This window comes from Zootoca vivipara, chromosome 3 (assembly GCF_965207765.1).
Source record: "Zootoca vivipara chromosome 3, rZooViv2.hap1.1, whole genome shotgun sequence".
NCBI lineage: Eukaryota > Metazoa > Chordata > Lepidosauria > Squamata > Lacertidae > Zootoca > Zootoca vivipara.
Window position 1 is genome coordinate 48,099,443 of NC_142586.1, and position 121,896 is coordinate 48,221,338.

General features: G+C 42.3%; 1 protein-coding gene across 2 annotated transcripts; it reads left to right on the top strand.

The window, feature by feature from the left end:
• Positions 1–5,022: 5,022 nt before the first annotated feature.
• FOXO3 (forkhead box O3) lies at positions 5,023–120,767 on the top strand. Of its 2 annotated transcripts, XR_015949307.1 has the most exons (4): positions 5,023–7,074; positions 107,901–109,340; positions 118,139–118,332; positions 120,732–120,767. XR_015949307.1 is itself a non-coding variant. In XM_035109282.3 (3 exons), the coding sequence occupies exons 1-2, from the start codon at positions 6,493–6,495 to the stop codon at positions 109,302–109,304; spliced, it is 1,986 nt and encodes a 661-aa protein (XP_034965173.1). In that variant the 5' UTR covers positions 5,023–6,492; the 3' UTR covers positions 109,305–109,340; positions 118,139–120,767. The 2 variants fall into 2 exon arrangements, 1 of the variants encoding a protein (XP_034965173.1); XM_035109282.3 differs by having other exon boundaries at positions 118,139–120,767.
• Positions 120,768–121,896: the final 1,129 nt, after the last annotated feature.

The window sequence follows — 121,896 nt, forward strand, 5'->3', positions numbered from 1 at the left end:
TTGTTCAAAGAACTTTGAACAAAGAACTTTGAATTTATAGTCTCTAAATGTGAATAAGGCAATGGGTAACCAGAATTGCCACATGACTGGTTTAAAACCACCCTGGCTGGTTTTTTGTGTGTACGTGTGTGTGCACCCACACACTTTCAAACTCATACACAGTGATGGATAAGTACTTTGGCAACTGGATTGGTGGGTTCCAGGTGTTGCAGTCTGCCCTGAATGTAACACATACAATTATTTGGATATTCTTTAATCGGTAATTGCTAGGTGGCGCTGTGGGTTAAACCACTGAGCCTAGGGCTTGCTGATCAGAAGGTCGGCGGTTCGAATCCCTGTGACGGGGTGAGCTCCTGTTGCTTGGTCCCAGCTCCTGCCAACCTAGCAGTTTGAAAGCACGTCAAAATGCAAGTAGATAAATAGGAACCGCTACAGCGGGAAGGTAAAGGGCGTTTCCATGTGCTTATGATCCTTAATTCTGATCTATTGACTTCCTCCTTCCACCTCCTACTGTGGTTCTTAGCATATCGTACTTAGTAAATTCTAAATCTTATGTAAACTTTGCTTTTTTAAGGACTGCCATATGTCCAGAATTTCCTGGACATATTCAGGACTCCCCTGCCAAAAATAGCATCCAGGCAGAATTTGGTTAAAATGTCTGGGAAAACCAGGCATATGGCAGCCCATTTCAGTGCGGATTTTTTTTAATGAATTAAAAAAAAATAGAGTTAAACAACTTTGCCAAAAAAACTTCCAGATTTTGTTTCTGGATTTCCCTTTTTGAAATATGGCAATCATAGAATCATAGAGTTGGAAGAGACCACAAGGGCCATCCAGTCCAACCCCCTGCCAAGCAGGAAACACCATCAAAGCATTCCTGACATATGCCTGTCAAGCCTCTGCTTAAAGACCTCCAAAGAAGGAGACTCCACAACACTCCTTGGCAGTAAATTCCACTGCCGAACAGCTCTTACTGTTAGGAAGTTCTTCCTAATGTTTAGGTGGAATCTTCTTTCTTGTAGTTTGAATCCATTGCTCCGTGTCCGTGTCCGCTTCTCTGGAGCAGCAGAAAACAACCTTTCTCCCTCCTCTATATGACATCCTTTTATATATTTGAACATGGCTATCATATCTCCCCTTAACCTTCTCTTCTCTAGGCTAAACATACCCAGCTCCCTAAGCCGTTCCTCATAAGGCATCGTTTCCAGGCCTTTGACCATATTGGTTGCCCTCTGGACATGTTCCAGCTTGTCAGTATCCCTCTTGAACTGTGGTGCCCAGAACTGGACACAGTACTCCAGGTGAGGTCTGACCAGAGCAGAATACAGTGGTACCATCACTTCCCTTGATCTAGATGCTATACTCCTATTGATGCAGCCCAGAATTGCATTGGCTTTTTTAGCTGCTGCATCACACTGTTGACTCATGTCAAGTTTGTGGCCTACCAAGACTCCTAGATCCTTTTCACATGTACTGCTCTCAAACCAGGTATCACCCACCCTGTATTTGTGCCTTTCATTATTTTTTTGTCCAAGTGTAGTACTTTACATTTCTCCCTGTTAAAATTCATATTGTTTGCTTTGGCCCAGTTGTCTAATCTGTTAAGGTCATTTTGAAGTGTGATGCTGTCCTCTGGGGTATTAGCCACCCCTCCCAATTTGGTGTCATCTGCAAACTTGATCAGGATGCCCTCAGGCCCATCATCCAAGTCATTGATAAAGATGTTGAATAAGACTGGGCCCAAGACTCAACCCTGTGGCACCCCACTAGTCACTTCTCTCCAGGATGAAGAGGAGCCATCGATGAGCACCCTTTGGGTTCGGTCAGTAAGCCAGTTACAAATCCACTGAATGGTAGCATTGTCTAGCCTGCATTTTACCAGCTTCTTTACAAGAATATCATGGGGCACCTTGTCAAAGGCCTTGCTGAAATCAAGATAGGCTACATCCACAGCGCTCCCTTCATCTACCAGGCTTGTAATTCTGGCTTGTAATCCTAGCTTTATGTTTCTTTTTGAAGCCCAGCCAATATATCTTGGTAGAAATTTCCTTATCAGCTTCAAAAATGAGAGTGTATGAGGTCCTAAATGTGAAAAAACCCATTAATTCTGTCTTTACAAAATACATTTAATTAGAATGAAAGTCTGAGTCACCTATATCCATAACCCTCGGCTCCATCTGAAAAACCATTTTAAGACCACAACTGTGGGCCCAAATGAAAATAATAAGAAATGTGATAAATCCTTCCTAAATATATTTAAATTTTGTTTTGAAACTGGACAGGTTCTGTGAAAATTAGGGTTACGGTGTTAGTAATACAAAGGAAAAGCATAGGAAGGGGTGATCCTGGGACCCTGTGCTAGATTTTGCTTATGTTTGCATTTGATGTCACTGAGGCTACAGAGAGCAAAGCAGTTTGGACTGGGCCTATGCACAAAGCTCTTCCAGTGGAGAGTTGTTTAAGAACATATAAATGAACCTTGCTGAATCCGACTGAAGAGCTAAAGTATCTCACTCAGGTATGGGGAACCTCTTGCTTGCAAGGCTTGTGTCTCAAACCATGCCTTTCTGCCCCCTTATCTGGCATCTTAAGTGATGTCATGTCTTGGCCAGGTAAACACATGGTTCTGCTCCAGTATCCTGTTTCCCAAACTGCCCAACCAGTGTGTGTATGGTATGTGTTGATTTTAAACCAATAAAGATTGAATTAAAAAGAAAGAAGAAGGGGGGTCTGGTCCAAGTGCTGTTAATGGATGAGGAATCATGATGGGGAGAGGAGGGGGGAGCCTTGAAGTTGTCAATCAACAGTTAGTACCTGGGCAGTAATTCTAAATGTGCATATATACACAGAAGTTAGGGGGGAATTATGCAAATTATTAGTAGCTAATGAAACACTATGTGAGATCAATTATCAGTTACAAATGGGAATGTATGGGAATTAACTGAAAAGTCAGTCCTGGATAAAGTGAACCCTTTATCTGTTTGAATGAAATGTTGACTCTTTCACAGCATCTCCACTATTTAAACAAGGTAGTGTTTAAACAGAGCACTTTTGGAATAAACATCAGGGAGGGGAAGAGACTTTTTAAAATGTAAGAAAGCGCTGTTAATTTCCAGTCTAGTTCATATTCTACAGTGTGAGGAAGTGAAGTCAACTTATAACTACCAACTTACTTGAAGTGAAATGTTCAGAAATCATTGCAAAGTGTGCAGTGACTGTTTCTGCTGAATAATATTTTCAAACCATTATCATCCAGCTGGATCATGAAAGTATATATAAACCACTGTAAGAATATGCAGCCCAGTTCACTTGGAAATAAGAGTGCATAGGAACAAAGTCATTTTAAAAAAATCTATTATTTCCTCACATTACTTCAACCCATCCTATCTGGATACTTGAGTGTTACATAAATGTAGTCCAAGATCTTGTAGTCAATTGCTGATATTGTGTTATCTAGAATAAACAGTGGTGAAAGGTTCTTCATGGGAATTCTGAAACTGGGCCAAAACACATACATAATGTTGCAACCTGATGGTGCTATTTACTTAAGGATTCCAATAAAGAAAGGTAAAGGCCCAACTCTTACTTGCTTATGGCCAAAGAAAAATCACATGTACATCAGAATAAGGCATTTTTACACCCCATCTGCTTCAGTTGGACAACAGAGCACATGTATAGTTCTCACTAAAATTAATGGTATGTAATGGCTATTTTATGTATACCTATAAAATCTACTATATTTATACAGATGGCAAAGTAATTGCCTTTCTTGTTATCTAATTACTTGCATAGCTGTCAAGTTCTCCCCCCTTTTAAGGGAAATTCCCTTATGCTGAATAGGCTTCCTTGTGAGAAAAGGGAAAACTTGGCCCCCCGCTATCATGATTTTGTAGTCACCTAGTGCTGGGTGGTTGTGATTAAAACAAAACTGACCTATTTATTCTCTATGTTTGGGAATAAATCTGGTTGATTTTGATGAAACTTCCTTCAGTAAATATACATAGAACTGGGCCACACATCAAATTTCTGTAAGGGATACATTTTGTCTTACCAGAAAAAGTAATGCCTTGCTATGCATCTTAATATCTGGTCCACTATTGGATTCTTAGCACTTACTAAGTAGGAACAATGAAGCAGACTTTCCTTTAATGTTTGAACCTTTTACCAGAGTTTCTTAACTTATCCGTTTATTCATTCATTATCACATGACTTTCTCCAAAGAAATTGGAAATGGGAAAGACACATCTAAACATGTCTTAATTTCCCTCAATTGAAAAAAATTGTGAAAATTAAAATACGCTCCCATTAGCTAAATTTGATGTCTACTTTTGAATTTTCAAACATTAGCCTTAGCTAGCTTGAACTGCCATAAGAATTGCCTTAGTTGGCACCGTTGCAGCAGAAACTCCAGCATCACTGTAGAAAACTCCAACAGCTACTGCTTTGTAAAAGAAAAGGCATTGTTGTGTTTCCAACCCACCCACATGTTTTGTAGTAAAACAACAGAGAACTGCAAAGATTGTCCCCAACGTTCCAGCGCATGAAAAAGTGGTCAGCATGCGCCCACACGATTTCTGTGTTTTCTAAGCTCTGCTTTAAAGGTAAGCGGTCTGAGTGGAAGGGAAAGATTGAGGGCGAAGGCAGTAAATAAAACGAGGGGAAATGTTGTTTCAAACAAAAACATTTCAAACAAAAGCTAAGGTAACATGATGTAGTAACAAATACAACCCAGATCTTCTAAGACACATATCTTTATTAATGCATTGTTTCTTTAAATCCCTGCTCCTCCATGAATGGCTCCATTTGCTGAGGCGATTTTTAACTGCGATGCGTTTTTTCAAGAGTTAAACTAGGCAGGCGACCGAGAGCGCCTGTTGGCTGATGACCGAGACAGATGCCTCCAGATAGCCAGCCTTGCACAGGCGCTGGCAGCTCGAGCGCTCGCTCGCCCCTCCCGACGACGACGCAAGGCCTTCCCACTTTGTGGGTGGCGCCCAGGCTGCTACCGGGTTAGGTTGAGGCTCCCTGCGTGTGTCTATAACTTTGTGTTGCCGCCGCTGGTTGTTAGGAGAAGGAATGTGGAAGTCAGCAGAGCGGAGGGCGGCGGGCTGCTCGCGCGAGCTGCAGAGGCGCCCTTCGTCCCCGGCAGCAGCGGCGCCGCCTCCTCCTCCTGCTCTCGCTTCTTCGAGGCAGGGGGATCATCCGCGTCGCTTTGTTTTAAAGGCTTCTTCCTCTGCCTAAGGCGAGACGAGCTGGAGGAACCATGCTACCAGGAGCCATGCAGCAGCAGCAGCAGCGCTGCGTCTTCCTACTCCTGTGAATTCCGACCTGGATTTTCCGCCGTCCGAGCTGCTCGCCGTCCTTCTCGCCGCTGCTTGGAACCTGCCGCTCGCTCGCTCGCTCGCTCCTTCGTCCCCCCTCCCTCTCCCCCCTCCTCCCCCCCCCGCCTGCGTGACCTCCCGCTCTGCCTTTTCGCCAAGGCTTGTTTAAATGACTTGAGTGAAAGAGGGGAAACTGTCAAGATGGCAGCAGCAGGAGCGAGGAGGTGATGAGCGTGGTGGTGTGGATGCTGGAACGAAAACCTTGGCAGCCCCGCGGACGAGGACTCCGGGCTTCTGGACCTGTTGGAAGACCGGCGATTTGACTTGTCTTGGATCCTGAGTCTCTGCTCTCTTTCCCTCTCTTATTTCCCCCACGTTGAGGATTCGGATTTTTTTTAAACCACAGCAGAGCGTGAGTTTCCTGGTGTTGTTGTTTCCCCCTCTGCGTCCCCCCTTTTTTGGGGGTATTGCTTTTTTGGGGAGAAGAGGAATGCCCTCCTCGACTGTAGCAGGCGCGATCGGGTGCGTTTTAAGACTTCAGTTTCCAAGCTAAGCTGTTTCGAAGTCAGCTGCGGAGAAGGACTCCTGGAGCCGAACAGAAAGCGCCAGCCAAAGCAACAAGCAAGAAAAGACTCGTGGCTCTCTTTATTTTTAGGCGTGTGGAGGGGGAGAGAGCCCGCGGGAAGTGGTCTCTTTAATGCATACCGCGAGATGCTATTGGAGCAATCCTGCACGGGGTGAAAGATAAACAAACACACGGGCGCGCCGCAGCGGAGATTTGGTTTCCCACTCTGCAAGGGTTGGGTTTTTTTGGGGTGGTGGTGTTTCTTGCAAAATCGGCGCTCCTCAGGATCCCGAGGAACAGGACGCACCTGGAGCCGGCTTCACCACCTGATCGTTTCTTTTTTCGATTGATTTTATTGGTTGTTGTTGCTGGCGGTAGGGAAGGAGAGGTGGCGGGGTGAAAAGGAGGCGGCCGGACCTTTAATGGAGCGTGGCATGTTTGTACAACCTCGCTGATCGCTGCTACTAGGAGGTGCGAGAGGAGGAGGCGGTGGCGGAGGAGGAGGGACAGCCGAGGTGTGGATCGGGCTCGTCTTCCCTGACATCCCCACTTGGCAGCGGATCGGAAGGCAGGCAGAGCAGCTTCCAGAGCGGGGGAGAGGCCAAGATGGCAGAGGCGTCTCCCCCCGCCCCCTTGTCCCCCGTGGACGTGGACCTGGACCCCGAGTTCGAGCCCCAGAGCCGCCCGCGCTCCTGTACGTGGCCCCTGCAGAGGCCTGAGCTGCAGGCGAGCCCGGCCAAGCCCGCGGGGGAAGCGGGCGCCGACGCCGCCTCCATGATCCCCGAGGAGGACGACGACGTTGACGACGAGGAGCAAGGGGGCAGCTCGGCCATGGCCGTCGGAGACTCCGTCCCTAGCGGCGGCGGCGAGGCGCTGGCCCCGGAGGACACGGCCCGCCTGCTGGCGCCTTTCTCGGGGCTGTCCGGCGACGGGTCCGGCCAGGGCGCCAGGGCGCCGAGCGGAGGGCAGCAGTCGCAGCAGCCGGGGGCGAGCGGGGCGGCGGCGCCGAGGAAATGTTCGTCCCGCCGAAACGCGTGGGGGAACTTGTCCTACGCGGACCTGATCACTCGCGCCATCGAGAGCTCCCCGGAGAAGCGCCTCACCCTCTCGCAGATCTACGAGTGGATGGTGCGCTGCGTGCCCTACTTCAAGGATAAGGGCGACAGCAACAGCTCGGCCGGCTGGAAGGTGAGCGCGCGGCGGGGAGGAAAGTTGGTGGTCGGCGGGGCGGGTGGTTGTGCGAACGGGATCGGGTAGGAGGCACGGCATTCTCCTGTGTGGGTCACACGCTCTCTCCAGTCTCGTATTCCTTTTTTTACTTTTCCTCAAAGTAGTGGGTCTATCTGAAGGCAACCCCCCCTCCATTGCAGGATATACATGATCCGCACGCGCACGATCTTCTGTGTTAATTAGTGCAGAAAAACGACCACCCCGCTTTATCTCCGTTTGTTTCCCACTCATAACAAGCGCCAGCGCTGAACCTCGCCTCAGAACGCATTGAAAGGGCGGGAAAATTCCTACTCTTTTAAAGCTCTCTCTTAAAAGAAACAAAACAAAAATGCCGTCGTGGTTTCTGACGGTGGAAAAAGTGGTCCACGAGTGTTTGGGGGGGGGGGAGAGAACTGGATTTTGTTCAGTATTACAAGTGACTTTGTGAGAGTAGTAGGGGATGTTTAACTCCGTTTTTGACCCAACAAAACTTGAGTTCTCTGACATACACTTGAACTGGTTTTTCGTGGTCAAAATCGGCAAGCCTAAATAAAGAGCTTAAAAAAGAAACCTCTCAAAAACCAAACACACTTGACCCACATCATCAACTAACCCACATTTCTAGATTATAGCCTGCTACTGGTAGGAGCTGAAGGAGATGCCTGTGTGAAAAAGGTGGCTGTGTGGCTGAGACTGCCTGGACATGTTCCTAGAGCGCTTTCTCTCATGCAGTGCACCCCATCCTTGTGGATCTCCCCTTCTCCCCTTGGCTTGGTCCCATCCATAGGGTGTGATGGGGCAATTGCAGGACAATTTCCCCAAACTAGTTCTTTGCTATCCCTGCAAGGGTGATCCTCAAGGTGTTGTGAGGAAACATCAGCCTCTCTCTCGGGGATCCTGCTTCAGCATCAGTCCATAAGGGTTCTTTAAGAGCATCTTTACTTTGCCTGGCTTAGGCTCTGATCCCAGCATCTGCTGCTGCCTAAGCTAGACCAATGTCTTCTGGGTCAAACATGACCTGTGGTCCCCTCCTGTGTTAGCAAAGCAGGAAGCTTCTAACTTATGCCAGAAATGAGCAAGAGTATGCCAGTGGCTTGTCTAAGAGTATGCCAGTGGCTTGTGGTGTGTTTGTGCTTATTGCCCATTATCTGTTTTCTAGTAGCCAAGACTTGTGGCTAAACCACTAAACTGTGGAATCAGTAGGGTTCAGCAGATAGGGAAGCAAAACAATCCCCTGTTTAAATCTGCCATGTGGGAGACTGTCCTTTGTTTGATGGGATTATATGCATGCAGCAGCCTCTGAACCTAAGGAGCTAAAAAATAAGTGAGGACATCGCTTGCTTTTTGTATTTCTCAATATTTGTGTATTTATACTACCACAGTCTTTTATTTTACATTTTAAATTCATTTGTTGAGCAAAAGACAAGACCCAATAAATGGAAATTAAGAACACTTTTAAATAGCAACCAATGTAAATAAGTGCATCTGGAGAGGACAGGATAGTATATAAAAAAAGCAAACAAACCCAGAGCCTCAAGATGCTAAATAGTTAAGAGTTATAGAAAACAATATCTGTTGCTAGTGGGGTGAACTGGATAGCTACTTTTTCACATTAAATAGCCACACAGATTATGGCATTACGTACATCGGTACATAAAAGGCACCCCACAGCCTTTTTAAATAGTGCTATACAATAACTTGAGCTAGGAATTATAACTCCTGTTTGTACTTGCTTGTACTTTTCTTGATGGTGACATTTTAACACATAAATGGGATGTGGAACACTGGCACTTTTTGATATGCTTCCATCTGCTAGTATTGTACAACTATAAACCATTCTACTTACATCACCCATGCTTCTTAGAGGTAGATGCTTAGACAAGACAAAAGTTTTGTAATGGTCAGGCACTGTGACTTTGTATGCAGAGGGTCCCAGATTTGGTCTTTAACAGCTCTAGGTAGGGGTAGGAAAGACTCCTGTCTGAAAACCTGCGCAGCTCTCGCCAGTCACTGTAGCTAGACTAATGGTCTGATTTGGTATAAGGCAGCTTGCGACAATCAGCAGCTGCTGCCAGTGACTTACAGTGGCTGCGTGTTTGAGCCCCACCAGGGAATGTCTGCAGCGTAGTGGCACAGCACATGCTTTCCATTCAGAAGGTCCCAAGTTCAACCTGGAATATCCTCTTGTCTCTCAAACCATGAAGAGCTGATGCCCATCAGTGCCAAGAATCTTAATGGTCTACAAAGGTGCAGGTTAATAGGATTCTGCTCCTACACATGCTTTTTTGGAAGGAAGTACCAATAATGTGGGTGAAATTTGACTAATTTGTACTTAGGGTTAGACCCACTGAAATTAGTTGACTTAAATCCACTGATTTGAATATGACCATAACTAACATTGGCTATCATCCTGTGGTTTTGTGTGTTCACTTGGGAGTAAGCATCATTGAACAAGATGGGACATCTATTCCACTGAATATCATAGGATCACACTCATGGCACATTGAAGCTCATAGCACAGTTGAAGCTTATATAGGGTTTGCTGCTTGGGGGCCAGCTGCACATTATGCACAGATAATTGTGTACTGGAACTCCAGTCCTCATATTTCTTTTTTTTAAAAAAGCTTCTTAGGCGGAGGCACCTGAGAGTGCTTACCCTTGTCTTTACTGCCATTTCCCCATTCCAAAGCCTTTTCCCTGTTGGGGTTTAAAATGCTAACCTACCACATAAGCTGGAATGGGCAGAGGAAGAACCATGTAAGTTGCCTTGAGCATCTTGAGGAAGGGTGGAAGAAAATAATAGTCATTTTGCCCTTTCTCCCTTCATGCCACCCAGCCACAGGCCATGGTGGATTGCCACGGGGAGAACATGCCACGCAGGATCTAACCTATGTAGTTCAGCATCCTGTTCTCAGTGACCAACCAGGTGTCTGTGAAGCCACGATGCAGGACACAAGCACAATAGCATTCTCCACATTAGTGATTCTCAACAGCTGATATTTAGAGGCACCGGCTTATGATAATAGAAGCAATATAGACAATGTGACTAGCAGCCATTGATAGTCTCATCCTCCATGAATTTGTCTAATACCCTTCTAAAGCCCTTTAAGTTGGTGGCTGTCACCATATCTTGTGGAAGTGAATTCCATATTTTAACTCTGTACCGTGTGAAGACATATTCACTGTCCCTGTGACTGCCAATTTTCAACTTCACTGGATGACCCCGAGTTCTGTCCATCTTCTCTCTTTCAACTTGCAACCTTGTAAGCCCCTTTGAGTTTCTTTGAGGGAGGGTTTAATGAAAATGTGATATTTGAGTAAAAGCTGCTCTGAAAATCCATATCCCTCTATCCCTATTCTTCTCAGTTCCTGCTGAACCATTTGTTCTGTGTAAACAAAGTGCTAAGCCAGCAGAGCTGGAGATGACCACTAGCCTTCTCCCAGGGAGATGTGGATGCTATGACAGAGGCTTATTATTGCACATGGTGTATGCACCTCTATTGTCTTTGTTCACAGGTTCTGCAAGGTTTTGTAGACCTCCAACAGCCAGCAAAACCTGTTTGACCAGAACTATTGGTAGGACAAAAGAAATGTATGTGTGCACTACGTAAGCGATGATGCCTCTGTCGTACCAAACTCAACTCCCTTTGAAAAGATCGTATTTAATGCTAGTGCTTCTCAGAGCCAGCTCACTGAAATTAATTAACCTAAGTTAATCATAGCCATTAATTTCAGTGGGTCTACCCTAAGGTCTGTCCCCATCCATAAACACATAAAATAGGAACCACTTCATGCATTACCAAATTCCTGTATTGGCAGGCATTCCTACACAACACTTTCTCCCCCCCCCCCCACAAAGTTAACAATTTGCATCTCCTGTGTAATAGTGATCACACACAGGACTGGTATCAGTGCATCTGTACATGTAGTTAATCTGCCATGGTCATGTGGCACACTTGTATGCACGTTAGAATTTTAGAATTGTCGAGTTGGAAGGGACCATGAGGGTCATCTAGTCCAACCCCCTGCAATGCAGGAATTCTTTTGCCCAACATGGGATTTGAACCCACAGCCTAGAGATTAAGAGATGCATGCTCTACCGACTGGGTTATGTTATTTCCTTCATGAATGTGCCTATTGAGTGAGAATTTTGTAATCTATGGTGAAGTGGCCCTGAGTTTTTTTTTTGCGGTTGAAGACGAGCAGCAAGAAAATATTTTCTTTCATATTTAATATGTGACTGTGTTTTCACATGAAAAATATATATGCAGGTAATAAATATGGAAAGAAGGTGTTGATACAACACAGAAGTCACTACCATAGCAGATCTATTATCTATTACAGTGGCCAAGAAGAAATGCTGTGACTTTTTGCATTTGCTCAAATGTTGCCTATTGTACTTGCCTGATGCAGATCCCGTGTACAGGTACAAAGATTTTATACAGCTACAGTATCCGTCTGAGGCATGAACGAGTCCATGCATTCAGAATTCTATTAAATTTACAATGAAACTGTTTTCCTCTTAAATATTTTCATTTAATGGGACTAAAACAGAATGTAGGCTGTTCAGTGGAAACAAGTCATTAGGAAGTTAGTTAGGCAACACAAGGTTTCTATTCGTAACCTTTTCATGTGTCCCAACTTCTCTGTAGGACACACCTGTAGAAACTTAATTTAAATACAAATGAAGGACTTTCTATCGTCGTGAACTGAACATGGAAGGATCACATAATTCAGTACTACCGGTAATAATAATAAATAATGTCCAGCAGTTTAAAACAAGGGAGTGGTTATGTCATAAAACACATGCGTATTTTTGCACCATGTGCTGCGTTTCCAAGAGTTACCATAAATGCACCATAAAAATGCCATAAAGGTTAGATGTGGGATGTCAGTTGTTGCTCTTCTGACAAAGCCTGCGTCGTTTGCAGATGTAGTTGTTTGGAGTCCAATCTGTAGTGCCAAAGCCTTTTAAGCTGCTGCCTTAAGAAAACTTTCGTATCAAATGGGCTACAGAGGATCTGTTAAAACAGCAAAATGTAGCAACATGGAGGACTATACTGAATTCATGCTCATTGATTTCAATAGCAGCATAATCTAGGCCATGCAGCAAAGTGCTTACATTAATTAGATTGCTAAGCATAGTTGAAACATTTCTGACCATTTATAATTTTGATTTGATATTGATTTCATTTATGAGCAGCCTTAACTGGTGCTTTGAGCTAATTAAAATGTTAAAAACTTGGATCCCTGGATACTTGGTGATATGTAAGTTCGGACATTTTGCAATATCCTCTAACATGACCTTACTGGAAGAGGAGACCCAACTAGACCTGTGGAATCTTGTTTGTTTTTAGGGAACTTGGGCAGGCCAAAATAGATGCTACATCTTTTATCCGCGAGGCATTTTCTCATCTAATAGAAACGAATTATGAACTCCCCATAGGAAAGTACTGGAAAGCCTTCTTTTAAAAACATTAATTTTCTTACCTTTATATCCTGCCTTTCGTCTGTCATGGACTCAAAGTGGTGTATACGTGGTTCTCAGACGATTGCCCTCCAGGTACTGTTCATATCCAAACCTTCAGCACAGTATAAAAAATCCTCCAGTAGCACCTTAAAGACCAACTAAGTTTTTATATTGGTATGAGCTTTCGTGTGCATGCACACTTCTTCAGCACAGTGTTGGCCTTGTGTGCCTTGCTTCAGAGTAATCTGAGTAGCTTCTCTGGTTTATGTAGAACAATGGAGAAACAAGTATTTGTTTAGAGTTGTACCGCCGTGGGTCAGAGCTGATCACACGAACATGATGGCTATAGCAGAGAAAGTAGGGGACCTTATAGCTAGTTGTTGTTGTTGTTGTTGTTGTTGTTTTGCTACATTCTGCAGCAAAGTAAGCTTGGACTTATCTTTAAAAATCAAATTGTTAAGCAGATTCATTGCACTGAGAATGTTTATGTACTACTACTGAAGTGCACCACTTTGAAGTTCTCTGTGTTGAAAAGGACACATCTTAATGATTTGGGACATTTTTTACTTGGAGTGTGTAAGATACTAGTATACAACAAACAGACTGTTCTATGCCCACCCCACCCCCAAACACTTTTATGGGTTTTAAAAAGGATAATGATAATAAATGATACAAATAAATAGACTGTCTTCTTGTAATGTGTAAATAACAAAATCGCACAATAAATTTGCAGAAAAATACTGTATAAGACATCTGGTTCATTACTAGTGGTCTGTACTGAGGAATTTGCAGGTTTTGCAGTCTATCATGCGGCAGTTTGAGTGAAGGTGAATTTATTGTCCGGTCCATACCCAAGCTTACAGAGCATCAAGCTACTTACTTTTGAAAGACATGGAATTGCCACATTTTATATTTGACCATATGTGGTTATTGTTACAAAGTGCTGCATATATAACAAAGCATTGCAATAATTAACAGTAGTAGCTATGACCAGTAGTGTAGTCAATAGGAGAGGCAAATAGCAATGTATCTCCCAGTGCTTCCGTGTGTGTGTGTGTGTGTGTGTGTGTGTGTGTGTGTGTGTGTGTGTATTAACTTGTATTAACTATGTGGTCCATTTGTATCTTGTATTAACTATGTGGTCCATTTTAAAAATTACATCCTTCATATGGGGATTGTAACATTTGTGAGCTGTTTAGCATGTGGGACAACAACAACAATTTACACTTTATGCGGCCAGATACCTGGGGCCAGTGTCTGGGCAGTTTGCTAAGATTAAAATAAGTAAGATGCTATAATAAAGTAACCAGCACAATATCATTATAATAACTGTAACATCTGCATACAATCAGAAAAACCACATAAAACCAGCACAACAAACATACAAAGCAGTAAAGCCATCAACAAAATTTACTAAGTGCCAGAAATCTAAAATGCACTGAAAATTCAGATTAAAACGCCTGGGAGAATGGCACACGCGCACGCACGCACACACACACACACACAACAAAAAGTGAAAAGTCAGTCTCTCCGGAAAGGGCATTCTGTAACCCGGGCACTAAGACCTCTGCAGCAATGCCACCCACATCACCTGATTAAGTGTGTGAACCTGGAGAAAGGCCAATATGTGGAGAATTATTTGCGACACAGCTGCATGTTTCTGGTTGGCTCTGTCGTATGACTCTCCATGTTCCTACGTTATGGCTTCTGTGAGGAGTTACTGCCAGGTGGAAGAATTTTGGTTGCCTGCACCCACAGCCACCATCTTTGTTGATGGTATGCAGTTGAAAGTAATGGGCAGGATCCAACTAATGACTCTTTTCAGAGGACACTTGCACAAAGACCTCCGCTCCCCCCTCCCCCCCAAATTGGCCCAGGAAGGGCCAGGACAGAACATTGCATAGGGCAAGGAGGGGGATTATTATTTCACCTGGCAAGCTAAATAGGTCTAGGGTTATAATTGCTCCCATTTGCTTGTCTGGAAATGTAGTAATAACCACATGAAACAATATACTTGGTGCTAATCAGTTACTGTCTAAATAGCATATGGCTACAAGTATGGGACTTGAAAGCATTTGTATATGTGTAACGGCTTTGTTTATGGCAGGTATTTGTCTTCATTCTGCAACTAATGTGTAAGTGAGAAGAAATTATAAATAAAGAATACATCAAATGAAGAGAAAAGGTTGATGCTGGGTTTTGGCGCATACGTTATGTACAAATAATAAATCAGTTTCCTATAAGTTTCCTACGAGAGCATAATACAGCACACTTCACTTCTGTAATAGAGGCATCTTCAGGAGTTGATGATCTGTGCAAGTACAGAAAGTATGAGCAGATTGCACTAGCACTACTGTGTCTGTATATATGAATATACCTAAAGCTGCTCTCAGAGGGTCAGAGTCCGATTCTTACCATAGGACAAGCATCCCTGACAGATAACATGCCTGCTTTCACACTGGGTATTTACTGTGAAGTGGCTATTCTTTGTTACTTGCTTTTTATGAGGCATCTCAGTAATGGTGTGGTCAAAATATGCTCCTTCCATATTTTATTGTTTAGTTTCTAGCGTCCCCCCCCCCAAAGCTTAGACAACCCCACTTTGGAACAGTTGCTCAACTTCCCCAGTTGTAGATGACCCATTGTGTAGCTGTTCTGTAGGTTCAGAGCCAGTTATGGCCTGCGTAGATTGTGGAAGGAGTGGGAAAACTACCGGTATGGCTGTCCAGACTCCAACTCCCATCAGCTCCAACTCCCACTATTTCTTTTTCTCATTCTAAAGGGCAGCCGAGGGAATTAATCCTTTGTCCTCATCAGTTGGGAGGTTGGGAGAATGGGGGTTACCCACATGGCTACAGAATGTTATTTGGATTCTAGAGGCTTGGAAATTATAAGTTGCCACTCCACTGGCATTGCAGCGGTAATTATTTGCTTCTAAATAGCCCATGTTTGGAAGCACCTCATCTGTCGTAGAGGGAGATTTATGTGTTACGTTTTCAAATGCCTGCTTAGGAGAAGGCATCTCCTTCCTGCTTTGCTAGTGCAAGGTTGTAGATCATACCATTATGCTGTTATAGGCAAGGATCCAAAACATTTGGCTTGTCTCAGTAACTAACTGTTATTTGTGTTCGCCACCAATCCTTTCCCTCCCGTAAGTCTTCAGTACAGGCTAGAGGTTTTGGGGGTGAATGCATGCACTGGACTCTGACATGCTCCAAAGCTCAGGGTGCCGTGACTCTTATGCATATGTCAGAGGATACAGAGGACGGAAAGGTTCTCTTAAGGAGGGTGAAGTGCCGAGCTGAGCTGTGCTGAGCTTTTCTGTGCCGAAGCTTAGCTGGACATACAAGATCCATGCAATTTGTGAAGAACTCGAGGAAGGGAATTGTCTTAGGGAGAGCTTGACGTACTTACTGCCGTTGTTGATAGATCCCATGCTGATGTCATTGCTTGAGGAATCTGGTTAAAGCCTATTGCTTATATCTGTTATTTATGCAGGACAAAATGAGTTTGGTCCAGTGCATTGGGGATAAAGATGGGTGCAGCATGTTCTCCTTTCCTTAAGCAATGTTGTTGTTTTATTTTATATGGCAGAAGCATGGGGTTCTTAGATGAGTTTTTGTAGGCATGGAACATGAAGCGAGAAGTGGCTAGTCAGCTCTGGTTAGTATGAAATTACATTTCCTCTAACATAATTAAGATTTTGCCAGCTTCTTCAGCAGCAGGCCTATTTTTTCCTTCTGTTCTCCCATACCCTGGTAGAATGTTATCTAACTTAGCATTAAGCACAGCAATACGATACAGTAAATATCTCCAGATCCTTCATACCGTCTACGTTTTAATAAACATATGTGCAAGCTATTTTAACACTCACCTACACATTTCCAAGCCGTCCCACAGTGATTTATTTATATGACTCAGTATCTGCACACTCCTTTGAATAGCTGATGAGGGTGAAGGAAAAAAGACTGTAGCTTCTGGTTCTAACAGATCCAAGGGTTTGAGAACGAAAGGGCTGAACATACTTGCTTTATGTTGAAATGAATGTTCTGGAGACATTTTCCCTTTTGGTAATTTTGTCAAGTTGCCTTATTTAAGGTGACGCTTCAGCTTATTTCCATGCCATTTTTGCCATTCTCACTGTTGTTTCCTTAATCAAGGTTTCTCGGTTGCTGTAACTCATAACAAAGCTTTGTAATAGAGGGGAACATTCCTGCGTGAATTTCTCCCAAAATAACTTGGGTAGAATGGTTTTTACCCCAAAATAACTTGTGTGGCGCTGTGGTCTAAACCACTAAACCTAGGGCTTGCCGATCAGAAGGTCGGTGGTTCGAGTCCCCGCGACAGAATGAGCTCCCGTTGTTCGGTCCCTGCTCCTGCTCACCTAGCAGTTCGAAAGCACGTCAAAGTGCAAGTAGATAAACAGGTATCGCTCTGGCGGGAAGGTAAATGGCGTTTCCATGCACTGCTCTGTCTGCGGGCCAACCCCGGCTCCCTCGGCCAGTAAAGTGAGATGAGCGCTGCAACCCCAGAGTTGTTCGCAACTGGACTTAACAGTTGGGGTCCCTTTACCTTTAACTTGGGTAATATTTGTGTGAGAATTCTGGTGTGAGAATGGAAAGAAGCAGCTGAATGGTAAAAAGGTAGTAAGAAGACAGCAATCTACCTGAAGGAGAACTGTTGGATATTTCAGAAGTCAACAGAGTAGTACCGTAGTAGTAATAGGATATACAAGAAGCTTGGTTGTTATAACTGACAAGGGGCAGAGAAGCACTCTTTCTTGGACTAATTTCTCTCTCTGCATGCATGCATGCATGCGCGCGCACCCCCCCAATCGATCAGGATTGGAGGGAGGAGCTTCCTTTAACTAGCCCTTATCACAGCTTGAGGTCTAAAGACAAAGTATTCAACCACTATTAGCAGAGTGCTGCATTGCAAAAAAAAAAGTTTCATTAAACAAGCACATCTGTAGTTGTCTTTATTAACTTTGTTTAAGTTAATAACTGCTGCTGTCAGGAGGCAATATTTATTCCTCACTACCTAGTATTGATCACTTCCCTATAACCCAGAGTGCCAGGCACTTTCATATGACACAGAAATCAGAAAATTTCCTGAAAAAGCTTTAAGTACTGTGTGCATCACCTGGGTAATTCTATCTCCACCCCCATCTCCAACTTGATGGAAAACAGAATTTGGTCTTTTCTGCATGAATAGGGCACCATGTATATTCTAACCCTGTAAAGTTGATGGGGTTTCTTTATATACAGTTGAATAAACAAGGAGATAATTTGCTTTATTTTGTTTTATATCAGAAGCCTAATTATTCTATACATTATTTATCTTCCCTGTTTGAGACAAAGACTGCTGGTATATTTAGGGGCATGTGTATTAAAGCTTCTGTTTCAAAAAAGCGACACCATGCAACAGCAACTTGCAGTTCAACTTGCATCTTGCTTAACATAATAAATAATATATCCTTAGTGGCTTTGGGTGGTTCCCCCCATTTGTCAATAAACATATAGATGTTAAGGAGTTTTCAGGCTGCTCATCAGATCTGCAGATAACACCAAACTAGGAGGGGTGCAATGCTGCTGGGATTCAAGATGACCTTAACGGATTGGAGAACTAGGCCAAAACTAACAAAATGAATTTCAATAGGGACAAATGTACGGTTCTACACTTAGTCAGGAAGAACCAGCTGCACAAATATACTTGCTTGCCAGTAGTACATGTGAATATGATCTAGGGGTCTTAGTAGAGCACAAACGTAACATGAGTCAACAGTGTGATGCAGCGGCAAAAAAAAAAGCTACTGCTCTTCTAGGCTACATCAACAGAAGTATAGTGTCCTGATCAAGGGAAGTACCGGTAATAGTTCCACTCCATTCTGGCTTTGTTTGACCACACCTGGAGTACTGTGTCCAGTTCTGGGCACCACAATTTAAGAAGAATATTGACAAGCTTGAATGTGTGCAGAGGGCAACCAAGATGATCAAGGGTCTGGAAACAAAGCCTTGTGAGGAACAATTGAGGGAATTGGGTAATGTTTAGCTTGGTAAAGAGGAGACTGAGAGGAGATATCTAAAGAGCTGTCACATGGAGGGTGGAACAAGCTTGTTTTCTCCTGCTCTGGAGGCTAGGACCCGAACTAATAGAACCAAGGTACACGAAATGAGATTCTGACTAAATATCAGGAAGAACTTTCTGACAGTAAGAGCTGTTTGTCAGTGGAGCAGACTCCTAGGAGAGGTGGTGGACTGTCTGTCCTTGGAGGTTTTTAAGCAGAGGTTTGACAGTCATCTGTGATGGATGCTTTAGTTGAGATTCCTGCATTGCAGGGGGTTGGATTAGATGTTCTGTGGGGTCCCTTCCAAGTCTACAATTTTATGATTCTAGTTTGGTTCTGTGAATTGGGCCTTCCCTTTCATTCCACTTACCATTTTCAGCTACTAGGGGGGAAAGCTGGTTTGGGCATTTGTATGTGAAAATAGAATATATCATTTGGCTGTGGACTTTTGCTCTGACTATATCAATACACTTTAATGCATTCTTGGCTTTAGTTCTTCCAGGCCATGCTGAGTCATGGTTCTTTGTATGGAGCAGCAACTGTGGGCTCAACGCTGAATGATCAGGGAGGGTGGGAAAGCAATCCCTGCCTGATAGAGCTTACGGTCTGAAAGGTGATAAAATGCAGCTCTGGCACTGTAAGAGAACCATGAGATGAATTTACTTGGTTCTTGCTAGTGGGGCTGCAAGGATTTCTCTTACTGAAGGATGGATTAGTTGCTGAGCCTAGAAATAGTCAAATAGGTTTTCATTGGGAGAAGCAAACTATTCTCTCGGTTTCTGGAACTGAATGTTGAAGAGTTTGACATTGAAGGAGAAATAAATGGGAAATTATTGAACAACACAGGGCAAACAATTCTAAGGCACACACAGGAAGTAGTTCTGAAAGTTGAATAAACTGATTAATTTCTCCTTTGCCCACCCCACCCACATGTCCTAAACAAGTGTAGAAGCTTGGTTGCCATCCATCCATTTTCCACATGATGTGTAAGAGCTGTTACATATTTGCCAAAATCCATCGCAGTGGGTTGTAGTGTGACAGTAGGAAATGCAAAATGTTGAATAATGTGGGTTTTAATAAAACATGTTTATCTTTTAAAATGTCGTATGATGATGTAAGACTTCCCTCCATGGCCATGTCACTTCTCTCCATGAATTGTCTTGCTTTTCAGTTAAGCGGCTTTAGTTGTTGCTATGGGATGCCCAGGTGCTTCTTCCTAATTTCAGTGATTGTGTGTGATTGATTCTGAGGCCCAGCGGGACAGCTCTCTGCTTTTTTTCAGAACCTTTTTGTGTCTGTAGCTTTCCTTATGGACATAGAAACACTCTGAAGATTCATTAAATTCTCATTTCCTGCTGTTTTAGAGCTTGATACACATTACAGCTGCTCTTGTGGGCGGATTGTTCAGAATCCTGAGGATCTTTCTCTCAATGGACGGGGAAGGCTGGAAGCAATGGCTTTAGTACCTGGTATCCTTGGGCAACTGCCATGCCCACTGCTCCAGCAGGGCTTGCTGCAACACTTAAAAAAAGAAAAGAAAAAGCCTGGTCCAGGACTATGAGCATCACCAGGAAGCTGTGTTCAGCAACCATTAAAATTTCTCACAATGCCCTGGGTCACTACTACATTGGGAGCATTGTGGGAAACAAAATGGCTGCTAGACCCAACTGCCTAGTCCTGGCACCAACAAGCAGGGGTCACCAATGGAGGAACGGCTCAGACGCCACCTCTGCCTTTCCTTGTCCTCCCAGGAAGGCGAAGGAGCCTTTGGAAAACAAAAGACATAGGAAGCAGCTGCTTCCTTGAGAGGAATTGCATTCATTCATTCTTTCCTTCTTATAATCTTCTGGTTTTATTCAGTGAAATGCAAGTTACAAGCAAGGTGGAGACTGTCTCTTTCCTCTGGGCAAGGAGCTGTTCCCTTCTCCTCTGATTTTTCCTGGAACTCCTCTACCTTCTAGGGAGGGTGGGGAAAGGTGAGGTTGGGCTAGTGCTCCAAGCTACTCCTGCCTTGAAAGGAGTTATTCAGGACTCTAAGCAGCCAGTTTATGACAGGAGCAGCTAGAACCTGTAGCCAGTCATCGAAGCGTTGTGTGACAATCAGTGCCACTGGGTGCTAAGGGCTGCTTCAGACATTTCAAATTTAGCAAGTGTGCTGTATGAATCCGTGCTGTGTTCTGTGAGAGATGTTCCCTCTAAGTTCTTATTCTCAAACCACTTCATTGTTTCCCCCCATATGTGTGAGGCATGGGGGGGGGAAGAACCACAGTCCTCTTTACTTCCTCACTGCGTATACTAATGTTGAAGCCTACACATTGTCCACTTGAAGCATGATGGACTATTCTGTGGTGGTGTCCCCAGGGCTGTGTGTTGCTATTGCACAACGTTGCCTTAAGTTGCCTTTCTTAAGTTGCCTTTCTTTGGAGAGGCATGAAAGGGGCCTAAAATAATTTTATTATCAAAACCAAGTTGGGTAACCCCCCTCCCAATTTAATGTCATAGCCTTTAAATCAAAAAGAGAGAACGGAAGGAGATTATAGCAGGTACCAAAAGTGCCATGTAAGTGATTATTGTTGTTAATTATATGCTCCAAGATTGAGTGTACCTGGATACTAAACTGTATATAAAGATTTTGTAGACTATAAATGTAGAACTACTGTCTCTTCTAGAGAAAAAACCTAATTGCTCATTTACATGTGCCCATGTATGTGCATGAAAGTTAAAATGACCCATTGATTAATATTGAAGAGTATGAACTAAACGTTATGTAGTCAAACTACAGTCATACCTCTGTTTAAGTACGCCTCGGTTTCAGTATTTTCAGTTTAGGTACTCCGCAGACCCGTCTGGAACGGATTAATCCACTTTCCATTACTTTCAATGGGAAAGTTCGCTTCAGGTTAAGTATGCTTCAGGTTAAGTACAGACTTCCGGAACCAATTGTGTTTGTAAACCAAGGTACCACTGTATTGCAGTCTTGGGCCATTTAAGGCTTTATAGGCCAAAACCAGCAGTTTGATTTGGGCCCGGAACTAATTGGCAGCCAGTGCAGTTGGGTCAGGATCAGTATAATATGCTCAAACCAATTGTGTTTGTAAACCGAGGTACCACTGTAGTTTAAAATAAGCCTTGGGCATACACAAATAAAAATGATTAGAATGATAGACAGGTTACCTGAAATATAGTCATTGTTTCCATTGCCAGGAAGACAATTAAGCTCAATACATGGAGCCTGGTTGGTTTCATCCTGGCTTATTGGCTTGTGGTAGCACAAAGGCAGGCCTTTTCACTGGTGGTGCCAGTGTTGTGGATTGCTCTCCCTGCTGAAATACAAAGGATCTATTGGTAGATCCTTTCTGAAGACACATCTGTTTAGCCAAGCATTTTCCTGACCTGAACCTCTTGTTTTTAATTCTTTTAATTGCTTTTTAACGTCTTACTTGTCTTATTGGTCATTTGAATTAAATTGTAGCTGTTTATTTTAATGTTTTGATGGAATTGTTTTATTTAGGGTTTTTTTTGTAATTGGTTGTATACTTATAAACTGCTTACAAACCTTGGCAGTTGAGTCGAATATAAATCAATAAGTAAGGCTATAGTGGGCATTTAAGTACAGTGGTACCTCGGGTTAAGAACTTTATCCATTCTGGAGGTCCATTCTTAACCTGAAACTGTTCTTAACCTGAGGTTGGAATCTGTAACCTGAAGCGTCTGTAACCCGAGGTACCACTGTACTTGAAGGCCCCTTAAAGAGTTAATCATATTTTCACACTGTCACTTTCATTCAGTATGTTAATCAGGCCTTGGAACTATCTGGTTTCCCAAACATAGCAAAGATAGACTGCATCCTCTATCAAGGCTGGAGGCACCCAGCAGGCTCTTGATAAGTTCTTAACATGTTGCGTGGGGTCTCCTGATAAACTGAACTCTAAGGATGTGTGCTTTTGATATGGTTTTAGATCTGCCCCATGATGTCTGTGCATGGGCATGCCTAGTGGGAAAGGCTTTTAAAAAATCTGTCATTGTACAAAATGTGTGTCATGGTAGCATGCCTTTGTAATGGTGAAGAATTTCATAGTTTTTCTTTAGCATATCACCTGCAACATGAGGTATGATCTCTATAAATACTAAAAAAAAAAGTATAAAATAGTTAATCATTAGAAATCCCAGTATGTCAGGATTCTTCAATCTTGCTTTAGGACCATTTTCTCTTAATCCTGAACCCAACAAAATGTTATATATATTCAATAAAAAGCCTCATTTTCTCCATTTATGCATTTTTTGTGAGTTCATGCTGTTTTATTTGTTTGCCTGACTGTTACCACATGCTATACTTTCTAACCTTTTGTCTAGACTAGGAAATGAGGTGTGATTAGCAATTTTGATAAGTAGCATGTATTACCTTGACACATTTTCAAGCATTGCTTAGTAGCTAGGGTAAATAGAAGGTGCACCCTGCTTCTTATACAGTGGAACCTCGGTTTATGAACACCTCGGTTTACGAATTGTCGGTTTATGAATGCTGCAGACCCATCTGGAACGGATTAATTCACTTTCCATGACTTTCAATGGGAAAGTTCACTTCAGTTTACGAACAGACTTCCGGAACCAGTTACACCCATGCTTTGGGTTAAGTACGCTTCAGGTTGAGTACTCCGCGGACCCGTCTGGAACGGATTAATCCACTTTCCATTACTTTCAATGGGAAAGTTTGCTTCAGTTTATGAACGCTTCAGTTTAAGTACTCCGCGGACTGTCTGGAACAGATTAATCCACTTTCCATTACTTTCAATGGGAAAGTTCACTTCAGTTTGTGAACGCTTCAGTTTATGAACAGACTTCCGGAACCAATTGTGTTCATAAACCGAGATACCACTGTATGTAAAAAGGCTGCTTCCCCACCAGTAGAAATTGGGGGCTCTGTGTTTGGAGGTGTGTCAGCTTTAGGACCTAAGACCAAAGGACATGGAGAGTATAGGAATTGGGGACTTTCCCAAAAGGCTGGATGTGAGGGTAAACACTCGCCCACTGAATGTTTTGTTAAGTGTTTTGCAAAATATATGGTCTGGATTGCGTATGAAGAGTCCAACTGCTGAGTTCCATCTCTTAAGCGGCAATCCTAACACATGAATTCTGTAGAGCTTACTGCCAGGTATGTAGCGTTAGGACTGCAGCCCTAGTCGATATTAGCCTTCTGCTGAGGTATGCTTTTCTGTCCTTTCGGAGGTTCGGAGGTAAACATATTTCAAAATGTTCTATAAGCAGGGAACAGGAGGAGCAAGGCTCTGTGTGATGTGAACTGAAGCATTTTAGGGTTCATCAGAAGACACCTTCCCTCACCTCAGGAATTAACTGAACGTGTGATGAGGGGAGCAGAACTGTGCTTATTAGCACTGCCCCAGAGTCTGAGACTAGATCTGCATTATAAATTTAAAGCACTATGGGTTGGATTCAGCTCAGTGCAACTGACTTTTCTCACTCTCTTCTCTCCTTGCACCAACTGCTGAGTTCCATTTCCACAATCCACCATTTGAGGATGGTGCTGGGCACATGCAGAGCAAGGAGGACGGGCATTCCTGTTGCTCTAGTGCTAATCCTTGCACCTAGTGGAAATATTTTGCTGAATGTTGCCCCATGATACCACTTTAACACTCATGGCTTCCCCTACGGGATCCTGGGAACCAAACTTTGTCAAGGGTGGTGAAACTACGGTTCCCAAGAGCCTTTGGGGGAGGCCATGACTGTTAAAGTGGTATCACAGCGCTTTAAATATTTAGTGCGGATGTGGCCTGACATCCTCCTGTGGCCCCGTGTTTGGCATTTATGAGAGAGGTCTGTATGTGCACGGATCTGTTTCTCACAACTGCGAACCCTGAGCCTGCCATAGTCCCCAAGCATGTGGAAGGGCCCATCTCATGCACAATCCAATTAGCCATGTTCCACCCCATAGTCAATATACATGTTTGGGGGTAGAATATCAGTTGTGTAAACCAAACATAGAAGCTCTGAAAAATCTGCCTGTCTCTTTGTACTGGAGATTGCTACCTGAGAGGGTTAGGTCTAACTGGCTTCCATTTATCTTTGTTGTTGACTTGACTCTCTGGAGAGGAGGGAAGCCTGTCTCTCTTGGGATGCATGGGGGTAGAGAAATAGGTAGCTTTGCTGGTTTCAGTGAAAGTGAACAATGGGAGGAGTTTTTAGTGGGGTGGGGCAACAGGGAATAAAATGTAAAATGTAAAAGTTTTCCAGTTGTTTTCAAGAATGAAAATGCACTTCAACAGATCACGTGACTCTGCAGTTATAACCTGCGTATCAAGGGCTGACTGTGACCCATGTTTTTATTTCTGCATTCAGAAATTGGAATAATAGCCACTGTTTATCATTGTCGATCTGAAGCACTTGCCTAGAGTTGCTAATTTTGGTGTAAGCATAATGTAGCTTCTTAATATCCCATCGAGTCATTTATTAACAACTTGACAAAAGAAACGACAAACTTCACAATGGTGGTTCATTACCAGAAGAATGTTCACGAGTTTCTCAAGTCCCATGATTAATCTCTGTTCTGTTTTAAAAAAAGCAAGCTTAACATTGAATGTAGAGGAGCCATGTTTTGTACTTGTAAAGAGGTTTAAACTCAGACCTTTTAGGGGATATCCCTTAGAAATCAATCAGCTATATTTTTACATGCAGAAAAGTATTAAATGGTGTTTGTTTTTGCATAAGCTGCTGTTGTTTGTTTAAATCTGTTTTAATGTTTTAAAAGTCTTCTGAGTTGCCACTTTTGCTTCTGGTAACCCTACACAGTGACACTTTTGGATCAATGACAAAAGAAGACACGGCATTGGATTTTCAAGTAATTCAGGATAACTGTGTCCACATCAACAAAAACAAGACACATCCTGGGTGAAATTCTTCAGACAGCCATTAATTTTTCTCCCAGAGATTGAAAGTCTATAGACTGAATCTCTGGTTGTATGTAGCATTTTTCTCTAACCGTTTATCATAAACAAATCCAGTAAAAACAGGATGTTATCCACCACCGTAAACATTTTGCAGAGCAACAGAAGAAGTTTGCTTTCTATCAGTAGTTGTCTTGTTTGTTTCATTTTATATAATAGCTTGCCCATACAGAAGACTGGTCCTATTACACTCTGCTTGGAACTCTTCGAAAGAACAAAACTGGAACCAATAGAGGTGCTGTTGTTTTTCTCATTAGAGCCCTGCAACTGGAGTCCTTCATTCCATTTGCCCTTCCCATTCATTCTTTTCAGGAGTGTTTACTTGAAAGTAGTTTGCCAAATCAGGGAATCTGGGGACATGCAGAAACATGCACCATGAAAATAACCTACTTGTTATTGCTTTCCATTTGGATGTGTTTAGGGCTTGCCACACATTTCATTTTATTAAAGCCAAAAGAATAGCTTCTGGCTTTCCCAATCTGAAGAATAGGGTGATCAGATGAGGTTATGTGGTTTAGTGAGATTCTTCCTGATTTCTGCTAATATAATTTCAAGTTGTCAGGGTGTTAGAATTAACTTCTCGGGGTTGCTTTGTTAGATTACATTTTGTGTTTGGGAGCACAACATGAGCATGGGCCTATATGTAAGTAGCACTCCATGCATAAATTGTGAATTCCCACCCATCCCATGCAAAAATAGTCATGTGACGACCGAGAAAGGAGCCAGCTCTCAGCCCATCACCACCTACCTATGTATTCTACAGGCAAAAGCTACTCATAATTGAAACATAAAGGCACCGTCCAGAAATGATGCTGAGCATGTATATTTTGTATTCTAGAGCTTTCAAGTACAAAAGATTGAAAAATTCAGATTTGTTTTTAGACCACATATCTTAACAATAAAACCCACAAAACTCCCAAAAGAACAAAAAAGATGATTTGTGACCAAACACTGATGCAGTAAAAAATAGTTTTCTGTACATTTGGAGGATCTCCATTATAGCTTGCTCGTTGTTAGCGAGCAGAGTAATTCAAACATTTGGAGGTTTGACCAGTAATCCTTTCTACCTAGCATAGAAAATATTTGAGATACTTTGATCTTTCCATAATGAACATTGTACAAATGATGCAGCAGGTCTTTAAGAAGCCCACTTCCACATACATAGTGCCTCAAAGTATATGGTATTGTCCTGTAATGGCCATTTGGGATAGCAGTGGCTATTTGTTGACTGGAAAAGAGTAGGTCTCCTAATTGGATATTTAGTAAGAGTAGATAAGTAGCTTTGGTACCCATGAGAACATTTAATCATATAATAACAGGGGGGAAGTGAATGAAGCAGTCTGCAGGGCCTGTAGCTGGATGCCCTGTTGTCAAATCGAATGCCTTAATTGTGTTTCATAATATTAGGAGCCTCTAAGACTATGAAATGGAGTTACTACCACTTTGGATAGGAGAAACATAATCATTAGTCATTTGAATAAGGAAACTGGAAATATATGAAAAGTTTAAAATTGCCCTGCTTACTATCAGTAACATTAAGAGTGAATTGTGACAGCTGTCAAATCAATAGAAGAGTTCCCATCTGGTGCAGGAGCACCCATGAAGGGTCATTTTGGAGATGTGGAACAGGTCATAACCCAACATTATTCTTCTTCTGCTGGATCCTAAATCCTATAACATTGGGGACAACCACTTTGTTACAATGATATGTTATGCTGGTAAAAATTTGTGACAAGGGAAGTTAGTGTATGTAGAGGCGTCTAATTATGGTGTGCAGTTGATACTTATTCCTCCTACCTCTTTGAAAGTATAAAAGCAGTTCCTAGCAGTGCACCTTGCAAGTGTAGGATAGGTTTGCTCCTTTAACTCTTTTTAGAATTTGCTGTTGTTGTTGTTTGTTGTTGTTGTTGTTGTTGTTGTTGTTGTTAGTACTGGATGCTGCTATATTTATTGCTTTGCAAATGCATATGGAGATTAAATAAAAATAAAATAGAAAAATTCCTTCCAGTAGCACCTTAGAGTTTGTCATTCTATGGATGCTGGTGGCACTGTGGTCTAAACCACAGAGCCTAGGGCTTGCCGATCAGAAGGTTGGCGGTTCGAATCCCTGTGACAGGGTGAGCTCCCATTGTTCGGTTCCAGCTCCTGCCCACCTAGCAGTTCGAAAGCACGTCAAGTGCAAGTAGATAAATAGGTACCACTCCAGCGGGAAGGTAAACAGCATTTCCGTGCGCTGCTCTGTTTCTCCAGAAGCAGCTTTGTCATGCTGGCCACATGACCTGTAAGCTGTCTGCAGACAAACACCAGCTCCCTTGGCCTATAGAGTGAGATGAGCGCCGCAACCCCAGAGTCATCCGTGACTGGACCTAACGGTCAGGGGTACCTTTACCTTTAAGTTTGTCATTGGTATGAGCTTTCGTGTGCATGCACACTTCTTCAGATATGGAGATTATGCAGTCCTGTGCTCACCTGAATTTGTCAACCATATTTGAATATCAGTCAAGTTGGGTTCCAGATGATGGTGTGCGTTTAGGGTGAAATGAAACTCACATGAGATATGGTCTATGGAAAAGACATCTTAGAAAGAGTGCATATTTGCACAAGTCTGGATCCAACCCATAGAAGGATAGATCCATCCATCCATAAATAATGTACATAAACAACATCATAGAAAGAAAATTGTGCAATTTATTTAAACAATAACAATTTATTCACCCATAGTTTTACATCTGAAGACACCTTAATATACATTTTGATCCTCTTTTATCAGATACACTGGTGCACATATTTTCAGAAAGAGGCATGTGGGGTGCTTCCTGTTTTGCGATGAAGACCAGATCCTTCAATATGAGTTGGAATTATGCCATTAACTTGTATGCGGATCACACCTTGTGCCTCATGATTGAACATCTAAGTGGAGCAGAACGGATTCTTAGCAAAGCACTGTTTGCCCCCTCAAGGGCTTTGTCTGATTTCATAACTCCATATGTCCTCTTGTGACATATTGCCTTCTTCTGGAGTTTGCATACATTTGACAATATTGATAGAGATGGAATAGCTGATACCAAACAATGAGGTGGAATTATTTCTGTGGATATGTATAACTGCTCTCTTCTGTTCTTCACCTGTCCTGCATTGGAATTGTCTTGGAATGAGCTTCTGCTGTTGGGCATTGCCAATCAATGTTGGGCCATGTTGAACTGGATCCTCCCCAGTGGATGGGTCATTTCACAAAGTTTGTGACTATTGCCAGGGTAGTAGTAATAATAATAATAATAATAATAATAATAATAATAATAATAATAATAATTTATTTGTACCCTGCCCATCTGGCTGGGTTTCCCCAGCCAGTCTGGGCAGCTTCCAACAGAGATTAAAAATACATTAAAACATCAATCATTAAAAACTTCCGTAAACAGGGCTGCCTTCAGATGTCTTCTAGATGTCATATAGTTGTTTATTTCCTTGACATCTGATGGAAGGGCATTCCACAGAGCGGGTGCCACTACTGAGAAGGCCTTCTGCCTGGTTCCCTGTAACCTGGCTTTTCTCAGTGAGGGAACCGCCAGAAGTCCCTCGGCGCTGGATCTTTATGCCACATAAAGGTTTCTTAGCATGGTAATATGATAAAATAGAACTTTAAAGAAACAGTGTTTGTTAAAATGGTAATTATTGATGAAATGCCTCGAGATTAGAACATGACAAAATAGGATTTCCTAATGATCTTTCAGTAAGCAAGGTCAGCAGGACACTAGCTACAGCTAGTTAAGATTAAGAACTAGGATGATTAAAAACAAGTTCAGAAGTTTTGACAGCATCATCACATTCTTGGTAGGTTTAGAACACCATGACCTACAGTATCAGTCGCAGCTGGTCAATCCAAGAATATAAATAGTGAAAAGAACATTGAATTGGCTGGGAGAAAAGGTTCACTTTGGGTTTTTCCAACAGCTGTTTCGAGGCTGCAGCTTTGATTGAAGTTTACAAGTTGATCAAGTCAACTTGTGAGCGGACCCGGAACATGATAGTGGTATATTTAAAGTGGTAATTACAGCTAAACCATGTGATATAATCATATTTGGGTATGATTTTCCTTGGTTATAGCTGTGTTCTTATGTACAGTGGTGATGTCCACATACGTCTACTTAATTATAGGGATAAAAAGACTTTTTGGAACTTGAATTATTAAACTATTGTTTGTACTACAGGATTTAAGCCTATGTAATTTATTTGCAGTGGCCAACATCTTCAAACCATATTGGGGTTGTTTGTGGATAATTCACAAGCTTGAAATATTAGCACCTTATTGTTTCCATGTGCAAGGTGCTTTTAAAGACAGACAGACATTCAATGGACAATTTCCCCCTAAGCGGAATATTTTTTGTCTGAGCAGAATAATAACTTTAAAACTAGTTGATAACATCCAGTTGCCACAGTTGAATCATCCGTATCTATGATGACTCTCATTGTTCAGTGAAGGAGCATATTAATGTAATAAACTTGACATTTAGCCACTCTAGCACTTATCTACATATAATGGTAATGCTCATTCATGTAGCCATTTTTCCTTAGAATAAGCTCGGAAGCATCACTTTGTTGAAGGATGATCACATCTTTATTCTCTGGGGCTCTCTCCCCTGGAGGTGGGCCAAACCTAGGGCTTCTTTCAGAAACACTCAATACAGTATCTTTTCAATTGCTGGCTTTCAGTGGGATGGCTTAAACTTTTGTTTTATTTTTGCTTGCTCTCATTTTACTTTTTGTGTGTGTGTTTTTTATCAATGTGGCCACCCCGTGCCCTGGGAATGAGGTACATGAGAAGCAAAAAGGAGTATAAGTACTCATTTTGTCCTAAGTTATGGTTTTGTGAGAGTCTTTTGTGTTGGTTTTGTGAGAGTGTTTCATATGGCATGTCAGTTATGGAACCCATGGTATTTAAGCAGGGCTGGATTAACCATTAAGCAAAATAAGCACGTGCTTAGGGCATCAAGAGAAGGGGGGGGGGTACCACAGAAAATTTCTGTTGCTGCATTTACTATGGACCATACTGTGCAGCTGAACTAGGTTCCACAAAAAGACTCCCACGATAAATGAAAAAACACATACATATACATACAATAGAAATATAAAATTGTAATAGAGATTAATAATACATGGTTTATTATTGTTTATATTTAGATATATTAGATATATATGGGGGCACCAAAAGCTTTTAAATGCTTAGGGCTTCTAAAGGTCTTAACCCGACCCTGTATTTCAGGACTGTTTCCGAAGCCTATTAAGCTTGCTGGTGGATGGTCAGTGGAAGAACCAGTCACCCACATCTCTTCCCACCCACCCCCAAGCAAGGGAAAGCCAGAATTTCTAAACCCTTCTCATCTGTCAATCTGTAAGGTGCATTGCACCCCTGCACTTAGAGAAGAGACAGAACAATTAATATTACCCAGAGTTTAAATGGATTGAGCCCAGTAAGTAGCAAGGTGTGTTACTCATAGTATGGCATTTGAAACTGGTGCATTGTGCATTATTTTCATAAATGGGGCTCTTTCATTAAAGATGGTAACGGCGATAGTTCAATGAGAATTTGCTTGCTTGCTTGTTTTATATCCCATGCTTTCTCCAAGGAGCTCAACATAGTATATATCAGGCATCCCCAAACTTCGGCCCTCCAGGTGTTTTGGACTACAATTCCCATCTTCCCCGACCATTGGTCCTGTTAGCTAGGGATCATGGGAGTTGTAGGCCAAAACATCTGGAGGACCGCAGTTTGGGGATGCCTGGTATATATGGTTCTTCCGTGCCTGGTCCCCCCCCCCACTTCCACCTATGAGGTGGGTTAGCTTGAGAGGTAGTGACTAACACATGGTCACCCAGTGAGCCTCATGGCTGAGTGGGGATTTGAACCCTGGTCTTCCAGGTCCCAGTGCAACATTCTACACCACAGAAGTAGTTGGCTTTCTTGCTATGGAGCGCCCTCACTGTGTAGTGGCTGCCTCACCTTCCCTCGCGATTCCAAGCCTATAGCTGCCTCTCTATAATACATGGCTGCTCCCTCTTGACACGGAATCATTGAGTTTGGATCTTGCAAGATTTTAACCTCCACATTCTGTCAGTCCAGATGGCACTTGGGTCCTGACAACACTTATTCACATCACACATCAAAATCAAATATTACATCCTGGCGTAAGCTGCCAAATATGATGTCAGTGCAACACCGTGCCTTTTTGCTTCTATAAGGCCAAGGCAGCTTCTCTTCTAAACATGGCAACATGCAGGATTGAGGCTCAACATAACGCATTAGGGAGTCTTCATTAGTGTTTCAGTGCAATAAGCATCTTCAATGGTTCAGCCAGCTTTTTATTTTCTTTTTCAAAGGAATGGCTGTGGGTGTAGGTAAAGGACCCCTGGATGGCTAAGTCTAGTCAAAGACGACTATGGGGTGTGGCACTTATCTCACTTTTCAGGCTGAGGGAACCTGCATTTGTCCACAGACAGCTTTCTGGGTCATGTGGCCAGCATGACTAAACCGCTAGTGGTGCATGGAGGACCGTGACAAGTGCCAGAATGCATGGAAACACCGTTTACCTTTCTGCCACAGTGGTATCTATTTATCTAATTGTACTGGTATGCTTTTGAACTGCTAGGTTAGCAGGAGCTGGGACAGAGCAAGGGGAGCTCACCCTGTCACGCAGACTTGAATGGCTAACCTTCCAACTGGCAAGCCCAAGAGGCTCAGTGGTTTAGACCACAGTGCCACCCGCGTCCCTGGGCATGGGTGTAGGTGTAGGTGTGTATGCCACCTAGCTAATGCTGTGGAAACCTGTGCAGGGTTGGTTTTCTATCTTTAGGAAGCTGGGTCTCAGGTTTAAACTGGGACTATGTTGAAGATGTTGACAAAAGCACTGACTTTATACATTCCCCTCCTTTATACATTTATGCCTTCCATCCCATCTTTTGCTCAAACGATTTCAGGGACATGTTCAGTGCTATCCTATGCATTGCTACTTAAAAGCAAGCCCCACTCTGTTCAAATAGACTTACTCTCTAATGGCTGGGGAAGCTGTGGCTCTCCAATGTTGGTGGACTCCCATCAGCCTCAGCCAGCATAGGCAATGGAAAGGCATGATGGGAGCTGTAGTCCAGCGGCGTCTGGAAGGCCACAGGTTCTCCACCCCTGCCCTAAGGGTTCTTAGGATTTACAGCCTCAATCTTGGCTACCTGCAGGAGAAGTGTGTGCACCCAGGAACTTGCAGCCCAGTAAACTACATGTGGTCATTGGCAGAATTTCATGTGGCCTTCAGTGTCATCTGGCTCTCTGGATGCCATGTGCACACACTGATCTTGGAATATGTTCCGCTTATGCTCTGTGTGCGTGCAAGAGGTAGAGAAGGGATGGAATGGCATACGCACAGAGAAATTGGTGTGCAATGCAGCAAACTCTGTCTCCATCAGCTCTGGCTCCCAGCTGACTTTTTCTGAGTGTCTGTGGTCCTTCATAGATAAAATGATCCCTCCCTCCAGCTTTAAAAGTATCGGCAGTTGATAATCTTTCAGTGAATGAAGTCCCAAGAACTTTGGAGGGCTCCTTCAACAAGGAGGCTTCAAAGACTATCCATGAGCACTTGCACAGGTGAGCTAGCATGACGTGGTGACAGTTCTGCATTAAGGTCTCACTTAAGGAAAATGTTTTTCTCTCTCTCCTTTACCATCAGTGCCCATGCTACTGTGGTATTCAACTATCCTATGATAATGCTTATCCTGAGCAGTTTTCTGTTGCCCCAGGCTAGTGTTAACAACTGGGTAGTTACTTGCCTCTGGGTCACATGAGCTTTTCTGAGTGATCATAACCTTGCAGTTTGTAACCTTGGAAGGGAACTAGGCTGGATGTAATGTTTCCAAGAATTGGATACACCCTGTACTATTGAGTTGGTACAGATCTCTGGATCAATTACGACCATTGGCTCAATATTGCTTTATAAGGGAATCTTGCAGCTGCGCCATAAGCTTGTTATTATTAGATGGTTAATTGGGGTGTATCAGTGCATGCTAGAGATACAAGTTAAAGGGGGCAGGAATGAAGCAGCAACAAGTTTTGCTAAATAATTTCCATACACATTGCATATTGAAACAGACTCATGTGGCTAGTATGTATTGTTTATATTTGAGACACAAAATATATGATATCATTTGATGGATCACTTTGTGTTCATGTAGGAATATGCAAGCCTTCGAATTACATACCATTCTTTAAACTGCAGATTGGATAAGATACCTAATATTCGGGTACATATACTGTATGCATAAATACACATAAAACAGAATTGGTTACAATTAATGCCATTCACCAGATAATGATGCACAACCCATTTTGCCTTTTAATTGTTCTGTGAAAGCTATATGATTTTAGCTTTCTTGTTCTGTCTACCTATCTGTCTATCTGTTGTTTATTTAGCTCCCTAATTTATAGGGAATTGTTTTCTTAATGATTAGGTCTAATCAGAAAATGAATATACTACTTAATATATTTTGAGAAAATTGAGTCCGCTGTACAGAGATATCCTAGACTTCCCTAGGCAAACCCATTTTAGAAGAACATTTATTCCGCCGTGTTTACTTTTGAGTCTAAAATTAAAATGACTGAGTTATTGTTTCCATGGTCTTGGTCTATATGGTCTTGGTCTATACTTGTTTGAACTGATATCACAGGGAAAAGAAGCAAAAGCGAGAGAAGAGTGCTAAAGCACTGAACTACTGCTTTTCTGTTTTTCAGTGTGTTGGTAATAAAATTATAGAATTAAATCTCAATGAGGTTATTTAATGTTGTTCGTAGTTTGCAGTGGTAGCAACATGCAATAAAAGATATTGTCTTTTTGTCAAATGGGAGCATTTCAGACATATCATAATGCTTTGGTAAGCCATTATATTGCAGTCAGACCTTCATAAGTACCTTCTGAAAAATCTTTCCATTTGTTCTGCAATATCACCTTCTGTCTGACCTGGTACTGCTTGTCTGACCACAGTGTACTTTCTTGTCAGGTGACTCCACAGTTTCTTTGTATGTACTGATTGTCACAGAACATTTAGTTGCTTTATGCTTGTGACCTTAGGTTTTTTGTTTGTTTGGGAGGGCAGAAATGAGTAAATTGTAGACTTTTTTTTTTGCAGGCCACCTAAGATAAGATAGTGTTTATCTTTACTCTTAATCTTTCTCTGAGAGCCCTTGATGCATTACAGCTGGTGACTTTGCATTTAAGCAGAAGTCACAGCAGCAGTGTTATTGTTAGTAATTATCTCTGTTCTGCGTTTGAAGGCATAGCATAAGGAATTGTTCCTGTGTTGTCCCTAGAGAATGAAAGATACAACCAGGGATGTTGATGCTAAAAGTGAAACAGATTTTAAGAATCTCCTTGCTTGATCAGTCCAAGGACCGTTTCCCCATGTATTCTGCCTAACAGTTGCCAGGCAGATGCCCTTGGAAGGCTTACAAGCAACACATTAAAATTATAGCAATCCTGTGTTTGCTTCTAGTGTGTTGTGCTTCCAGGTATACTGTCTCTGAACATGCATGCTCTACTGCTAAATGGCCAGTGCTGCCTTTCCTGGTACCTCGATCAAAGTAGCAGCATTAAGTAGGATCCCAATGTTTCAAATGTAATCACATAAAGGTATTATTATTATTATCGTATATTCCGGCGTATAAGACGACTGGGCATAAGACGACTGGGCATATAAGACGACCTCCAACTTTTCCAGTTAAAATATAGAGTTTGGGATATACTCGCCGTATAAGACGACCCCCGACTTTTGAGAAGATTTTCCTGGGTTAAAAAGTGGTCTTATACGCAGGAATATACAGTATTTATTATTTATATCAGATGAACAGGTGCTAGTGCCAGAAGCAATTGTGTTTGGTGTTAAGATGTCACTTGACTAATACATGTCTCTATAAGTGGATATTGAGAAGTGTTGTTATCACTGGCAATCAGGTTAGCGAAGGCTAAGCAGAAATGTTCTGTATCTTGGGAGAATTAGTTTCTATTTTACAGTAAAGTCAATTTACTTAAGATACACTGCAGCAAACCAAGCTCCTACTCCATGTCTGCAGAATGTGTGAAGTATGTAATTGGGTATAAAGTACTTGGGCTGCCTTCCTGTTTACCCTTACTTGAGAGTAAGCACCACTGAACTTGGTGTGCTTTACTTCTGAGTAAATATTCATAGCAGTGTTGAGGGTACATAGTTCTAAAATGTAAAATGTCTCTTCTAGTTCCCCATCCCTGGGCTGTGGTATTGTAGTTAACAACTGGGAGATCTCTGACGTGAGTGTTTCATAACTCAAAGTTAGGCATTCTTTACAGGCTATCATATTTAGTGCTGTGTGCATACATATACACAGAGAGAACATTGTTTACTTCCTCTGTAAGTGCTGGGACATTCAGTACTATGAAGTATGATACGCTTGCATAAACACTGGGGCCAGATTTATCTCTCACTCCTATCTTTCCTTTCCAGTCTTGGAAAGTGATTAATCTGCAACACACATTTGTTCTTGGATTGCACTGCATTATTCTCTAATCGTTTCCAGTTTTGCTGAACTCTGTTGCTTTCTTGAAAAAGCATTTCTATGCCAGTTGAAACGGAGCAGGTGGGCAGAGCCTAAGTTTGCTGCTAGTTTTGTATTTTTTTAAAAAAAAAAAGTTCAAATTTTATGCCCAGGCAAGCCAGGTTTTCTGCCTGGTGCATGTCGTCGCTCTTGGCACTTGTTCCTCACCCGTTGCTGTGAGCACAACACACCTCTTTCCAGACCTTTCCATCGTTTGATTTAATTCCAAACTTTGCTCCAAAATTACACTTTAAAAAAACCACCCCACCAGAATCCAAAAAACCCTCAGTCTTGGAAGCGGAATGTATTATGCAAAATAAGCCAGTAGTTGACTGGATTGCACAGTTTGAATTTCCTTGGCACAAAATTTAAACCCCACAGGGACTCCTAAGAAGCAGTATAATGAGCTCCTGGTGCATTTGATTCCTCTTTACACCACCCTAATGTCCATGACTATGTTTCTGACTTTTATAAAGGAATACTATACCAACAACATCACAGGGACATGATATACCATCACTAGCCATGCTGTAATGTCTATTGCATCTGTGTGCAGGTGTAATATTAATAATGGTGATGGGGTACATAATAAACGCTGCCTTCCCTGTGGTATGTAAACTTTTTCAATTGAGCAACCACAAGAATTCTGGGGTGGCACAGGCATGATGAGGACTGTACCCCACGAATGCAAAGAAGAGTTAAGATGAAGGAATAGGAGTTCAAATTCCTCTTTAAAGGGGACAACATTACTGAAGTTTGACTCATTCTTCTGCTTTACCAATGTGCAGAGTATATGGTAGTTTATACACAGTTTACAGGGGTGGGGAACATCTGGCCCTCAGGACTCTTCTAAGGCTGCATAAGCCACATCTCACACTGGCCTTGCTTCATATGCTACTTGTATATTTTTGCCTGGCTGCAGTGTGGTAATGCCTTTTGTTTTACCAGATGGAGGACAGAGTTTCTACACATACAAGTATCTGAATGTGTGTAGAAACTAGCCTGCTCTACAAAGTTAGAATTCATATTCATTGCTCCACTCACCATTGCCTCTGGCCTCATTCTCCACAGACATGTGCTGCCTGGAAGGTTGTCCATAAGGGGAAAGGTTCACCACCTCTGTACTATACAAAGCATAATCAAGAACTCTGGATACACCCACATGGGACTTTACTGAATGGAATCCTTATGGGGTAGCAGGGGAAACTGACAGCACATGTGCTCATGTTATTAAAATAGGCATGAAGAGAAGCACCGTACTGCCATAAGGCATTGATAAGTCCTGTATAAGTATCTAACACAAACCATCATCTTTCCTGCTGACCCGACAGCGCATTTGGCCACCAAACTCTGCCACTTTATAGCTACCCACAATTCATCTTTTGGAAGAACATGTATCTTGAGATCAGTTGCACCATGCCTGGCTTGGAACAACACTTTCTAAGCTCCTGTCCCTAAAAACCTCTCCACTGCCTGACATGCTTTGATGACATATTTAGATTTTAGAGCTACAGAGATTTCAACAACTTCCACCCACTATTAACATAAACCCAGCAGGTACAGTTTTTGGACACTATGGGGAACAACATAATGTTCATATAATCATCACCTTACATCATAAACCTACAGCCAAGATACAGTTTTACTACTTTATCTGTGGTTTGTGAGAACTATTCCAAGGCACCACACCATGATCTTCAGCTTCCTCTGAGGTGGTGGTGGTGGTGGTGGTTTACTATATTTTGATCTCACCATTCCTCACAAAAGAGCCCAGGCCAGCAAACAGCCAAAGAATAAAAACAATGCATTAAAAAAAAAGCGCACACAAACCAAATGTCATCACAACTAATTCCAAGGTGGGTGGAAACAATATCTTTCAGTATCTTCCATCCCTCAGGTGTCTGAGCAAACCAAAATGTTTTTAAATTCCACCTAAAAAATAATGAAGTTGTTTATCATGCTCTGATTATATGCGAATGCAGAAACAAAGAGAAAACTTCTTAGTTAAAAGCCTTTAAGTTCTTTCATTCTTTCAGTACTCAGGAATTTCCCCCAGGATAGTGTTTTTATGTGACTGCATTATTATAGTAAGTTATACTTGGCCATGTGTAGTTTGTGTGTGTTTGTAAAAAAGCAACTGTGCACAGGCATGAAATGTGGCTACTGTTACAGAGATTATTTTAGGTAGACAACTGTTACCAGAAAGATGTCAGCTGTGCCTGCCATTTCCCATTCAGTTGTGGCCACCCTAGATCACAATGGAGACGGAGCTAGTTTTCAGTTCCCTGGCTGCTGTTTAACCCCCTTTGCTTGTTTAGGAGCATTCGCAGCTGAACTAGAATTAATGCTACATGCATCCCACTGCACACTAACTTTGATTAAGGTGTGTTGCTTGTTTGTGGACTACCAGTTTCAGGAACTAGTGTAGCATTCTTCGTGTGTTACTTGCATGAAGGGGAAACGCAAACACAGAAAAGGCTCTCTCTGCCTGCAAAGCTATCCCATGGCACAAGGGGAGCACAGGTCCTGGAGGCGCCCTGTAACTTCAGGGGCGGGGCCTAATGCATGGACCCACAGCCCCTTTGTATCCATGTTGGCCATTTAGGTGGGTAATGCATGAAAGAGAGCTGCAGTGTTGCATTTGTAAGAATGAGATCTGCAGCCTGAGCTAAAGTAAGTTTAATTATTCATATAAGTTTCAATAAATAAATGATTTATCAACTAAGTTTAGAAGTAGGTAAAAACTAAATTACAGAAGGAAGAAGAATTATTCGTTTCTAGATTTTTGTTTATGCCTCGTGCTCAGGCATAATTTTAAAATCCTTCCAGCCAAGGGCAAAATGTATGTGAGCCAGCATTAAAAGGTTGGGAACAACTTTTCTGAAGTGATCTGGGGAGAAACTGAACATTTAGGCCGTGTCTTTTCTGCACTATTATAGTGTGTTTGTTTGATCTTGCCTGTAGAAAAATCCGGAGCATTCTCAAGGCCATTTGTGGACTTTGGAGGCTGCCCAGCCTCTTGTCTCTCATTGAGCTTCTGAGGACCTATGGCCACTGTGGCTGCAAAGCTACAAAGCACCAATGCTTGACTTCTATTGACTTGAAGTTGAAATGAGCATTCCTTTTTTGCTTTCTGAGCTCACAAAGCTTTGGGAAAATGCAGACTAAAGGGATGAAACAAGTTTAAATAGCAGTTTCATTCCTACAAGTGCTGCAATATTTAATCAATTAATTGGTTAAGAACAATCAATTAAAAAAACTTAATCTACTAAGAAGTGTCCCCAATTAATGGGGCAACAGATTAAACAAAGCCTACTCATTGGCTTCTATGCAGTGGTTGGGCAAGAGGGAAGCTTCGTATGCACTGAACTTTCTTTTCTGCTGTTCCCTCTCTGTAACCTCTGAACCTCATGAAAACATCTCTAGGGGATCTTACTGAACAGTGGGGGCTATGTTATTTGGGGCTACAGAGAAAAGGAGAATGGTCTGCAATCTGGTTGAGGAACTTTGTGAAAGTTTCCTCTGTCCAGTTTCATGAAATTCCCCTTCCCACTGCAGCCCTGTAGCCCACACAGCTCAGGAGCTGCCCCACCTCCACTTGGAGAGGGTTGGGGCAGCAGAGAAGGAGAAGAGAAAGATCAGCTAACTACGCGAGTCTTGTGCTCGTGGAACAGTTGAATACAACCTGTTGTTTTTAACACTGGTGCTTATACAAATTTCACATGGCAAGTCCAATTTTAAGATGCATTCTCCTTTCCTAATGCCATATAAGAGATATTCAATTGTTGCTTTGGATTCAACTCTGTCACTTTTTCCTGCTGTCCCTTGGCCCACAGTGGCCTCCCCAACCACTGCCAGCAACATGGGACTTAGTAAGGGGACCCATGACAGTTAAGTCCCGGCGCTCATCTCACTTTACAGGCAGAGGGAGCCAGCATTTGTCTGCTTCCGCAGACATTTTTTCCGGGTCATGTGGCCAGTATGACGAAGCCACTTCTGGTGAAGCCAGAGCAGTGCACAGAAACACCGTTTACCTTCCCGCTGGAGCAGTACCTATTTATCTACTTGCACTGGTGTGCTTTCAAATTGCTAGGTTGGCAGGAGCTGGGACCGAACAACAGGAGCTCACCCCGTCGTGGGGCCTTCAAATGCCGACCTTCTGATCAGCAAGTCCAAGTGGCACAGTGATTCAAACCACAGTGCCACCCACGTCCCTGGGACTCAGCTATACAGCTGCAAATAAAAGGTTTTAAGTGTGTTTTAAGTGCAATATACAATGTGACAATAGGTGGCGATTGTAAGCCTTATAGAAAATTCAATGTATTTTTAAAACACTTTTAAAAAACACATTTTCAAAGCAATTTTTATATGTGTCTGGATTCCACCATGTTTGTCTAAAAGAATAGCAACTAACCTTTGGAAATCACCCTCGTGACTTTCCTAGACAATGAAAATGCCTTTGTTGCATATTCACTGTGCATTCTGCAGAGGCAGAATGAGGAAGTTGGTACAGAAATGAAGAGAAGCTCTTGGTATAAATAGCTGTGGTTACAGGGGGTGGGGTGGGGGGACAGCAGCACTGGTTTGTATTTTAAGACATGCAGACCTAAGAATATCTTGCGAAAATAAGCCTGAAACTATTCGCCACAATGAATTCCTCAACACTGAAACCACCATATAATCTAAAATAGATATTCTTGCATGCATTGACACTGGCAATCTGATAACCCTACAGTATTATCTACAGTGCTCAACACAGAGCACTATGATTTACAAGCAAACGTGCAATGGTGATGAGCTAGTAACAGGATACTCCTCATTCATGTGGCTCTTGAATTTCTGTGCTTTTCTATTTAGTACTTCCATCTCCAGCAAACCCATAGTGTGTGTGTGTGTGTGTGTGCGCACGCATGCACGCGCACCCACCCAAATACTACAGATGTAGCAGAAGAGTTGGCTGTTGTGTTTTGTCTCTACGCACATAAAGGCTTTCTTCTTTGGAACCCTGATGCCCATGCAATGGGAAAATGTGGGTGGATTAGGTGTCATGGCAGGGAGAAGCAAGGATTAGTCCAGATCCTGTGCTTGTTCAGGTGTTGGCCCTGCTCTGATTCAAGGTGACGTGAGTAAAAACAGCCCCGCTGGAGTCAACGGATAGCCCAGGGCAACTGCCTTCCATCCTCACATCCACACCAGGGGATCAGATTCCAACAAACTCAGCACACAGTTGAAGCCCAGCACTAAAACTACCTAGGTCTCAGTAAGGGAACACAGTGCGTGTCTCTACTGGAAGTATTTTGTCTGGCATAGCGTAGAATCAAAACTGTGCTGTGCCAGCATTAGCCCAGCCCTAGCAACCCTAGCAGGAACTGTAGCGCCAGCCTCTTAGAAATCTCTGCTAGAAGTTCATGTTTCGGTCAGAAATTCAGGAAGCTGCACATTATATTTTTGTCCAGGCTTGGCTTTCTATCATCACAGTTCCTCATCTAAAAATAAGACCATGAACTTCAGCAATAAATATTGAAATGAATTCGCTCATTTAAGCTTCAATTAAATGACTGTAGCTTTGTTGCAGTGAAGGAAGAAGGAAACAATATTGTCATAAATCCTAAATGAAAAAGGTGAACTCACCTCTCCTTCATGGATCTTTTTTTTGTATGTGTGGAACAGTTTACAATAATGTGTACTTAATACAGAAAGTGGATGAAAGATAAATGGTGTGATTTACTAACTGTTTAAGAGACCCTTTTTCACAGGCAAAATGGGAGTGAGGCATTCTAATTTTATGACTTCTTTGTAATCCCATCTCTCTGGCAAGAAGCTCAGACTCTCAGATAGAGGTACATGCTTTTCTCCCTCCCATTTAATCCTCACAACAACCTTGTGAGGCAGCTTAGGCTAACAGAGTGATAGGCCTAAAGTTATTCAGTAATCTCCATGGTTATGTGGGAATGTGAACCAGGTTTGTGAACCTGTCTGGAAACTGTATAGGCTGACATAAATGGTTTGGGGAAGGTAGACAAAATTATTCTCACTTGAAAATACTTGCGCACACACACAATCTCTAAACAATAAAATGTATTTGCCTCTTTGTTTTTAATTCAGCCTTGTACATAAAGTTACTAACCTCCTAAAATGTAGCTTGTGCTTCAATTCTGAATAAACAAGAGAAGAGCCCCTCTGTCTCCATGACTAAGATGGAAATACAAGATACCGGTACTAGACACTTAGCAGGCTAGTAAGAGGGTCTGAAAGAGGAGGAAGAGAGTTGATGGATCTGCACCCCTTACATCACACTTAGTAATGTTGGAGAATTCCACCCGAAATGGAAACGAGCAGAAATAGCTGCAATTCATATGTTCACCGAAGGTTAGGAACAGAAATAATGCAAGGAAACACAGATAATATTTGCTATCGTTGTTTTTTCTCTCTGCAAATATTCTGTAAATAATTACATTATTTTATGCATTTTTGTTTCCCTTCCATTGACATGCATTGAAATTAATTATGTAATTAATTAAGTTCTTTTGGACCATAGTAAACGGCAAGATAAATAACATAGGTTTTAATGGAAGTCAAACTGTAGCAGAACAGAAACAGAGCTGATTGTGGTGAATGCAGGGCGCGGTGGAAATTCCTGTTTTCTTACATCCCTAGTCACAGCCAGCACAGAAATCCAAGTAGATAGTCAGAAAAATTGAGAAGTTCCTCCCCCACCCCATTCATTTGCCTACATGTACTTCCTAGTAATCTATGACTATGAGGTGAGCATAAATCCATGCTATACATGTACAAACACAGTTATACATCTCTCTCTCTCTCTCTCTCTCTCTCTCTCTCTCTCTCACACACACACACACACACCCCACACGAACACGGGTCACCCCAATTTCCAATAAGGATGTGTTATTATGTAGGTTCATGTTTGGATTTACAGTGGATGAGGAATATTCTACCTCTTCATTTTTTAAATCTTTATTTTGATTATAATTCTTTTTGTTTTTAAAAATGGCATGGATGGTTCTATAAAGGGCTTATCACACTTTTAATTTCATCTCATTTTTGTCAGTGCCAGCCATGGAAAGGAATGCATATGCTGTGACTGTGATTTGTGTGGTACAGCTGAGGCCTCTGAGCCAAATTCACCATTTCTTGTGGATTTGAGAGGCTCATCTGGGAAGCCACTTAAGCAGCCCAGTTCCCGTGAGAGAACTGATAATGGTCAGTGAAAACAATAATCCCAAAAGCCTAAGGGGATAACAACCAGTCAATAACATGGCTCCCATTCTTTAAACTTAATCATGAAATGACATCCGCAAGATTTAGAGGAGTGTTATTTTTCTAAATGTGTCTGTGTCAGGCAAGGCATTAGATAGGTGCATAATGAAAAATAGGCATGGGAATGTGATAAGATAAATACATCATAAGAAATGAGGGTTGTTTATGTTGTAATGATTTTCTCAAGTGGTCTTGTTGTTGCACAAGAGTTTTCCAGCTTTCCAGACATACTGGTCACATTTACACAGAATACTAAACCAAAGCATGGCTTAAGCATAAATATTAAAACATACTGGTTCCCTATGGTTATAGGTCATGGTTAAGGAGGAGCGATATTAACCACAGTCTCAGGTTCAGATGACATTCTAAGCCAGTGGTGGTGAACCTATGGCACCCATGCCAGAGAGGGCACGTGCGCCGTTGCCCCAGCAGGGCCATAGTTTCCATGCTGGGGGTGCGGCGAGGAGGAGGAGAGGAGGGCTTGTGTGCAAGCAGGAGTGGAGGCGGGGATCTCTCAGAAGTGGAGTGGAGGCTTTGCGCTGAGAGATCCCCGCCACCACTCCTGCTTGCACGAAAGTGGGAGCGGGATTGGGCAGCTCAGCTAAGGAGTGCCTGGCTGCCTTCAGGTGGTTCAGGAGCTCTCAGGTGCAGCTTCCGTGCTGCCTCCACCTTCCCCAGCTGAGCAGCCCTGATCCAGCTCCTGCTCCCGTGCAAGTAGCAATGCTGCCCAGTGGAGCAGTCTGACCCCACTCCTACCTGACTGCAAGCAGGAGCAGACTGGGTGGGGTGGGGGTGGCGGCGACATCCCTTGCCTGCTCCTTTGCCTCTTTGGCCCAGCCTTCCCTCACTCAGCACCGGGGCTGCCAGAGCTGGAGGAGGGGGTGGTTGCTGTTGTGGTGTTGGTGGAGGGGTGGCAGGTGCCTGCTCACTTGCCACCCGCCCGCCTTCCCTCAATAGGAAAATGGAAGTGTGGCACTCAAAATGGAAGTTATACTCAGAACAGAGCATGTTCAGCTTCCGAAAAAGTTCCAATACCGGAACACTCATTTTGGGGTTTGAAGTGTTCAGATTCCAAATAGTTCGAGAAAACTGAGGTACCACTGTATTTATTTTTCCAATTTGAACTCTCTTTATTATTATTTTGCCAGCCAGATGGGCGGGATAGAAATAAATTGTTGTTGTTGTTGTTATTCCCCATGGTGGCGATTTTCTTGAGTCAATATGAAAGTCCCCTTAAACATTTTTTTAAGACAAAAAGCACCGAGTTATGCCATAAAATTATATATAGTGGAAAGATAATTTAATGAAGAATGTAATACAATAACTTTTATGAAGGATTATTTATTACAAGAGCATTCATTAAGAAGAAACGTGAAACACACAGAAAAAATGAGATATACAGGTTAAATTGTCGTGTTGGCACTTTGCAATAAATAAGTGGGTTTTGGGTTGCAGTTTAGGCACCCAGTCTCTAAAAGGTTCAGCATCACTGTTCTAAGCCAACCCTTGCCTTAACTGCCATCCCACACGGACCTAAAAAGCTAGAGGAGGAGCAAAACAGAAACAAGCCACTGTAACCACCTCCCCAAGTGATAAGGAATTAGATGTGGTATTACCTTTACCTTTAATTCCTTAAGGAATATCACGTAGTGTAAATAACCATCATTAAAGTGCAAGAATGGAAGTAGCTAACCACATATATCAGAGCTATGGTTGCCAGGTGGAAATCAAAAGTCCTGTTGCTGCAGCAGGTAGGAAAAATGAGTTGTGCACAGGTGCAGTGGAGAACAAAGGGGGGATGTAGTGTCTTCATCTTTTATTGCTTTTTAAAACACTTTAAAGGAGTAGACATTATCTCCATGGGACCGAGATAGCCCTTCATGTTCATGCACTCAAAACACTTTGGGTTCTCTAACTTTGTCGAAACCTAGACAAAACAAAAATAACTCTCTTGTATTTATTCTCAACAGAACTGACTCATAATGCAAGGCAAAACTCTACACTAGTTGCCTTTCTTGCTTCTGTGTATTTCATACTGGTGCTGTTTGTTCCTGTTCCTAAAAATCCTCTTGGATGACTTTGCAGGCTGGTTCAGGGCTAGCTTCCTGAATGCCCAGAATTTCTCTTTGTATTCCTGGAGGCTTCAGCCAGCCTCCTTTTGTTCTTGCTGCTCCATCTACCTCTACCATCACCTCTTAACAGTATAGAAAGCAAACCTGAACGGGAGCTGTGTTGGCAGCTTTCCCATAGGCTTTTATGGGTCCCCTCCCCCTCGCCTCATTGGCCAACAGCTTTTAGCTTGGCTCAGCTGACGGGGGAGTGGATATAGGTCAGTATAGCAATGTGGAATTGACTCGTTGTTCTCATTCCTGAATCCAGCTTTGTTTAATCTGGCTTTTTGCCAGCTCTATAAAGTCTCTACACTAGGCTCCTATGCAACAAACAGGACAGCAGAGGCAGAGCTGTAGAGATCGGCAGCAGCACTGAACTAATTTTTTTTCTCAGTAGGAAAGAAAACGAAAAACTGAGACAACTTTAAAAACACACACAAACACACAAACATTTAAGCTGTCTCAAAAACAAAAAAGTAAAGACTGCTGCTGAGTAAAAAGGGAAGCCCTGTCACAATACTTTCTACATAAGCACAAAGCAGATCAGTGTGTGAGGGGGTGAGGGACTGGTGGATTCTTGTTGGCCTCTTCCCACAACACCCCCCTCCCCCCCCCCAAAAAATCGGGTCACTGGCTCAGAAGTTCATTATGGTGCATTGAGACAGCAAGGATTGGCAGTTCTTTTTTACTGTTAGCAAATGTCTTGCAATTTAAGGGCTAGTCCTCATTTGAAAAGGTTGTGTTTTATTGCAGTCCCTTACAGTACCAATTCTGCAGAATGGATATAAGTATTTTCTAAAGGCCTTTTGCTTTGAATTGCTGATCTTTGCCCCTAAACTTCGATCCTAGCTGTGATTTTTGTTTGTTTGTTTGTAAATGTGTGTTTTGTTTCATTTTTTAAAAAAGTTGAGTAGTTTGTGCTGGTCTGTTGTTTGTTATCAAAAGCTCCTTTGGGAGGGATAGAAAATAATAGTGGTAATAATAATAATAATAAATAATAATAATTTATTATCCAGTGAAGTAGTCACAGAAATTGTGCCATTTTAAAATAATTGTGTATTATGTACATGAAAGGGGCCAGATATTAATATTTTTTATTTTCCTAGGGGCAAATATGTGAAGATAGTGGATCTTGGTTGGGGGTGAAGTGTTTGTGGCTTTGCTAGAATGGAAATCTGGGGTGTGAGTGGGGAGAGGATGAATAAAGAGCAGATGTAGAAAGGAAGAAGCATTGAGGGTTGGCTGGATGGAGATAGAACAGCATAGAATGTCAGGGAATGCTGGGACACCATTAGCTTACCAGGCACACACAAACTATAATATGTTTAAGATTTAGCGCCTCTAGTTTAGGAGGCTTCCTGCTGTTCAAGTGGTCACCCTCCAACTCATGGAGAAGGATGAAAACAGCAGTGGGGAACAGAGCTAGCACACTCGGCCATGTGCTCCCCTACATTCATAGTTATTTATGTATTTATTTATTTATTAAATTTATATACAGCTCTATACCCACCACAGGTCTCCTGCCAAATAGTCAGGAGAATTCTACCACACATCAAGTGGAACCTGAGTAGTCCGGCAGGAAGCTTCCATGTGGTTACATGTGCACTGTGGTAAGTCACCCCTTTGTATGGAGTTGTTTGTATCATATCTATGTTAGTAACAAAAGAGGACAGCTTTTTGGCTCAGCTAGCTGTGATGTGTATTAACAACTCCGTTGAAAAAAAAGGCTTTCAAGGCCAGACTCCACATGCTCAGATTGATCTTGCTCAGCCAAGACTGTGGCTGCGATAAACCAACAGAATACGCCTGGCTTAACCAAACAACCTTCTAAACTGGCGTCTCCTTTTACCCCTCTCCTTTTCCTTCCATTCAGTGGCTGTAAGCTGTTTGGCACTGACTGCTCCTTGGTGCTACCTTTCTGTATTATGCAATTAAAATGCCCTGTTCATCCATGGTGCTATCTAATCTAACTCAGGCCATTTCTAGAGTCCCTGTTCTGTCATCACCATCTTTTGTTTGGCCCCATTTACAGAGAATGTACTTTACTCAGCAGATAATTGGCTCATGCTGTGCCTGATAAAAGTATTTTCTTCTGCTTTGGATCAACTGACCTGGACAGAAGTCATAACTCACGGATATTTCTGTCTGTATCCATGGGAAGGGGACTGCGTTTATTTGTTTTCTCCTTTGCATTGGAGATGTTGTTCACACTGGGTGCTTTTCTCCACATTTTCAATAGCTGTAACCAGCCTCGTGCCTTCACATTTTAGAGAAACACCAGGCATTATAACCAGAGTGTCACCTAACGGTGTTTTGTCAGGAATTGTTGTCCTGTTTCTAAGACTTGATTGGGCTGGCCATGACTGGGATTGATGACAGGATAAAGCCTGTGGTAGGAAGAGCGCAAGAAATAGCCTTCACCTGCAGGCACAGTTGATGGATATTTTCTCCTGTCCTCCAAATGTATCCAGAGAAGGGGGACGTGAAACAGACAGCCCACTCTACCCACTCAGCTGGGACCAACTGCCATTTGGCTCCTCCCCCTGCAACTGCCATCCATTAGCATCCTTTCCACCTGGCTACAGCAGTGGGACAGGTGGGAAAGTGCCGCACACTCTATCATCTCAGCTGAGAAACTAGCAGCCATTTGGCTCTTCCTCTCACAGGACTCATCGGTGGTCCTTTCCAGCTGGTCATATATATATATTAAAAAGATACAATTTTATGAAGAGTCTTTGCCTGGATATTGCTTAGGTTTTCCTGTCTCCTCTCCTCATTCCTACAGGCAAGGACTGTGCTGTCAATAGTTAATCTTTGTACACCTCCAGTTGTTACTGGACTATAACTCTCATCATCCGTAGTCCCTGGCCATGCTCGCTGAGGCTGATGGGAGTTGTATTTCAGCAGCATCTGGAGGGCCAGAGATTCCAAACACTTAATTTTAGGCACATTGGATAACCACCCAAAGTTAGACAAACTCGGAGTAGGCCTATTGCTTTAGTGAGTGCATCTACATTGAGTATGTCTTTATTTTGTTGTGTTTATAAATAGTTCTGGATTCTGAGGCCTCACACAGCAGAAAACTCAAAACCCTGTTTGGTTTTGAAAGCAATTGAACAGAAACTGCCAGATCCCCTGGCTAGCAAGGGAACGGGTTTGTATTGGGGCCTCCAGATGGGCAGGACTGCCACTAGCTCATGGGCATAGCCAAGGGGGGCAGGGAGGCACAGCTGCCCCCAATCAATCAAAATACTGAGGTTCCCCCCCCCAAAAAAATTCTGGCTGCACCCATGCACTAGCCTCAGAATTGCTCGTGTGGGAAATAGGTTTAGAAAATATTTTCCAAAAGTTGCTGCTAAAGAGCATTTCCTCTTTTTTCCCCTGAAGAAAGAAGGAAAGCTACCCTGAAGATAGGGTGATGTGGCCTTAGAGATACTGCGGAGTCATGTGCTTAAGGAAGAGTCACAAGTGCAGCCCTTATTAGCTCCTGCAACTGTATTACAGACAGATGCTTATCAGTTCAGCACAGAAGATACATTGAGTCTCATGGTTAGGTTTTTCGGGGCAAGAAGGAAGTAAGCGAGATAAAAAAAACAGGACTGGAAGCTCTTCTGGTTGTTATGTTTAGCTCATTACTGGAAAGATAATATTTCCCTTAGCTGAACTTTCCTGTGAATTTAAGTTAACAGAAGCAGCCTCACATAGAGTTGATCAGAGTAATATAATTAGAATTTTCCAGGGTATGAATGGCAAAGGCCAGATCTTTATGTTGTAACTTTCTGAAGCTGCGATACCAGGCCAAGATGTGATCCCATGCCTTCAGAGGGAGGGTGATCCTATTGGGACTCCATTTCTTAGCTATTTCCTAATTAACAGGCCATGAATTTTTTTGTCTCGTCAGGATGCAGCTTCAGTTTATTGGCTGGCCTGCTCCTCATACTAGTTATTTAATAAGCTTCAGTGCCTGTTAGTGGATCATTCTGAGTTTGTGTACATTGTAATAAATTAACATATGCAAAGGAATGATGCTCAGAATTTGTTTTTTGTTGGCTTTAGTTTTGTTTACTGCTAACTAAATTGGAAAGTCAGTTAACTTACTGGATTTGATTTCAATAAAGCTTGGCAGGTCTGTAGTAAGGTTGCCAAAATTGAGCAATTGCCTAATAAAACTTAATAGTACTGTATAGAGAAAAACTATTCCAAATTGCTCTTAATTTCTGCTCTTAATAATGTCATCTATATGTTTCCACAAAAGCCTATGCCAGGAATCCCCAGACTACAACCCACGGGCTGGATACGGCCTGAAGGACCAATTTATCTGGCCCGTGGCACCCACTGCCACTGCCCGCTCTTAGCGGTGCGGCTGCCCACTTCCCGGGTCACCGGAGCACCAGAAATAGCTTGCACGCATGCGCAAGCGTCTTTTCCGGTGCACTTCCGGGTCAGAGGAGGCCTGTGCGCATGTGCACAAGCTATGTCTGGTGCTCCGGCGACCCGGACGCGCGCTTACAAAAGCAGGAATTTATAGTAGGAATCAAAACACGGTGTCAGATAGTCCAAAACGTACATACAATATGGCTAGTATATTTTTAAAACTTTTTTATTTTTTTAAAAAAGCAAAGGTATCACTTCCTCAGTCATAGCTATTTACAGTTCTTCATTTTGGTTCCCATGGTCATGGATCAGCTCTTTTTTAATTTTACCTTTTGTAAAGCTCTCTTGACTATTAACCTGCTCACATTTGGTGCCTATAGTCAATGCTGTTTTTCTAGCAAAAAAGGTGCTGGAACTCACCATGAACACTTTCCTTTTTCTCTTATAATGACAATGGCACCCATCTAAGAGGTGCCAGAACTGAGTTCCGGTGATTTCCGACTGAAAAAAAGCCCTGCCTGTAGCAATGATGCATTAAGTGAGAGAGCAAACATCCATTAACTCATGGCCAGCTGCCGAAGAGGACAGGGCTCCTACAGCTTAAATGGTTGTGAAGAACATGGGATTTCAGCAACTGTATCTTGCATGAAATCCCCTCTTCTACACAACTATAAAAAGAGGAGTCCTGTGTTTTTGCATCTGGCCACCCTAATCACGAGAGACATTTCATTTTTAGAATTGAGTATGGCCAACCTTACAGCTAATGTGGTTCCCACCCACCACCCACAAAATGTTGGACTGCAATTCCCATAATCCCCAGCCAATCCCCAACATGGAGGCCACCATGTTGACTGTCACTGAGGTAGGTAGATACAGAGGCTGGCAGTATTCCTTCTATGTAAGCAGGAAGTAAAAAAAACACACACACACATACTACTTCAGAGATGGTAATTAACTGATATTTTGGTGAATTGTGGAGTTGCCCTTAGAAACCCTGTATCTAATATAATGATAACATTTCTGATAAAAAATATATTTAAGAATGAGAGCTTAATAGGAAGAAAGTAGCAGGGGACTGAGCAACTTAAGAGTTGGAATATTAAGGACCAGCTGAGGAGTTGAAAGTGCTGCAGCAGTAATACTTGTGGTTAAGTCTTTCCATGCTTTGTTCTGAAATGGCTGGGAGCAGTTTGGCAGCGCCACTCTGGCCAAGAACTCTTTGTTCAGAGAGAAAGTTATGCTTTGTATTCCTAAACTGACGGGCAGCATGTTTTTTATCTGTCCCAGTCAACCATAAGCGGTTGCCTCAGTAGAAACTGTGAACATTAAACAAAGTTAAAGAATCCAACTCATTAATATAATATTTTAAAAATTTAGTTTGTATATATCTTTTTTCAAGAGCAGTGAAGACTGCAATTGAAAACTAAAAACTTTCATTTCTACAGTTAAGACAACTTTTTGCTGTAGATTATGAGCCTGTTCCAGTGACCTTTAAGCACTTTTAAGTCTTTTTCAATTTCCATAGAAAAGTATAGCATGTTAATATCTCTTCCAATGGAATAAATGGGATTCAAGCATAGTAAATTTTACTGTAATTAAACTGAATGGTAATTACTCTTGTCAGTTGTTTTGTACCCAGTCAGAGGGATGCAGCAGGGAACCAGGTAGAGGGGCTTCTTGATAGTGGTGCCCTCCCTATGGAATCAAATGTCAAGCAGATAAATAACTATACAGTATACAACTCTGAAGGCAGCCACAGTCCTAAGATGTAAGATGGGATTTCTTATTACTGGCTGAGCCAAGGAAGAGAAAATGCCCACCAGAGCTTGGGCACCATAACTAGCAGTGGGGGAGCCACTGGGACTCTGTATTCTGCAGCTATTATATATACAATGTCAATATAGTGTCTTCTTTCAGACACAACGGAAAATTTAAGGTAATGTTATTGCAAAACAAAAACCCTGCTTTCACTATACAGTAGAAGGGCTGAGAAAGTATTTTAATTAGCGCTGCAACTTATTTTAATTCCTTCCCATCCCAATTACTTACAGAAAAAACCCATAAAAGATCTCATTCACATCATCCAAGCTTGAATAATTAGTTCTGAAAGATTAAACTTTTGTTCTAGGGATTTACTGCCAAGATACAGTTGTTCAGCCAAAAAAACAAAACAAAAATCCCTTGGATACTCATTTATTTATTATTTTAAGAATATACAAGGGCTGGCTTTTTGTTTTATTTTTAAAAATCAATTTATTACATACAAAACAAAGTGTGCAGGCAACTGTGAAGAGAACAAGGCAAAATAAGGAATGGTTAAAATTTAGTAAGTTTCCAGCATGTCCCCCCCCCCCCCGCTAACATTTTCATAATTCAGCACTTTGGAATGGGCTGCTGTACTTTCAAAAATAGCCATCTAGTGAACTGCCTGTTTCACAACCCATGGAGAGCTTGAATTGAAGGCAGTATTTCCACCTGGGCTCTTGTCACACTTTTAAAATGTATTTATGTGTGATTAGTAGTTTCAGGATGTGGTTGACATGTTCTGTTATTGTTAAAACAATTGGGAGTCAGAAACCTTTCTCAAATCAATTACAAATTATTCCGGTGTTCTGTCAGTTAGGTCCCAATCATTTCATGCTGGAGACACTGATGATTTCCCTTAAACCTGTTAGCCATGTGAAACCTACAGTGGCAAGAATGTACATTAGATTCATCTTCCACACACTGTATACAGCCACACCTGTTAAGTGGCACATAGAAAGCTTAATGTTTGTTTTAGATACCTTGCTTGGCACTGGAAACAGTCTCACTCTGTTGCTGCTGTAAGGAAGGACTTTTGAATGTTTTCAGAAGCCAACAACCCTATAGCTTGAAACCACTGGTTCTTACTCTTTTATTGGTGCTTGGTGTGATAATACACCACCCTCAATTTTCTTCCATAAATACATTTAAATATTTGAAAAATTACCACTATATTTCCCCTTCATTCTCCTTGTGACCAATTTCTAAGGCAGGCAGATTAGAAGGTCCAAGGGAAGGTGGAAGGAGAGGACATCCGTTCCACATCCTTTAATCTAGTGTTGCTGGGTCTGCAGGCATAAAATTCCTCAAGCGAGTCCATTTCAGGAGGCAACAAAACTGCACTGAATTTAAGAGGAAATATATGCAAACTGAGTAGAGCACCCAGTTTCTTTTTCCAGTACTGTACAGTAAAGTAGTGCAGTAGTACAGTGGGTGCCTTGGGAACTGAAGATCGCTTTGAAAGCACTAAATGGCTTGTTTGACAGGAAAATTAAGGGTAGGGAGAAATGAAGTAATAAGGGGAAAGGTTTTTCCTTACATTGGACTGTTGCAAAGTTTCCTTAAAAGAAATGTGTAGTGGTTTTGTGATCAGTGAGAGGGCCAGGAGTTGTGGAAAATATGGGGGGGGAGGAGTGTTGTGGTTTTTGCTATGCAAAAAAAAGCATCCATTTCTTTGAAAGTGTCCTTCCCAAATGGTGTAATAAACAACCTTATCACAATGAATCTTCTCTTTCTTTGCGTGCAGTTGTCACTAGAGATTTGTAACTCTTTTCTTGGTTCATTGTTCCCTGGCCAGTGTGTACTCTACATTCAGTGGTGCCAGAATTAAGATGAAGCCTGCCTGTTTCAATAAGGCCGCTTTGTTGTCAAAATGGCAATACTTGTATAGAAATTGGATTGACTCCAACAGTGCTTGCACGATACACAGCAATACTATTGTCATGTGATCTCCTTTTTTAAAAACTTACAAACAGCCTTTTCTCAAAAGAGGTCCTTTTCCCTCTCCCTCCTCCCTAACCCAAATAAGGAGCGGAGGTGGGGAGGGGGTGGGGAACCATCCACAAATTCGTTCTGTGTGCATAACTTAGTTTTGAAACTAAGTCTGATGATTTGAGTAAAGTAACAAGATCAGATTAAGTTGCTGCTAAAGTAGGCCGTAGAATCGTGTCAGTTTCATTTTATTGAACGTTTAATGAACTTGAATCTGATCAGCCCCGTGTTCTATCTAGGCCTGTGCAAGAAGACTTTGTGGATGTGTGGATATTTGCACATTAAAAATGTACATAGAAGAAGTTCCTGCCTGGGAAATAACATGCAACCCACGTAGATAGCAGAAGTTGGTCTCTTTTTTCTAGCACATATACCCAGTACACATGATCATCACATCTAATTGTGCAGTACAAGTTACTACATTTCAGGCATATTCTGCTATGTGAACTGGCGCATAGCATGTAATACCTTCCCTTTGTCTAGGTATATTTGCTAAAGAGATGGTATCAGTTTATTTCTAGAGGGTTGGCTGTGTTAGACTGTTGCAACAAACAACAACAACAACAACAACAACAACAACAACAACAACAACAACAACAACACACTTGTGGCACCTTAAAGACTCACAAATTTATTGTGGCATAAGCCCTCCTGGACTACAGTCTGCTTCATCAGATTCATAAAGTGTTACATCTATGTTGCAGTTACATATACAGTGGTACCTCGGTTTACAAACACAATTGGTTCCGGAAGTCTGTACTTAACCTGAAGCGAACTTTCCCATTGAAAGTAATGGAAAGTGGATTAATCTGTTCCAGACGGTCCACGGAGTACTTAAACTGAAGTGTACTTAACCTGAAGCAAACTTTCCCATTGAAAGTAATGGAAAGTGGATTATTCCGTTCCAGACAGGTCCGCGGAGTACTTAAACTGAAAATACTCAAACCAAGGTGTACTTAAACCGAGGTATGACTGTATACTAAGCTGCTGTGGACAGATTTTCCTGCAATGGTGAAAGCTGCAGTAATTCAGTGATAAGGACCTGTATGAACACAATCAAGGTTGGCTCTACAGCTTTCATGGAGTGCTCAATTGCTAAAAACACATCTCAACAGTCATATTGCATGTGTTTGAGAATCCTGGCTCAGTCAGTGCTCCTAGCACATATACATGGTTATTTAAAGGCCAAGGCATTGCTGTTTCACTTCTACACGTTTGCTGCCTAAAGTGTGAGGCTGATCACAATAGTAGCATGCGTAGGAGCAATATAATCACCACCCACTAATTGTAGCAACTGGGTATCCACAAGCCACTTAAGTGGATTTTGTTAGGATTTCATAGTAGATTCTGTTCCACCTTAAACAGGAACAGGCTTGGAAGAGGATGTTGAATGTGTCACATGATGTATACTTCCGTTTGTTGTACTATTGTAATGTTAGTTGCTTTTCCTTTGCTGATGAAGAAAGACACGTTTGGTCTATCTTCCGAGATGCTTTGGAATAAACGCTTGTAAATATGCAAGTACTTCTCTCTGAGTTTCTTCTTGTTGCTGCTGCTGCTGCTGCTGTTGCAAACCACGCTAACGCTGGATGAACTCTGCGATAGCGTGTTCAGGTTCGCACAGAGCCTGTATCATATTACAGTTGGCTACCGGAGGGAGAAGACACTCGGCAGATGCTTACGGGGGAGGGGCTTGGAGGCCCAGGTCTTCTGCGTGTATGCCAACAGGTTTTATATTATTTTTGATGGTCATACTGATGGATTTGGGAGGAAACCAAATGAAAATATCAGAGTTATTCAAAAGGACATTTCTCATGCATTGTTTTAACTCCTTGGGTTGAGAAGCTTTTAATCAGAATGCAGAATCTATGACGATTTTACAGATAAGGCCCATAATCAGAAATAAACAGTAACTTAAGTCTTCTGTTTACAGATCTCAACGTTCATTTTATTTTGTGTCCCAACGCAACAATTTTCAAGTAGTCTTCCATTGTTTGGAATCGGCCAAAACCTCGAAAGAGGGATATAACTAAATGAAAAGCTGCATTCTCCTGTTCTTGGAAATATACATTCACATGAAAAGAAAGAAGAGCAAATAACTAGTCTCAAATCCTTCAAGTTCAGAGAATCGACTCAATATTTGTTACCTGTTATCTTAATGACAGATACTGCAAACACAGGTCCAAACCACAGAGCCTAGGGCTTGCCAATCAGAAGGTTGGCGGTTCGAATACCCGCGATGGGGTGAGCTCCCGTTGCTCAGTCCCTGCTCCTGCCAACCTAGCAGTTCGAAAGCACATCAAAGTGCAAGTAGATAAATAGGTACCACTTCGGCGGGAAAGTAAACAGCGTTTCCGTGTGCTGCTCTGGTTTGCCAGACCACATGACCCGGAAGCTGTACGCTGGCTCCCTTGGCCAGTAAAGCGAAATGAGCGCCACAACTCCAGAGTCGTCCGCGACTGGACCTAACTGTCAGGGGTCCCTTTACCTTACCCTTTACCTTATTTTAATGACAGGTCCACATAGGGCTGCAATTCTAGGTACCCTTGTCTGGGCGTAATCTCTGTTGAACTTAGTGGAATGTATGAGTTTATACTGCATGTGATACAGTTACTTTTTAGCTAACAGTCCTGTTGAGTGCAAGTATACCATTCATAAAAGTGGTTTGCTGCTGTTCAAAAAAGTTTTTAATATTTAAAATGGAAATTGAGCCATTATTGGATTTGCGTACCATTTTTCACAATATATGCTTGAATAAAATAAAGTTAAAGTCACAACACGTAAGAAGTTACAGGCTGAAAGCAAAACACATAATCATTCAGAAGGTTTTAGGAGGATCATGAAGCACTCTGTTTCCATCCATGTAAGATCTGTCAGGCAGAGTTCACTCAGAAATGCTTACCTTTTTAATGTGAGCAGTATAAATGCCAAATTGTGACTAATTACTGCTTGATGATCTTCTTTTAGAAGAATGACACGCGCACCCACAGAGGCAATTGGGGAATGAATTTTCAGTGGAGACTGAAGCTAAAAAAACAACATGTGTTTGGTTCAGTAACTTGTACTGCAAGCAGTCCATATGCTGGCTTCTGTTTCTGTGCTGCTAGACTGTAAACACACTGCTGCACTTTTGCAGTACTAAATTGTGGCCTTTTACACACACACACACACACACACACACACACACACACACACACACAGGTTTGTTTGTGTGTGCGTGCGTGCACACTTTCCTGCTAGTTTTTGTACAATAACTGTGCATCAGTAGAAGCTCAGACATTTGCTCATGTGAGTCAGTAATCTAAGAATAAAAAGTACAGTACATTTTGAGGAAACATTGTGCTCTGTGATCAGTGTTTGTAAATCTTGGTGGATGAGAGGGGAAGGTGGTGGTTGACTCTGAAGCTTTCCGTTTGCTCTTTCTAAGGATTTATTTTAACAACTGAGCTATTGCACCTAGCAAAAATTTTAAACAAACAAACAAAAAATAATTGAGGGGGCTAGTAATAGGACCAGTGGTTAGCTTCTAACAATATCCTCTGTCATCTCAAGTACATTCATTTTTTTATTTATTTAAAGCATTTTTTACCCTGCTCAAAGGCTGAAGTAGTCCAAAATGACTTGCAAAGTGAATTAAGGAAAGAAAGAAATTCAGACACCATTTCTTCAAGTTAAATAATTCAGTCCAGCTGTAATATAAACCCCATTTCCACCTGTTAACCTGTCATTTCCCCTTGGGTTCTCAGCACCCACCATCTTAAGACCCCTTCCGACTTGCCTCCAAAATCCATTCAGATGTAGATGCAGAAACACCTCTCCCACACAAATCTTACTGGCCTCAACACCATCTGAGTCTCTTTTTCTAACCACCATTCATTTCACACCCTCCTCCCCCACCCACCCATTTAATGCAAATCAGGAACATTCATTCTGAATTTGGTGCAAATTGCAGATTCCACATTCATCGATACCCCCTCAGCTAACTTAAATGGAGGGAGCGGAGTGGCTGATGTTGAGAAAGCTGCTGGGAATCCTAGAATCCTAAAAGGATGAGGAAAGATGTCAGTTCCTTGTTTCAGAAATCTGTGACAGCAAAGCCACAAGCTCAATCCCAGCACTGGAGCAGGAGTCTCTCAGGGCTCTGCCAAGTGACATTTGCTGCCACCAACCCCTCCTTTTCCTCTGAGCTTGAGGTGAGGGAAATTCTTATGGCTCCAAGTGAGTAATTTTAGTTATGGAGAGGAAGGGAGCAACCAATGCTGTCACTCCCAGGGGGGTAGGGGAGCTTGCTTTCCTTGGTCAGAATCCCACCGACACACCCTTGTAGCATGAAGCGGAACGATCTGGACATGTGAGGGCAAAATGCCTGTTTTGCATCTAGCACAAGCACCTCAATGCCAGTTTTAAGAGGTTTAGCGAAAGAAGGCTTAAGCAGGCAAAATGGTACAAGGTGCATGAAAGAAAACAAGGAAATATTTCAGTGTTTTCTATCCCAATGTAGCTACAAACAGGTGGCTAGTCTCTTCATGAGTAACGTCACATCTTGGATGTTCAGAGTGATGTATGCTGACAACACTCCAGCTTTCAAGGGCTACTGACCCAGGTGGGCTCTGATTGACAGGTGGATTTTAAGTAGGTGGCTCATGAGAAGGCCACATACTTCAGGAAAAGTTGCTTTAACACCTTTTGGGAAATTGGAAAGTGGGCTTGTTGTTAGAATCTGCCAGATATATTCCTTCTTTCCTGCAAGTCAGAACTCATTCCTCAGCTTGTGTATTAAGGGAAGACAGGAAGTCTTCATTTGAACATAGTGGAAGACCAGAGGCCCTGGGTGAACTTGAAGTGACAGGCTAGTTAGGTAGTGAGGGGAAACTGCACCGGCGCTAGATCAATGCATATAAATTTGGTCCTTTTTTAATGTATCTTATTTGCGCATGCAAATCTTGGCTCTTTGGTTGATGCGGTTGGGGAAGGCCGCTTACTGTGTCCAGATTGTGCCCCCTCCGCGAAAGTGAATGTAGAATGCAACTAGCAGAGCAGTTGTGTGCATTTTCATGTGCATGCACTCAGGTGTCAGACCAAGCTCTGGGCAGAGGTGGCCAAAAGCCTCCCTGGCACTTGAGACTGACATGCCAGCGCATATCCTTAGGAGCGCATAGATTTATCCATGAGTCGTGTGTCCCTTTAATTGCAGTGACATATTTACTATTTATTTGCACTGCTGCCCAACTGATCCAGTTACTGTCCATCAGAGTACTTGTGCTATATATTTATGTACCAAGAAGGTCATTGAAGCTTGTAGTTAATCAGTCCTTGCCAGAGTCAATACAGCCAGACCTTTCGCCAGTCTATTCCTGTGCTCCTGACACTGTGCCTGCCTCTTAAAAGCAAAGCAGCAGCAACGACTGTTCCACTAAGGCCGCCAAGTGCCATAGTTCCTCTTCCTCCTGTTGCTGCTGGAAGTATTGCTGGAGCTCTTGGAAGAGGACTTTATGAGTAGTTGTAACTTCTGTAAGAGCTGATGGGGGGGGGGTAACTAAGAGTGTAAGTGGCAAATGGAGTTCAGATCTTACCTCGGCACTGAACTCAGTAGGCAGCCTTAGGGAAGCTGTTATGTTCACAGAATCAGCTTCCTATCTGCAAACTATGAACGATAATTTTGGACTACCTTACAGGGTTGTTGTAAAGATAACTTTTATTAAGTATGTTGAATGCAGTATGTGCCATAAAGCATGTATATTTCCTGTCATCAAATATGCTTACCTATGTACAGGTTGAATTCATCCAGAGAACTGCTTTCTGTGGAATAAACCTTGAAGCAAACCTAGGGTCAAACTATAGTTGCATGTAACTTTGCTCCGGCATTACTTTTAAGGAAAAACATATGTGAGAAGATGCCAGTATGAGTGTAGGAATTGCTTAACCCTTTCCCCTCTGGCTGTTTCATCTCTCAAAATGCTCCCCTACCCCATCCCCCACCTGCCAGCTGCTTTTACACACAGGGAGGAAGAGGATATTTCTTCATGGGTTTCTGGTAGATTTTGAGCACCAAATAGTCCAATAAGAAAGGGGTTGTGGGGCCTCTTTCCTTTGTCATCTCTCTGCCCAAACTGGCATCTTCTTCCCACCAATAATTCTACTAAAGAGTGTAGCTTCCTATCTCTACTTCTGCTTTCTTTGTTTTTGTTTTTTAAAGTTGCTTGCAGATTTGCACACAACTGCACTTCACATAACGTTTGGCTCCAAGCAATTTGATACACAGGTATATCTAAAAGAACATTAAGGAATAGTTGTTGTAGATCAGGGGTCAGCAAGCTTTTTCAGCAGGGGGCCGGTCCACTGTCCCTCAGACCTTGTGGGGGGCCGAACTATATTTTTTTGGGGGAATATGAACGAATTCCTATGCCCCACAAATAACCCAGAGATGCATTTTAAATAAAAGGACACATTCTACTCATGTAAAAACACGCTGATTCTCAGACCGTCCGCAGGCTGGATTTAGAAGGTGATTGGGCTGGATCTGGCCCCCGGGCCTTAGTTTGCCTACCCATGATGTAGATCTATGAAAAGGGTTCCAACTTCTATGGTTGGGTGATTGCTTGAGGCCTGCTTCACACATTATGTGACAGGAAGCAAGTGTTTGACACTGGAGGTGCATTTGCAGGGGTTGAGCATACCTTAAAAACACAATTTCACATGGCCCTTACATCATTAAACAAGATGAACAGGGATAATAAGTGGTCAGCTAGAAATGCTAAATATCAAGTGATATCAGTTAATACCCAAATAATAATGGGATGTGTGATTACAGCCGAAGACTTTTTCAAGTTACTGCTTGCAAGTTTGTTTACTACTGGTCCTGACACAGTAATAAAATGTGTAGAAAGGCATTTATTACTGGGAATTTAATGTGGCAAAGCATATTTCTCATTTAACCACCAATATAATTTTGTTTCTTTTCTGTTTCTTTAACTTTAGTGAAATGGGGTTCAAGCAGATTCCCAGATGCTCACCTTTGGTAGGATTTAACCACAATAGCAAGATGGGATAACAATGTTTAATTCTACAGCACATTTTCTTATACTACTAAATATTATTCATGGTTTACCCAACCATAAAAGTGATTTCATTTAGTAAAAGCGAATTATAAACTCAGTTTTACACCATTAAGGTTGCATTGCATAATGTAGGCAGTTTTTAGTTCGGGAAAGGAAAAGGATCTATCTTTGCTCTATTAAGAACATTAAGAACATCATGTGATATGTACAAAAAGACACAACCTCACTTAGTCTGCTGTTGCCTTAATTCATGTTGATACATTTATCTAGATTAAGGATGGGAGAATCTGCAGCCCTTCAGCTGTTCTTGGATTCTAGCTCCCATCAGCCCCTGCAAGGAGGATGTGAGTTGTAGTCCAACAACAACTGGAGGGCCACAGGTTCTCAATCCCTGATCTAAGTAGGTAACTTGGTAGCTTCTACCTAATCTCATTCAAAACGGTCGTGTTTAATCCACCTCCCAAGGCTAGCCCAAACAAGCAAATGGTACAGTACTTCCAAAAAGTTCCCTGGGCATGGTTTTTGCCATATCTGCAGTGCAGCTAGACACACAGATGGGTAATTTGAAGACAGCTTGCTCGTGGATCCCAATGATTGTAATTGGTCACAGTGAAGGTCTCTCAGATATCCTTGGCAATAGCCAAGGCTGGACCAAAGCTTTTTGCTGTCTGAGGTGAAAAACAAGATGGCCCCACTGCCACCCCCATTTCACATACAGTACAGAAGCAAACCAGAGTGGAAGTTGAATCTGACTTAAACATGCAGCACCTTCTACCACATTTGAGACCACCAGACAAGATTAGGGGATCTAGGGCAGGCTGTGTGGCACACACCTCACTGTCACTGACCCCACAACCCTCAACACCTGCCAGCAGGGGCAGCTACCTCACTCTGCCTTATATAACTGGGGATGTAGGCAGGGGGGCAGCTGCCCTCCCCCAGTCAAGAGAATAAATAAAAATAGTAACCAACTGATCAATCACATCACAGGTAGTTCAGTTCTGCCCCCCTAACATAAATCCTGGCTATGCCCATAGACACCAGAGAGTCCAGAAAACAGCAATGGCCTAAGAGGTGTGTCTCAGACACATTGTCCCTTCAATCACAATACATTTCCTTGCAGAGAGCTAAATGCCCAGCTAAGTGGAGATAATTAAGGAACATCTCTGCCTTGACAGACAGTTAATCCTCTTGCCCCATTTGCCTTCCGTAATTAATGAAACACCTGGGAGGACCATCTTCAAAGCTAACTTTGCCATTGGCTGGTCTCAAATCTGCTAGTGCGACACTAAGCCCTGTGTCTGGTATTCCTTACTCACTTCCCAAGCTGATCATTTAAGGGTCCCAAGGCAAAATTCTTTTTCCATGGGGGTAGGATCTTCAGTTGCTCATCCAGAATCAGTAATGGTTCTGATCCAGAAATGAATATATAGGTGCTGCTGAATAACTGAGACCTGGTTCAATATATTTACACTAGTGCATAGCCAGAATAATTTTTGTTTTTCCTTTGGTTTCTTGTGCGAATTTTTCCTGCATCCATTTATGCTTTTAGTTCCGGCCTCTGCCTTCTTGTCCTCAAGCAGAGGTGTTAGGTATGCTTTGCTTTAGGATTTCCTACATCAAGCAGTGGGTTCATCTAGATGGCCTACAGGATCCCTTCCAAGTTAAATGATTCTCTGTAGTCTCCAATAAAAAAGCCTTTTTTGTTGTTTAAATGTGCAAAAGTGCTTGTGAGCAATGCTAAACAACTAGACAGACATGCAATATTGCTGGTTTCAAGAGAGCAAAGTTGGGGAAAACTGTCACCAAAGGAAATAATCACCAGGGATCTGGTGACAGGATCCTAGCAGAGGACAGTATCATCTGAACATACAAGATCCTGTGCAAAAGGGATTGGTCAGCAATCTCACGACAACCAGAACATTGAATTGTATTTTCTGAATATCTGTCACAAAAGAGGGTGACCGCAGGACAAACTCAGCTGCACTTCCTTCAGGTGCAGAGGAGTCTAAGCACGGATGCTGAACAAAGGATGCTGTTGTGTTGTTAGTATGCCCTGAATATAGAAGGCAAACAAAGAAGTGGTTTCTTGCAACACTCTTCTTTTCACTTTCTGATGAGAGATGAGCAGCCTAAAAAAGAATGGTTTCTGTTGAAGTGATTCTCGCAGGAAACTGCATGCCAAATCCTTAATGGTTATGGGCACTCAGGGCAGAATGTTCATCCACGGTACCAGTTCCAAGAAGTGGGAGTGGGAAGCATTAAAACAAGTGTATCTCTGTTGAGCTGTCTGAATGCTTTTGAGACGTTATGGACAAATGATTCCTTCCAGGCATATGGCACAACTATCTTCATTTAGGACCTCTGTGCAGTGGAAGATTTACCTTTAGCTATTTTTAGTGTTCTACTGAGTACTCTTGGCTTGAGGGGTTGTTTTGTGGAGAAGGTCATTTAGGAGAATGTCTTTACATTTTATTATGAGATTTCTTGGGGCAAGGTAATCTCTTTTCTCAAGAGAACATTAATGCTGCTGATAATGTAATGACCACATTTTCAGATATAACATAAACTATGCACAGTATGAAAAACTGCCAAGATTGCCCCAGTAGAGCTGTGCGGTATTTGCTCATGCAAGCAGATGACCATGGGGCAAGAATAGTGCATGGCAATGTTGTTTTCTTAAGGTTTAATTGACCTTGAGTTAGTTGGGGGTACAGTTGGCAAAATCAGGTAATTGAAAGATTGGGATAATCAGGTTTCATATATTCTACCGCATATATGTCCACCAGTGATAAATGTGGTTTAGGGAATGTTTGTGGTGAATTGCATCCTGATTGTGGAAACACTGTGTGCACTTAGGGAAGCTGTTTCCTAGATCAGTATTTATGTGTGTGTTGTCTATAATACTGTGTTCTGTATTTCTAAGGGTAAAGTGAAAAGCAATTAAAGATTTTTCAGTAGTTTTCACATCTTCTGTAGTGCAATAACTTTTATCTCCTTTGAAACTTAGATTCATTGATTTTTGGGCAAAGACTTCATTCTGGGCTGGCCAGCTTTTCTGTTCCCTGTGACCACTCTGTACTGTACTCCACATTGTGATATGGGTTGCTAGCTAGTAGTTGGTGCTAGCTAGAGGTAAAGGTTCCTTAGATATAGAACACATCGTGTAGGTCCCAACTAGAGAACTGCCTACAAAATCCAAAGATGTAACCCCCCCTTCCTTTCTCAGTATGTGGCCTAGGAAGTGACTTCAGGCCCACACCTCTGGTCCCATTCAGACAACCAGATATGCTTGGTCTGATGAAGCAATCTTCTTAGCACTGCATTGAATTCCTCTCATAGTGAGGATTGTCCTATAATGTCTGATGTTTATCTTTTGGTCAGCAACCATTGCATGCAATGGACACCTGAGTTATGTAGTTGCAGTGATCTAAACTCTCGCGTGTCCTTATGTGGGACAGATAGTACTTTTTGATGTCATTTTCAGACCTGGGCTCACTAGATTTAACTGATGGAGGTGTAGTCAACGTAGCACCCTTCAGACATTTCTGGACTCCAACTCTCATCAGCCCCAGCCAGCATGGCCAATGACTAGGAATGATGAGAATTGTAGCTGAATGGCATCTGGAGGCTTCCACATTGGCTCCTTCTGCTACTAATATGATGCAGTCTAGAGACAGACAAGTAACCTAGCTCAGTGAAGCCTGCCTGAATCAGGGCTAAGCCAAATGGTCCCTGCCAGAATAAACATTATCAGAGTAAAAAGGGATAATTTGGAAGGTATTTTTATCCCCCACCATTTGGTGGCTTGACCAGCAGCCAACAAAACCCCAACAGCACCCTGCTCTTCTTTTTCTTAGGAACATTGGATGTTTCCTAGGAACACTGAATGTTGGACAGATATCTGATGAGATACAAAAAGAAGACGCATCTTGTAGTAACTACCACATAATACCTAGACATGATTGAAATGAGGCACCATCTTTTAAAAAATCAACCTAGACCTGTTCTCCCTCCTGCTTTCATTGCTTTATGATGCAAGAGCAGTGTTGGTATTTTAACTTCCTCTAACTCACCCTTCATTTATCTGTGGATTGAATGAAAGAGCATTTATCAGATAATTTTGCTCCTTTGACAAATGGCTGACTACAGAACACAGTGACTTAGCAGCGACCCATTTGGACTCCTGCCGCTCGCAGTGCCATTGAGCAGGGAATTGTGACATAAATTTTAGCTCCGCTTTTATGTTGAGGATTGATGAGTCTCATTTCATGAATGTTAATCAGCCCATTTGTGTTCAGGTATTAAGTTATTTCTTACATAACTGTCATTTAATACAAAGTGAATTTGTTTGACCTTTGCCTATCCCACTTGGCTCCTGTCACTGTGTTACTGTAGAACCTCATGCAGCTCTTTTCCATGGAGAGGTTAATACCTCTTGATTATGGCTAAAGGCAAAGACCTACATGAGCATATGCTGCACACTGCCGTCATGAGAGTGTGATTAATGGCTTTAAGAATTTTAATTTTGTGCGGTTAACCATTAAGACTCTCTTTTCTTAGGTTGCAAAGCTGGCAAATGACTTTTTGCACACTTGTGGAGTCTGGTAGTGGTGCCAGGTCTTGAAAACAGTCTGTTCAGCAGCTGAATGAAATCCACACGTAAACCCTTGGAGAGCACATCTAAAAACCTGCAAAAGCGACCAGTGCTGCAACTTTATTCTAACTCCCTTATGTGCAGCAACCCTTTAAAAAACCTTGATTTTTATTGTTTTAATAAATAAGCAACCCAACAGTGGTGACTTGGTTTGGTCTTTAATCCAAGTACAAAATGCTTACTCCAAGTCCCAGCAAACAAACTGATAAACTTATTTTGTCTTCTACATGAACCACGTAGTGTTAATATCACAAGAGTTGTTTCTTCTTCTTTATTAAATTTGTTAGTTGCTTCATCTGGCCCACGCCAGGCCAACCCAAAGAGACTTACAGACAGACAGACAGACAGACAGACAGACAGACAAGTTTGCAACCTCCTCACAACCCAGCCGATACATTAAAACCAAGAGGAAAAATAAATACATTAAAAACATTCTGCCCACTTCTAAAAGGCTACAGATAGTTGAAGGCCAAAGGCCTAGTTATAGAGGGAAGTTTTTGCCTGACACATAAAGATTTATAGTCGTATCTTGGAAGTTGAACATTTTGGCTCCCGAACGCCGCAAACCTGGAAGTGAGTGTTCCGGTTTGTGAATGTTCTTTGAAACACGAATGTTTGATGCATGTTTCGATTGTCTGCAGGAGTTTCCTGTCAAGCCACGCCTTGGTTTCCGAACGTTTTGGAAGTCGAACGGACTTCCGGAACGGATTCCGTTTGACTTCTGAGGTATGACTGTATAATGATAGCACCAGGCAAGCCTCCCTGGAGAGAACATTCCACAAATGGGAAGTCATGGCAGAGAAGGCTCATTCTTGTGTTGCCACCCTTCGGATCTCTTGTGGAGGCACACGAAAAAGGGCCTCAGGTGATGATTTCAGGGTCTGTGTTGGTTCATATGGGGAGAGGCGGTCTTTGAGGTACAGTCATACCTCGGTTTAAGTACGCCTTGGTTTGCGGTTTAAGTACACCTTGGTTTGAGTATTTTCAGTTTAAGTACTCTGCGGACTGTCTGGAACAGATTAATCCACTTTCCATTACTTTCAGTGGGAAAATTCGCTTCAGGTTAAGTATGCTTCAGGCTTCCGGAACCAAGGTACCACTGTATTGCGGTCTTGGGCCATTTAAGGCTTTATAGGCCAAAACCAGCAGTTTGATTTGGGCCCGGAACTAATTGGCAGCCAGTGCAGTTGGGTCAGGATCAGTGTAATATGCTCAAACTGTCTTGCCCCGGTGAGCAACCAGCTCCGCTGAATTCTGCATCAGCTGAAGTTTCCGAAACATCTTCAGAGGCAGTCCCACATATAATGAATTGTAGTAACCTATCCTAGATGCTATCACTTATGGGAGTGAATGCTTAAAAACTGGAATAAACACATGTACAGGCCTGAGTTGATCTTAGTAAACATAAGCCCATATTTAAGCGTCAAAAATAGATGCCGTATCCTTGTCAAGATAAATCCATTTATTAGTAACCATGCCACTTTACTGTAAATGAAAGTCTCTATTATGCAAATGATTAGTACTTTGGTGTTGAAAAGGTAAAGTTTTGACGTCACTCCTGCTTCCTTGAAATTTACATTTACTCTTTACAAAACTTGGTATTTATGTGGTGACTTTATAGTCCCATAAACCAGACTTCTATGTAATTATTTACCTTGGAAAGAGCACACACACATTGCATTCCTTCATGTTAGGCAACCTGGTGTTTTTGGTTTGGGATATACTATACATATCTTTTGAATTATAGTTAATTGGGGCGTCTGCACTCTGGAGAGAGATTGCGCCTCGTACAAAAGGTAAATTTAGAGTGAGCTGAAGGGCAAACTAGTGGCATGCACTTTGCGTAAATTAGAAGGCCAGGCAGTATCTGACATACATATAGATACAGAAACAAACACACTTGATTTCTGTCCCACAGTGTATATATCTTGATTCCTGTACTGGTTTGCTGGTGCTTCTTCCAGTAGGCAAATTGGAGGACCTGGCATAAAAGGAGCAGTAATGAACAAGGGAGAAAGGATAAATGCTGTGCATATGCTGACTTGTGTAATAGGAGTTTATGAAATAGGATTGAGGAGTGGAAAACACACACTAATTGGGCACATCCTGTTCTTACTGAATCACCCAGCTCTACTGTAATAAACATTGTTCCATTCAGGAGAGTTCATTCCCTGCTCTGTCTCAAGTGCAGGAATTGCTTAGAAAGAGAATTTTTTAAAAGATATCACCTACTAGCATGCATGTTGCACAAAGCTTTCATTCTTTTTGCATGGGTTATTTCAAGATACAGATTAGGGGAATAGGCAACTATCCAATTGACAGATTTAGGATACAGGCACCTATCCAATTGAATGAGGTCTTCCTTACGCGTCTGTAAGAGCCCTGCAGAACACACATGCCAATTAGTAGCTGATGCAGCTTACTTGCATACGGCAGCTGGAATAAGTCACAATTTCTGTGCAGCATGTGAAAATAGCTTCCTTATTATTGGAAAATATTATCCTAAGTCATTTTTGAAACATCTAACATCTGGCTATGTCGAATCAGAGTTCTTTATGTCACTTCCTAGATATATATTTTTTTAAAGCATCTTTTGCAACTACATAAATTTCCCCAGAGATACTTCACATACACAAAAAAAAAATCAAAATGAACACAAAGTGTGCTATGATCCTTCCTTACACTCTGAATCAGTGTAGTAACAGTTTCTCCATAGTTCTTGTCTTCTCTTCAAAAGCCAACAGGACAATCCAATGTCCCTTTCACCATGGTAAATCCCAACTCGGTGACACGCTGACGCTTGTTTGTTTATAGACTCCACCAAATAAAACAATATTTTGAGGGGGATTTGCTACCCATGTGACTTCTGCATAGTTTATTGCTACTTTTTTTTAAAAAAAAAGCTTCTGAATTGAGTCATAGACATGCCACAATAAGCAGAATGTAGATTGCCACAGATGTTGCCTGTGTGGTTCTAGGGTGCTGGCACTGGGTAAACCTAAACCAGCCATTCATTATTATCTTAGTGGTGCAATATAAATCACAAGTCTTGCTTCCACTTCCTGTCATGTCAGATTGGCAGCAGTGGGGAATCCTACGAAAGAGACCAAAAGAGTTGTTCATCATAGGGTAGGCTATATTTTCTGAGAGGTTGCTTCCATAGCTGCCAAGTTATCCCTTTTTTTACAGGGATTTTCCCTTATGCTGAATAGGCTTCCTCGCGAGAAAAGGAAAAACTTGGCAGCTATGGTTGCTTCACTGCATACTTTTAATTTCAAAAGGAGAGCTGCCTACAACAGGGGCAAGATAGATAGATAGATTAGATAGATAGATAGATAGATAGATAGATAGATAGATAGATAGATAGATGGCTTGAACTTTTGCTTATATTAAGCCCACAGTCGTCTTCCCCCCACCAAGTTCAAATAAGGTCTCAGACTTATTGCTGCTTCCATTAGAGATTTTCCTTCTCTCTCTCTTTCTCTGTAACCTCATCGTTATAGCCACCATTTCAGTTCTGTTGCCAGAATCTCTAGCAGATAGCAAGACATTTTCTGGTTGTCTCCCCAAATTAATGCGAGAAGTCTACTTAACTGATCTGAGAATGCTGAAAATGTGCAAATTTTCTGAAGTTTACAAAAGTGAGGTTTGTTAACAAAGGGATATGGAAAGTGCACATAGGTACTCATATAATGGGTTTTTTTGGGGGGGAGGGGTTAGATGCAGCAGTCCTCCTGTAACAGTAGTCCAAAGTATAATGTAGACTTCTCAGACTCAAAGCATGGGACTTCACAATGCAAGCATCTCCAAACACAGCTGTGGCAAAAGAAAATGGATGCAGGGCAGTTTTGACACATATATTTTATTCATGTAAATGCAGGGTAATTAATCTCCTGTCCATATGGCAGGTGGTGTTTTTGCTAAGAAGTGAATAATCTAAGCTATAGGCTGTGGGAAAGGCGGGGTCTGGAAAGAGATTCAGGTCATCTGTGATGAGTTCATAAACAGAAACAAGGGAGGGAACTCATTCCCTGCTCTGTATCCCAAACAAATTTATAACCTCTGAGGTTTTGTTCTTAAATTTATGAGTAATTTTCATTCACAAGGCCTATTACTTAAATGCAGCTCTTTTTTTCAGGACACACAGTTTGTTGCTTTGATGTGTGATGGGAAATAGTATGAGGGAAAATGCATCTGAAAATCAGAAATGATATCCCCTGCTGTTCATTCCAGTAGCAAAGTTATAGATCAGATTTTGAACAATACCTCTTGAACAGTACCTTTTGAACAATAGTATAGCTGTGAAGAGCCACTCAAGTTTAGCGCATTACTGCTTTTGAATATGCACACCTTCTTTCTCATGTATGTTTTGCTCAATCATTTGTATAGTTTTATTGGTTAATTAAATGAGAAGTTACTAGTATAAATGTTCGGTGAATCCCTTCCTAATTTTGAATACTTTTGGGTGCCATCTTCTGTTCTCACCAAAGGTTTACTGATGTCCATAAGGAAAGAAGGGAGCTTCTTTCTGTCCTCCTGAGGCCTAGTAATGCAATAGCAAAGTGTTCTGTGATGGATAGATACACATGTTTTGGCCTAGTTCCACGAGTGACTCTCTGAGGATAAGGTTTGGGGAAAACCTATCTAATTCACCCAGCCTAGGGTGTGTTTTCTTGGCATAAGATTTCTGGTCAGGGGTGGCAGAGCATGTATTTCAAACACTGAAGTTTACTGGAGCAGAATGTTTCTATTTTGTTCCATTATTTTTTTTATTCATGCAACAAAGGCAGTAGAAGTACCAATAGCTATTTTGGGTTAGAGTGGGTTATGTTATTTTGTATCTGTATGTTATTGTTATATGTTGAAAGAATGTAATTTTTTAAAAGTTGTTTTAAAAAATTAAAGAACCAATAGTTAGAGTTTTCAAATAAAAATGTTGATTTGTGCATGTTTTTCTTACTGCTTATAATGCCTAATGAATTTCAACACCAACTGTTTTGAAAGATACAGGTTGCTTCCATATGAGGAAGGGCCATAGTTCATTTAGTGGTGCATGCAAAAGGTTCCAAGTTCAGTCCCCAACATCTAGGGCTGAGGAGTATTCTTGCCTGAAACCCTGGAATGCCGCTGCCAGTCAGTGTAGACATACCAAGCTAGATGGAGCAATGTGGTATAAGTCAGCTTCCTGTGATCCTTCGTTTAGCCCTGCTGAAGGATTGCTCTTCCAGGAGCAGCTGGAAATGGAATTATAATTGTAGTTACACACGCTTAATAACAGTGCTAGATCTTCATTAACATTCTGCAGCGCCCATCTTTACAGCAGAGACAAAAATGGGTGATTGCAGATGTACCTAAGGATCCTAAGAATTTTTGTATTCGGTGCAGTGGGACTTTCTCCCTGGAAAGCATGCTTGGAATTGCTGTCATTTCATGTTGCACTACTGTTGTTGTTGTTTAGTTGTTTAGTCGTGTCCGACTCTTTGTGACCCCATGGACCAGAGCACGCCAGGCACTCCTGTCTTCCACTGCCTCCCACAGTTTGGTCAAACTCATATTGGTAGCTTCGAGAACACTGTCCAACCATCTCGTCCTCTGTCGTCCCCTTCTCCTTGTGCCCTCAATCTTTCCCAGCATCAGGGTCTACTGCACTACTGTATTAATTTGTAAAACATTTTTGCTTATTATCCCAGCACATGGACTGTTGTGCAGCAGTGGGACTTTGTTGGCACCCACCTGTCTCGAGAGACAATGGAGTGAAGCCAAACCGCTGGAGAATCACAGTGCCTGCTGTGGCTGCAGTGCCTGGTAACTCATAACTCCTGCCTCTTGTGTTGTTTTTGCTGTGATAGCAGCACTAAAAAGACCTCTCTGGGGTGCAAGCCTGGGCAGTGTGTATGTATGTCCTGGGCTGCCCAGATGACAGGGCCCTCCACCTTTTTGCCTGGTCCAAAGGAAAGCAGAGCAATACATTTAGTACCAGCTTGGTTGCAGGAGTTGCTGGAAGAGGCGTACAAGGCACCGTTCAACTGTCTTAGGGACTCTATTCTGGACATGTGTAGGGTTTACTCCAGGCATCCCATCCCCAAACTGCAGCCCTCCAAATGTTTTGGCCTACAACTCCCATGATCCCTAGCTAACAGGACCAGTAGACAGGGAGGATGGGAATTGTAGTCCATAACATCTGGAGGGCTGAAGTTTGGGGATGCCTGGTTTACTCCTTGGTGTTTTTTTCTGCTGAAGGTGTCCTTTAACACAGCAATGGGACCGAAGGTGAAAAAATGTCTACTGACTTGATTGAGCTCAGGTTAATAATAATGGGGAGCATGTGATGTGATCAGATCCAAGAACACTTACTCAGATAGCTTGCCTTGCTGGGTTGCAGCTGCAGAGAATGAGTATTAGTGATCAAAGGTCATTCTCCCCACACTGGGTTGCGCCATCCTGCTCAGATGCACCAATAGAGAGAGAGCCAGTGAGCAAGAGGGTGTGGTTTTAATGCCAAAGGGCACTGGCTTGTTTCTGGTGTGTCACAGAGCCCAGGGAGGAAGAGTTCCTGCGGTGAGCGAGGAGCTTTCCATTGCTTCTTCCGACTGCAGGCAGCAAGATGGACCAGCTGAAGATTCTTTGTCACAACAGCATCACTAAGCTTGTCACAGAACACAACTCCCACCACCTTACAAACCACATTGGCAACACTTTGCCAATTCTCATGTGAGAGGCTGACACTTCAGTTGTAAGCCAGGAAAATTCCCACAAATCAGGTTGGTTTTTAAAGAAAACAACGAGGATAATTCAGAAAAGACTGCAATGCAACAAACTATTATTATTATTATTATTATTATTATTATTATTATTATTATTACCGTATTGGCCTGAATATAAGTCTCACTTCCCCCCAAATTCCATTCATGAAAAGTTAAAGTGTGGCTTATATTCATGACCTTATGGTATGCAGCCAGGAGCGCGGCAAAGTGGCGCCCGCCCCGTGCCTAGTCCCCCCCTCCCCTCCCCCAAGGCTGGGAAGGGAGAAAGCAAGGAAGGGGAAAGGCCACTGGCAATGCAGCGCATCCCCACCCCTGCATGCAACCAAGAGCAGCGAGGAATGGAGCGGCTTATATTTGGGCTTTTTAATCTTCCCTCCCTCCAATTTTAAAGCTGTGGCTTATATTCGGGTGCGGCTTATATTCAGGCCAATACAATGGTATTATGATTATGATTAATTACATTTACATACCACCCTTCATCCGATGATCACGGGCAGTATACAACATAAAAATAAAAAATACATAACAAAACACCCAGTACCCACTCCCGCCAAAGGTCTGGTTAAAGGGGAATGTTTTTGCCTGTCACCCGGAGATATGTAATGAAGGCAATAGGTGAGCCTTCCTGGGGAGAGAGCATTCCACAAATGAGGAGCCACTGTAGAAAAGTCCTGTTCTCCTGCTGCCTCCCTCCGGACGCTTTGTGGAGGGGGCACACAAAGAAGGGCCTTAGAGGATGATTGCAGGGTCAAGGTTGGTTCACAAATTCAGGGCATAAATACCGGTATTTGTTTGTTCAGAAGTAGGAGAAACATTTCCTCTGGTTGCAAATAAGTTTATATATTAGTGTTAATATTTTAACACTTCTGTGTCAGGGCATAATCCTAGAATTCTACTGTCAAGAGCCATTTTGGTTCAGTAAAGAGCCTTGATTGGTAACAGTTGAGCTTGGCTAAGTTGGTACTTCTCAACACGGTTTACAGTAGTGTTTTAAAGATAAAGTATGCAGTTGTGAAGCCCGCTGGGACTCCTATTAAAATGTTTCCACGAATCCAGCCACTAGGAAACAAGAAAACCTGTGCACTGGTAGATATATTTCCAGCAGTAATTCTAGCAGTAACATAGCTGCCAAGTTATCCCTTTTTTACAGGGATTTTCCCTTATGCTGAATAGGCTTCCTCGCGAGAAAAGGGAAAACTTGGCAGCTATGCAGTAAGGCTACATTAAACCGCTAGAATGAACACAACCATATCTCGTCAAGAGCACACAGAAGGTTTCTGACATGTTGGCTAAAAACAAGAGAGGAGTTTTATTTGCTGTCTTAAATCCCTCAGGGCTATATTCATAGGTGACTTAATGACTTAGGGCATGCTCTGTCTCGGAGATAAGCAGACATAATTCACAGCAGTCAGGTCATTCATCCTTTGAGATAGCAAGCAACTGTAGGCCATAGGGAACAAGAGATAAAGATACTAAACATCAGCAGTAGTAGTTCAAGGTTGTGGACCTCTCTGTCTCCTGCCCTGACCCAGCAACCATTTGCAGTTAATTATTCAGCCATTTGCATTTTTCAGGGTGAAATGCTTTAGTAGCAGATGGTTTTAAGTGAACACATTGCCAATTTTGGCTATGATCTCTCCATGCAACATGACTCAGAGATGTATGTGTGTGTTTTAAACGAGCACACATTATTTTTAAATAAAGTAATTGACATTTATTAGTACTGTATGTTGCAACTGAACATGATCTGTGATACTACACTATATAGTAAGGCTGCAAAGAACATAGGCGTTAGTAGCAGCACACATGGTTTCTTACGTTTATAGTCAAGAGGGCGGTATTTTCTTCCTTCCCTTGTCTGCCCATCACATGTAAACCAGTTTAAAGCCAGTAATTATGGCTACCTGAGTTGAACCCTGGGAAGTGTAATTTGGTCCTGAGGATTCTATTAGAGACCCCCTTCTGAAAAGCTAGCGTTCCCAGAATCCCTTAATGGAAATTGCAGAAATGAAGCAGGTTACCATTGGTATGTAACTCGTCCCTTTCACCTACTTTACCTATCTACCAAGCGTTGTACTTGGAACTCATTAGATCCTGTACACACTTCCCCTTTAAAGCTCTGGGATGAAAAGCAACCTATTTAAATGTAAGGCATGGCATTGTCAGTTGTGCCTGCATGTTTCAATGGTTTTCCCTGAAATAAACATGAAAGGGGCGCACTTAAACGTGTGTGCATTATTTGGCATTTGAAACTCTGGTACTTCAGCCTGATTTTCAAGTGAGAACTAGCTCTTAGGCTGCATTTGGTATTGTTATCAAGCCTTGGCTTCTTACCCTCCTCCCTCTCTCTTGCTCTGTTGTGGCCTCAAAGTAGAGACTGGAAGTGTTTGCTTCTGTGTTTTCTTTTTGACACAGTTTTTATTAATCCAGGCAAACTGTGGGCAGCAAAATGGCAAATGCAGTTCAGTGCAAGAAAGTGCAACATGATGCACAGTGGGGCAAAAAGGGGGAAAAGGGGGGGTCTGACTTCAAAATAAATCCCTGAGCATTTTCCTTTCTGACTGGGGCCAGTGGGAGTTGGGAGTCGACAGCATATGGAAGGCCCAAGGTTACATATTCCTGATGTAGAACATAATGATAGAAAAAACAGTGAGTTTCCTACCTCAGAATGCATGGAACAAGACTCTTAGCAGTGCATTCCTCAGAACGTTTACTCAGAAAGGAGTCCCATTGAGTTCAGTAAGACTTGCTCCTGGGTAAGGGTGCATAGGATTGCAGTCTTAAAAGTGAAACAAACATTAGAATTACACACACAACCCCCTTCTTTGCTCCCTCCCACACAAAAACCACAGTTTATAATCAGGATTTAATATCATGCAAAAGTATTGTAGCAGACCAGTGGAAGGCTTTGACAGAGTTTTGAGATGACTAAACTGCAGTGAAGTATTTTTATCTCACATGTCTGCATGCAAGAGGGAAGAAAGAGCAAACCTCTGGCTTTGCCATGAAGGAGAAGCCCATGTTCTCTGTGGTGCGTCATGATTTGTAGTGTGGTTTTAGCATGTGGCAAATTGGAAGTTCTGCAAGGGAGGGTTTCCTTCCCCCCTTCTTTATTTTAATTGCTTGGACTATTTTTTGCTTTGACTCAGCAATTCTGAAGAGTACAAACTGTGCTGCTGTATCTGCGAAAAGGGAAGTTTAAACGATGGGGATGATAAAAAGCAAATATCCTGCCTTCTCCAAAAAAAAGGGGGCAGGAGGTAAAAGCACTATGCCTCTTAGACATGTTTTTTTTAATAAAAAGAAAAAAGAAAAAGAAAATCCAGAGCTTTCTGTATGCACACATTATTCCAAAAACTTTAGAACTCTCCCACCCTGGCTGCCTTTTTTTTTCAAAACACACACACACACACAGAAAAAGAATGAAAAGTGAGAAAGAGAGAAATAATTTTAACTGGCTATGGTGATTAACAAAAAGAAGAAAATAACCCTCCCCCCCGGCACCCAAAATATTGGAAACTCTGGTTTCTTAAGCAGGTCACAGCAAACCAGGGTGCCAGCTTGTGGGGTATTGGGAATGAGCCAGTGCCTGCTACCCATTTGCTCCTGCTTTGCTCTTTTCCTGGCACAGTCAGTAGAGCATGAGACTCTTAATCTCAGGGTCATGGGTTTGACCCCCCCAGATTGAGCAAAAGATTGCTGCATTGCAGGGGGTTGGACTAGATCAGGCACCCCCAAACTTCGGCCCTCCAGATGTTTTGGACTACAATTCCCATCATCCCTGACCACTGGTCCTGTTAGCTAGGGATCATGGGAGTTGTAGGCCAAAATATCTGGAGGGCCGCAGTTTGGGGATGCCTGGACTAGATGAACCTGTTGGTACATTCCAACTCAACAGTTCTTGATTCTATAGGTTCAAGCATCCCACGAAGCCAAACTTAATAGCAGATTCTTTGTATGTTTCTCCCAGCTCACTCCAAGGAGGAGCAAAGCAGGAGTGATTGGATGGCATGCACCAGAACACTGCTCACTCATAAGAAACCATAGGACAATCCAGTGCTCTCACGATGACTATGATGACTACGACGCAGCCTTTGCATGGACAACACGCTTAACAATTAAGAGTAATTGCTGCCATCACATCAGAAGCTCAGCTAGAGAAGCGGTAGAAAATGAAGTGAAAGCAAGTGATGTATCTGCTGAATCAGGCCTGCACAATTTGTGAGCCAGTAAGGCGGAAGCATGGCCAGTGCTTGTTCTTGCTGTTCCAGGCAGGCGGCAAAACTTGACAATTTGTCGAGTCCCTTATGAGCCATCAGACTTGGCTGGTAGGCTGTGCTCACCTTTCTGAATTGCAAGTTGTGCATCTGTGTGCTGTGCAGTACTTCAGAATCCTACTAGTACTCCTGTGTCTCTATTCTACAACTTGTTTGAGGGGGGTGGGCTATGGCATTCACGACACCCTATAGCTGAAGCTCTCTCAAGAATATTGTTTCAAGGTTCAACCAAAGGAGCAATCATAATTTTATTATTTATTAAATTTATATACCACCCTTCATCCATGGGCGTAACCAGGGAGAGCAGGGAGGCACAGCTGCCACCCCTAAATCAATAAAAATACATATGGTAGCTAACTGAGGTTCTCTCCCCCCCCTCCAAAAAAAATCCTGGTTGCACCCATGCCTTTATCCGAAGACCACCGGGCGGTTTACAGTATAATAGTAATAGCTTTGTTCAGAGCCCATTTCTCTGTCCCTCCCTCTTCATATTAATTTTTTGCTTAACCTTTGTCAGCAGTTTTGGTGATTAAACCATGGTTTCAGCTATGAGTTACTGGTCAATCCTGGGCCACCATTTGACATTCTCCACACTATTGCTCAAAAATTAAATTCAAGCTACAGAATGTCATATGCTTTTAAAGTTAGATTCTTAACACTGAAGTACGTTATGTTAACGATTCTGGTGGTATCAGCGTCCTAGAGGTATACCATTGCTATTTCAGCTAGCCTTTCCCCCACATTTACTTTTCTCTTCCCCACACCAGTTTAGAGTTGCAAAATACCGCCACCCTATTACAGTTGCACAAAGCCAATTATCTTATTTTACTGTCAACTAAAAGCTGTACAGAAAGATTACTGGGAAATCCTGCTGACTGGGTTTTTAAAATAATAATAATAATAATAATAATAATAATAATAATAATAATAATAATAATAAAATAAATGCTCAACTGCATCGCTGATCAATTTTTGTTCAGGTTCTATTTTCCCAGGTTATTTTATATTAGTGTCATAATCATCAAGTAACATTTACTTAAGTCTTTTTTTCTTTTTTTTTTAATGCCACCTGGCTCTTATCTGTGACTTCCTCCAAGCCCTCTTGCCCAGCAATGGCACCATCTGCTTCTCATTCCACCATAACTGCTCCTAATATTTAAATTTATATTATTTTATTTTAGCTTTTGCTTATTGCTCTTGTTATCTGATTTTGATGTCTTTGCTATTTTACTTTTACTGTGTAAGTTGCTTTGAGGCACTCGAGTGCAAAAGTGAGACTAATAAATATATTCAATAACTATCATATTATATAATACTGTTTTTCATATTTACTAGCTAACTGCCCAGTGATGGACAGGAGAGAGGGGATGGATGTAGAGTTTCCATCCTTTCCCTACTACATTTCACTTTCTTACTCTCTAGATTCACTTCTGAAGATGGGACAGCTCCACCATCAAAGGCAAATATTTGTTAAGGGAGTTAATAAATACTAATGAAATGCTGCAGGGCACCTGTTGCCAGTGGATGGTGTGCGGGTTTTGCCATTACCACAACATTATCACTAAGTGTAGCCCTTCACTTTTCCCTCCTGAAGTGAATGCCACCTATTCCATAATGTGAGACAGCAAAGTCATCACTCAGGAGCACAATTAAGGAGGGGAAACTTTACCTGAAATTGGTATATATTTGCTTCCTCAGTTCTGTTTCTTGGTCCTGATGAAGTGGGATGGAATGTTGGGAATATGGTTTTGAATCGTGGGAGTTATGGGGGAGGGGTAGCACTATCACCTAACCTCATTGACATATGTGTAGGAATGCACACATGTACTCAAAACAGCATGTGTTTGGGTGTTTAACCAAGAATCATAGCATGCCATAACAAAGATTAGGTTTTCTAACGGGGAATTGGCAACAAGACGAGGTTTAGAGCAGGTGTGGGGAACCTTTGACCTTCTAGATGTTAATGAACCACCAACTGCCCCCCAAAATATGTCCGCCGATCAGAGATTATGGGAGTTGTAGTTCGGCAACATATGGAAGGCCAAAGGTTCCTCTCACCTGGTTTAGAGTAACTGAATGTGTGCTTTATTAAGTTCTCCCCCCCCCCAAGTGGGTTTCCCAGTGCCTCATGAATGGAGCTATCACTCTCCAAGGCTCTAGACTGAAAATGAATGATTGTGGCTGGGTGACAAATATAGTAGCAACTGGGTTTGGGAGGAAGGGATCTGCATATTCCAGAGGTCTTGGTCCTGTTACATTAGAGCCACACTTATGATCCCTGTTAATGGAGGACAACCAAGATATGTTTGCTGCTCTCTCACCCAGCGTATCTGAATATTTTTGAGTCAAGGGGCATATTTAAAATGGCAGAGGAACACACTTCTTGATGAAAGTAGATAGATGGATATGGATAGAATAGAGAACACAGTAATAGTGCTGTATAAAATATTGGCGTGCCTGCCTGCCAACAGGACTTACACTTGAATGTGGGAGAGTTAAGGAACTGACAACAAGGATGAGATAACAGAAAGTCATGTGGCAGTGGATGTAATATAACCTGATGCAGGAGGCTAATGCTTTCGTTAACTACAGGGATAAGAAAGACAGCACCTTCTGAAATAGCTTTCAGTGACTGTAGGTCAGTGTTTCTCTAGCTTGGGTCTCCAGCTGTTGTTGGACTTTTGTTGTTGTTGTTTAGTCGTTTAGTCGTGTCCGACTCTTCGTGACCCCATGGACCAGAGCATGCCAGGCACTCCTGTCTTGCACTGCCTCCCGCAGTTTGGTCAAACTCATGTTCGTAGCTTCGAGAACACTGTCCAACCATCTTGTCCTCTGTCGTCCCCTTCTCCTAGTGCCCTCAATCTTTCCCAACATCAGGGTCTTTTCCAAGGATTCTTCTCTTCTCATGAGGTGGCCAAAGTATTGGAGCCTCAGCTTCACGATCTGTCCTTCCAGGGAGCACTCAGGGCTGATTTCCTTAAGAATAGATAGGTTTGATCTTCTAGCAGTCCATGGGACTCTCAAGAGTCTCCTCCAGCACCATAATTCAAAAGCATCAATTCTTCGACGATCAGCCTTCTTTATGGTCCAGCTCTCACTTCCATACATCACTACTGGGAAAACCATAGCTTTAACTATACGGACCTTTGTCGGCAAAGTGATGTCTCTGCTTTTTAAGATGCTGTCTAGGTTTGTCATTGCTTTTCTCCCAAGAAGCAGGCGTCTTTTAATTTCGTGACTGCTGTCACCATCTGCAGTGATCAAGGAGCCCAAGAAAGTAAAATCTCTCACTGCCTCCATTTCTTCCCCTGTTGTTGGACTACAACTCCCATAATCCCTAACTAGCAGGGCCAGTGGTCAGGGATGATGGGAGCTGTAGTCCAACAAGAGCAGCTAGTTATTCTTTCACTATGCAGGATGGATACAACCATTATGTCAAGTGCATCCTACTATTGCCAGCATAATGTCTCTGCTGAAATACGGTCTTTGAGATACATCTGCATGACAACAGGACTTCTTCTGCACTCTGTTGTATACTTCTGAAATTTCCTGTTACTCAGTACATGGGTCTGTTCTTGTTTCATGTGAAAAGAGGGCAGCGGATAAATTCCAGCTGCTTGTGACAATTATGATCATATCAAAGTTTAAAAGCTAACTTCTGTTGTTGATACTCTGTTAACCTCTAGGTTAGATTACTGTAATGTGTTATACATAGGGCTGCCTCTGGAGATGGTTTGGAAACTTCAGCTGACGCAGAATTCAGTGGCCAGGTTGTTCACTGGGGCAAGATGGTTTGAGCACATAACGCCAATCCTGGCCCAACTGCACTGGCTGCCAATTACTTCCTGGGCCGAATTCAAAGTGCTGGTTTTAACCTACACAGTAGTACCTTGGTTTAAGTACACAATTGGTTCCGGAAGTCTATACTTAACCTGAAGTGAACTTTCCCATTGGAAGTAATGGAAAGGGATTAATCCGTCCAGACGGTCCGTGGAGTACTTAAACTGAAGCGTATTTAACCCGAAGTACGAGCATAATTGGTTCTGGAAGTCCGTACTTAACCTGAAGCGAACTTTCCCATTGAAAGTAATGGATAGTGGATTAATTCGTTCCAGGCGGGTCCGCGGAGTACTTAAACTGAAAGTACTCAAACCGAAGCGTACTTAAACCGAGGTATGACTGTAAAGCCTTAAGTGGCTGAGGACCGCAATACTTCCAAGGACCATCTCTCTACCTGTGAACCGACCCAGACCCTGTAATCATCATCTGAGGTCCTTCTTCGCGTACCTCCTTTACGAAATGTCAGGAGAACAGGCCTTTTTTGTGGTAACTCCCCACTTGTGGAATGCTCACCCAGGGAGGCTCGCCTGGTCCCTTCATTGCATATCTTTAAGCACTAGGGAAAAACATGCCTCTTCTCCGAGGCCTTTGACTAATTAAACAATCTTTGGCCTTTTCAACTGGGGAGCAGGTATTGTTTTGTTTCTTGTTATGTCAGGTGTTTTTGTGTTTTTATACTGTGATCCTCAGATGAAGGGCGGTCTATAAATTTAACAAAACAAATAGCTACATGTCATAAAAACATAGGAAAGCCCCCTTGTACTATGGCAGACTATATCAAACACGGTACTGCTTATTCTGACTCTGCCACTGAGCTACAGCCCATCCCCCTATGGCAGAGCTGGCTGGAGCAAGCCTAGCCTCTCCCATCATGGTTATGGAACCTGTTATGACAGCTGAAGGGTTATAAAGTAGAAATGAATGAACTGGTAAGGTGGGGTACACTTTTCCTTTCCCGTAAATGTAAAACCTGCCTCTGTGGCAGGTAGCAATATTGAGCAAATGTGATGTGGAAAAGGTTTTAAACATATACATGTAAGCCTTTTATTTTTCCATCTCACAAAAAAAAGTTTCCAACCACATTAAGAAAGCACAAGTGTGTGGGTGTATGGTGCGTTACCACACCAAGATTAGTTTTAAGTTTCTCTGTATGTTCGTTCCAGCTCATGTCAACCAATCTTGAACAACCCCCACAATTAGCATTGGAAAGGTGATACCATTTATTGGGCCAACAAATTTGAATACTCTTGCATCAACCAACCTGTGACTCTTAAATATGTTTAGTTAGTCTCACTTGTAAGGAAGTATACTTAGAGTAGGCCTGAAAAGATATCATCGTGTTATGTCTCTCAGTTTCTTTGGGTTCAAGACAGAGACAACTAACCATAACTCATAAATCATCCAGAATGCCACTTTTACATGCGTGTTTTCTAACTCACGAGGGCTGTAGTATTACATTAGCCACACATTTTTACCCAGCATTTCCTCCTCCTAGCCATTTTTTAAAACATACTACTCCTTAATGTATCTTTTATTCTACATCTATACACGTTGTACTCATTTTGTAACCACCTCCTTTGTCTCTCTGCCGTTCCTTTCCTCCTTGTTTTGTTTTGGTCTTCAGTTTCTTCCCTTCTTTGTTTCTTTGCCTACTCCTTACCTCCTCTCATCCACAAAAATAGTGATATTAACATCACATAAGACTTTTGTTCTCCCAACATTTTACACTGTAAGAGACTAACTAAGATTTGCAATTGTGTGTCCCACTTGACAAAGAACTGCAGCTAATGCTGCCTCACTGATTAATGTACTGGTGAGATAACAGATCCTTCCAAACATGTGAGTTTCCATTTTTAAGGTGGACCCTTCCACCTAAGAAAAGTAGTGTGTGCAATGGCCCTGAGGAAGTGTATCAGATGCAGGCAAGCTGTGCAGTGTGTCTGCATCGTTACAGCAGATTGGCAAAACTTCCACCAACAATGCTGAATATGTATGAGTCAGGGACAGGGGTAGGCAAAACCTCACACAGAGCAGGATGACAAGTGGGATAAACCAGCACTGGGAAGAGGAGTGGGGAAACAGCAACCCAGAACTGGGATTAATAAGGGTCCTTGGGAGAGAGAAACTGGCAAGAGGAAGAGAAGAGAATTAGCAGAGGGATGGCCTTTTGGGGAGATATAACTCACTTCCCTAGGATGCAAGTGGCACTGTGGTCTAAACCACTGAGCCTAGGGCTTGCTGATCAGAAGGTCGGCGGTTCAAATCCCTGTGGTGGGGTGAGCTCCCATTGCTCGGTCCCAGCTCCTGCCAACCTATCAGTTCGCACGTCAAAGTGCAAGTAGATAAATAGGTACTGCTGTGGCGGGAAGGTAAACGGTGTTTCTGTGTGCTGCTCTGGTTTCACCAGAAGTGGCTTAGTCATGTTGGCCACATGACCCAGAAAAACTGTGGACAAATGTCAGCTCCCTCGGCCAGTAAAGCGAGATGAGCGCTGCAACCCCAGAGTTGTTCGTGACTGGACTTAACTGTCAGGGGTCCTTTTCCTTTACCTTTTTAAACTCACTTCCCTAGAGAAGCCAGCCAGCCAGAGTAAGGGAACATTGACCACGCAGGACAAAAGAGGCTATCGAAGATGATGTTATTGATGGTCTCCAGGCTGTATATAGAACTTATATACAATGCCTGCATAATATAGACCACAGCTGAAAATGCAGGGTTAACAGAAAATGATGAAGACACAAAAAGCAATAGCTTTTTTATTGTTGGTGACAGTCACAGAAATTTCACACCACCGACAGACAACTGAGCCTGGAATGTTGCAAGTGAATGGGAAGCCCTTAAGTATCCCACCCTTAAAGTTGGGAGAGGCTGAGATTGGTAGAGAGATTGAGGTAGACTATAAGAACAAATTAAAGTTCTGTATGGGGGAAGTAATTACTACGTGATTAAGGATTTCAGACCAGGCGGAGTAAGTTATGGACCAGTTCTGTCAATGTTTCATAGCTGCTGAAAGGCTGACAATTATAGTGCAGTAAGATAGATGGTTTGGGGATCAAGGATTAGTGCCAAGGTTTCAGCTGGTAAAATTAAGGCTGAAGTAAGGATAATTCTAATGGATATGGAGGCATGGAGAACAACGTTTTATTGACTAGGAGGATTTTATTTAGTTACTGAACCTTTCATTTACAGGATGCTAGGGTGTAGCCAGAAGCTGGCAAGCAAATTGGTAGGAAATGGGATGGATCTGAGAGTGAGTCAACTTGCCCCTAGAACTGGGAGTCATCCACATACAAAATAAGCAATTATAACGTTTTTTTCTTAAGAACTTGCAAAAAACAAACAAACAAAATGAGTCTTACTCCTTTCTTAAGCGTTTCCATGCCAGTAGTAATAATATCCTTAGTGCAATATCTCTCCCCACACCCCATTTTAAAGCATACACTTTTCTGTCTTCATCAACATAATTCTTTTCCCCCAATGAGTTTTCCCAGTCACTATTGTTAAATAAATTGAGCAGAAGAGTCTAAATATCTATGGATTCTACAGTTTTTCCTTGTTATACAAGCGAGTAACATGGAACACTTCCAACATGTCTTGGCTGTGGGGCCATTGTTTATTGGATCTTTTTAAAACAACCTAGTTCCACTTGATTCACATCAGTAAAGCATTTGTGCAAAAAAAGAAAAGAAAAAAAGAAAAAAAAGCTCATTGAGGAAGAAAATGGGTTTATTAGGTAACAGGTATACTATTTCTGTAGCCAGAAGAATGTAGAGCAGGATTACTCAATGCCCAAAGAATGACCCTTGTATATACTTTTCTTTTGCTGCATGTGACCTTATTCTCTCTCTCTCTCTCTCTCTCTCTCTCTCTCTCTCTCTCTCTCTCTCTCTCTGTGTGTGTGTGTGTGTGTGATATTCTATTTCTGTTTCTGGGCATGTACTGTTTCAAAATGTGCTATGGGTTGATGAGCTGTTGTCACAGCTCAGTTATGACTAGAGATGACTTCTGTTCTGCTCCGCTTCAACATCTTTGGAGCTCTCTCTTTTCTCTTCTCTTCTTTCTTTCTTTCTTTCTTTCTTTCTTTCTTTCTTTCTTTCTTTCTTTCTTTCTTTCTTTCTTTCTTTCGTTAAAACACCAATAATATCTGTGAAGGCCAAGCAGGTTGAGGGTTGATTGTTGTGTTTTACTTCTTAAGAAAGAAAAGCTTATGTGCTCTTCCAAGCTAAAGAAGTGAAGTGTGTGTGTGTGTGTGTGTGTGTGTGTGTGTGTGTGTGTGTGTGTGTGTAGGTGTAGTCAGGATGGGTGGGTAGGTTGATTGGTACCCACACTGTAGCTGTTGTTTGTCTTTTCATTTCTGAATATTCTCTAGAGAGACTATGAGCACTCCTATAAAACACCCTACTCTAAATCTGAATAATTGATTTGCATTTGGCTTTGATTTGAGCTGCAACAAAATAGCGTGTACAATTGTGAAATAACCAGTTCTTCAATTTTCCAACCCAAGTGTTCTTATCATTAATATGTTGTGGTATATCTTGTGTCATTGTCTGTCCTTTGGAGTTGGCTAGATGGGTCAAAAACAGATTGGCCTTTTCTGTGGTGATAGCATCTCCATTCCATCTACCTCACTTTCATTTCTATTCTTCTTTTGTACTGAGCTAAGCAATTTGATTTTGTTGACATATCTGTTCTAGTCCTGCTAGAAAATGAAAATATATGAGCAATTTGTGTTCCATTTAAATATACAGTAGTCTTGACTTTTCTAATAAGTAACTAGATAGACTAGGGGAAAATATGCTTTTTGTTGGATTGTCTTCCACCCTGATTCCAAATACATTTAATACAAACCAAGTCCTATTTATTGGGAGAAAGGAGACACTGTTAAATGTTCTGTTGTTATTTTTAAAATAGTGCTCTGTACACCAGATGTTGTGAGTGAAGGATGCTATGAAGGAACAAAATTCATGTAAACAAGAGATCCCATAGATCAGGGGTGGGGAACCTTTCTAGTCCAGCAGGATAGACCAGGCATCCCCAAACTGCGGCCCTCCAGATGTTTTGGTCTACAACTCCCATGATCCCTAGGTAACACGACCAGTGGTCAGGGATGATGGGAATTGTAGCCCAAAACATCTGGAGGGCCGCAGTTTGGGGATGCCTGCGATAGATCCTTCTCTGTTCCCAACCCTGTGCACCAACTTTGATGATTGGGCAGGACAATTCACTTGCCCTTCACCTGACATCATTAAGGTGTCAGATTCTTGACAGACAGGTTGTCTCACCCATCTATCAAAGTCCCTTACAGAGCACTTGCCTAGCATGCAACAAAGGGCTGGCAAAGCTGGAATAGTGTTGGAAAAGCGGCTTTCTTCAGGGATCAGCACAGTCAACGTTCCTACAAGGAACTTGGTCATGTAGCCAATCAAGCCACATCTGCCTTCCCCACACTTGACATCACATATGACATCATATGTGGGCATGGTTTGGGGATAATGGCCTTACAGACCAAACAGGGACCCATGCTGGGCCATATTTGGCCTGTGGGCTACAAATTCCTCAACATTGCCACAGATGGTAGAAGTTCTAGTATATATAGGTTCAAGCTGTCTATCAGAAGTTTCCACCTTTTAATTTTTTTATAAGTAAGACTATAGGCTGCATGAAAAACTAGCAATACAACTGCACTGCTTTTAAAATCATGGTGATCATAGCTCAGAATAATTGAACTCATGTATCATCATCATCATCATCATTATTAAAATTTGTATACCGCCCTGTACCCACAGGTCTCAGGGCAGTTCACAGGAATAATGTATATTATTGGCTCCTATTACTCATCATGGAAGGACCAGTGATCAGGGATGATGGGAATTGTAGTCTCAAAACATCTGGAGGGCTGAGGTTGAGGAAGCCTGCTCTATAACATGGATGGGGAACCTGTGACCCTCCTGATGTTGCTGAACTACAGCAAACTTCAACCCCAACCAGCATGGTCAATGGTCAAGGATGATGGAAGCTGTAGTTCAGCAACGCCTGGAGAGCTACAATACAAGTTCCCCATCCCTATTATAGAGCTAACCTGCTCTTAGTTTTGTGGCACCATGTTCTATTGGTTCCATCACATGACGTCAGTAGACTGCATTCCTATTTACACAAATTGTATAGACTGTAATTTTTCAGGTGGCACCATCTCAATGCCATATGCTTTGTCCTCCCAAAGCTATAAGTGTAATTGATCCTGGCTATGGGATGTGCTATCAGTCGCCACCCATTATTTGTCACCCAGAAAGGAGTTGCAGCACTCAAAATGAGTTGGCAAGCTTCAATTGCTCATGTAAGTCATTGTTATTACTCTTTCAATAATATGCATAATAACAGGTTAGGTTACCACGCAGTGTTTCTTGTTAGTATAGATTATAAAGCCTCTGCGTAATGAGGGGGTGGCAAATCACCTTAATTTACATCCTGTACTTTTGTTCCCTCCAAGCTTATATGTCCTGTCATTTAGGGCAAGGCTGCCCTTTTTTACATAGAAAAAAAAGAAAGAACATTGCATTATGGGATGGTGAAGAATAAAGGGCACGGCAATCCTATTATGGAGCTTCACTTACTCGGTGACTTGCTAATTTTCATTCATAAGCTAGCAAATGCTCATCATTACAAGTGTGTGTGTGAGAGAGAGGGAGGGAGGGAGCTAGGGAGGGAGGGAGGAGGGCTCATATACTACAAGGAGCCCAGTGTATCTTCCTCGTCTCTGCAGGGGACAAATAATGAGCCTAGGTTTGGACAGCATGCTAAGTAAAACCATGGCTTAGCTCACAGCTTCAGCTGCAGGGCCAGAGGAGGACCAGAGCAGTCACAATCTCTTCTCCAGGAACCTGCACACTCACATTAAGCCATGGTTTGGCTTAGCATTATGTGCACTTAGTATACATGCAGTTTAGAACAGGAAATTCTCCACCATGCATAACCTAGTCCAGGCAACCCCAACCTGCGGCCCTCTAGATGTTTTGGCCTACAACTCCCATGATCCCTAGCTAACAGGACCAGTGGTCAGGAATGATGGGAATTGTAGTCCAAAACATCTGGAGGGCCAAAGGTTGGAGATGCCTGACCTAGTCACTTCTATCATGTCCTTCCTTACTCTATCATGCCCACCCATTTTTTTTTCTAAACTAAAAACCCAAAATGTTGTAACCTTTTCTCATAGGGGAGTTGCTCCAATCTCTTTATCATTTTGGTTGCCCTTTTCTGAGCATATCTCAGCTCTACTATTTTTATTTTTATTATATAAACCTTATAGACCTTATAGTTGCAGAGGCTGGTTGTGGCTCCGATAGATGTAAGTTTTGGGCAGATCTTCCAGTGGACATGGGAAAATTCTTTTCAGTGTAATTTTATGCACACTGGAAGCAGTTTCCACCAAAGTGAATGGAACTGGCTCCTAAGTAAGTTTGGATAGGATTGCAGGATAGTATCATGTAGAGCTAGAAAATGGGCCCAGTTAAGTCCACAGACGTATTATGCATATGCACTAAGACAGGCATCCCCAAACTTCGGCCCTCCAGATGTTTTGGACTACAACTCCCATCTTCCCCGACCACTGGTCCTGTTAGCGAGGGATCATGGGAATTGTAGGCCAAAACATCTGGAGGGCCGCAGTTTGGGGATGCCTGCACTAAGGCTACTTACTTAAGTGTAAGGCGGGCACAACACTCTCTGGGTCATCCCATGATTGTAGGTCTGTGGATTGCAGAGGGATTGGTGATATGGCCACTATCGCTGCACCCAGGAGGCCTTATAACAGAGACGAGGAAACTCAGTGCATTCCCAGACCATTCCCCTGGGCTGTGGTGGGGTCATTTGCTCTGAGGCCTTTGATGTGCTGAAGGAGTGGCTGTATAACCAACTGTTTGATGCACCTGAGCTTGGGGAGATGAGATGAGGGAGGCAGGCTTCAAAGCACTTCCTATCACTTCTCTGGTGCCTATGCTGTCTGCTCTCCCCCTCATCAGGCTGGAAGCCTTGGAGCATGTACAAAGAGACCTAAAACCATTCCAGGTTTGAACAAATTGGAGTGGAATGTAGCTGTTCCTTTAACCTGTTTCCTCTCTTTGCTTTAAAACATTTAATTTCTTCCAGGCCTATGTGACACTTTGGGCAAGTTGAGGAGCAGATTGTGTTCTGGACAAACATGCCCAGCCCCTGTTCATGCATTCAATAATTGGAACTTTTATGGCCCTTCAGCCTCAGTGTTTTATTGCCAGAGGAAAATTAGTTTGTATTCCTTCTAAGCTATTCCAGGTAATGATTTGCATATGTGACTGGAAGGACCTACGCTGACCCAGCACAGATCCCCAGAGGGACGCCTGAAGTAAACCAAGGCGATTTGCCTCAAGGGGATTTGGTTGGAGGATTGGAGAGAGTGTCTGGATAGCTGTCTTCAACTGCTTAGCACAGAGAAGACAGCAAGCATTGATTCTCCACAGCTGTTTTATGGTGCAACAAATGCAAGCCTGACCCATTAGTCTGTTGGATTAGACCAGCAATTCACATACTTTTGTCACAATAGAATGGCTAGTACTAACAGAAGAATTAAATTAGTTTAAAACATGAATTTGGTATCCTGCGAGACCAAAATAACCACATAAAGAAGATTCTGTCCTTGTTTTCCTCCACTGAGTCATAACTCTGTATCAGGTAAGACTGAATTTAGAGGAGGGCCAATGCTTCAGTGTGCTGGACTAGGCCTTGTGTCTTAAATAGACCAGGGCTTAAATCCCTAATCAGCCATGAAGCTCAGCCACTGCCTCTCAGCCTAACCTCACAGGATTGTTGTGAGGCTGAAATGTGGAAGAGGAGAACCACACACACCTCCTGAAGCTCCTTGGAGGAAAGGCACAATGTAAATATGCAAAATAAAATAAGATGGAGCACATGCATGGCATGCTTTCCATATAAAAGATGCTAGATTCGATCTCCAGCATGTCCAGGAAAACCCCTGCCTGCAAAACTGGACAGCAGTTTCCAGTCAGGGCAGACAATACTGAGCTAAATAAGCCAGTGGTATAGAGACTGAAAAGGGACGCGGGTGGCGCACAGAGCCTAGGGCTTGCCGATCAGAAGGTCGGTGGTTCGAATCCCTGCAACGGGGGGAGCTCCCATTGCTCGGTCCCAGCTCCTGCCAACCTAGCAGTTCGAAAGCACGTCAAAGTGCAAGTAGATAAATACCTTCTCTGGCGGGAAGGTAAACGGCATTTCTGTGTGCTGCTCTGGTTCACCAGAAGCGGCTTAGTCATGCTGGCCACATGACCCGGAAGCTGTACACCGGCTCCCTCAGCCAATAAAGCGAGATGAGTGCCTCAACCCCAGAGTTGTCCACGACTGGACCTAATGGTCAGGGGTCCCTTTACCTTTACAGAGACTGAAAGAAAACATGTTGGGGTGTAAGAGAGCAGCATGCTTCCAGTTTCAACTCAAGGGGGGAAAGGGTGTGCTAGCTTTCTGAAGTTTGCTAGACTCCTGTCAGTACGAGATGGATTCTTGAGGCACCTCCCAATGTATGACTTTTTAACATTTCATTTCATTCTATTTTAGCTTCTCAGTAACCGCTGTGTACTTTGGGGAGTGGAGGCATGAATCAAAATAAATTTAGCTGCTTGGCAGGTCAGCTAGTCTGTCTACACTTGGTAGAAATGGATTCTTAATCTGTGTGTGCGTTCCCCCCCCCAAATTGCCTGCCCTTTTTTGTGCTACAGTTGTAATCCAAATATGCAAACTCCAGCTCTGTGTTTTCTGTGAGCAGACAGCCTGAGAAATGATCCTGTTGTCCTACAGGGGCTCTGTTTCTTGTCATGTGTTAATACAGCCAGCGTCATATCAAATTTTAAAACGCCTGATTCAGAGGGCAGGAAGCTAAAGAAAGATCTTTGTGTTCACCAGCCAAGATGCCACACAAGGTGAAGGAAGCTGTGCCACTGGGCACTCTTAATTGTCACAGTATAGATTTTTTTGGCATATGGTCAGCAATCCAGTATTTACAGCTATTTGACATGCAGATGCACACTCAACAGTGAACCAAAAAGTTGTTCCTTGCAAGATGCACAGAAACGTGTCAAACCAAGTGTATAGTGCCAAACTGTATCTACTTGAAATTAGGTTCTATAATATGTATACAAATACGGTAATATTTACCTTTGGAGTTTGAAGCACAGGGCCCGCTTAGCCCACACATAGTACTTCTGTTACTCAGAATCTTCTTGGCAGATTCTGAGTAATCGTCACGCCTTTTTCTTTCATCCTTCATTTTCTGAATACCCTTGAATAATAAAAGCTAGCATATTATGGCTTTTCTCCCAATAACATGAATATTGTCAGAGTAAAGGAGAACATAGTATGCTTTATACAAATGCCTAGAAAGAAGGCAGACAGGGAGGAAGGAGATAATCCCTTCATGAACCGAATAACAGAATCAGCCATCACTTTCCTCCAGAGTCCTGCTGAAGCCAATGTGTGCTTCTTGTTTCAACATTGGTACTATTCAATTCATGGTTATTAGCTCAGTATTGTCAACACTGACTCGCAGCGACTCTTCCAGATTTAAAAATGAGAGTCTCTCTCCCAGTCCTAACTGGGGGGATATCAAGAATTGAACTTGAGCCCTTTTCCTTAATTATCAGTTGCTTAAAATGTTAGTTGAGCTAGTAGGGCCTCTTTTCTCTCTCACACACAGTTCCTTCTGCTCATGTAAACACAGGCAGATCTCTTGAGAAAACAGCTGAGAAAGATGTCTGCTGTTACAACTACAAAAAATAAATACAGTGGTACCTCGGTTTACGGATGCAATTCATTCCGGGGAGCCGTTTGCTCCCCGAGCAGTACTCAAATGGAGCATCTCTTCCGCGTGTGCGCAAAGCGCCGATAGAGCACTTCTGCGCATGCGCACACCGTGCAGATCACTTCTGCGCATGTGCATGTTGCGCAGATCGTTTCTGCGCATCCACACATTGCGGAACCCGGAAGCAAACACTTCCGGGTCCACGGAGTACTCAAACCGAGAGTACTCAAACTGCAGCAGACTTAAACTGAGGTACGACTGTACATAAATAAATGAAGGAGTAGAAGGTGGAACACCCCCCCCTTTCTGTTGAAGATACCTTTTAAAACAAAACAAAAACCAAGGCCAGTTATGTGGCAGTTACTAGCTATTTCCAGCAACACACCAAAAGCATAGGTTGTCCTTTATGGGGTAACTTTCAGTCATCATAACTGTCAGGGATGAGCCAGAGGTTTCAAGTTCCCCAGAGGGAGGGGGAGACAGGGTTGGAGGAAGGAGGAGGTGTGCCCGAGAGGGATAATGAGGAGAGAGCTGTTGAAGTCAGTAGAGGAACAGACAGGGAGGGATATAGAACCAGGGAGTTCACAGGAGCAACAAGGGTTAAGTTCCAGTTCAGAATGGGAGGGGGGAAGGTTAAGCCCACTCTCACGAGGTGTGTAGAGAAGAGGAGGGGCGAAAGACTAGCGGGGAGAATTTGCCATTTTCTGGGCTGCTGGAAGGGTAAACACAGACCTTAGCAGAGATCTGAACTGAGTGACTCTGATGAATGATCATCATAGCTGCCAAGTTATCCCTTATTTTAAGGGATTTTCCCTTATGCTGAATAGGCTTCCTCGTGAGAAAAGGGAAAACTTGGCAGCTATGATGATCATTATGTGCTGATGACCCGTTGTAAATACTGTAAATAAATAGACTATAAAAAGTCAGAACTCTTGTGGTGATAGTGTGAAGAGAAGAAGCCTGACAGCCCTGACAATAACCCACCCCCCACCCTATATGACTGTGGCAAGTAGTTAGGGTTGCCATATGTCCGGAATTTCCCTGACATGTCTGAGATTTAACCGGTGAAAATAGCGTCCGGGGGGGATTTTGGGGAATCGGCAAAATGAAACTTTTGAGTTTCATTTCCCTCAACAACTTTTGTGTCCTGAATTTTATTTCTAGAAATATGGCACCCCTATAAGTAGTAGTACAACCCAGACAAACATTTGACGGGTCAGCAAGGAGTTAGTGATGGTGTGTATTTCTGACTATTTGTCAAAGGACTGTAAATAACTAGACTGAGTTTACCTATCCAGGCACAAACTGTACAGTATTGTAGTTACAGAATGGTCATCCATGCACAGTCTGGAGGAGCTGACATGTTAAGCTTGTAACTGTTAGAAAGGATGCAGAACTACGGTATAAGACAAAATAGCTAGATGGAATTAAATTTTCAATCAGCATCAATTTACTGTTGGTTTGAAAGTGTTACAACTTCTCTTGCAACTTAAGACTGAAGATCTGAGGAGCTGTTCAAGCATGCCTTCTTTGAGTATATGACACTTTTTATTCAGCTATCTAGTACTGCTGGTGGTGGTCATATTGAGTACTTCTGCTGCTGGCCTTATCAGTTTGGTCTGAGTAGGTCATCTATGGAGTTTGGTGTATAGGTGGTGGTCCTCTGGTTAAACTGAAATGAGATTTGTGACTAGGAAATGTCCGGAAGCTGTGGCCATAGCCTCCTGGGCTATGTATGCTGAAGTTTCGTGGCTCTTTTCAGGCACGGTAGAGAACAAGGTTGTATAACAGCAGACTGTGCAATTGGCAGGCATCTTCATGATTGCCCAGGCCTCATAGAAGCACTGGGACTTTCTGCCCTTGTGTGTGGCTGTACCTTCTGCAGATCAGGTGATATTGCAGATGCCCTCAGGGACTCTGGGTTAGAGAAACACCCTCCAGATCAACATTCAGATCTGGCCACCCACAGCTTCATCCTGCTGTAATACCTGAAAAGACCATTTATAGACCTGTTCATGGAGGAAATACAGGGCTGTGATGATACCTTTATAAGAACCATACTAGGAATTATTGCTGGGATAATCACACTAGGAATTATTGCTGGGATAATCATACTAGGAATTATTGCTTCTTTGGCTTTGCAGATAACATTTTCAATTTTTTCTAGTTGAAATATGATTTATCATTTTCATACATACAAAGAAATTTGTGTTTTGAATTCAAATATAACTTTTTATGCTTATTTATTAAATGAAAAGTCACTGCACAGGCCTGCGACGTGAAGAATCTTTGTCATATAACACCACTTGAAAAGAATTGCGAAACTGATTTGGCTTTCCCCGCCATGCATTATATTAGAGTTTTTAACAGGGTGGAAGTGGGGCATGTCCTGGAAATAATTATTGACCGCAGTACCTTCTCACCTGGCCCTTCCAGTTCAACCGCAATTCAAGAGGATCTTACATCACACTACATCACACTATTATTCTTTAGCATTAGGAGCCTATCCAGCAAATTTAGAAGCTAAAACATTCCTGAAGTTCCTTTGTGTACTTCTATCTTAAAGTGTGTGCGTGTTTGTATGTTAGATGTTGTAATTCTGCAAAGTCTCTAAGGCACAGAGCCCCATAGAGGGCACCCATACACGGTGAGAGTGACTAAACCAGGCCACCCATGTGAGCATCTCCTGAACATCTGGCCTGTACTGTTTTCTTAATTCTACTATCCAATATGAATGCTCTCTCTTTGACGTATCCTTTTTATTGTATATCTTGGTGTCAGATATTCTTTTATCAGTGGACATAGAGCTGTCCTGCTTGTTATATCAAGGAGGGAGATTCACAGAGGGTCTGAGAAGCCTTCAGTGTTTAAATAAGATCTCTCTGTCTCTGGGTGAGTGACCATATGAGACTCCATACTGAGGGCCTTCTGGAAACACCTTTGCTCCACAGTTGCCACAGTGTCCCACTTCTTTCTAAATGGCAATAAGGCTATGATGTTTTGACATTTCCTGTTCCGAGCTTTTGGAGATTCAATAAGTTGTAGGTACAACTAATTAAAAAACAAAACCTATTTCTCTTTCCAGGCACTGCCTCTTTCCCAACACTAACACTTAAATGGGAGTGTTTTCTGTAGATCTGAGCTCGGCATGACGACACATATAAAGTCGATAACTCTGGATGACACATATCCAGGCAGTAGCATGTATGAATAATGCTGATCAGTTTTGTGAAGGCATTCTTTTGTATTTTTAGAAGTTATGGAATGGACTTAATTCAGAACTTCACAATAAACATCGAAATAAGAATGTACAAGGAAAAAACCACAAATGGGTGGGGAGGGGAATAGGTCAAAGAAAGACCCATACATTTATTACCTGTTGGGCTGTTCCCAAACATTGGTAACAGCTGTTCCGTGCTGGTAGAAATTAGTATGATATAATTAAAAATGTTTGCATTCAAAGCATAATGGCGATCTGATTAAAAAGAACTAGTGGCACTTGGTTTATTTTGTTAAAATATAAACTTGAACTCAATCTGTTTCTTTTTTAAAATGTTTCTGGATATGCAAAAGAACCATGATAAAAAGAGAGGGAAAGAAACCCAAATGCTAGCTAATTCCCCCTCTACTACTGCCCCTGATGAAGGGACACAAACTATTAAGCTGAAATGTTCTTTGTCTGTTGGCAACCAGAATGTAGCATACTTTAAATTCTAGAGGTTTTAAAAATCAGATTATCTGCTCTCTGCAATGATAAACTAATTACATGTTTTAAATCTCATGGAACAGAGGTTCCTGTTTCTGATTTGTATTCGTAATAGAAAAATCAAGGCCAGAGGTGGCTTAAAGCCTCTGGCTAGAAGAGGTATTATGTCATGCAAATTGTTGAAGGACCGGCACAGACCTACTAAAACATGGGTATTGGTGGGTGGGTGGGTGGGTGTGGGTGTGTTGATGGGAAGGGCACTCCTGCTAGCTGACTGGATGTGGGTGGGTTTGCTCCTCGGTGAGATATTAGAGCACCCGGTTTGGGGGATTTGAGTTAACTTGGCTTCCAAGCACGAGGTAGAATGCAACGAGCATGAATGCAGCCCATAATGCCTATTTAGTATGATTGATGGGTATATATTGCTTTTGCTTTCTTACGCTGTTTTGATGAACTGTATGCTCATTTCATCTTTCTTTATAGTAATATGCTGTTCACTGCTTTGGGGGCCTTTGATCCCAAAAGCAATGTATAAGTGAAACATAGCATAACATAACACTTCCCATGCTCCAAGTCCCTGAGCTTCAGAGCTACAGTAGTTCACATGTGTAATATTTAGCTTAAATAGTGTTCCAACTTAGCTTAAATAGTGTTTCAACTCATTAACTTAAATGCTCAGTCTGCCCATATCCTGCCAACTTAGTTATTACTAAGGTGGCATCTTATGCACACTTACCTTGGAGTAAGCCCCATTGAACTAAGGTCTTGTTTAGACATGCAGAATGAGGCGACGGAATACTAAAGTGGTAATATGGATACCCATGTTGGATACCCAGCATGTTTAGTCAACTAGTTATTCCTTGTACCCTCTTTTTTTCCATGCTACCTTTGGGAGGGGCTTCTGGGGCATTTCTGACTTTTTATGTGTGAAGCACTCACACAATTATGGCAAAACTTTCAGATTCCTAAAAATAAACAACTTTTTGCAAGTCCAGTTGCTCACACTGCTATGGCTGAGGTAGCACACAGACTTGGCACAAGAAAAAACAACAACAACAACCAGATCAGCCGAATCAACCCTGGCGATCAATGGGGTGACAGATGTCACAGCCAGATCGCCCTCACATCCAAGAAAAAACAAAAAACCCTTCAGGATCAGGGTCTTTGAAACTTTGCTAACATACTGGTTTGATTAGTTTTGGTGTTTGTTCCCTGCCTAATACACAGCATTTCCTGTTATAGAATAGCTAGTTTAGTCACAATTTCCAAAGCTTACTGCTCTCAATAAAATGGGTAGATTTCATAACAGGAGGGCCAGCACTGACTCACCCTTGTAATTTTTCACATAAAACTTAACATTTCTAACTGAGGAAAATAATAACATGGGAACAATACATTTAAGTGGATCTAGAAAGAGGCCTATGCTTTGATTCAAATATGCAAACTACAGGATAGATTGTGTGTTGAAAATTAACAATTTTGAGATAGCGATTTGGTGTTTAAAATTTTAATTGAAGTTAAAGGTGTACTCATACGCTGAGGGCTACAATCACAACGGCAAAATTCAGTCATGCATAATTTTAATTGTATGCCACCTTTCCACAGTTCAAACCATGCTCAAGGTGGCTTACAATGTGAAAATAATACATACCGTAAGTACAACACAACAAAAGAAGTCATAAACCATAAATAAAGCATTAAAAAGTACACAACCAAACTGTACAATTTCTACATAAATCACAATATCTAAAATAAAGATGCAAATAAACAACAGCAACAACAACTCTAACAAAAAACTGCAAACACCCCACCCAATCACCATTCTTCTGCACTGTTCACACAGGATTCTTATATATAAAACACTCCCCCCCCATCAAGAATGTTCTGATTCAGCAAAAGCACCATCAGAATGTTCCACATTCCTCTCTTAATGTTTGTCTCTTCAGTTTGTTTCAAGCCCTCATTGGCTGTGCTCCCTTCGCATACTAGAAGCAGTTGCTATAAAGAGCTGCTTCTCGGAAAAGCAAAGCAGGTTCATTTCTGGGAGAAAGTGCCATGTGTTGTGCCCAGTCACTGCCACCATGTGCTCACAGGCTTTTAAACATATTTCAGGCATGCCATGGGATGACCCCGCAGAAAAGCAGCTTCCACATTGGGGCTTTAACATGTAAAGGGGATCAGTTTAGCAACAGAAGGTGTCAGCGTGGGTTGACAATTTGCTGAATTGTTGTGTTTTAAGAACCAGGCGTCTTCTCGCCAATCACTCTGCTTCCCTTCCCACCTAGAATGGAAACAGATGACCACTTGGGCATTTGCAACTCTTTCACATCAAAGTCTAGCTACACAGTTTATCTAAAGACTCCCAAGGCAGTGTGTGAAAGAGAAGAAACAACTCCAGGTGCTTGAAAGACGATTTACTTCTGGCCCCAAACATTTTGGAATAATCCAATGACGGCACATTTTGTATAGCTGACTATCAAAGTTGCATGAACCACTACAGCACCTCCCACTGAGCTGCTGGAGTTTCTTCCTCTCTCTCCCCCCCCCCACCTATAGACTCTGGCCACAATGTGAGACAAGTATTACCACACATGTACCTATGGGGAAACTGCGGTGTTGGTGGTAATGCTTTGTCTCCGCAAACAGCACTTCTCTGTCCCTCCCCAGTCTTTAGTCCTATCAGGTTCCTCTTCTCTCTGCAGTTTCTGTAGGAGGATGAGTGGCAAAGGTTTACATTGGTTCCACCATAGGTCCCGGTTCCTTATCAAAAGCTCCTGAGAAAACACAGCTTGAAACTTTCCACAACTTTCTGAATAAGGTGAGCACTAAGGCACTGATTTAGCAGGAGGAATGTGTAAAGGAGCCATGGCCTACTTAAAAACAAGGGAAGACTGCCAGAAGACCCTCTTACAAGCCTTCTCCTAACTGTGTGCTCCAGAGCTAATCCTACCAGTTCAAGGACTGACATTTTGAATCAAGTGCACTGTCCATTTTGCTTTGCCTTCACCTACAGACACCTACATTGGCCAGTTACACAGCCCGGGGATGCTTGCAAACATCTCTGTTTTATTTCAACAATGACTTTAAATTGGGATTTGGTCAAGGCTTCAAAGCATCTGCAATCCTTATATAGGTCATGTTCAGCAGGGGTGAGGAACCTTTGGCCCTCCAGATGTTGCTGAACTACAACTCCCATCAATCCTAGCAAGCATGACCAATGGCCTGGGATGATGGGAGTTGTAATTCAGCAACCTCAGAGAGCCAAAGTTTCCTCACACATAATGTGCAGGTAGAGGTGACACGGGCATTTTTGTTTGTTTGTTTGCTGGCTTGCTTTTGTTAATGATTACTCCTTTTACATTGGTCTAGTCAATTTTTTAATAAGGATGCAGCATTTCAGAAAATATATCTATTCATTTCGGAGCTTAATTGTTGCTCATTTGCAGAATTCCCATGTGCCCGAGGTCTTTCCCTACTGCAGATGCTTTCTTGCAGGCATCTTGGTTACAGAGAAAGAGCTCTTCCTGATGTCACAGCGCTTGACAAAGCCCTTGTGAATGATGGCACTTGTGCATGAAAGAAGCTCTGTACGTGTGATGTAGTGTACGTGTGTTGCATGTACTGGAAGCACAGATACATGCATGCAGCCTTATACTAACAAGAGCTGCTGGAGCACTTGGCCAAAAGACAGTGTACAGGGCGGGGGAGAGAATGTGTCTGTGAGAGCTGCTTCCAATGTCCAATGTGTGCCGGAAGTGCAGGTTTGGCGGAGAGGAATGGAATGTTCTCTGTAGTTTTCCAAGAACAAAAACAGCTGGGCAAGAAGCTACTGAGACAGTTTCTAAATTTGAAAAATAAAAGCCACACGGTCATTTAACCATTCCTATCTCTCCTCCTCCAGAGCACACACGGAATATTTTTAATCAGAACGAAAGGTTATTCTTGATTCTTTCTCGTCTCCTTTAAAAACCAAGGCTACCCCTCCTTTTTTTTGGTTAAGACTTTGAAAATTGCAGCATTTGGATTGTTGACAGTGACGTTTCTCCCTCTATTTATCTTCCCAGTGGAAAAAAGTAAACGGCAAACAGCATGCTCTCTTCACGCAAAGCAAATGTTACTTATTAGAGGTCTCCTGTGGTCAGCAGAAGGCTGTCTATAGGATAACTGGAAATGGTGCTGCTGACTGAAAGTCTGATGTGTTCTGCCAATTCCCAGATGCTATATTTTCAGCCAGGGTGCGTTTATTTATTGTAGCAGTTTAAAGTGTTGTTAGAGAGGGAGCGAGGGAGCAGTAAGCAGACTGTTTCAGATATTCTGGCCCTGATTCCGTTCTGGTTGAACACAGCTAGTAGTATGCACCAGCAGAGTAATGTACGTATCTCAAGATGATGGCTCTCCCTCTGCATCTATTCAGCCACTTTTGTGAGGATAAGATCAAGATTGTGGTACAGATCCACATGGACACCTTTATTCATTGATTTAAGAATCATTAACAATTCATTAAAATCAATAAAATAATAAATCCCAAGATCATAAATGCCAGCACAGTGCAATGTATCCAATTATCCCTGGCTCCAAATTAAATTTAAAGTTCAAGTGCCCCTGAAAAGAACCTGTCTGCCTTTTTTTAAAAAGAGAAAGCTTGCCAGCTAAGCCTCCTCAAGCAGGGAGTTCCTCACCTAGGGTTGGACCATTTGCTGTCTTTTGCATCACTTCCAACAGTAGGACATTCAACAGGTAATGGTGCATTCTGAGGGCTTCCTCAGGAGATTAACCAGTGTTAGAAACTGAGATATGAAAGCTAGGCACTAAATGGCACCTTAAACCTAGGTTACGGGCGCAACAATGGAATGTCTAGGTGCACCCTTTTATAACAGGAATACAAAGCTGAAAATGAATGAACTGCAGCTAAAATATTAAGTTCATTTTTCACATGATCTAGTCCTTCCTTTGCCCACCCGCCGAATATTCTTAAGAGGGTCTCTTCTCCAGTCTTCAGCTGGAAGTGGGGAGGCAGAAAAGGGTCCTCCTTTCCTTCCACTCTGCAGTTTTAATCTGAAATCTTAGGTGCAGTACTGTGCCCAGAGCTCAGAAACTGCTCGCACTAATGAAATTCCCTGTCACAAAATGCGCCTAGAATAATGGGAGTTTCGAACACTGATCTTAACGTATCAGAACATGTATATGAAGCTACCTTAAAGCAAGTTCGACCGTTGGTCCATCTGGTTCACTACTGTCTACTCACACTGGCAGTGGCTCTCCAGAGATGCCAAGTTTTGAACCATACATAGCATGCGCACTGCCCGCATCCTCTGAGCTATGGCCCTACGGTGATACATATGTCTGTGCATCTGAATCGGTATTGAATACATGTGTAAAATGCTGCTTCCACACACAGATATCTCTTTCTGGATAAGAATTTGAATAACAGATAATGAACACACCATTACTACTTAAGCAGAACCCTACTCTCTATTATTATTATTAGTAGTAGTAGTAGCAGTAGTAGTAGTAATGTATATACACTGCTTAACGCCCAGATGGCTTCTTAAAGAGTTCACAAAATATAAAAAACCAATTGCACAACATTGTAGAAATAATTAAAGTGCACAATTATTAAAATACACAATAAAACAATCCCATTAAAATATAAAAGTTCTTGGTTAAAAATAAAACAATCCCATTAAAGCAGCACACACAATTAAAACAGGGGATTCAGGTCCAGCGATCATGGGAATCCCTGTGTAAACAGGCACGTCTTCAAACAGTGGACTCCATTTAAAAGATAGTTAAAACTGACAATCTGGTAAAGGACACACACACAGATCAGATCTCATGATGCCCCTTGTGCTAAACTATTCATTTCCATGCTGCCCCTTTTAAAGTGAGCATTGAAACACCTTTTTCTGCTCTTGGTGTTCAGAACAGATTCTCCTGGGGTTATTTTGATGAGGTACTTTAAATAGTTGGTCATATGAAAACCACATGGAGGCTATTTGAAATAACCTCCACATGGCTGCTATTCCCAACAACAGCTATTATACGCAGAGGATGGCCCCATTATGAAGAGAATCATCACACGACCACCAAGCATTCCTGGGCAGAGACATTCCTGGCAGTGAAAATGATCACTGCCACATGGAGCATTTGCCATGCGTAGGCTGCTTTTCAGTTGGTTTTCATCAAATAATTTCCCAACTTCAGTTGTTTATAAATATTATTAAGGACTTCAGGGGAAAGCCCCCCTCAACTGTTGAAATGCCTGTTTGTAACCCTTTTGGAATAACCGGCTGTGATCCAAAGGGCTGGAAGCCCAAGAGATGTGTGTGTTTGGGGGGGGGGTTCCTTTGGCAGTTAAGTACATGCAGATATAAGATTATTAGGATAGACATTGTTTTCAGATTTTTCAAGCTCCCATATTAAGGATGATTATTTTTGTTCTGACAAAAAAAAGTTCTGTTTAGGTAAATTCATACAGTAAACATAATTAACCCCCCCAAATTTTCACTGAGATGGAAAGCCCAATAGAGCTGAATCAGCTGCCGCTGTGCAGAAATTTGAGCCAGACCAATTCCCACAATGCTTAGAATAATAATAACACAATGTCTTGGAGCACCTCAGACTGAGAGCCTACAATAACCTCAACTGTCTACATGCCTGTGGTGGGTGGGGTCAGAGGCTAATGTGGGCAGAGCAACAAACATAAAGTATAACCTTTTGTACAGAAGGCTAATTTCTACACACAAACTCCTCTCTACCCTGCATCTAAACAAGCATGACACATTAACAGTTCAAGGACACATTCCAGCAAGGCAAAAGCTCTCAAGGAGGGTGTGAAGCAGGCCCATTGTGGAGCCTGCGAAGAGAGGTTGTGGCTGGGTTTGTGGGGCCTTGCAAGAATCTCTAGGTTCTAGAGGTAGTATCCAAGGAAATTTATCCCACTTTACCAGTCCTAAGGAACCTACAATGGCTCCCAGTATGTTTCCGAGCACGTTGTACAGCCCATACAATGAGGGGTCCAGGTCCAAGGGCCTTCTAGCAGTTCCCTCATTGCTAGAAGTGAAGTTATAGGGAACCAGGCAGAGGGTCTTCTCAGTAGTGGCACCCACCCTATGCAATCCCCCCCAGTCAGATTTCAAGGAAATTATAAATATACAGCTCTGAAGGCAGCCCTGTACTGTATAGTTTTTAATGTTTGATGCTTTATTATGTTTATATCGGTTGGATGCCCAGAGTGGCCAGGGCAAGCCTGTTGTTGTTGTTGTTGTCACCAAAATCCAGTGAAGCATATTCAGTGGAGAGATAGAGACTCTATTTGTCGTCATTGTCGTTGTTGTCCCCCCATTTTGTTCCGCTGAATGTGGAACAGAGAGGCCTGGGCTGAAATCTCTCATTAGCTATGAAGATGAGTCAGTGACCTTGGTTTGATTGCTGTCACTCAGCTTAACCTACTTCACAGATTTCTGGTTAGAATAAAGTGGGATAAAGCTTTTTGTATGCCATTCAGACATGCTCTACAGAAAGGTTGGGATATAAATGAAATAAATAAATACTAAGCACTGTCTAGCCCTGACTCATAGCTTGAAAATAAAGCACTTTTCCCCCCTTGAGCCCAGTGAATTCTGTGGGAAGCCCTCATGCCACAGAGTGAACGAATGTAAGCTCGGGGAACAATTTTCTGAAAGCAGGATATAAATAAATATTGCCCCTCCCCTGAATTATTTTACTCAATAGTAAAGTTTGTACCCTGTTCCACATTGCTTTAGAATAGCAGAACAGCCTCCTTAGAGAATATTACCAGCATTTGTAGGCTAGTCAGTCGGTGATGCTGACTTGCAATTCATTGCTTCTAAATGACCCTGTTGCGAAAATAAACTCTTGCTTTAATCTGCAAAAGGTCACACTTGTAGCTGGGTGTAGCTTTATACATTAGTGTTTCCTTTTTCTGCCATACCCAATGAGCTGGTAAAAAAATGTGAACCAAACGCACAGAGCCAGTCAGTCATGTAGCAAGGATTCCCAAATCTCTCAGCTGTATCTCATCTTGCTAATCTGCAGGCTTATTTTTTTAAAATATAGAAAGAGGAAAGACTTTTAAGAGTTAAATCACACAATCCTTTTAATTTTTAAAGCAAGTGGATTCCTTGTTGCGTTGTTGGGAATGATAAATTGATACCACATGTTGATCCCAGACAAAAAAGCCTCTGTATTCCAGTACGGTAGGTGCTTGCAGCTGGTGTCTGAATTAATAGGCAAGCTCCATAAGGTAAACACTGTATGGAAGAGACTGAAACAGACACGAGCTAGGAGGAGTGGGGGAATTCTTGCAGAAGAGGGTCTGCCAATTTTCCTTGACCAAAGAAGAAGGGGGAAAGCATGAAACACATTCAAATAGCATACTGAAGTAGGAAGGCCAGTTAGTGGTCCTGGTCAAGCAAATGAGACAATATAAACTGCTCTGAAACCATCCTCCAGGAGTCATAGAGAACTCTGAGGAATATTGAGGTGGCCAAGTCCACTCTGGGATGTTAGGGGTCGATTTGAACCCAGAATGCCTTGTTGAAAACACTGACTTCTCAACCATATTGGCTCTCCTATTTGTGAATATGAGAATTGTGAAGGGAAAAAATCCACAACTGTTAGAATTATGTTTTAAAGAAAAGAAATAAAGACATATTCTCCTAAATTCAGAGATTCTTCTATGCATGTGGGAGTTTCAGTGCATACATGGAGTTTTCCTGTTTACATATAGGAGGCAGTTCTGGACTCACACTGGACCGCAAGGACAGAGCTGCTCCCTCCAATTAAGTGAATGGAGAAGACAGCTAACGTAAAAATACTGCGCCCATCAGAGTATATTCACAGGGCTTTGGGTTTTATTTATTTATTTATTTGAATTTATTAAATTTTGTAAGGGTGAGGTATTACAGAGGAAACCCCCCCCCATCAGAAGCAGCCCGTCTCCAAGCAGTCATGAGAGCGAGGAACCTGAAGGGGTGAGTCAGGAGACGGAGAAGGAGTGCCAGGGCTCTGGCAGCACTGGAGAGCCCCTGCTCCACAGGCGGGAAGAGTGGACAGGACTAGGGCAGACCGTAGACCGTTCCCCCCAACACCGGTATTGAGAAGGAGGAGAAAAGGGAGGAGATTCACTGTCCCGAGGCTTTTATGTTGGTCAAAATTGCGAAAGGGGGCAGTGCCGGATTCTGATTCGGAATGAGGAGACATGAAACCAGCAGCTCGTTACACTGTAAATAATGCACTAATAAAGACTTTTGAAAGACAAGCATGTGGAAGGTCATTACTCAGGAGTAGTCGTAACAACCCTGACAAATTTATATACCAACCTTCTTCTTAGGCTCACCGAGCAATTTACAATAAAAAAACACAAAACATAATAACCAACAATACAATAGCCATAATGCCCCCCTCCATTTAAAAGGCCATAGATTGTTTAATTAGCCAGAGGCCTGAAAGAAGAGGGATGTTTTTGCCTGGTGCCTATGTAACGAGTCTCCTTGGGAAGAGCATTCCACAAGTAGAAAAGGACCATTCTCATGTTTCCATCCTCCAGACCTCTCATGAAGGAGGCACACAAAAAAGTTTGTCAGATGTTGATCACAAGGTCCGTGTCAGTTCATAGGGAGTGAGGCAGTCCTTGAGGTATTGCAGTTCTGAGCCCTTTAAGCAGCGGTCCTCAAACTTTTAAAACAGGGGGTCAGTTCACTGTTGGGGGCTGGACTATAGTTTGGGAAAAATATGAACGAATTCCTATGCACACCACACGTATTTTATTTGTTGTTGTTGTTTAGTCGTTTAGTTGTGTTCGACTCTTCGTGGTGCACAAAGAACAGGAAAAAAATACAATATTTAAAATGGAGAACAATTTTAATGGGAAGTATTGGGCCTGCTTTTGGCTAATGAGAGATGGTCAATATCCGGCTCCATATTTGTCACTGCTAGTCATAGCAAGTGATGCAAGTCTTCATCAGTTAGTCTGGATCTGGTTGGAGATTTCAGGTGTTTCATTTGGGGGAAAGTCTGTTCACAGACATAAGTGCTGACAAAACAGTTGCAATTTTGAGTGCATGGTTCCCGAGATTAAGATATGTCTCAGTGGGGAGAAATGCATAGAAATTAGTGAGGCTGCTTGATTTGAATGTGTCTTTCAGAGAGTTCGGCCAATTCCATTTGGTAAATCGGATCAACAATTTCAGTGTCAACAGAAAATGGGTTCCGGAAAAGCTGTATGCTCTGTTCACTGTGATGAAGCTCTTTAAATCTAATTTGAAACTCCTTTTGCAACATTTCTAGTAAATCCACACATGTTTTGTTTGGGAAGGCAACTGCTGGTTTTTTCGCCAACAGGTTTTGAGTTGTGGGGAGATGGCAGACGTTTTCCTCCTTCACTTGTTTAATGAGGAGGTTTAATTTTACTTGAAATGCTTTCACGTGTGAATGAATATCACAGATAAACTTCCCCTTTCCTTGAAGTTGAACATTGAAACTGTTGAGTAGCTCTGTTACATCTGTCAGAAAGGCACGGTTCCATTTCCATTCTGCCAAGACTGCCGCATGGGACCTGTGCGCGCGTTAAGGAGGCAACTGGCCGGCGAGGCGCTGCTCTGGCAAGCACGGAGCTGGCCTGAGGGTAAGGGAGGAGGGTAAGGGCTGGTGTGGAAGGGATTCCTTTGCTGCCATTGCTCCCTCCTACGGCTTAAAGGGGCAGCGCACTGTTATCAACTGCGGTAGCAACTGCATTACCAGGGCTTTGTTACACATGCAAGCTTTTACCTCAGGGCTCTTCCCGCCCGGCCGCTTCCGAGCCTCGGGCCTTGCCAAGGGGGTCTGGAGTGATCGCTGCACAGGCGGGCCAGGTTCAGGACCCTGGCGGGCTGGATCTGGCCCGTGGACCATAGTTTGAGGACCCCTGCCTTTAAGGCTTTATGACTCAAAACCAGCACTTTGAACTGGACCTGGAAGTTAATTGATACCTAATGGTGTTGGGCCAGGATTTACATTATATGCTCAAACTGTCTTACCCCATTGAGCAACCTGGCCGCTGAATTCAGCACCAACTGAAGTTTCCAAACTTTTCTTAAGAGGCTGCCCCATGTATAATGCATTGCAGTAATCTTAACCTAGAGGGTGCCAGAGCAAATGGATTGTGGATCAAAGCCGTTATCGGGCAAAGTGAAAAGAAAATGCTCGGGAATCTTTTTTTAAAAAATTTTTTGGAGCCGTGCATCTTTGCTTACACAGAAAGAATAGTGGCTAGCATAACCTTTTGTTTTCTTAAAATGATACTCCAATATATGCCTACTGTGTATAGATGCAGGAAGAACTTGAGTCTGCCTTCTTCCTTTAATTGACCTGGCCTCAGACAAAACAGGGTTTTTTTAAATACTTACTATTGAATTAAAAAAGCATGTGGACCTGATTTCTTGTATACCCAGATGTCTTCCATTTACTTAATGTCATCCATCCCATTTATGTCAGTGGTAGGGATGCCAATGTGAATCATTCACTTTATCCCTGTGCTACATAAAAAACAGTTTTTTATGCATATAAAAACTGTATTTTGTGAGCTCCTGATGCCTTTTGTTTTCAAAATACGCTGGCAAAAGATGTATATTTGTCTTTCAAATCTAGATACAACCAATATTCACCCATATTTCAAAAAGAACTTGTTAATCTCCCCATTTAAGCATTCAACATCACAGAGGGATTTTACCAGATTTTAAAACTTTAATTAAAAGTGCTACCCTAGGCTATGCTTTTAAGTATAGACTCTAAAGGTATTTTTCTCAGTTCAGCTATTGTAAACTCGAGGCACTTCTCAGTGGAGGTGGTGGAATGGCTTTTCAACTTTTGGTTCACTAAACTTTCTCTTACGTTGAGTCTATCCACCCTAACAAATGTCCCAAATGGCATAGAAATTTCTGGGCAGTGGGTATGTTTTCCCTTTTAGTTGAGGCAGTTATAGTCATATCACTGGGGCTTTCACTTCCTAAATTTCTCGCTGAAAACTTGTCCACATGTTGGAACTTTTTACAGGTTGACTAGTTCTTTATAACGTAACAGTTGGCTGTGCTGTTGTATATAATGGCAAGCATTCTTTGGAAAATTATTAGGCTTTTCTGGGCACCAGAGTATTCTTTTTTCGGATGTCGCTAGAGGGGTGTCACTAAAGGAAAAGAGGATGAAATACATAATGAATCCATAAACTGTAGAATGAGTAACTATAGCTAGTGCTATTTGTAGAAGGCCATTAGGTTAAAACATGTCAAACATGTTTTACATCCTGATCATGAAGACCTTGATTTGGACATAAGCTTGTTACAAAACTGGTTTTTGAATACATGTGCTTGGGATCACAGCGTATCTTTACTATCTTGGCTTCTAGCAATGTACTGATGCATCAGCTTACTAAAATAAACATAAGATAATCTCAGTAAAGTTTTTCAATGGGAGGTTTTATTTAATGAAGGAAGGCGGGTTCTCCTTCGTTAATGAACCCACAGAATCTGAGGGGAGGGTCAGGTCAAAAAGTCATATTAAAGTTGTTTAAAAATTCACATTGAAACACACAAACCAACAATGGCATCAGTGCTAAATACACTTTTCCGGGAACATCTCTGATCCAAAGAATCATGATAACCCTACAGCAGGTCTAGCTAACCTGTGACCTTCCAGATGTTGTTGGACTACAACTCCCAGCAGCCTCAGCCAACATGGTCAATCCAGATGCCAGCATCCCTGACCATTGGCCATACTGGGTGGGTCACAGGTCAGCCAGCCCTGCTCTTTAGGAATGGACCACATTAATTCAGTGTTCCTAAGCACACTGTTAGCAGTACGTAAATGCTGATAGTAGATGTAGTAGTAGAATTAGTAATTTCTCTTTTTATTTTCCATGTTATTTTTAGATTGTTGAGATGGACAAAGGAAATTTGCCCCTATTCTAAATTTCCTTGTTTTTTGTTTGTTTTGTTTTTTGTGCCTCTTGCAGAACTCGATCAGGCACAACTTGTCTCTTCATAGTCGATTCATCAGGGTACAGAATGAAGGAACTGGGAAAAGTTCGTGGTGGATGATCAACCCTGACGGTGGGAAAGGTGGGAAAGCGCCACGGAGACGTGCTGTTTCGATGGATAACAGTAACAAGTACACCAAGAGCCGAGGACGAGCCGCTAAGAAGAAGGCAGCACTACAAGCTGCACAGGAAACAAGCGAAGACAGCCCCTCCCAGCTCTCCAAGTGGCCAGGTAGCCCAACCTCACGCAGCAGCGATGAGCTAGACGCCTGGACAGATTTCCGGTCTCGTACAAATTCAAATGCCAGTACAATAAGTGGCCGCTTGTCACCAATATTGGCCAGCACTGAGCTAGATGAGGTTCAGGATGATGATGCTCCACTTTCCCCTATGCTATATAGTAGTCCACCCAGCATGTCTCCCTCGGTAAATAAACCTGGCAATGTTGAGCTGCCAAGGTTGACTGATATGGCGGGCACCATGAACTTGAACGATGGTCTGACAGACAATCTTATGGATGATCTTTTGGACAATATAACCCTCCCCTCTTCCCAGCAGTCACCCACAGGGGGACTCATGCAAAGAAGCTCAAGTTTTCCATACGGCTCCAAAGGTTCAGGTCTTGGTTCTCCATCGAGTAGTTTCAACAACGCTGTGTTTGGACCATCATCTCTGAATTCCCTCCGCCAGTCTCCCATGCAAACCATCCAAGAGAACAAGCAAGCTACATTTTCTTCCATTTCACATTACAATAACCAAACCCTGCAGGATCTGCTGGCTTCGGATTCGCATAGCCACAGCGATGTCATGATGACTCAGTCCGATCCACTCATGTCACAAGCTAGCACAGCTGTGTCTGCTCATAACGTACGCAGGAATATTATGCTCCGGAATGATCCCATGATGTCGTTTGCTGCCCAACCAAGCCAGGGGAGTTTGGTCAACCAGAATCTGCTCCACCACCAGCACCAGTCCCAGAATTCCTCTCTCGGTGGCAGTCGTGCCTTGTCGAATTCCGTCGGTACTATGGGCTTAAGTGACACAAGCAACGTTGGGTCGACAAAACACCAGCAACAGTCACCTGCCAACCAGTCTATGCAATCGCTTTCTGACTCACTCTCAGGCTCTTCTTTGTACTCCAGCAGTGTGAGCCTTCCAGTCATGGGGCATGATAAATTCCCCAGTGATTTGGACCTGGATATTTTCAACGGGAGCTTGGAATGTGATATGGAGTCCATTATCCGCAGCGAACTCATGGATGCAGATGGGTTGGATTTTAACTTTGATTCCCTCATCTCAGCCCAGAATGTTGTCACTCTGAATGTGGGAAACTTCACTGGTGCTAAGCAAGCTTCGTCACAGAGTTGGGTTCCAGGCTGAAGGATTTATGCAAAGAGGGGGAAATGGGCAAAGCAGGTTAGCGATGTTTAGTCCGTTGTCATTTATGATATCTCATTAGGCGGTGCCCTTGCCATATGCACATCTGGTTTATGTAAAGTACAGCCTTTTACAACAAACTCCATAAACCAAAGTGGGGTGCTGATGAGTAGGTTGCAATGCTGTGTATTCCAATTATGTGCTTACCATAGCTGTGACTAAGAGCTGGTTCAGTTTTACTCTCCTACAAGGTGATCACTATAGGCACATCTTATTAACAGATGTACAGTGATATTATTCTTTTACGCATGATCAGCTCCCAAATGTAGGATGCTGGTGGTGGGCACCATGGGCTGTTGAGGGAGGATTCTGACACAGAGGCATTTTGAACATCTGAACCTATAGTTCCTTTCATATAGCTCATAATGACAATGCAGCAACACATCCTCAGACGGTAAAACTATTCTGTTTAGTGATGGTTTGATACATGTTGCATCTGCTGTCTGTGACATTCTCTCCCCCACCCCACCCTACCCCGTTCTGCTCCCACCAGAATAACTGTACCACATAGAGTTGTGTGAATTGGCACACAAGTTACTTTCTTATCTGTTTTGTTTTTCTCACTAGTCAGTTTGCCCTGAATTGCCCATGGTGAGAAAAATGAATGGTATTATCAACAAAACAGGCAATAGAGAAAGCTACATATTCCTTTCGTAATGTGGATGGTAGTTAATGATCAAATAATTCAAGGCCTACATTTTTCAGAATGATGAACGGCAACAATCTCATGGAAGCTTGTTTGTGTTGTTGCAGCTCTGCTTCCATATTCTCTCATGTCACCTGTAGCACAACAGAGAAAATCTGAACAATTGACACTTGAAAGCCACAGCAGAAGATGGTACAAGGGAGTGAAGCAGCTTTTTGAGAATTTATGTGTGTTAAAATAATCTCCCTCAAAGGCATTTACTGCCCACAAAAAAAAGAGTATCCTCTGAAAGCAACATCCATTGTGTCCAATGTAACTCTTTTTAGTCTGAAATAATAGAGAATGTTTTTCAGAGATACCTTCAAAAACAGGACCTTGAGGGCCAAACTAGACATCATGTTGAAGGCTGATAATTAGGATCTCCCACAGTTTTGAAAAAGAAAATTGAAAGCAGGACCCTGAATTGGATCAGGGCCTTGGCCACGGGAGAAAAATAATCCTTTCCCTCTGTGCCATTTCCCCAAATAAAATCATATACATTCCCTCCGTTTGGTCCTTGGGTACATGCAGAAGGCTTGGGGAGAGGTAGAGTCTTATATTATTTGCATTGGGTTTGGGGAAGTTATGCTCGGCAAGGCGTCTCTTCCAGTGCTCTGAAGAGACTCTCACTGTGTATTACCTTCTGCACATGCAGCACAAACGAGAGTTTGGGGGAGGTGATCTATATACTGTTGGGCATCCAGCTCAGCAGAGATCTGAGGACACTTGCCTCTGGCAAGCAGGTGAGTGGATCTGTGGATGCCTGGCATAATGCAACGTAATATAATGTAATACAATAATGGGCCATCAGTTGAGATTTTTCTGTCTGCTTTTTAAAGGCCATTATGCTATTCATGTGATTCAGCAAGGATAATTGGAAACTAGCTGTTCCTACAGATGCCAAAATTATGGGATACCACACTCTCACAAGATGACAGCATTGCTTGGTATTTTTAGAACACACAGAGAAGCATCAGGTGGACTTCCTGGCGCATTGCTTCTTGTATCAATAGTGTTAGGAAGTGCAGAGAGCGACTTTTTCCAGTTGCTTTTTTCTTCTTTCTATGAATGAATATTTCTGTGAGCACTACATTCTGTTTAGCTTTAGATCCCGAATTCCTCTTACCCAGTATGCTTGGAATCTGCAAGGTTTTTATGATGTATAATTTGCCTTTTTATAGTAATCAGAGTTTCTTTCTTTGAAAAAGACATAGTCTAACATTTAAAAGCCCCAGACTGGGGTGGTCATGCTTTCACCTGGCGATCATTCCTATAACTTTCATTGTCTCCATGCACTGAATGTGAACTCTGTGCTTGCTGCCCATTCCTCCGTAGACAATTGGACTCTACCCAAGAATGGATGGATCAGGTTTGGTGGAGGAACATGTTAGGAAACACAGCAACTTGTTGTATTTAACATATTGGTAGTCTCCCTGGGTGAGGACCCTAAACCAGATTGCTTTCTTCAAACAAGTGTTTTTGTGTTACTTCAGTTCTAATAGGAGATGATGTATGGGTAGGGATTGAGTTTGAAGTATTTGGATCGTTGTATAAATAGTCAAGCATCAAAAGGATAGAAAACAAAAGTGCTGGCTTGTCTATGGTTTTCATTGGTCAATAAAGTAATGAGAAATTTCCTACATATGGACCAAAATATTCTTACCCTTAGTCTTGGCATAAGTGAACTTTTATATTTCACAATTTAAGACATGGATTGTCCCAGCAAAATGAAATGTGATCTGTGGTTTGTTTATATTAAGATCCATTATTAAAGGGTCCAGAATCACAGGAAGAATCTTCCACTTATTATAGTATGTAGTCCTTTCCCCTTTTTATGAGCCATTGTCATCAATCTTATCCTGATTTCCTTTTGATCTTCCTGTCCTCAAAAGTAAGGACTGGAAGCTGAATAATCTTTTAATTTAGAAATAGTTGGAGATGTTCAGTTATTATTTCCTTGGCTTAGGGAGGCTCCCTATGATATTAGTCAGTATTATAGTCTATGCTACAAACAGACTGATATCAGCTATAATGTGCCATAATGGCAGCGCCTCAATTGGAAAATTACTTCAGGTTAACTCTCGCCTTGTAGAGATAAGATGAATTCAGTTTCCAAAAAGGGGAAATGTCTTTCCCAACGGATTTGGGTTGAGGGGTGGAGAGGAGAAGGTTGGTCTATATGCTTGATTTTAAGTTGAATTCTGCTGCTGTTGCCTTCCTCCTCCATCTCTTTGCTTGTTTTAAAAATTCTATTTTCCCAATCTTCATGGTGAGGTAATCTAACTATAGGAGGAGTGAAGGCATTTGATTTATGGGAATACCTTCTATTACACTCTCCCTTTTGAGCTGTGTATTGTTGTTAGCAATCTTAGATATTTTTTTCTTTTGCTGTGACACATCACCACAGTGTTGACTCCTTCTGAATGGTTTGTCTTGGCTTCCTGACCCATTGTATTTATAAAACAAAATTAGAAAACGAGAATGCTCCACTGCAGGAAAGGTTGTTTTAATCATAATAAAGTTGCTCACTTTCACAGTATAACTGAGGAAGAGCAATAGTCCTGTGATTACATGTCGTGGAAAGGATCTTTTCTGTTTTCTGTGGAGTGGCAAATTAGAAAGCATTAAAGATAAATCTGTAGGCTGTTACTGTGATTATTTTTGCATTGGGTATAGTGATGCCAAGTGAAATGCTCTTGGTTGCAAAGAAGCTCTAAGGCAGGCATGGGCAAATTTGGCCCTCCAGCTGTTTTGGGGCTACAACTCCCATCATCCCTAGCTAACAGGACCAGTGGTCAGAGATGATGGGAATAGTAGTCCCAAAACAGCTGGAGGGCCAAGTTTGGCCATGCCTTCTCTAAGGGATTTCCCCAACTTTGTATCTCTTATCAAACAGTTACTGTTCAAATATGTATCCCCTCCACAGGCCAATAGGCAATCCATTTAAACTGGGCTACTAGGATTTTCCCTTCAATCTTTAATATCCATCTTTTCTGTGTTATGAATTTGGGTAGTTGTGCGCATTAGTTTGCCATCATCATTCATCTTCACAACATCTGTATAAGGGATATCACTAATGTTCCCAAATTATTGTGGATAGGAAACGAAAGCTGGGAGAGATTGACTTGCCCGGCGGCACCCAGTAGATCTACGACTATGTTGGAATATGAACCCATACGAGGTTCACATTACATTTAATCAGGCCTCATTGAATTATAGTGGTATCTCAGTTTACAAACTTAATCCATTCCGGAAGTCAGTTCTTAAACGGAAAGCGTTCTTAAACCGAGGCGTGGTTTCCCTAATGAGGCCTCCCGCTGCCGGTGCCCTTCCACCATTTGGATTCCGTTCATAGACCGAGGTAAAGTTCACAAACCGGGACACTACTTCCGGTTTTGTGGAGTTCGTAAACCGAATAGTTCGTAAACAGGGCTGTTCTTAAACTGAGGTACCACTGTATACCTAAACCATTATCTTTTAACATTCACTTCACAAATTAACAGTGACTTCTTATGTGCTAGATTTTAAATTATTATTGGAAAATAGATTGTCCTGAATTGGCACCCATTTTTTTTAAAAAAAATCTGAGCTAGAAGAGAGCCATCTTGGGTTTGAAAATAAATAATGTGTTGGAAATTCTATTTATGGGAGTAGCAGTTAGCAACAATATTATACCGGTACAACACGATCCATAAATTATATATACTTGGAGATGTGAAGGCCTGGGAAAAGATGGGGGCATTAACACACATAATTTGCTGGGTTTTTCAGGGCCTTGGCATCTCTAGATAAGCCAGCTTAAATCATTTTTGGATCACACAGTGATCATTGTACTTCATTCATTGCTTCACTCCACACATCAATATTCTCCTTTTTCCTAAATGTTTATATTGGATGGAATGTTATGGTTTCCCTGTTGATTAGCTCAAATTCAGGTTCACCAGTGACACATTTACTGTACCTTGCACTTGGGGAAACGTCAGTGCGTCACCTTTCCCATTCTGGAGAAATTTCCAGCACAGCATAATTAACACCTGGGGAACCCAATGGGTGCAGTAATCTGCATTAGGTAATACTTATGGGCTTCTCTCTTCCCACTTCAGCTGAGGTCAGAGCTTGGGGAATTCAATTCTAAGCTAACAGTGGTGGAATGATGTTAGACAGTGGCAAATAAAATGACTTTTCAGTCCAAGCAATATAAAGGTGGAATAACTAGAATAGTTATTTTAGGGCAAAGCAAACTGGGCTGGAAGGGAGGGGGGTGCCACACAGTTTGCTATCCACTTTCGTACTTTTTTCGCCTTTGATGGAAAATTAACTTGATTATAATAGTTCTTTGTTTATTTTTTTAAAAAAAATCAACAAAGTTGTCACCTAGCAACATAAAGTGCTGCTAATTATAAAGCTCGTTATAAAGCAAAGCACCAGAAAACACTCTGCAAGCCAGTTCATAAGACCTCAGGCCAAGTGCTGCAGACTGGCCGTGTGAATCAGCCTTTAACCTGTATTGATTGACAAACGTATATTTCTTTTCAAATGAGTCCCTGTTTATCTTGTTCACCAACAACCCTTATCTGTTTCACTTTACAAAGTGTTGCAGTGGAGAAAATCTAAACACTAGTTCTTATTACCATTGCCAGGTCTTTTGAGATTCGAGATCAGAAAAAAGAGCTTTGGAGATAAGCAGGTGGTGCCTAGGCAGTGGAGGAGGAACCCTGTTGAGGTATGAGTGGAGCTTTGTGGTTCCTTGGGAGAGGCAGGGATGGAAGCAGGAGGAGGACATAGCTCAGATGGCATAGCTGCCAAGTTTTCCCTTTTCTCGCGAGGAAGCCTATTCAGCATAAGGGAAAATCCCTTAAAATAAGGGATAACTTGGCAGCTATGTCAGATGGTGATCATCTGCAGCAGAATGTCCCTATTTCAGCTCCTGATATCTTGGAAAGACCACTGTTGGGAAACTAGGAGAGCCATGGTCAGTCTGTTTAAACATTGCTGAGCCAGATGGACCAATGGACTGGTTCTGTATAAGATCGCTTGCTGGGAAAGGAGTAGAAACTGATAGACATGGGAGTTTGCTTATCTTCAGATCCAAGCCAATGCTTTTCAGTGGACTCCCTTCCCCATCCAGCTGCCAGTCATGAATGCAACTTGAATTCTCTCCCTCATAAAAGAGGGAATGTTTGCTCAGTGGTAGAGCATGCAAATTTTCATGCAGAAGATCCTAGTTCAATCCTTGGCATCTCCATCAGGTAACTGACTGAGACTCTGGGGAGCTTCTCTGCCAGCCAGAGTAGATAATCCTGGGCGAAATGGACAGTCTGTCCTGGTAGAAGGCAGCTTCCTCTGATCTGTGCTCTATGTGATCAACCCCTTGACAATTGGCAGAGGAACGTGTGAACTAACCCCACTGAACAGCAGTATGAAATTATACAAAGCCGCTGTCTGCGGTGTTTTATTTGCGGTGCCCCTATCCACACAAGTGCAATATCAAGTGAAGAGAAAACCAGTTTCTGTTCATGCTGGGGCAGTTGGGAAAGAAAAAACACACACCTCATTCACAGGGATTAAATTGTGAGAGAGCATTTTGCCAGTTTTCAGCAATGAGCTGAAAACTGGGGGATTGGTTTGGAACAGGAAAAGAGAAGGCCCTGCATCTCTTTCTTTGCCTTATGGTGTGTGGTATGACAAACGACAGCTTCTTTCCTTCCTGTTTCCCCACTTTGTCTTTGGGAAAGAGAGATGTGTACTACTTAGCTGGCCCACTAGCAGGTGCATCGGTAGAAGTTGTGTTTGTTGGCTGGCTGACAGCTGCCATATCCTTCACTAAAGAAACTTCTTGGGAACAAGGAAATGGTGGTGGTTGAGTTAGCCACACCTACCCGGGCAAGTAGGACATTGCTTCTCCCCCTTAGCCTATGAAGGAGGGAAGCCAACACTTGCCACACTCTGTGCCTAGTGGGTAAAGAAAGAGACATTCAGACTTCTTGCCACCCCAAAACAAATTTCCTAGTTTTCTAGCCATTACCCCAGGCATTTCAGGGAGCCAGAGTCAATGAAGCAGTCCAGTTCAGTTAACCAAGTAACAGGGTGAGTTCTTCCATATGTTAACAAGATTTGACCCTTTGTTCTCACTGTAGTTCCATCCACTGGAACAGGCCATGCCTTTTCTAAACAAGGTGGGGAACCTATTTCAGCTGGAAGGCTGCACCTCCTTGCGGGCAATTTTCCAGGAGCTGCCTGCCTGTGGATGAGATGGGTCAGAGACAAAAATGAGTGAAGAAGCAATAGTTGCAATTCATACCTCTTTACAGTAGGCTACACTGCAACCACGCAAAAGCCAGAGGTTTCTATACCCTTCCACCACACACACACTGCTCTCTAGTTGGGCAAGCAGAGGCATTGTCACATTTCAGGACACATTCCATTCAGGCAAAAGCACTCTTAGGGGTGCAGAGCAGGACTAGTGAGGGTGCTGGGGGGAGTTCCCAGCTGCAGACAGAGAGTGCTGCAGTGGCCAGGGCCCCCAAGGCCTGAGGTTATCCACCCCTGTACTAAGCATTTCTAGCTGGGGGGTGTGTGTGGGCAAAACCAGAATGAGAAAGTAGACAGGTATTCCGTACGCTGATGAAATGAGAAATGTTGCACGTGCTGAAATTTCTTCTTCCACAGAACTTGGTAACATTGCAGGTGCCCTGTGTTCCCTTTCACTGTACTTGCATCTTAAATCCACACTTTGTGGACTGGTTGTTTCTTCTTAGCATCCCTCATTGTTCTTGTTAGGCAGCACACAGGATGGTATCAAAACAGTCAGCTTTTGTTCTGTCTTGTTCTGATCCAAGAGAACTTCAAATAGAGGCCAGGCAACCAAATCATATCAGTGGAATTTTGTAAATCGGGTACCAAGGATTTATTTATACCTCCTTAACGAGGTAGGAGTTGCAAGGGATTAAGCATCAAAGATTCCCCAAATAACTGGAGACTACGTGACTGATCTGCTGCCCTGGACTAAGCCACACGTGTGCATGAGCCCTAGAAGAATTAGCAGTTGTGTTCACATACTCCGTTGCTCAGGTTGCATTACGAGATTCAAAGGCTGGCTGAGTGTCAGCAAATATCCGTATACCGACCATCAAGACAGATTTATTAGGCGAGATGCCTGCTAGCCAGCCAAACACTGTGATGCCTGTGATCCTAATGTTGACTTTACAACAAATGAAAAAAAGTAAATGTGTTGATCTATCCAATTGCTTGTTCATAAAATGCTTGACAGAGTCAAGATTAAGGATAAGCTGGTTTTGATTGCCGTAAAACACACAATATTTTTGTCATTCTCCAAACTCCCCTGAACTTCCATGGTAGGTGTGGGAGCAGTGCTTTCTCTCTAGACATTGGAACTGTGTGAAAAAGCATGATTACATTAATTTACGTAACGCCCAAAGCTACTCTGTGTATGCACTCCAGAAAGATAACATAGAAAAGGAGTGACATTGATGATATCTCACCTGTCTAGTGCTCTGCATGTGTTTTTGCCATCAACAGTGATAGTATAGCACAGGCATCCCCAAACTTCGCCCCCCCCAGATGTCTTGGACTACAATTCCCATCTTCCCCGACCACTGGTCCTGTTAGCTAGGGATCATGGGAGATGTAGGCCAAAACATCTGGAGGGCCGCAGTTTGGGGGTGCCTGGTATTAGCATAACTGCTTTGCATGATTATTTATCCGCAGCATCTCCAGAACTGGGAAATACTGAAAGGAACCCTGGAGATCTGTTGCCAGTCAGCACAGGCAACACTGAGCTAGATAGACCTGTGGTCTGAGCTGGCATAAGGTCGTTTTCTGTGTTCCTACAACCCAACATTTTGGATTTCCTTTAAGGTGGAATTGTAATGGAGTGGACTGGGGCTGGACTTGGATAAAATGCCATTCTCTAGTGACACGCCTTTCAGGTAAAGGTATATGTAGCATAACAAATACAGATCTCCACAGGACAATGCTAAACTGTCTAAAATGCCAATGTTTCCAGTTATCTGCCTCTTTTGAAAGTTTGTGGACATTCATTGATGCTGTTTTGTCTTGCTTTTTTTTCCAGGCTCTTCATCTGACACGAGAGCTAGAGGGGGAAAAAAAACTTTGCCAAATCAACTGTCAGCAAGGACAGGGATACCGTTTACAGCTTATAACCTTTGTGAACCCTGCATTATTTTCCTAACAAAACAGAGACTGTTAAAGAGCCCCAGAACCAGAGTGATGAACCGCCATGTCTGGAATTGAACTCATTCTGAAGTATGCAAAATCTTCCTTTAATGGGATGGCCCACCACCAACTTGAGGATATGTTGGTTCAGCCACCACTCTGTTTCAGAACACACTGTGTAGCCTTTACAATAGTTTATTTGTCAATCAGTATATGGGGTTCCAATATGTTTATGGGTTGCAGGATACTTTCGGTTGGCTTTTATTTTTCAGGGTTTCCCCTACCCCTCTTAAGGTGTGAGTATTCTCCCCCCCCCCCAACCCTGTGAAATGCTTTAAATTGTTCCTTTTCACATGCCGATTCCTCATGAATATGAAATGCAGACTAATATATGCACACTGAAAAGCTGAATGGATTTTGGCTTGAAAATACCAACAGCACTTGAATATTTCAGTCTTTATAGCACCTACCAACTATTTGAATTCGAAAGGTGGTTTATGAGGGGTTTTAATGTTTGCTTGTTATATGGTTTGGGCTTTTATTTTATTTTTTAGTTGGTTGATTCTGATTCAGAACCCTCCCCCTGCCCACGCAAGTCTTTGCTTAAATTTAAGGGTACTCTTTTCTTTCCTTTCAATACCAAGAGGGTGCATTTTACCTCACAAAATTAGCCAGCACCAATGCTGCATCCTTACCAGTGTTCGAAAGCTATGAGGCGGTGGGGGAAGGGTAAAGTCATAGTGTTTTATGAGTCAGTAACTGGCTTGCTATTAGTCAGATCGACTCGGGCCTAGTGTGTAATCCTAGCAGTTCTGCCAAAACAGCTGCAGTGATTGTGATTGTGATTTTGGCCTGCCCAGGCAATTTAGCAACTGGCTGATCTTGAAAATGAGTAAGTGGTCCGCCCTGGTTGCCATCTTGCCAGACAATTAGTCCTTAACAGCCTAGAAGGCAGCAGCTTAATTTCAGATTAAATTTATTAATAATAGTAATAACAACAACAACAACAACAACAACAACAACAACAAAGGCTTAAAATAAAAAAGACTATATTGCATGAAAACAAGAGTTTTATGTATATGCATCATCCAGGACTTGGGTGATTTATTACTTTGGTAAATATTTTTACATCCTCTCCTTGATTATTCTTTCCTTCTGAAGTGTCATCGAGACTAGGAAGAGAAGCAGAGGGAAAGGCAGGAAGGAGAGACAGGGTGGGGGAATACATACAGATAGCTTTTCATAGGAGCGTAGACTGTAATTGGATAAATTCCACGGAAAAACAAAGTAGTTTTTATATATTTTGCTTATATGGGTTTCTTTTGTAAATTTATATGGTAATAATGACTGAAAGGTATGGTGCTGTGCAGGTCCTCTCTGTTTGATTACTTTTTATTGATACCTTTTGGGGAAGATAAGGGCAAAGAGGGAAACCCAATGGTACGATTCAAAAAAATTTGGTGGGGCGGGGCAGGAAGTGGTGTGAAGACACTTTGGGTAGGACAACATATACAGGATTTCTCCAAAGTGGTATATGAAGAACTTTTCTTGGCATAAAAAAAGACATAATGCATATAAATATATAAATATATTTTATTATGTACAGAAATGGATCATTATGCATGAATGTTAGGAGAACAGGCTAGCATTTTAACCCAAAGTTTCAGTGCATGAGTTTCCACTGGCACATGAACCATGTACTTTGTGGTGTGACTCCCTTCAGCTGCCACACTTGTAGGCACCCACAAGCACCCACACACTTATACACACGCACACAGACATCTGTGGGCCCCATATTGCTCCTTCTTTTCCAGCCCTTTGAAGTAATATTGGTGAAATTACAGCTCCTTATATGATGGAAGTTTTGTTTCGTACTGTAGCCTCCTCCTCATGACTGTGCTGCGCTATTCTCTAGATGAACATGTGAACTCCATCATGCAGTTCATAAAATGAATTATGAAAACTCTGTGCTGTCGTGGTTCTAAGTAGCTCATAGAATATAAACTTTCCACATAGTTAAAAGATTTTTATCATTTTCCAAAAAATGCAAAATAAATAAAAAAAAATACAGGCTATTTTTTTAAGAATTAAGGTGGTATATTTATCAATGGCAGGGTCCAGTTTATCATATTTCTTTAATCAGAAATAACCAATGTGTGCGTTTTTTCTCCACATTGGAAAGGGCTTCCCCGAGAGGAAAACACTGTAAAATTGTCATCTGTTCCAGGGGCTTAAGGAAGGTGTCATTTTCTTTAGAGAGACTCAGTTGCAGGTACCTATTACCAAAGCTAGTTAAGAATTTGCTCACAAGCCTTCACTGCATAGGAGTATCTGGTACATCATTAAATGTGAATTCAGCTGACAATGACATTTGGGGGTGTTTTGTTGTTTTGTTTTGTGGTGTTTCCTCCCCCCCCCCAAAGTATAGCAATGTGTTTGGTGACTAACAGTTTATTTTATTTGTAAGTTTCTGTCTTTCTTCTCAACAGGAAGTCTGTATAAAAAAACAACCTGGTACACAGCAAGCTTTATGGTTTCCTCATTTGACTTCTGTTGAATTTCCTTTAATATTTCAGGGAGTTCATTAGAGAAACAGGTATATTCTTTATTTTGCAAGCTCTAATATTAGTAAGGTGATTAATTTACACAAAGAGTAGAAGCTGTGTGTGCAATCTGTCCACAACTAAGCCTGTTTCAGTGGATGAGAGTTAAGCACCTGCCATCATTGGGGACTTGTAAGGGGACTTGAGTAAACATGCATAGAATCAAACTACATGGCCACAATCCTAAGTACACTTATTGGAGATGACACAGCTCAATGGTTTCAATAAGCTTTCCATCCTCATTGTTAAACTCCCATATGTGCTTATATAATGCCCAAGTGACAGGCTTCCAAGGAGGCCCAAGCACCTGGACCATACGTAGATCGGTGGTTCAGCATGTGCTTCACATGCAGAATGTCCCAGATTCCTGGCATTTCCTGATAGGGTTGGAAAAGACTCTGTCTAAACACTACTGAACTAGATGAACCAATGGCCTGACTCTGCAAAGGCAGCTGCCTATGTTCCTCAACTTTTAGACTTTATTGGGAGTATTGCTGGGAGACAATTGTGTCATTCCAAAGTATGTGTAAAGAGCGTGCATCATTGAACCAAGGGAGACTTCTGAGTAAACAAAGAGCCTAAATGCAAGCTAGTTAGACTAGGTTACTGAAGCTACAGGCAACTTGTTTCTATTGACAACTATAGGATAGTCACAGTGAACACCATCAAACTATATTTAAGCACTTTGTAGCCTGATTCTATGCATGCTTACTCAGAAGTAAGTCTCACTGATACTACATTGCATTCTGGACTCAGTAATAGGAATGTAAATCTGAAAAGAGCCCACAAAGGTCTATCAGTCAATCCATTTTTTGCCCTCCTCTATAGCTAGTCCCTGTAGCCTCTCACAATACACAACTCCAAGTATTCGACCTGTTCTCAACTGGGAGGCCAGTCAACAAACCATGCTCTTCAGACATCATCCCAACAACTACCGGTAGGCCTATATTCCAGTTTATAAGCATAAGTAGCCTCTGTGTCTCATATTTTATCTGGAGACTAGAATGAGCAATGATTTCTCAAGCTTGCCAGACTATGGCATTTACATGGC

What these genes read in the sequence shown, in the direction of transcription:
- FOXO3 (XM_035109282.3), top strand. Translation starts at nt 6,493, where the DNA reads ATGGCAGAGGCGTCTCCCCCCGCCCCCTTGTCCCCCGTGGACGTGGAC. An exon ending in ACAGCTCGGCCGGCTGGAAG is followed by an intron (nt 7,075 to 107,900) that starts GTGAGCGCGCGG and finishes TGCCTCTTGCAG; the next exon opens with AACTCGATCAGGCACAACTT.